Here is a 111659-nt window from a genome sequence, read left to right on the forward strand (position 1 = left end):
AAGTCCGTTTTAAAAAGTGCCATCAACTACTCAATTATTTAGAACCATAATAGTATTACAATTTCATAGCTCATTTCAAAATATACTAATGCTACTTATTCTCCGGACGCATTTGTTTCAGACCAAATTGCCTCCGTCTTCTTCTTTCATCTCTTTCTCTGTTCCCCCATCTCTCTCCTTTCATGGAAATACAGCGGCGGTGAACTCATTCTGGCATCGAACCACTGGTTCTCGTCTAGTAGGTGGTTGAGGGCGATGCAGACTAGATACCTCTATTTTTATCAAATCCTCATGAAATTATTCCCTAATTTTATCTACTCTTAATGCTATTATTCCTTCCTTACACAAAGGCCGAGTTTAGTTCCAAACTTTTTCTTCAAACTTTCAACTTTTCCATCACATCAAAACTTTTCTACACACACAAACTTTCAACTTTTCCGTCACATCATTCCAATTTCAACCAAACTTTCAATTTCGGCGTGAACAACACACCCAAAATCAGATGAATCAATTACTAAAAACGAACTTATTTTGAAATAAATGGGAAGAGCCAAAAGTGAAATTATGATGGAACGGCTGGAGTAGCTAGCAGACACAATAGATCATAAATATGGGTCCAAGTGCACACACTCTCTCTCCTTGAATTAGCTACTAGTACTCCCTCCAGCCAAAATATAACAATTTAATACTGGATTGATCGTAATCTAATACTACGTATCTAAATGGTTTAGTAATATGAAAGAATATGGATAAACCCCTATCTAAATTCGTAGGACTATATTATATCTAGTCAGACTAGTTTGTCATATTTGACAAGAAGTACTAATACCGATGGAGGCTTACCAAAAGTTTATAGAGTACGAGAAAAGCGGATAGTAAGGGGTTTTACTACCTATTTTATCATTGTGGAGACGGGTAGTAAAGGATGTAATAACTCCACTTGGCAAGAATCAATTATAAAACATTAAACTCTTTTCTCTTTTCAACTGAGAGTGTGTTTAGTTCTTTGGGTGTAAAATTTTTGAAGTATACGGACACACATTTGAAGTATTAAACATAGACTAATAACAAAATAAATTACAGATTCCGTCTATAAACCGCGAGACAAATTTATTAAGCCTAATTAATCTATCATTAGCAAATGTTTAATGTAGCATTATATTGTTAAATCATAGCGTAATTAGGCTCAAAAGATTCGTCTCGTAATTTACATGCAAACTGTGCAATTGTTTTTTTTCTCATATTTAATGCCCCGTACATGTGACCAAACATTTGATGTGATGTTTTTGGTTAAAATTTTTGCCTGATCACTGTTCTACATATGGATCGTAATTTTCTGTCAACACATTATGAGAGCTAGAAATAATTGTAACTTGATTTGTCTTATCTTAAAACTCGAATATTAGAAAAGTATCTAATATCAAGTAATTAGAAGGGGTGAGGCTTCGAACCCAGGTCGTTTAGCCCACCACCTTGTGGAGCTAGCCGAAAAATCCATGAACGTTTCTCTGATTTGTCTTATCTTACTACTCACTAAATGAATTATACAGTGAGGAAAGCCTTAAATCCGACAATGCCACTACATATCATGGCCATCTCTCTCCTCTGAACCTTAGAATCCAACAATACAACCGTGGTTGTGTTTAGTTCACACTGAAATTTAGAAGTTTGGTTAAAATTGGTATGATGTGATAGAAAAGTTATGTGTATATGAAAGGTTTGATGTGATGGAAAGTTGGAAGTTTAGAAAAATAAACTTTGGAATTAAACAGGGCCTGTGGCTGTGTTTAGATCCAAAGTTTGGATCCAAACTTCAATCCTTTTTCATCACATCAACCTGTCATACACATATAACTTTTTAGTCACATCATCTCTAATTTAAACTAAAATCCAAACTTTACGCTTAACTAAACACAACACAGCCTGTATATCAGCGGGAGCGGAGCCCTGCGGCATGCATTGGCCAAGTGGCGGTGGCGCAGGCCGCTGGCGTTGGCCTTTGTACACCGAGACGCAGGCACGCAGCCACACGCCCACACCCCCACGCTCGTGGTGGTTTTGACCGGTCAGGCGGTCAAATAATCCATTGCGATCACCCAGTCTCTCTCTCCGTCGTCGTTGCTCCCTCTCTATCGCCTACCGGTCTCTCCGTTTCACACAATCACATCGCTCTACCGACTTGCTAGTGTTACTCCAGCTCTGTTTCACAAACCAGCAGAGTGAGAGACGGAGACAAACCGACGGAATAGTTGGGATCTAATTAAGCAGGAGGTTTCCTGTTACGTAATCATACTGGTTCTACTCCCAGATTAATTGGTGATCAGTACTCAGTTGGTGAGCAAGCATGGCACCACCTAGGATGCTAGTGGTAGAATCACCCGTGCACGGCAATGCGCGGCGATCTGTGCGTGATCTGCTGCGGTTTGCCCGGATCAATCAGAAGCGCTACCGCTGCCAAGACCCAATTGATCATCTCACATCGTTTTCTTCCCCTCTGCATTATGGTGAATGAATCACACCAAACCTAATTTGCTACAGCAGAGGAAAAGAAAAGAGAAATAAAAAAAAGGAAGCACAATTAACACCGGTATCTACGTACAGCAGGGAGAAAACGATGGCGCTGTGAGAGTACAGCGATTACATATGTACCACCTCACCTAACAAGCTACTACTTACGTAGTAGTAAGATCTAATCATCTAAGTAGCATTACAGCAAACAAGACATCACAGTAGTGACAGTACTATGTGCTAGGAGCAAATGCTTTGCTTGATGCTTTCAAGCAATCGTGCCTGTACATTGCAATGCAGCCTCTCACCTGCTTGCTTGGAAGCAATCCCTGCATCTGATCACCGACTGTTCACGCAGCTAACTGATGCTGAGTGCTGCCGCTGCTGCTTGTGTCGTCCTCGGACAGGAAGCAATGCAGCCTTGCCGCCGGAGCAGGGGAAGGAGAAGGCGGCGGCTCCAGCTCCAGGCAGAGCATCTCGGACTGGAGCACGGCGCAGTAGTGGCCGAACGTTTCCAGCGACACGTTCAGGTCGAAGCCGACGCCGAAGAGGAAGTCGACCTCGAGGTAGTTCATCTCCGGGAGGCTGACGCCGCCGACCTTGGCGAAGTAGGCGTTGTTGTAGCATCTGCAGTGCACGCATCTTCTTCAGATCAGACATCTTGTTTGCAGAAACAAGCTAAAGCTTTTACTGTTAGTGGTAGTCGGCTACCGAACATATGTGCAGCTAACGTCAAACTCAAACCAGATGATATACCATGGGCCAAAAAGGCACACCAATCGAGTTATTTTCTAGATTATTATCAACTGGGCAATTAAGTGGTACGGTTAATATCAACTGGGTAATTATTTCAGAAACAAGAAGATTTGGGGTTAGATGAGATGCTCCTGGCAGGAGGGAGTTGGGGCTAATGAGCATCAGCAAGAGGGCAAGTTGACACTGCCCCATCCTAGGCTAGCTAGCTAGACATCACAACTTGGCAATGAATTAAATTCCAAAAAGAGAAAAAAGGTGGTGAGAGGGAAAAGGGTGGAGAAAAGAAATGAAAATCCTATCTTTATGTCTTTGGGTCCCCAGTGTATGTGTGGTTTGGATGGAAGGAACAGTGGAACCACCATGGTTTCTTTGTTGGACAAGCATAATTTCGCTGCCCACACACACATATCCCCACAGAACAGATAACACTTTGGTGCGTTCAGTGTGAGGCCGTGAGATAATATATCAAATTTCTGCACTGCAGCGTGTTCTTCTCATGAACAGTTCGATGAAGTTTTTTTTTTAAAACTTTTTTCAATTGGGCTGTGCTTGTTAGGACTTAGGGAAGGGTTTGTTGGTTTCTGATGTTTAAAGAATGCACTGTGCTGATGCTTCCTAGTTCCTACATGGTGGTGTTTGGTGTATTCCTGAAAAAAAAAAGGTTCCTACGTGGTACTGAATTCCAAATTTTGATGACGATATTATCTCATCAGAAGGTTCTTTATCCATAATTCACCAAGATTGCGTACTATTGCTCACACAACAGTCCAAATTTGGGGTTGGCATGATGGTATTAACTCTTAACTCCCAACAAATACTTGGTTGACAGTGATTTGAACAGGCACAAATGAAGCAGGATAAGAATTGCACAATAATGTTTGGTCCAAGAAGATCAGCAGCTAGACTGAATCGTCCTTATTAAGCCTAACAAACGTAATTAGGCCGAAAACCAAGCTATCTACACAAAAAAAAAAGTAATTGTTCAAAGAATAGGCCAATTGGCGTATTTCTGAATGAATTGGGAAATTCAGAGTGATCTACCTAGCATGTTGGATCAAAATTCATAAAGAAAAACAGAGCATTCTGTTTCTGCCATGTTCTGGTCCGGGCACCGACTGGACTACTGTAGCCAAGAACAGCAACACCGCAAAGAACCCAGAAACTCGATTCGATCATACGGCTATCGCATCAATTATTGCGTGACCACGAGTGGCCGAGTGCGAGGCGAACTCACATGTCGTCCATGAACTTGACGGCGGCGAGCACGGCGGTGATGAGGAGGCGGTGCACGCTGTACGAGTCCACGGAGAACGCGCACGCTCGCCGGCGGCGGCGGAGGAGGCGGTCGAGGTAGATGTAGGCGACCACGTAGCACGCCGGGCTGCACCCCGCGAACCGCGCGATGCGCGCCATGTACGCGCGCACCGTGATGTCGGGCTTCGTCGTCGCCCGGAACGCCGACGCCGCCGGAGCTCCCGCCACCGCCAGCTCCAGCTCCGCCGCCGCCGCGTCGTTCCGCTCGGTCACGCGCTCCAGGAGCGCCGCGAGGACGCCCACCACCCGCGGCATGTCCGCCAGGTCCTCCTCCTCCGCCATGATCGATCGGAGAGGATCACTGGACTCGCGTGGCGAGTTCTTGCAGTTGGTGGAGAGGGGAGTGGACCTGAACCTGGTGGATGGCTGAAGTGTTCGTCATATAAAATGGAGGGAATGCGACTGCAGCGCGCACAAATTTCTACTACTCGCAACGGCACTACCATCCAAGTAGTTTTGTGAATTGTGATTAAATCGAGCACTTTTTCCCAGCCTTGGGATCTCAATCCAATGGTTCAATTCATCTCACACCTCCGTACATTGCATTTGGAAATATTCGTTGTATTTTTTTGACTTGGTTGGTAGCAGTATATGGCTGGCTGTTGATCAGTAAAGAGACCAGAATCCATTCTTTACTGTCAGTAGTTGCATCCTAGGCTGTTCTACTTGGCACATTCTGTCACAAGTGTCAAAATGATAAGAGGTGTGACGTTGGAAGAGCTCGAAAAATGCACGGCAAGCGAGCTAAGATCTGGCTGCGAGAGGAAGGAGTAATGTTCTTCTTACTTCTGCATATTTGATTCCTGCCAGTGAAAGAGTACAGTTTTTCATCGTTTCGTGTTAATTACTCGAAGAAAGATAATCATACTCAGGATTGATCAGCCAAGGACGTGCTAGTCACATATTGACGACGTTCTTCAGACGGAAATGCTGATCACGTATGCTTGGTTAAAAGGTCAAACGACAAGTGTGCACCACAATACGCCCTTAAGCTATAAACTTCTTTTTTTCAGATTCGACACCTATAAACTCATCCTGATGTGCAAAAATCATTAATAGTTTGTTCTTAGCATTTTTCTCTACTCTATGGTCGTAGTAGAAGAGAATATTCTCATGTCGCTAGATGCTTGGTATCTTCTGCCTCGAAGTAAATTAATCAGTAATTATGCGCTGCTATGCACTCTGGAGTCTAGAGCCTGCTTCGTTTTAGTAATCGTTAGGATTAAACCAAACATTTTTCGTGTCCCTGTTAACTTTCTCGCCAACTAATGAGAGAACCAGTAGAAGGTCTCGATCACATTCTAACTTCTAACGTCCTAATCTGAATAATAGTGCATAAGACCAGGACATAATTTGATTACTCAGAACCACAATTTGCTGCCTGAACTGAGTTCCGTTCAGAAAAGAAATAAATGGGCCATTATTCCATTAATAAAGCCTGAATAAAGTGAGCACTAGATCGTTCATATTTACCTCGCTGTTAATTTTTCACCTATAGCTTTAGCAGTGAGCTCGTGAAGGAATCTGGCCATTAGTTTAGTGCTAATACTGCATCTTGATCTGAATCAAGCGAAGTGACTGCAACTGCAACCACCACCACCCCTCGTGCAGTTCCTCTAGTGAGTGACCCCCACATGCCCTAATTCGCACTGTCATGAGCAATCTGCAATCAGTCAGATGAACTGATCAGGCAGGTGGTTGGGAGGGAGATCATGGAGGGCGACTTCTTGGCGGCTTCGTGGCAGATGAGGGGAGTAAGTAATAGTTTGAGACGAGGTGAGGAGAGGACGACGAACCTCTCGTGGGAGGGTCGTCTCTTCAGGATCAGGATCGCCGTCTTCAGACGTAGACACGGCGGTGATCGGCGGCGCTCAGGCGGACGGATGGAGGAGACGACGAGACGTCCGGCGTCCGGGGAAGAATCGGCGAGGGGCGCTCGCTGCATCCCGGGGCCCTCGGCGCCAGCGGTGGGCCGGCCTTCAATGTTTCCATACGAGAATTGGGCCCTTTGCTGGGCCGGGTTGGGCCTTTTGGCCGAGATGCAACATGCGAATCAGACTGGCTATAATTGATGGATGTAAAATAGACTTTCGTTTTTTCTTTTTTCTTTATAAAGTGTTGCCTTGAATTACTTTCTGATATTCACAATGTGGTACTACAATTTTATGGTTTGTAAAAACAAACGCGTTTCTTCAGTAAGGAAATCTTCTATCAAAAGAACAAGAAATGTCTGTTAAACTAAAATCTTTTTTTAAGGGAAAACGGCACGAGACTGTGCCTTTTCATTAAATATAGCGGGGAACTTGTGCCTTTTCATTAAATATAGGGGGGAAAAATACAGCCCTAGAGCAAGAAAAAGTAAATTTCTGTTAAATACTCAATAACAACAACGCATTTACTCATTGTATATGTACTAGAAAATACAAATGAGCCTTGTACTTGGCGGCCATTAGGCGAATTTACAACTTTCTTAACTGAGCCAAGTTGAACTGAAAAGAAGGTATATCTATGTACGCCATGCGATTTTGTCTAAGGAATCAATTGCCAAATGCATCTACCCTGTCTGGAACAGACACAACTATAGCATCTAAAAAGCACTACAAGCAAGTAATGCATTCATTCAGGGTGTAATGCTCATGAGATTGTTGATGTTCTTTCACAATCATGTGTCTTGAAAGGCATAGGTATTGATCAATGACTTGTACTCTTCATTCTCCTCGCACCGTCTACTTCTAAGTACATTCATCAACCTGTCTGCGCTTTCTGCATCGTTTTTCTCCTTGAAATTCGCAAGGAGGCTCTCAACATTGGTGGGTCTTGGTCTCCATTTGCTTGGACTTGCAACTGCAGTGGCTTTCTCCAAACATGACAGTGCTTCAGATGATTGACCGTCCTTCAGGTATGCTGTGCCAAGGATTTCCCAGGTGTTTGGTTTTGGATTTCCACCTTTCTCAACAAATCTGTTCAGAGTTTGCTCAGCCTTGGTAACAAAGCCTTCTCTGGCATACCACGCTAATAAAATGTTCATAGTCTTAGGATCAAAACTGGAACTCTTGGATGCCCATTCCTCGTAAAGAAGTTCAGCTCCCTCAATATCTCCTAGCCTAACAAGGGCAGATAGTACCTCCTGGTAACCCAGGTTATGAATTGTGGGGAAAGTTGCTTTGTACCAATTCCAAACGCGGTAGACTTCTTCCTTCTTGCCGAGGTGGCTATAGAGTGTCATGAGATAATGAAAACATTTTTTCTCCCGTCCTGTCGTTCTCTTTTCAGCTTCTTTCAGGGATTTTTCCGCCTTCTCAGAGTTCCCCAACTTAATATGCATACTAGCAAGAGTTGTGTAAGTAGTCCAGTTTGCAACAACAGTCTCATCGCGAATCATCTGGTTAAAGACTTGTTCCATTGCATCAGCATCTTGCATAGCCGCACAACTCTTTATCCAAATGTTGTAAGTGCAGACATCAAAAGCAACGTTTCTTTCCATCATCTCATCAATAAGTATGGACACTTTCTCAGCCTCTTCAGCATCCACATAAAAATTCATCAACACATTAAAAGGTAATGTATCAGTTGCAAATCCCTTTTTTCTCATCTGCTCAAATGTGCTTTCTGTTTTCTCTTTCATCATAGCTTGGGCATAAACATTGAGAAGAGAACCATATGTCCGCTTGTCTTTCAATGGATCAGGAAGCTCCTCGAAGTATTCTTCAGCATGTGAAACACCACGTACTTTTGCAATCAGATCCAACTGGATTGCCATATCACTAGATGAGAGTGAAAATCTATCTCTGCGCTCTGTCATCCAATCATACACCTACCATGTTCAAGAAAAGACCTGATGAGACTAATACGACTATTAAATTTGTAAGGTTGGTCATAAAAAAATACCAAAAACAATAAGATAACAAGAAGAGAAGACTTCCATTCTAGAAAAATACCAATAAGTACCATGATTTTCTACCCTCAGAGGTACAAAGTATATGCACCCAACTACCTTTTCATGACTATCCAGGGATTATATTGAACTGATGCATTAGTAGAGTTATTACTGTCCAGGGATTGTATTGAACTTATGCATTAGTAGAGTTACTATCCAGGGATTGTATTGAACTGATGAATTATTAGAGTTACTATCCAGGGATTATATTGAATTGATGCATTATTAGAGTAAGCACAAAACACAACAATTCTATATTTACATATCTGCAAGATATGCTTTCATCACTGAATTCATAATTGGTGATGATCAGTGGTAAATCTACTCAAAATACTACCCTAGAAGATCTTAAAATACGGACGAATTCCAACTTTGACCCAACCTTAACCACTAGCCTTGTTTCCTAACTTGCATTTTTCACACGGCATTTACTAGCATTACTTCTACATTAAACTTCAGACTAAGCAGTGCTGCAACTACCAAATGGCAACTATCTATGTACTCCTATAGTCCTATGCAACGTTGTGCCCATCAGATAGAAAATTCCCCATTTTACATCTTTAGCTAAGCTATGTGTATGGAATGATATTACAAACATCATCCTGCTATAACTCGACCTAAAGTACAATGAAAATTCCCAACATTGTCGGATCTCTTATTAACTAACCCCCCCCCCCCCCCCCCCCCAAAAAAAAAAAAAAAAAAAAACTTAGTTAAGAAAAAAAAAGGGGGTAAATTAGTAGTAGATGTGCATACCTGGAGCGCGAGGTTGAAGCGGCGGAACTTGCGCAGCTCCCTCGCGATGCGGCAGAGCTCCCACTTGTCGAGGCGGCGCTCGCCCTCGTCCCAGGCCCCCAGCGTGCGCCCCACCGGCCGGCCGCCGTGCCCCACCGCGATGCGCCGGTACAGGCTGCTCCACCGCAGCGCGGCTCTCCGCTCGTAGTCCAGCGCACCGTAGCTGTGCACCTTCGCCACCTGCTTCCCCGCCGCCGCGGCCGCCGACGACGACGACGATGGCGACGGGTTCGAGGAGGAGGACGCGCACCTCACCGTCGCGGCCCCCGTCCCAGCGCCGCTCTGCCTGAGAGGGGAGGGCCTCGCCGGGGCCAGGGTGGAGGAGCCGAGGATGTGGAGCAGCATGGCTGGCGTCGCCGGTGGTGGTGGTGGCGGCGGCAGCGGGGAGCGCGCGGGTGGAGGTGCGGCGAGGAGGGGCTCTCTGCTCGGGAGGAGATAAGAGGAGGGGCTGGGAGTGGAGCGGGTGCGTTGAGATTCGTGCGCGCGAATCCGCGGGAGTCGGGGCCTACCCCTCGCTGCCTCCGCATCTTCCCGCGCGGATTTGTATTGGTGGGCCGCGATCCATTATTATATGGGCTGACTACGGCCCATTTGGTCTCCATAGACTACTAGTGTTAGACTATCGGTCAATTATAATTACAGTTTCCTATCTGAAAAAGAAAGCTCGTTCCACTCAAACAAAAAAAATGGTTACAGGAAGATTATAATTACACGTCAATTATAATTACACGTCCTGATTATTGGTTTGGATAGGATGAGAGTGATTTCTGATTAGGACGCAGGAGCCAAAACTGGGCTAGGGAGCAACTGTAACAAAATATTGCCAAATTTTGGGAGCCAAGCACAAAGGGAAAAAAAAAACAAGTTTTACATAAATGAGATGCTGGATCCGGAATGAACTATGGAGCAAACTTGAACGAACTCCTGCTAAAATTTTATCATCAAGACGAACATATGCCAAAAATGGAGAATTATGTCATACTCCCTCCTTTATGTATAGAGTGATTTTACAGTCATGAGGAGGTAACGGGGGTTATTATATTTTCTAGTATAAAATTTGGTACATCTCTATAGTACTATAAGATACTAAATTTGCACTAAAAGATATTGGTACCTCTTGATACCTCCCAATGACCCTAAAATTCCTCTTTTTTTAGATAATTGTCAATTTGTCATACTCCCTCTCTTACCAACAAACTAAGCAACATTTTGTTGGGATTTGCTAACCATCACCGAATTACCGAACATTTTGTACTTTCTAAATATATAGTTTCAGCTTTTCTTTTTAAAGAAATTATTCATGCACATCTAAAACAACCCTTGTCAAAGGTAGTTGTCATTTCGTGGTCCTTGCGTCCTACCACATCGTCTTGGCTCTATTTGAAAGTGCGTTGAAAGGCAGAGTAGCAGATGAAAAATTGGTGGAGTAGCGAACATCAGTGAGCTTAGATGTTAGACTTTTTGCCTAGCTACGATGAGCAAGGAAAAGATTGCTAGGAGAGACTCAAAAGCAAGGAAAGTCTTGTCCAATTTGCCTAAAGTCATACCGAGCAAGGAAACCAAACATGACCGAGGAACCACAACAAGCCAAGCAGTAACTTCAAAATTTGGGAGATTGTTGACGAGAGCGTCACCGAAATCACACGCGATGTTGCTATTTTGAACCAAGTTTATGTACAACTGTACATACCATTCATCAATGATATCACCAATCTCAAATTTCTTGTTCAAGATGACCTGCCATCAAGACACCATGGTGCTCAATTGTAAAAATAAGTGAGCAAACCCCAACACTGATTGCAACACAAACATGAACTCCTAATAACTTCCATCTTTCTTTCCTTTTTCATTTTACCCATAAGGAGATTACCTCTTTTCCATACAGCCATGTTGAGTTATATACCTTCTCCAAAAGCCATATGCTACAAACAAGCACAAGTCTACTCCAAAAGCACAGCTAGAAGTGTTAGCTGAACACACAATTTTTGCCAACTTGGCATACGCACATTGCCTAGTAAACCAGGGCGACGACGATAAGAGCATGAACAAACCGCAGAACGCCCCATCAGTGGCCGGTAAATAAAGGGAACCATGATCCAGGGAAACTAAAGTAAACTACAGCTACTTCCTGTTCCTAAGTTGCTTGTTAACTGGAACTGGAACTAGGGCTGCTTAAGGCGCCCCTCTCCTCCGGCATTCCCACCCTCTGAGGTGGAGCTGTGGGCTACTGAGCTCAGTTGAGATGGCTGGCAAAGAAGCTCGGCCTCTGGGTGCCGAGCATTAAGAGGAACATCCAGCAACAGGTCTTGATCAGAATCATTGTTGGCATACTGAGGAGGAACCAGCATGGATAGTTTATCCGGGGGTAACATGAATAAGTTAAGTGCTCTGTCACTGCAGGCTAAATCTTTGCCATTGCCTGGTTTCGGCATAAACGACGCTTGGCACTTTAGACCCATAGCATCACCATATTTAGAAACTCTTTTAGGACTCCTCATGGTTCCTCTTAGTTCTGTATGCACAAAAAGAAAGAATAGATAAAAATAATAAAGTTAGAAGGTTTCTCCATTTCACTTACATTAAGCTAAGGACGAAATAGGAAATGAATATATAGGATTTGTTTTTTTTTTCCAAATATAAGTAACAGTATATGCAGGTCAGAAACTGCTGACCTACGGAGCTTTGGAAGTGGGTGTCATGAGGCCTTTTCAGAGGATTCATGGACTTTGTAAGGCGATTTGAAGCACTGGTCTTTACTCTTGTTTCTTCACTGTCTTTTCCCTGTACAAAGGGAAACAACTATCAAAATGTGCAACCAAGGTTTTGAAGATCATATATTCAGGTTAGACGTGTTCTAAAAATACATATAACGATAATTGAACTGAGCAAGAAAAAGATACATAAGCTGGATACCTCCATATGTAGGGAAACTAAAGGTGAGTTTGCATTCTCCAGAGTATCCTGATTTTCAGTATGGAGATTAGCCCTCCAAAATAGACATCCCAAACAAAAACTTCCTTAGATTGGTCCACAACAATTCTCAATATAAACTAATACTCAATATAAACTTCCGTGCTAATAAGGATGTAAAATACCTTCTAGCATTATCTGATGTTTGCACCAGAAACTTCTTTGGCTGTTCAGTTATAACATTTTGGTTGCTTGTTGCCTTGCTTTCACTATATACAAATGAGACCGACCCTGAGTAAGATTCACTAGTAATATATGACTTATTATCAGCAGGAATAGAGCTTGCTTCTGATTCTTCCTCCAGTGATTTTGAATTTGGTCTGAGAAGCATACTTCCATATCCCATCTCAAAGGAATCCACAGGAGTTGCACTATGGTAAATTAGATCCTCCTCTGAGGATCCTGAAAGGTAAAGTAGCTGCTCTTCATGCATTATGGAATTAAGATCCTTTGCAAGTTTTTCCATTTGTGAAGGCTTAGGCCGAGTGACACAACTCCTTCTCTTTGATGGCACAAGTGATTCCCAAGCATGTGATTGTGCTGAAGCTGAATTGGCAAGATATCAGATAATAAAATTATTAATATATCAAACAAAGTTGTAAGAGAACAGCTAAAAAACAATTCTTTAGTTACATACGGAACCTCGAGAATGGAAACTAATGCTTATGGTTGGTGGAGTAATATCCCTTTTCTGAGGGCCTTTATTGTGCTTCATCATACTAACATGTAGTATAGAAACACATATATTATTAATGATGTTTCATATGTACTGGATTACTGGTCTTTACTAAAGCATGATTTTCACCATATTATAGGCTTGATGCTATCTGAACACAATGCATGGACAAATTTCTTAATGATATAACAATCAGCATAAGTTATTATGAATTGATAATGCTGGACTAAAGAATAAACCAACACTGAAGAGGGGTTGCCAAAAAAAAGGTTCCGATAGCTTTATTGTGTCCAACGAAAAGAAAAAATCACATATGCATTATAAGAGGGTAGCACTGCATGAGCATTACATTGGAGACAAATGTTAAGCAATGTACTTCTGACATCAATCTCAAAGCTCAAGTTCAATTCCTTAAACATTATTTGTTTGAACTGAACCAAATCATATACTATATGGTACACATCAAGAATGGAAAGAACAAAAAATGTTTTAACAAAAACACACCAGGGAATTGGAGATCACTCACCAGTCATTTCACTTGCATCAGCAGTGCCGTAGGGGGCACAACTCTCTGAGTATGATAGTGCTGATCCAGAACCAGATCGATTACTTAGGTCAGGATCTCCCATCTTACGGAAGTTTTGATCAGAAAATGGTCCATTCTCCATTGTGATGTGGCTTGGATTTTTCTTCAGTTGCTTCTGTTCCTTCAGCTTCAATGTTGGAGGTTTCAGCTTGCTAGCTCTAGGTTCCTCAGCATCAATATCATCCCGAGCATGCATTGGTGTGTAATTCGTCAGCGAACCCTTAGTTCTCCATCTTGAGCCACATGCATTGCAGAGCACTGGCTTATCTGGTGGCCCATTTCTCCAGAGAGGAGTACCTGTTCCATCATTTCCCATAAGTAACAGTACAAAATTGATTTGCAGTAATATGTGTGGTATACAAGTATAGAGTTTATTAGTAGAGTGTCCATAAGGAATTCTTATCACAAATTTAGAAGAATCATGCTTGTGAAGCTACAGGATAGGATGGCATCAGGGAAGGGAACTTAGAAGAATAATTTGTCAGTGACAGTGAGTGATTACTGATTAGTCACATACATACTCAAATTGCATCTTTCAGACGTTATTTTTAATATTTAGCACAACCATGTAGTTGTTCATTTGCTAATCTAAAAGGTGAGGCATACTAAATGCAGATGATCATTTCAATTAAGCAGCTGTTCTAGGAAGAGCTAAGAACTCCAGAACTTATAATGCTGCTGAGATTTAAGCAAAGAGAAGACCCAGCCTGTGCAAACTAGACAGCACAGCAAAGATCTTCACTTTAGTACTGTCCTAACAGCAAGCATTTCTGCAGTTGCAGCTTCTATGAAACTCTGAATGTCTGATTGGCAAAAGCAGGTGGTTCTTTTTATCTTGAACAATAGACTGTTAACTGCATCTTATTGCATTATCTGTCAAATTATCTAACAGCATACATCTGCCATGGTCAAACAAGTCTAGATGTGTCTATCTGAATCAAATAATCTGTTCCTGGTGTCCAGAATTTTACACCCAAAGGACACCGAGACCTCAACCATATCCACAAAGTTCTCCTGACAGCTTCTGATGGTTCAATGAATTTCAGCTAATAATCATCAGAGAACAAACAGAGGGAACCACAGGGAAAAAGGATTAGGAATCCCAGCCCGACGGATTCTGAAGATTTTTGCGATTTTATCTAAGACTCTTCCCAGATGCATAATTGGGAGAAAACATCACCTAAAAAATAAACTAGCTAGGGGGAATCAGAACTAAAACAAGGAAACAAAGAACTGCAGAAGGAAAAATCTAACTTTATGAAAGAAAGAAAAAAAGAGCTCACTGGTGACTCCGCAATGACGGCAAGGTCCTTGCTTTCCCATGCCTCTCTTCTCCCCTCGCCTCCACAAGCGAAGAAGAAAGGGCCCAAGAAAATTCCAACAAAATAAACACCGGAAAACCAAGCGGAAACAGGAAAGAAGCAGTTCTGTACAAGCAATTCTTCAGCAAAACAAAGGGGGAAAAAAATCAAAGAACTGTTGCTCGGTGTGAATCTTTTCAGAGCCAGAGGGGATTCCTGGGAACAATTCCACAGCCCATGAACTCAAAGACCAAGACTTGCTTGGTAGGTGTTCTTCTTTCTTTCCTTTCTTTCTGTTTTTTCCCTTTTTTTTGTTCTGTATCCAGTCTTTTAGAGAGAAGGTAGAGGAGAGGAGGAGAGGGGAAAGGGATGGAGAAATAATGGAGGAAGGAATGCAGACGGAAGGGAGGAGATTTTACAAAGGCCGGGTGAGTCTTTGGGTGAAAGCCATTGGGGAGGAATCCAAAAGAAAATATAGTTTAGAAGCTTGTAAATTTCTTTTTATTAATGAGGGAGAGAGAAGCAACTAGGAACTGGGCAAGGTAGGAAAAGGAGAGGGGGGCTATACAACAGCAAAGGCCAGCACTTCTTTTCTCCTCTAGTTTCTTTCAGCCTTTCATTATGGGTGGTTTCAATCCCATTTCATTATTGTTGCTTGGGTATGACTAAGGAGAAGTGCAGGACATATCTAGCACTAATTAGTCAATTTGATTAACTTTAAAGCCCTCCATTTCTGGTGCCATTGGAAGAATCTTTTTCCTTACGACCTTTGCATTTCGCCCCTTACGAAAAAAAAACAACAATGTTTGTGTAGAGCACCCAACACAAGCTCAATAGAGGGGTGGTTGAATGTTGAGGTTGATGCATAAAAGATTGTTTTGATGTGTTAAAACGACGTTCCTAACAAGCACAATACAATGTATAATAATTGTTTAGATTGATTTTCATTATCGAAGAAATGTATCGTATTTGTCATGCCTTCTAAATCATTCATCTATTGACAGAATAGGTGCGGTATGTACCGATTTATAAAACCATGTAATATAAAGCGCGGGAAAATATATTCATGTATATTTGAATGTGGTATTAATAGACGTAAAGTGATTCATAGCGCCACATAAAAACATAATGATGAACGGTTGGATGTGTGCCGGTAGGAAGTATGCAAAAGCGCCAAATAACCTATTTGTTTCGATTCCAGTAATACATGGAATGCAATTAATAAAAAAAAATTAATGTAACAATAACCCTATATACATATGTGAGCAGCTGCATTTACTTTTTACGAAGTCACTTTTATTGTGACAATTTTCAGTTATATGATAAATAGATGTATTTTTTTTTTCAAGAGACGGGAATAAGATAGAAATTGAGGGTGCTCTAGAATATAATATAGAATATGAGACCCAACATTATTCCAGGGACTAAATAGTAAACACAAAAGGAACAGCTCCCTCCTGGCCGCAGCATGCCAGCATCATTTTTCAGGCTTTTCCCCTTGAATATATAGGAATTCTTTTTTCAACGGCTTAGCGTACTACTACATTGGTTTGGTGGAAGCAGCTATGGTTGGATAAAGATAACAATAGCACTCCAAATCCCAACCTGCACATGTCTCACACCGCATGTTTGATTTGTTTGTAAAATTAATTGCACGGGATTCCAATCTATGCAAAAGAAATTCCATTCAGGTTTTTGGGCAATTCTCATTTAGCAATGAAACGGCACATAATAAAAACATGCATTTTATCTCCTCATTCTGGTATGTTTTAAATAACCTAAAACTATGCCAATATGCCACCCAACATGCTTATATTGCTCCCTAATTTAATTATGCCACATTTTAGGTCACAAGAGATTGAACTTTGCCACACAAATTCAGGGATTAAAAAAGAAATATCCATTCCAAATTAAACAATGCCTTAGAATTCATTCACTTACATATATTCTTTTAGAATCTTTCGCCCATTTATCTCATCTTATCCCATCCATTATCTCCAATTAAATGCAAAAGGAGCAAAGCTATGGCCATATCACACTAGGTCAATAATAACCACATCGTCATCGCTTAAGAGCATCGACAAGTGCTAGCTAAGCTCCAAGAATAGTAGCTCAGCTGACGCATTTTTTCACATCGGAACAGCCAGGCGATACTTAAATCCAGTGATGACACAATCGAGACAAAGGTTGCATCAGAAATTAGCCAAAAAAAATTCTTATAACAACTCAAGAAAAGTAGGAAACGGTAAAGCATGGAGGTCGCCTCATGCTGGCATTATCTTGCTGCGTCCCCACTAAAAAAAGGTCATCTCTCAGTTAACACACTTGTGCTACTAGTTAGTTGGCACAGGTCAGCCTGCTGCTAAACTTTGCATGTTATACCAAACAAAATTAGTTGCAAACAAAATGGCATCAGGATACACCATTTCAGCCACAAATCAATCCAGATGCACCTGAACAAAATCTCAGAAACAATACTAGAATTCAACATTTTCATTTTTTCTAAAAATGCTAGATTAAGCCTCAGGGCTGAGCCACATCTTTTTAAAGTCAAAAACACAAATAGACCTTTTTCGTACCATTTTTACTTTCCTAATGAATTCCCCACCTTATCTCGAAGGCGGGGTTAATTAAGCCCGTAGACAACCTCGCAAGACCCGGCAGATAAACCAGGGGATTCATCATTCATCACCCATGTGACTGTTCATTGTACCCATCTTTGTGGGTATGATTTAGGTTAGCTCAGCTAAGGCAAGATATTCATTCAGAATTTCAGATAGAAGAACCAAAGAAGAGACGGTGACAGACAGGAAAGAGAGATAGAGAGAGAGAATATTTGGTGCATATATGTAGTATACTCTTGTTGACCTAGCAAAGCATGCTCCTTTCCTTGGTGATAGATAGGATTGTATTATTTGTTTTTCTCTTTTGGAGGGGATAAGAAATGGAGGTATCAAAACAGGGGGAGGACGAGGCAGTGGTGCCAACTCACCTCGTCACCCCGTCCGAACGAACGCATGCCATGCGATGCGAGGAAAATACCACCAAACTCGCACTTTGCTTTCCTCGCCCTCTCTCTCTCCTACGGTCCTACCCAGCTCATAATTAAACTGTTACTGTCCATTTCTACTGATTTTTTTAAGCTCACTTCGTCCACAGTAATTACATCGGTTCTGAAAATAGATTGTGTCCTAAATACGTGCAGTCAACCTAAAAATTTGAATAGTTAATGAATACAGAGATATTTTTTTAACCACTCGCACGAGACGATGCGAAGTTTTATTGATAGAGAAGAAAAAAAATTATAAGATTACAACCCTGGAGGGTCGTAACCAGGAAAAAGGAAAAAAAACTATACCATCACCCACACTCCGACAACGCCAACACACAAGCCTAGGAGAAGGCTAGCACCGGACCGGCCCCCGCTAAGCGTGACCGACCGCCACTAGACCAACAAAGGGACACAGACGAGATCGCCCCCTAGGGGATGCCAAAACGACGTCTTCAAGAAGAGAAGCGAAGGAAAAACCGTCGCCGCCGTCCGTCGAGACTCAAAGGAGCCAAGATTGGGCTTTCGCCCGACAATCATCCTTGAGGGCTGAGACAGCACGACAACGCACTCAGGAGGGAGAATGAACCATCGTTGTCAGTCCGGCCAAGGACGAACTGAGTTTTCACCCGCCGCTCACCACCTGCAAATCCACGGCTGATGCACCGATGCTCCACCACCACACAAACTCTGCCAACATGTGGGACCCCTGCACCGGCGTCCCCGGCCGGCCAGCCTTCGTGCGCCTAAGACCGCGCTACACCCACCGGCAGCTCCTCCTCACACCTAGGTCGCCTCCTCCACCGGACGCGCCTCTCGCGCCAATCCAGCCTCCCTCCATCAGCTGCGCCTCTCGCGCCAAGCCAGCCTCCATCTCCGCCAATCGCGCCTCTCGCGCCGAGCCAGCCTTCGCTGCCATCGGTTGCGCCTCTCTGCGCCAAGCCGGTCTCCGACCCCTCCACCAAACGATGCCGCACCGGCCAAATGCGGCCGTCTCCCACGCCCTCAGCTAGCCATCCGAGGCCGCCATACCTCTGGTGACCGCAGTCGCAGCCACCACCACAACAGCCGCTGCTGTCGACGCCCAGCCACCTCGCCGTCGCCATCCTCACCTCGCAGTCGACTCCTTCCCCGCCTCCACTTGCTGCCGCCAGCAACCCGCATCTGCCAACGTCACCACCGCCTCCACAGTCACGGGCGCTGCAAGTCAGCCGCAGTCGCCGCTGCCACCGACGCCAGCCACCGCCTCCACGAATCGCCGCCGACACTGCCAGCGGCCGCTTCACTGTCGCCCTCCGCCACACTGCCGCCAAGTCCTCCGCCGGCGTCGTTAGCCGATGCCGCCGCCGCCAACTGCCGCGACCACCACCGCCGCCACCGTCGCCCACTGCCGTCGCCAGCTATCGCGATTCGGCCGCCGTCGCCGACCACCACCACTGGCCACCCTCCAGATCCGGCCGAGAGGCGCGGATCTGGGGGACACCGCCGCCGTCGTCGCACAAGGACCACCGCTGCCGCCTTCGCGCCCTCGGCCGACGCCATCCCTACCGCCATCGCTATCCCCGCCGCCTTCAACCACCACCGCCCGGCGCCGCACGCCCCTGCCTTTGCCGTCGCCCTCCTTGCCGCTAGCCGCCACCCTGCCAGATCTGGCCGGAGCGGCCCGGATCTAGCGGTCACCGCCGCCCCATCGTTGACGCTCCCTTGCTCGCCCGAAGCGAAGCGAGGTCGGTGAGAGAGGCCCCGCCGCCGCCGTCCTTGCGGCCGGCCGGCTTTGCCGGCGGCCGCTCGGGCGGCGGCGAGGCGGAGGGGGAGGAGTGGGAGGAAAGAGGCGGCCGGGTTCGTCGCCTCCCGTGCCATCCCAGGGGAGGGCGACGCGAGCGTCTGCGAATTCAATGGTAATTTTTATGCTCGTGAATACAGAGATATTAGGATTTAGCTTGAGAAAAATGAATAAATGATATAGGTAGATCTGTCATGAAAAATGTTTTTATATGGTTATATTTCTAATAGTAGCTTCATAAACATTTGTATTGGAGAATGTTGATAATCAAAGCAATAAGTAGGAAATAATAGGGATGGTACATTTTATTCAATTTTTACTTCTGCAAATTGTTCTTGATAAGTGTAAAAGTGGGGCAAAAATAGCAGGAGAAGGTGCCAACCACAGGTTGCTTCCTACTAAATATCCCCTGAGTTTGTTTGAGCCTGCAAAGCCTGATGAGAACTTTCAAGTTGTGGAAAGCAGGGTTCTCATTTCCTTGCGTATAAGTTGGGAACTCGGAGCTTTCGTTGACAGGGAGACCAATCCGTTTCCTGCGTGTGCCTTAAGCCCGGAAGAGCTGAGCTTCCCGTGCAGTGTCACTCTCTTCAGAATTAGCAAGGAAATTTGCTGTTGTTGTTGCAGAGGGAATTAATCCAGCTCGCATTTATCTCGGAATGGAAGAAGATCTAAGTGTACAATTTACATTTATTTTACCCGCGGTACTACATATACTTCCTCCGGACTCATAATAGTTATCGTTTTAAACAAGAGTGAGATTAAACTCGAATCTTTGATTATAAATCATTTCTAAAATATTTGTCTTTCAAATATGGTGATTACGTGTATAGATTAGTTTTAAAAAGTACTTTAATAAAATCATGTATTTGTTAACACTTTTATACATATTATAATAAAAAATAATGGTTAAAGTTGTTATTTAGAGACCGTGCCCTTATCAAAAGGATAAGCATTATTAACCTGCAGGGAGTACAGCGCAAGATAAATAGATTATTATTGTTATTGTTTCTGGTGTGCACAGAACGGCGACGTACAGAGTGGTATCTGGTCAAAACTCGCTGGTTGCTGGCTTGATTTGCCGTTGTCTGGAAATTAATAACTACTAGGAGTTGAGTTGTTCCAAGAGGTATAGGTGTTGGTTGGTTGGCCTTGTTAATGTATGCTCACATCATGACCACATTCTTCAATTTTCGTGGTTCGGCTATCTAGCTATCGATCTAGTCCAGATTTATGCTCCAGCAGGCATCTAACATTGTCACCATCAAATTGCTCAACTTTTTCGTATTAAAACGAGATATGTTGAATTTACGTCTAGAAAGGAAACACGGTGAATTATTGTACTATTGAGATTCTTGTATATTGTAACGGGGATTGAAATTTACAAAGTTAAATTTATTTTATGAGCCAATACTACTAGGAATAGGTCAGGAGTATTTTTCTAAATCATAAAATATAATAAATTAGGTTCAGTAAGTTATATTAGCAACATACCTATATTGGTGCTACACGCTGCAACGAAATCACACATCGCAGGCGGTCAGAATAAGTTTTTTAGATGGCCGAGCGCACCACCTATGATCAAAGGCATGTAAAAATCAACGATCTTCATAGGTGGGGTTCAACTATCTATGAAAATCAAATTTTCATAGGTGGATAGATTAAGGCTACGTTCGATAGAATGGGTTGGGAAACCATCCCTACGCACGGAAAACGGAGCAGTCCATTAGCGCGTGATTAATTAAGTATTAGCTATTTTTTTTCCAAAAATAGATTAATTTGATTTTTTTAATCAACTTTCGTATAGAAACTTTTTGTAAAAAACACACGGTTTAGTAGTTTGAAAAGCGTGCGTATGGAAAACGAGGTAGAGAAGTTGGGAACCTTCAGGTTCGAACGCAGCCTAAGCCAACTACCTACGAAAATCAATTTTCACAAGCAACAAGGTTAAGCCAATAGCATGCAGAGATGATTTTTCTTGAGAGAATCCATTCTATACCACCGAGTTTGTTTGAGTTTAATGATATGCCATCGATATTGTTTCTTTCTATAATATATTGACGACTTTATCAATTGTTTTATAATATGTCATTGGGCTAGGCCTTATTTTTAAAAATACCCAAAATACCTTTAGAGACAGAAAATTAACAATTGATTTATCTCAATAGAAGTTTCATAAAAATATGAAAATTTTTATGTGGCCTCCGTACACAACATGGAAGTTTGTATACAAGTTTCGAGTCTTTTCTGGTATATTTAATTTTCGTAAAAAAATATTTTTATGTCGTATATGAGAGAAAAATCTTCTTATAAAAGAGATAATAGCACAAAAATATCTTATGTAGTTTATGAAAGATGACTTGTATTAAAAATAATAATAATAAATATTTTATATGGCATATAACAAATAAATTATATTTTTTTTATAAAAAAGAAATGTAAAAAACTTGAAACTTCTATACGAATTTCCATGTTGTGTAAGGAGGCCACATAAAAGTTTTCATATTTTTATGAAATTTCTAATGAGATAAATTAATTGTTAACCTTGTATGTCTATTAGGGCATTTTGGTTATTTTTAAAAAGAAGGCTCAGCCTAATGGTATATCGTAGAACAATTGATAAAGTTGTCAGTATATTATAGAAAGAGATAATGTCAATAGCAAATCGTTGAACTCGAACAAACTCAGTGGTATAGAATAGATTTTCTCATTTTTTTTGGGGGAAAAAGAGAAACAAATCCCCTAAGAACATGTAGTTACGGTCATCATCGTCATCGCCGTCACCGAGTTGCATTTGTCACCGCACGCCTAGGACCAACGACCGTCATCAACCCACCGGGGCCGCGCCACTCGGGTCAGCAACCCGCACTCCTCAACAAGCTCACGCTAGATGCCCATGAAGCAGCCATCCACGTCCCCGATATGCCATTTTTGACCTCCCTGGGCCATAGTCGTCGTCGCCAAGTAACCGAGGACTACTGCCGCCACAACACTCGCTAGTAAGAACCTCTACCACTATATTTGACGGTCCTGAGTCCTACCACAGTCTTGCTCCTCCTCCTCGTCGATCCTCCCCGCCTGCGCCCGACTTTGGCTCATCGTCGTCCAACATCGCCCAACCGAACCCACTACCAGGAGAGCCAGTGTCATCAGATTTGGTGGCCCTGGCCTCTTTATTGGCTGATGCGGTGGCTGTGGTGGTGGTAGCGTAGCTGTGCATGAGGAAAGAGGTGACAATGGGGACACACACATCGAGGCGATGACAGGGGTGCACGTCGGCAGTGGTGCCTAGGAGGAGAAGGGAGCATATGACTTTGATTATTAGCTCAGGGGGAGAGGGGAGTGAGGAGGGCGGAGAGAGGGAGGCAAAGGGACAAGGGTGTTGTGGCTTGGAGCGGCCGGCCCGGTCTCCAATTTTAAGGATTTCAGACTGTTTGTAAAAATAAATAGAGGATATATGTAAAGATGGTTTTTTTTATAGTGACCAACGAGGATAGTAAACCCAATATTATTGGCAAAGGAGGATTAGAGCAAACTCATTTCCCATGCATACACAATAACCAATTACTATGGGGAAAACTTAGCGTCAAGTTAAAACAAGCCGTTCTTTAAAAATCAAGTCCCCTCCCTCTCAGGACGCTGGCGAGGAGCTGAGGACACTAGAGGAGAAGGGCTAGCAAGACCGACCGCGGGAATCTAGGTCATTTTTCGAGAGTTGCCCTTGTAGTAAAAATATATATTATACTTTTTGGATAACAAATCGTTTTCCATACTGAGAGAGATAGGAAGGGGGAGAAGCTTCATGGAAACTTAGATGAAACGTTGAAACCTAACATGTTGCTACGAATATATTATACGAAGATTAGTCACTGAAATAAACTGTTTTTTTTTCTTGCCAAAATTCTTGGCAACGCTAAATCTTGCCATTAGCAAAGTATTAGTAAGGTTTGAAATGACAAAGGAATTTATTTTAGTGATTACTCTTCCAAAGAGCTTGTTTTGATATGTATGCATCATATGGTATTATCCCCGGTCTTGCATTCAAGCTCCACTGTTCCTATGCTCCGAGTTATTCACAAACGACCCGGGAAAGCTCCAAGTTGCAATCGAAGTTTCAGATGTTAATTCAATTCACACTTTGCTAATTGCAATGACAGTCAGTAAGAGCAAGTTTAATAGTATAGCCAACTATTAGCTCCAAATTATTTATAATTAATATAATATCAATTCATATAATAGTTGCTTACTACACTATTAATAGCTGGTCCAACATGTCATACATACATTACGTATTAGAGTCCGTGCTACAGCTGGCTATATATCTACAGCCCGCAGCTTTTCTCTCTTTTCTTTTATCTCTTTAAAATATATTTATAGCTGGTTTATAGTTGCTATTGTACCTGCTTTATTTAGTTATTGCTATTGGCTCCCAGTTAGGTGGCCATCAGTCAAAGCGCGGTACCTTGACATGGAAGCACCTGTTCTTGTGATGTTCTTGATGGGGGTCAAAGGGGTGCGTGCGTGCGTGTTACCATCAACACGTTCAACGTCGCCGACTGGCTCTCTGATCTATCGCCTCACACAAATGAGGCCAACTGAAAACGAAAACGGGAACCGGTGACCATTTTCTTAATTAGTACGCAATGAGGCCACCGAATGCATATATACGCATGACGCACCCCAAAAATCTCTTTGTGTTGGCAAGTTTACAAAGATGCAAAAATAAGGAAACAGAAGAAGAGGAAGAAAAGTTTTGCTCCCTGGAAGCCGGTGGGCCCCACGATGAGACGGTGCTGATTCATAAGATGGTAATTAGATACTTGGATTGGATGGATATAGTACCATCTCAACCAGATTAGGTCTCCCTCACTCAGTTTTGCTGTGGGTTGGGTTGGCTTTGCTCGCTCCACGGGCGAGAGAGCCAGCCAAGCAAAGCAGCGCAGCCAAGCGTCGTCCCGTGTGCTCATCGCGTCCCCGCTCCATGTGGCCGACGCGGCGTCGCCTCTCCTGTTTTTCTTTTGTCTCCGTCGCCTCGCGGTCGCGGCTCGCCCTCGTCTCGTCTGGGTTTGGATCTGACGCGCACACTGGGCAGATGTGTACATCCCCCGCACCTCACCTGACTCCCTCCCAACGCGCACACGCACCACCACCACCGCATCAAATGCGCCCGCGCGCCCCGTACGCGACGTGCCTTCTCGCGGGCGCTGCTGCTGCCCCCGGCCGCCCGCTTGGGTTGGGTTAGTTGCGTTTTTTCTGTGTTGGTTCCACGTCATGTGAACCGAGCCGGAACTAAAACAAGTATAATCAATCGTACATAAATCACCACGTAAAGCGTAAAGCAACCGGGGGGGAGGGGGAGGAGTTCAGTTAACCCATGTTTCCTCGTGTGTGTGTGTGTGTGCGCGTTTTTTTTTTCTTTTTTGGGTGGTGGTTAGGGACTCGATCTCATCTCGCTCTCGCCAGTGAGTCGGATGCCACCATTTGTTATTATTAGTAGAGAATTGCAAGTACCAAATTCGGGAGTTGGGTTCACCCCGGCCAGTAGCGATTGGATGGAGGCTGAGGCTGCTCTCTCTCTCTCTCTCTCTCTCTCTCTCTCTCTCTCTCTCCCCCTGAATTAGCTCGAGAAATAAAAACGGGAGGAGAGGGTCGATGTGCTCGTCGTAACTAATGGCGAGGCGACCGACCATGAGATGATGAGAATGAATAATGATGAACAGGCCTGAGGATTGAGGAATCGAAGCCGGTGGGGTCCCGGTTCCTTGACCCTGGCAACTGGCGAGTAGAGTAGTGTACTGGTACTGGTGCTGATGCTTTACTTTCGGTTGTCCCATGAGCGGCCAGCCCATGACATCTCCCCCGTCCTAATCAATCTAGACGACGACTTCCATTCCGTCGTCCCAAGCGACGAACTGACGACGACGGCGACACCACCGCCGAGACGTCTCGCTCCGCCGGCCACCGCCTAGCTCGCCGGCCGTTTGCAAGGGCTTGCGGTTGAAAACTTGAAAATGCGAGCCACAATGAGACGGTAAATTCGATCGAAATTGTGAACTTTATTCCAAGCAAGCTTGTCGACGGCTACACATTGAATCACTGGTTCAGCGAATCATGGGCGGATCTAGGAAGGACTAGAAGGGACTTAATAAAGTAGATAAGCCTATACCCTTTCTTCTAATGAATACTCCATATGACAATATATTTTAATGAAAAGTTTAATGAGACTCCTATAGTTCTAATGCCGGTAATAAGAACTCGAGACCCATCATTCCCATGACAGATCCATCATTGCAACAAATCATTATTTTTCTTTCTTCAGCAGAGATCTCGCATGATTTTACAGCCAACGGGCTTTGCTCCGTGCCTGGGGCCAATGCGTGGAAAATGGTGCGACGGAGATGTCATCGGCCAAGAGTCACGCTATACAGCAAGTGGGTTGACGTAATGTAAGATAGGATACAAGGTACTTGTGTATGAAATGGAGCAACTTGCTAGAGCACAAGATTGTTATGGTCTCTCCTATTCCTCAGTTTTTTTTCCCCTCCTTTTGGCCACCAGATACGAGCAACTGGGTCAGAAACCGAAGCACATGGTTTCAACATAAAAACGCGAGTTTTTTGCGCTAAAGTGTGAGCCTTGAATAGCCCAAAGGTGGCAAGGTGTAGTATCTTCCGAGCTGGGGTTTGGGAAGGGGCTCGATTGATCCAGTGATTTACACAGGCTGGGCATCTTCACAATTGGCAGTTAGTGGTCCTGTGGTAGAGATCCGATCAGTATCCTCACCTCAAGGGCAACCGGGCCAATTCAGCGAAAGAATATCAGGGTCTCTCGTATTCCCATGTGCAAACACTTTTGGCTCTTTCACCTGCAGTAAATGCTGAGGTTAGTGACCTGAGCCAGTATTCAATCACCACCGTGAGTTTAATGTTTGACAGAACCAGAAATAGGATGGCAATGCTGGCATTTGGCTGGAGTATGTAATCTGCATGCCGATAAGGTAGATAGCTACTCTGTAAAGAATGATAGCGTACCAGTGAGAGTGGTGGGATTCGAGGTTGAATTTTCGCTCTGGAGAATCCATCCACGGCAAACAAGCACTTGTAGCCACTGATATGGCGGTGTTCACTGTTTGGTACAACAATAAGAAATAAGAAAAGCATTACAGCGTGAAATGAGTATCAGTTGTGCCTTTGATTATATTTATTCATGCATGGTAACAAGAGTTGTTCGGTAATTTGCTTCTACTCAAACAAACATGGAGGTAATACAAGGACTTTTCCAACACTAGGTGAACTCCCCATATATGTAGGCCCCACTTCTCAGTGGTGCTTGCAAAAGTCCGCTTCAATCTTTAAATATCCAGATAGTAACAAAAATAAGTGCATAAGGTATTTTAGCAAATACTCCCTCCGTTTCACAATGTAAGACTTTCTAGTATTGCCCACGTACATATGGATGTTAATGAATCTAAATACATACATATGTCTAGATTCATTAACATCTAAATGAATGTGGGCAATGCTAGAAAGTCTTACATTGTGAAACGGAGGAAGTAAGTAAACTTACTTCAGCAGATATGTGAAATTTCTTTCCTGATATTCCTCGATGGAAATTTTTTCCTCCTTAGAATATCTGCCAGTGAACAGATTTTGAGATGCTCATAAATGGCATGATAAAAGATACTAACAAAGATAAAACACTACAGAGGATACCTCCAAGGATATTCACTTTCACAGAAACGTGAAACTCCACTCATTGCAGTGAAGGCATCAATGTGAACAATTTTGTCCTTCATTACAGAATCTGGTAAAAGAGAAGCAACCAATAGTATGTGCCATCAATAAAGATATTATTGTCAACATACCCCATAATCGCTAAAACAGTAGACACCACTAGATGAGACACTACTAGCTGTTCAATTTGTAATGTGCTGCTTGCGGTTCAGCCAAGCCCTTGCAGTTATGTTAACAGAAGAAAACTATCATAATTTCACGTATTCCACATAACTTATGTAGGTCTCACCTGCTTCATGTAGAGCCTTTAGAGCATATCCACCAGGATAATTATTGTAGGATGCCATGAAAGTTACACCAGAGTATCCTAGACTATATAATTATATGTGAGTTTCCAACAGTAGCATATATTGTGCTACTTGAAAAAGGATACCATATTAATATTTTATAATATAACCATGGTTAAATTATTGTACCTGGAAAGAAAGCCACCAATCATGAGAACATAAAGTAACTTCCACCCAGTTTTCTTTCTGTTATTATATCTGAAGATAGACAAACATATATTCACGGGTCGAAATCGCAAAGCAAAGAAAGAGAGGAAACGCCATTCAATACGAAGGGTATGAAATAAAAGGAGTTCTGATAATGAAGCTAGCATTCCTAGCTTGGATCAGTAAATTGATAAAATAGTACTTCCTCCGTTTCACAATGTAAGTCATTCTAGCATTTCCCACATTCATATTGGTGTTAATGAATCTAAATAGATATATATGTCTAGATTCATTAACATTAATATGAATATGGGAAATGCTAGAATGACTTACATTGTGAAATGGAAGGAGTAGGAACTAGATATGACAGAAGATTGGTTATGCTCACATTCTGCTTGCTGCTAGTGAAGCAGACACATTAAGCATGGGAATCGAAGCCATAATGAAGCGAAGCTCCTGAAACACAACATCAGTCATCATGTACAAGAATGGCCAAATATAAGGATGGAACTAGTATCAAGAGATGTAGAGATACCTTATGTGGAAGCTTTGAATAAAGCACAACAAATGAGAAGACTGGAAGTATGTATGGCACTATCCTTCTGTCAAGAAGAGCACCGACCTGTCACTGAAAAGGCTTCATGAGATACATTTCTTACTTCCAATAAAAAATCAAATAAAAAAAACAATAACCAATAATGCATTGATAGTACCACCATCAGAAAAGATACATCATAAAAATGTAATTAGTTGACTCAATCAAATAGTATGAAGTAACAGTTTTGATACAAAGTACATGTAGAGATGGGAAGCCAATCAACTATTACTAGCTAAGCATCATGTTTCATGCATATTAAATACATGATAAGAAGGCATGGAATAAGTTATATACTTGTTCAAGCAAAAGGCACATGCACTTTTTAGCCACGTAAGTAGCACAATTTCTTGTATGGAAGTTTCTTATCTCACCATGCAAAGAGGATATGCTACCAGCATGGAGCGTGGAAGTGCTGAGGTGAAGTACCAATGGATGGAATGTGTCTAAAGTTTATGGTAGTCATGGATAACAGGGCTGGGAGCTTCGCATAAGTTTCAGGAGATAATACATAGATTTCACCACATGAATCTAAAAAGAAGAAGAGGATAAGTCTTGAACAAGAAGTGTATATATGTTGCATCCTTTTTTGTATTCATGTGACTAATAGAGATTAACATCATGTTCAGTGCATATGAAAATGAAACTTCAATCTTCCCAATCTTAATACAAAAGATATGTGCTTTGCATATTCTCATATGAAATGTCTCTGTGAAGTGACTTAGTGAAAGAGAGAACTGATGCATATATATTTGGTAGTAAAAAAGAATAAAATTCTGGCTAAAGAGAAAGGAGTGCATATGAAAATGTCTCCGTGAAGTGACTTAGTGAAAGAGAGAACACATGCATATATTTGCTAGGAAAAAAGAATAAAATTCTGGCTAAAGAGGAAAAAAACGGTGTTTCATTGTGCACTGAAAGTATTAACTAGAATTATTATTAAAAAAAAAAAGGAAACTGCAGTTTGGCACATGCACACAAATAGAAAAAGGATACACCCCACTCTGAACTCCGGTTCAGAACTGAATTAAACCACAAAACCTCAAATTCTGGCCACAGGATTCGCCGCCACAGTATAGAGTCAACCAGTACAGTGAAGCCTAAGAACATTATTCATAGTGAGAAATGTTTCTTGCAGATTTGCACAGACTTCTGTTAGACTATTGGAGAAAGTTCAAGAAAGTAGAAAGCAACATACCAATGCATATAATGGCAGTGCTTACACAACATTTGATTGCTTCCAATAGAGAAATAGACCTGCTCTGTCACAGCATGGTCAAATTGCACCTCAGCCCCAACTTTCCCAGATAAAGTAAGCAGAAGAATACATACAAAGTCCAAATAGATATAACAACTTGATATATGACAGTATAAGTGAGTGCTATCATTTTAATAGCCTGGTGACATACCAAGTTACTCACTTAGAGATTATTAGCCATGCCTCAATAAAAATAACTTATAGAGATAATTAACCACAGTCCCCTCATGGTCCTTCAAACAAGTTTACTAATTCACTACAGAGACACAAATGATGAAAGCACAAAACCGCAAAATCTGGTTGAACCGTGAAGCCCTTATGATTCTATGACAAAGTTACTTTGCATTGAATTTGAACAAACACAAAGTTGGGAAGTAATAGAGAGTATTGACAATTGGTATTTGTACCTAGTGTACGAGATAAGAGCTATTTGTGCATAGCCTACAAAAAATGAGTAATATAAACTTTGGACCCTTGCTTCCTCAAAGATTTCACTACATAAAAGAGTATGAAATGACTGTGCAACTGCCAAGAGAAATTCAGGTTTTGTAGGTGAAACTCACCAGCAAAAGTGCAAGTCCTATTGTACCAAGAAGCAAAATCATGTCACACCTAAAAATAACTGCTGCGACAATCTGCAAGCAATATGGAGAATTACTTCAGAAGGATAAAGCGGAACTGAGGATCTTTCAATGCTATAAAACCAATTTGTAATCTTTATTGGTCTGCAAATAAATAACTGAGAATCATTTCTCAATTTAGTAAATCAACAAGAAATTGAACTGAACGAAGAGTAAAGAAAGAATTTCTCAGTTTCATGTTGAAACTTGCAACTTTAGAATGTCATGTCCAGAACTCAGATTCTTTGGAGTTATTGTGTGCAATGCAGGATGTCAAATTTTGAATTCAACAATATATGCAACTCGAATTGAAATAAATTCTTGCTTTCTGCAGTGTATACAAAAATGTGAAAACAGCAGCATGCAAACAAAATGGTGTGAAAGTAAGGTAAAGGTGTTAAAAAATTAGCATACCAGGGCCTGTAATGTGCGTCGATGGTTTCCCTTGAACCAGAAATAGTATGTCAAGTTAACTGCGAGACAGAAAGAAACAATGAGTTGCACGATTATTACACAAACCCCACATATGATTAATGCTACTGCCAATAGTGTCACAAAAATCAGTAACACTCGAACAGACTTGTGTTTGATTTAAACAATGTCCTCACCAAAAGCTAAAGCTAAGACATTCGGAAGGGGCCTGGTTGAGTAGAACAATAAGTGAAACTGGGTAGCAGTTAGTATCAGATAGAATGCTTCAGCATGATGACCAAACTTCCTTTTTACCTGTATATCAGAAATGAACTGAGAAAAACGTTATGGTGTCCAAGGACAGAATAACAGACTCGTGCTCACGGGACGATTCAGTGCAAATTATAGAAAACAAATGTTACTCAAGATGGGCATAGAACAGTTTGACATAAACACATAACCCAAAGGGATATCTTGATGATATACAGCACTTAGAAGTTTGTGCATGAGATAGTAGAAACAAAAATTAAGTTCTCTTCTATCCAGATTTGTATGGAATATAAATGGCACAGAGTGAAAGGTATCGTAAGGTATATGGTCCAAACCAAGCCAAAAAAAGAAGATTCAAACAAGGCTAGCATACTGCAGCAGGTATGCCACAGGCAAGACGACCATGCATCTTAGGCCCTTGGCAAATTCAGACGCATCAAAACAAAAACCAAATTTGATAAGCAAGGTTCCTTTTTTTTAAAAAAAATGGTGGCCATTCTATGAGTTGCTGCACTTCAAGGCCAGGAGAAGGTTATACAGGTAAAAGGATTGAGGTTTACCCCTTTTCAGGGAAACAGCGTTTTCAGAATATTGGTAGTACCTAGGAGAACTGAGAAACAGTGCATACTTGCAATAAACCCTTTTAAACAGAACAAGAAGTGAAAAGGAATACCTGAACTCGGAGAAGTCTCAAAGTCATCAGGATAATACTACCCAACACTATCCGAACTAAAAGGGCAAAATAGAAGAACATCAATATGGCAACAAAAACAGATACAACATGCAAGAAGACATGTGCTAAGTTATTGACAGCACCTGCTAGAAGACCATAAACCTTTGGAACATGACGTAAATGCATTACGAAGACTGCAGGCGATGAGATAACAGATACAATCAATGCTCCTGAAGAATATATGTAGTAAACGGTGTTAATGATCTGTGTCATGTCCAGATTACAAAATCTGCAAGGCCAGTCATACCATATATAGACACTACAGGCATATCTAGTAGGAGTATATTGTGGTAAACTGGTAATGCCATCTGACCTTGACCATCTACTTGCCATTTCATTATGCTTGAGCCAAGCAATGGTCATTAGCGGAAAAATTGTAGCATAGTGCACAGATCAAGGCTTCAAGTGAACATAGTATTACCTATAAATGACCGAGGGACAACACCAGGAAATTCTAAATGATCATACTGCAGCAAATTGAAGAAAGAAATTAAATAAGCATCAAGCATGTTGTATTGATAGACTAGCAGAAATGATTACCTTCTCAATATGATAGTTGTGGTAGAGAATGTCATGCATGGCCTAGAACATACATGAGCAAAGTGTTAGCCTAAACATTGTAATGGCATTACAGTAAAAGTACAAACATACACTGTGGAATAGGTAAAAAAATTTTACCAAACTAAACGGAAAAAGGCAAGAATTAGCAAGTAAAAGATTCAATACCAGGCAAAGGAAAGATAAATGAGCAGTAGAGAATGAAACAATTTCCCAAAGCAAATTTCATTCAAATTGATTATCACGCAGAGCCTAAGGGAAGTTATCAAACATAAAGCATTAGTTTTTAGACATGAAGGGTTGAAAGTTGAAACTCATAATTATCCTGCAAATTTTCCTCTACTTCTTTAACATTGCATAGGTGACACTGGAACTTGAGCAACTTCAGCTTTTCAACGCTCATGATATAATATATATGATGTATGAACTACCAAATATAGAAAGGGTGCATCTTGGATGTCTACGGCAAAGATACCCGATTCATCAATATTCAGCATGGGTTCTGCGTGTCTGCAGAAAATGTAAATGAATTCACATAAGCTGATTGTTGTTAAGTCATACTATCCTACAATTCACATGTGCACACCAATATCATCTAGCAACCAGTTGCAACCAAAATGAACATTAGCAAATTATCAGCAATCATCCTGAATCCCGTGTCTAGTAACTGAACAGCAACAGAGAATAAGGACACACACTACTACTTGAGCAAACAACAGAAAATCCCTACTGTAATTGCACACAAAGCACGACTACAATGTAATCCAGCCACTCGGATGCTCAACGGAGAGGGAGCCGGAACCGGAACCTGCACGTTGAAGCTCTCTTCCACCTTGGTGTAGGGCACCATGACGGCGTAGAACGCGGCAATCGATCCGAGCAACAGGTCCCACCCTGCAAGCGAGAGTAGTGCCCCCGACGCATCAGATCCCAAAAACCCTCCCACCACCGCAGCAGAGCCCTGATTTGGAGAGGCTTCGCGAGGCCGAGAGCGAGAGGAGAGCACTCACCGTACTCCCTCAGCAGCCTCGCCGCCGGCGAGGGCCGCGGCGGCGCCATCCCGGTGGCCGGCAAAGTGGGCTCGCGCGTGCGACGAGACGACGAGAGCGAGTCGCTTCCGGAATTCCGCGGCTTGGTCGAGCCAGATCGGCGAGGCTGTGCTCGAGTCGGAGTCCGGTTTGGTTGACGCATCCGAATTAGTGGGCCCGGCCTAGCTTAGCCTCTTACTAGGTGGCTTAGATGGGCCAGGCCATGATGGACTAGGCCTCACGAGTGGCACTCAGCTAGTTGGGCCCTAAGGCCCAAATACCTGATGCTTGAATTTATTCATCAGTGTTACTATTACAAGACCATAACAGCAGACCACGATGACGAATAAGGGCCCGTTGACCAGTCGGTTGGGCCGAATGGCTCGCAAGCCCATCGTCTTGTGCAAACCCACTGAAAGCAGTAGTCAAATGACGTGGTGAGATCGTATTGGGCACTGGCGTCCTAAATCGCTGAGAAGCCGGCTAATCTCACCTTTAAGATATCTTATATTTGCCACCTGATGAAAAATGCTTAGTGGTTTAGCACGATATCTCGTGCTGCCCTGCAACGCTTTAAGTAAAGCCTTTGCAAATTGAGTAATTGACAAACAAAAGTGACGAGTATTTCTTACTGCATATATTTTCTGGAAGCAACAAAATGCTTGTCTGGGCATTTGCGATGCATGTCCTCTTTAAGATGGGCAGCACAAATGGCCAAATGGCCAAAAAAGAAAAAAAATCTGGAAATTAAATAAACTTGCTACAACATAATTAATCGTCTTGCATATTGCAAGTGTTCAACTGAAAACGCGCGGTAGGTGCGCCTATCATTAGCCTGTCTGAAAACGTGTGTTTCTTCCAGCAGAGACGGATGCAGTGTCAGTCAGACAGTCACCACACACTGTCATCAGACAGAGAGGAGACAACATGTGAAGAAGGCGAGTTTGTCCGAGAGCTCACGTTCGTTTTAAGCGCTGTGGAGGTGCAGTTCCACAATCATTAGCGGCTATGGCAGCAAGCATGATGGGCGAGTACGAGTACGAGTGGAAGGACGACCGCTAGCTTTGTGCCTTCCCTGATTCGTCAGGGTGTTGCTCGTACCATACAGTACCACTTTGCGACTGTGCATGTATGGCCGACAGACAGGCAAGGTGTGCATATGCATATGCCTCTCGCTTTCGGTGCCCTTGCATGCATCGCAGTTCGCAGCAGCCATGTCCAAGGGCTTTTAAGCAGGCAGGCATGATCCAAATTGCCAGACTAGACTAGCAGTAGTGTTCACTGTGCTTGGTACTTCGTCAGGTATATGTAGGAGCATGCATGTCTCCACATTCATATTAAGATCGACTGAATATTATGCAACTTGATCAGCTGATTGATACTAGGAAATAACATGCAGGTGAGTGAGACTTGAGAGTTCTAATTAAGCTTCCTACTACATTTTCATTCATAATTAGACTGAATATCATGCAACTTGTTGATCGATCGGCTAGCTGATTGACCAGGAAATTAAATAGCATCCATAAGAGTCCTAAAAGCTTTCCTAGTACATTTTCATTTTACATCGATCCCTGCTTCTTCGATTTCCCAATTGCCACCATCAGATCAGAGAACAATAATCCATCACCGATCCATGTACATAAGCATGCGTTCGTCAGAAGGAGGTGAAGGCGCAGCTGGCGGTGTGGTCGCCGGCGGCGCCGGTGGTGGCGTCGTCGCTGCAGGGGGTGTGGGTGTGGCGGCCCTCGTAGGTGGTGATCACCATGCGGCAATCCTCCGACAGCCGCTCCACCCGCTTCTTCACGCGGCAGTTGTTGTGGGTGCACCGGTAGTAGCTCCTGCATTTGCATGCACAATTTGCACACAAACAGTACACACGCGCACACCAACACAGATTAAGTACGGACTGGTCAGCAAGCTGAGAGAGAGAGAGAGAGAGAGCGATTCATTGTATGCATGCTACAGAGAAACTGCAATCACAAACAAATGAAGAAGAGCGTCAGCAGCGGATGCTGCTAGCTAATCTGAAATGGCACTACTGGCCTGGTGACATGCCTGCATGCTCAAACTGATGAGCACTACTAGTGCTGTCACGTACTCAGCAAGAGTTCATCATGAATATTGTACGATGAAATGGGCAAGGTTAATTATAAACAAAAAAAAAGAGGGGGGGAGACAATTTTAATTGACATGAACCCTTTTTCTGCTAATATATTATTAGAAAAAAATTGTGTTACACAAATAAGAAAAACATTTAATGTGTACGCAATTTCCGCATGTCATGATCACCGACTCGTAACTGATCATGCATACATCTGAATACTAATTAAGTTTCATACGGGGTATAATAGCTAATAATGAGCTCAAATTTGGGCTCAATACTCAAATATATGGAAGGACAAATACTGCATGCATCCTCTCTTTCAGAAAATGAGGCTAATAAGAGCTCCACCATTTCCTGAAAGAGAGGATGCATGCATCATTTGTACATTGAGAAAATAGGGCTAATAAGACCCTTAGGGCATGTACATCCAAAAGAAACTAGACTAGAAGTCAAGCACACCGGCACCAATTCTCACAACAGAACTCCCCATATATCTCTTAATAAGTACTGTGAACTGCTATAGATAAAATCAAAATCCTTGCAATTTATTTACTAGGAAATACTGTTTTCGCCTAGAGCAATTCATAGCTAGGAAACATGGAGAGTTATAACTTCTAAGGGCATGAACTATTGTCTATATAATTTTGTCATGTTATATCTTAGACGATATACAAATTAATAACTCATACAGTAGTATAAGAAATACTTTAGTTCTATAGATAGCATATATGAAATGTGTAAATAGTATAAAGTTTTCTATTAATCAGGCCGTCTGGTAATCAACAAACAATATTTTTTTTCCTCTCTACTTTCTCTTGCCTCAACATCATAAAAGTTCCTACTACCATGCAGGAGTAGCGCATTCTCTCCTAAACGATGACATTTTAGTTACACCATTACTAATGTGTGGGGGCCAAATCCTTCGGTCATCCTAGCAAAAAATAATGCTATAGTGGCTCTGTTTAACCCGAACACCCACATCCCGCGCCTTGCCCCACCTCAACCATCGAATTACAGACATGAATGGTGTAACTCACAGTTTTGACCAAGACATGCATACTTTGACCCCCCCCCCTTTTTTTTTGCTAGGATCACTACTATAAAAAGGATTTTTTTCGTGCGGAGGTCTTGCCCGTCTGCACCTAGGTGTCTGCGAAAATAAATATTTTCCCAAAAATAAATATCATCGATGACTTTGTTCAACTATTATGAAAATATGATACTATTTCCCCATCCCAGAAAAACTCTATGTTTAGTCCATAACCCCTGCTTTCGAAAGTGCTTGCTTTCCCTTCGAGGGTGTCCTCGAATCGGGCTAGATCTCGTTCCAGTGTTATCCCCCTAGGACAAATGTTTTTCAAAATGACCCGAAAAAATGCCAATTCCTTAGGCACATACCAATACAATAAAAAAGGCTAGAATATCCTTCACCTTAGAAAACTACAATGTATTTATCCCGTACTTTAGCAAACTCCGATGCATTGATTGCTCCAAAATGAAGTCTTTGTAAGACAAACGAGATGGGCTAAAATGTGGTCTTTTTTGAACGGTAGCGGTAATAAATCTAATAATATGACTTTTGATGTATAAACATAATAATATAGAAATTATTATTGTTCAAACTTTGAACATGATATGAATGTATCCGTTATTAATAAACGGAGTGGTATTTTAGACTGTTAGTTTTCATTTTTATGTTTGAACGTGACGCAGGAGCTCTGCTATTCAATTACTATGAGTTTTCACTGAATATACGCTGTTTTCGTTGGACTTATGTGCTTGCTTGCATATCAATTTTATCACTCAAACTATACCTAAAACCATAGGATTGCAGAGATATACTACAGGAAGAAATCATGCACAAGCTGCTAACAGGGGCTTCCCCTTCTTACGGGTACTAAGTATCTTTGAAGAAAAATATTGCAATCTGAAAATGTGTGCACCATTTGTCCCGGTGCATCCATATGCACACAGGTGGATGTGCATGCGCCTGTCCTAGTGCTGCAGATCAAAAATCATGATAGGTTTTACTAGTGCCATATAGATGACGCATGATCAGAACTTAGACCAAGCAGAAAATAGAATAGTAGCGGCTTTATTTTTTTTTTCTTTTCAAAATCGGCTTTTCTGAATCAGGTGGCAGTCTCTGGTTCGGTAGGTACCCGTGCCAAAACATAGGGTTAAACTCAGGTGTTCAGGGATACTAATAATTAGCATCTGCATGACTAGTCCATTGTAGATTCGATGCTCTAGATATCTCGTTTTTTTTTTCTTTAGTAGAAATATATGCATCATACTGTGGCATGCATGGTGCATTATTATTGCATGGTATACTCTTTCAGCAAAGTTCACCAGCTCATGCTGATGCTTATAGTGTATATATGAAACACACATGACATATGCAAATATGAACTTTGAGAATGGCCACATGGAGTTTCGATCACTGACAGGGGTGGATCCATTGTGGGTAGTGGGGGGACTTAAGTCCCTTCTACCCCACTGGATCATCGTTGATAAAAGGTCTACCCCATTGGAACATCGTTGATAAAAGGGAAGATGAAAGGAGAAGAATAGGGAGAAAATCAAAAATAGGGGGATTGAAGAAGTAAGAAGGAAATGAGTCCCCCCTTAAATCTTGTTTTGGATCCGTATCTGATTTCACTGATATCTATGATACATCGACGTGTTACACTTAGGAATTTTTTTTCCTGAAGAGACCGTATTTTGTAGTGTTCCCATATTTTCAATATCATAAACTACTCGTTACTTATCTTCGGTCAACAAATGCAACATGATGCATAAAGTTCAGGCTTCTTGTCAACAAGAATTAATGGATGCCATATATAGTCTACAAATGTTAGCTAGATTCACTTGGCACGACTAGTTACTGTAAAATAAGTCCCAATAAATTAAATGGGTAGTTAAATTTTGGAATATTTTCTGGTTCTTTGTCATTATAAGGATGCCTTCCATCTTCTAGTCCAAATCAAATGTGCCAGAAATGGGCGCGTGTTTGTTAATCAGATCAGCTTACATGCATGCAATTCAGTCCAAAACTGTTGTGTAAAACATATAATACTCCAAAGATATATGCATGGCAAATTAAATCGACCGTTTACTTCTGAACAATTAAACATATATCTATTTGATGTTTTATCGATACTATTCAAAGCATAAGATGATCGATGTGTCATAAATTAAGGTGGACAATTTCTATAACTACAGACCGGTTCTTTTTCCTCTAAAAAATTTCTGTGTAGATGCAATGCCAGCATATATATCCCTAAGCAATATTCCAGCACCGTACCATCATCTATCCACGAACCCTCTATTATCATGTTGTGTTTTGAATGAAGAAATTTTGCGGAAAATATGTGTGGAGGATATGGGTACCGGCCTACCGGGTACCCACACGGCCTCCATATTCTACTAGAGATAGGAGGTGGGCCACATCCATATATTATGTAATAGATTAGGAAACTGATGCCGTGTCTGGCTAGGTTTCTTCTTTGTAACCCTGGCCCCCCAACCTATATAAGGCGGGCAGAGAGCCCTGCCTTCTCCAAGGGGCATGAACACAGGGATTCACACCAGATCATCAGATCAATACTACACATAGCGGGTAAAATCCTAAAATAGGAGTAGGGTACCTTTTATCGAGAGGGCCTGAACCTGTCCAAATTCTTGTCTCCGCATCCATCCACTGTTAGATCTCGTGCGCTACCCCTTTATATTGCCGAATTCTAGTTTCGACAATATGTGGGAAAAGTACCGAATCCTCACCATCATTAGATTGTAGGAATGGTTGGAGAGATTCCTATGAAATCTTTCCTTTTCTTCATTTTTCTAGTGTTCTAAACATGAACTCAAACATCATGTTTGGAATTATTTGGAAAAAAAAAGAACCAAAGGAGTTGAGCTCAAGATCCTCGTTTTCAAAATTTATATGCATTCCCACTCTCTCTCTCTCTCTCCCTCCCCCCTCTTTTTTTGAGATGGATTCTAATCACTCGGGTGGATGTCCATCCGTTTATTGCATGTTAAATAAATAATTATGAAAAAAAATTGATAAAATAGATTAATATAAAATATATCACTCCACGAACATGAAAGTTTAAATTCAATTTCTACAAGTTATAAAAAAAATAACAAATCAAACCATGAATATACGTCTAATAATTAGAGTTAAATATGTCATTTTTATTATAACTTGTAGAAGTTGAATTTAAACTTGCATGTTGGTGGAGTGACATATTACATATATCGATCTATCATGTCAATTTTTTTTTGAAAATTTTTATATTCATTTAGTTAACATGCAACAGATGAGTGGATATCCACTTAAGTTATTAAAATTGTTTTCCCCCTTTGCATCTATTAAAAAAATATTCCTTTATGGTTCCTCTAGTGCATTTGGACATTTCTCTTGCATAATTCCTGTAGGAATCTGCAGTGTACACACACATACACACATGTAACATCATAGCAAGAGTAGGCTAGGTGCAAACTGATCCTTAATTAGTCGTCAACTAATCTACAAAAATCTGCATTCACTCTTTCTTCTTTTAAAGGGCGAATTCGCACTCATGTAATCAAGTTATTAGATTTGTGAAAGCTCTTTTATTTGATCTATAAAGATTAACAAAGAAGCAATTCTCCATTTAATATTATAGCTCTTGTGAAGCATGTAATTCAACTATAGTTGCACAACCATATTGCCACAAAACTAGTTAAACCTCACCCCAGATAAACTATATAATATATATGTGATTCAAGATAGGCAAATTAATACTTAAAATAGGAATTGTCGCTGTTCTCCCTCTCTTCGATCTTGTGTTAGGGGCCGCATTCGCGAGTGTGTGAGTGTGGTGGTGTACGTATTTAACGGTGTGCACTGGTATGCATCTTCCATGTAACCGGGAAAAAAAGATAGGCAATGGATCGATTCTGATCCCGCTGATCTTGTTTCGAGCATATTAGCTATGGAGGCAGCTATGGTAGACTTCTGTTAATTATATTAGCAGCTGTGGAAGAACCTCTAGGGCTTGCATATCTCTCAATTTATGTATTATGTTTCGTGTATATATATACCTTGGGTGGAGGCTGTTCTTGACAACCTTCTGGCCATACTTCCTCCACTTGTAGCCGTCGTCCAGCACATCCACATCGCTCCTGGTCTGGAAGCAGAACCTCGGCTCCCTCATCTTCCTCCTCACCTTCATCTTCCCCTTCTCCGTCCCCTTCCACCTGCCCATCAGTCAATCTGGCCTATTATTACCTCATCAAACCCTAATCAACAGAAGGCTACAACCTCAATTCAAGGTGTTAGCTAGGACGAGGTGATCGATCATCGTACTCACCATGAATTAGGCCCATGGCAAGTGGTTGCGGTGGCAGCTGCAGCAATCTCGCTATCCACTCTCGCCGCCGCCGCCGCCGATGTGTCCGCCTGATCGATCGATCGAGATCCAAGATTGTAAGCAACAAGTAACTAAAGAACGGCATACCATGACCAAATTGAGATCGAGTGAAGGCTAATTGATCACCTCGGCGGAGCCCAAGTGCGCGAAACCGGCGGGCTTGTCGTCGTCGCAGGCGGCGGCGCCGCAGCCGGAGTCGAGGCAGAACGGGATCCCCGGGAGCAGCGGGTACAGGCAGCCATGGTCCGACGAGAACATCACGCCATGGTTCGTCCCGGCGGCGGCGGCGTGGTCGTGGACCAGCTGCGGCAGCTGGGGAAGCTTGTGCTGCAGACTCGGCAATGGCGCAAGAAAGGAAGGAGGGGAAGGCGGCGTGTACGGGCAGAGCGGCGCGTAGAGCGCGGCAGTGAGGCAAGCCGTCTCCAACTGGCTCCCTTCCATGCACGCATACATGCAGCAACTAATTAACTAGCTACTAGTAGTATACTCTACAAGAGATCATGCAGCTTGGATTGCCGGTGAGGTATAGCTAGCTAGAGAGAGATCGAAGACGATCGAGATGCCAAGAAAGATCTCTTTCTTTAGGTTAAAAGGGAAGCGATGACCATGAGAGAGAGAGAGAGAGAGAGAGAGAGAGAGAGAGAGAGAGAGAGAGAGCTAGAAGAAAGAGAGACAGAGATGGGGGGGAGGAAGAGGAGTACTGGACAAATCCCTTTAAAGAGCCTTTTGCTCAAATGGTGGTGCGATGGCTGTACGTGTTGCTGTAGCTGCTGGGGAGAGAGCTGGATCGTACGAGTAGTGCTTGCAGATTCATCAGCACCCTGCTCCCTAGCTCTAGCTTGTGTGTCTCGTTGATGTTGCCTATAAACCAACGCTACTACTACCTGTTGTCCATATGTGCTTTGTCGAGGGTTGCACGCTGGCTTTGTTTTGGCCCGAGATGCTGCATGCAAAGTATAGAGCGTGTGTGTAGCGTACAACTCTGACTGACAACTAGTAGTCCGGTTATCTCCTTGATCTGTCTGTCAGGTGCAGTGTTTTTCTTTAAGAAACATCGTATTATCGTAGATTAAGAACAGAGTCCATTAAGGGAATATAATCCCAGATTCCCAATACATCGCCACTTGAAACCACTCTTTCGGAAAGTCAAGCTAACTGAACTAGTAATAAGGAAGCGAGTCTTTTAATTGAAAATTGCAGTAATAGATGAGATCGACGGGACAAGCAAACCAACAATCTCTTCGATTATCTCACGGAAACGGCATAATTCGAGATTTGTTGTTGCACTAAGCTAATATACTTTCAAAGAAGTTTTGGGTTGTACTGATGTGGTTAAATTCAGCTATAGCTCTGATCCCCAAGAAAATTACTTCATGATCTTATATTTTTGCCCGAATATTTGTGCAGCTAAAACATTATTTTATACTAAGCCCTAGTCAAACTGAGATTGCAAGGACCCTACACACCTTCAATGAAAAATCATTTCCACCACAGCTTTAGTGCTGTTTTCAGCAGAGCTTTTCCCCCACTTTGAGCAAAAAATTTCAGGAGGAACATATATTACTGCAGGAGCGCGTTTGTTCCGGGTACAGGATTGCAGTCATTGTACCTTTTGCTCCCTGAAATTGCTCAATAATTGTGGGGCATTCTCCACTAAAAGCCTTGCACACATGCACTGTAGCACATGCGCATCCGCACTGTTCTTTTTCTTGAATCATCACCATCCATCTGCCCGTATACATGCATCCAGGGCACAACATGATCATCAAATCCGAATTCCAAAGCTAGCTATCAGAGATGTACTCCCTCCATACTCTTAAAGAAAGTCGTTTAGGACAATGTTTAAGTCAAACTTTAGGTATATAAATCATAAATAACTCTTAAGTTGTTGAGTTTGAAAATATAAAATTTATATAAATAGATTTGTCTTGAAAAAATACTTTCATAAAATATACATATATCATTTTTCAATAAATATTTTTATAGAAAAAAGAAGTCAAAGTTGTGTTTTGGAGACCGTGTCGCTGTCCTAAATGATTTCCTTTACGAGTACGGAGGGAGTATATACTACCAGTACATAATAAGATCATAATTCATTTTTTCTCGAACGCGCAAAAGAATAAGATCATAATTCATAAAACATAAAATAGACGATACGTGCCCGTGTGCATGCGAATGCAAATGATCCATGCTTAATTATTGGAAGAACACAGTGCTTAATTATTGGAAGAACACAGCCATCATGCCTGGAGCTACCATACCTGATATGCATGCACAATTGCACAGCAACCCATTCTAATTGTACATGGAATCTTGCTAATAATTTGGCAAAGCTATTAGCAGCTCGCCTGAATCATCATATACATATATATGCAGTTATGCACACACACAGAACTCTTCCATGTAGTAGTAGGAGTACAAGAGAGGAAAACGGACGCAGTACTCTCACCAATCATATATCTGCAGTGGGGACAAACCGCTATATAGCTGTGTGGCAGCCATGCATTTCTGCTCATACATATGGTGCATGATACACAGATTGAAAAACTTGGGAGTTGGGTTCTAATGGCCGATCGATCGAGTGGTGGGGCTAACCGACCGCGGCTAGCTAGCGATCGATCTCAGCGACCATGGCCAACCAGATGCACTGCGGCGGCAGCATGCATGCAGCAGCACACACACACACAGCTCGCAGCAGCTGCAAGCACTCACGCTGAGGTTTCCGGATTAAGCCACAGCTCGCAGCTGGGGGCGAGGGAATTTTTATCATTGCATCTGCAGAGCGGAACAGCAAAGAAAAGCCTCTTCTTCAGGGCCATCCTCTCGCTTAAGCCTGTGCAACCGTGCGAGGCCATATGCATATACCCTACATGGCTTTGAGCTGTCGGTCTAAACAGCTAATATGTGTGTGGATTATTCGTGTCATGTTTCTAAAATTAAGTACCATGCATTGATATAAATAATGAGGGCTGCTATTGTGTACAGGATCATATTCAAAATAGGATACCTATAAGGTATCAGATCTAGCACCTTATAATTAGTATCCAGCTGATACGTGTCGTTACCTAACCGATACTAGACCTACACTGAGAGAGGGAGAGGAGAAAGAGTGTGTGGTTGTATGTTGTGATTTAAAAGTTAGTGGACATCAACTCTATTATAATGTAGGATTACTCGTATAAAGCTAATAAGCTACTCATAAGCATTTTATTAGAGTACTTATTAGCTTTATAATATTTAATTTATTCATATGAGCAATTTTTCTCAATTCATGATATACATAATCATCATTAATTTCAGTTAGTACACATTGACACATTGTGCTCCCAGATCGATACACACGCTGCTTTCTTTTCTTTTCTTTTTTTTAGGGGCTATTGAGTGTTCCGATCAGTGTTAGTAGACTGTTAGTAGTGAACTGGAGATAATCGATCAAAGTGCAGCGTGCCAATGCAATCGGCCAAGATATTGACGGACAGGAAGGCAGGAAGCATGTGAAGAGCACTGCTGTTGTACAGTTCAGTTGCCAACTCGTTGTGTCCCTAGAAAGGGAGAGAAGTAGACAGTACGTACTGCGAGTCTACTACTACAGCAACAGCAGTCAGCAGCAAGAAAAGAATAGAAACCTATAGGAGTAGTACCGCCATACAGGTACTGTACAAGGAAGACACGAGGGAAGGGAAGGGAAGGGAAGAGACAAGGGAGCGGTAGAAGACAGCCATGGATAAGGAGTACTCCATCTCTTTCAAGATAAAGTTGGTACGAAATATGATACATTATAATAAAATAAAAAATTTAGTATTGAATGTGACATGTTTTAATATTATAAATAGATGAATCTTCCGTTTAGATTTTAAGTATGAAAATATGTTATATTTCGTACTGAATTTGTTAATTTATTTTAGGAGAAAGAAGCAGAACACAGATCAAGCTGTGTTTAGTTCACACTAAAATTAGAAATTTGGTTGAAATTAGAACGATGTGACGGAAAAGTTAAAAATTTATATGTGTAGAAAAGTTTTGATGCGATGGAAAAGTTGGAAGTTTGAAAAAAAAAGTTTGGAACTAAACACGGTGTCAATCAGAATGGGTAGTAGGAGGGAAGCAGCTACTCTCTTTGTCCCATTTTAAGTATTGTTGTGAGTTTTTTATCCAGCGTTTGACCGTTCGTCTTATTTGAAAAAAATTTTATGATTAGTATTTTTATTGTTTTTAGATGATAAAACGTGAATAATATGTGACGCATGATTTTTTTTTATTTTTTTTATATTTCTTGTAAATAATACGGGTGATTAAACGTTAGACACGAAACCCACGACTACACTCAAAATAGGATGGAGGGAGTATACAGGTGAGCTAGTAGCTAGCTGGGTGGTGGTGGTGTTCTTGCGTGCAACTGTTATGTCTGATCCTTCGCTTCACCTTTTCATCCCTGGCCAGTTGATGCTTTCAGAGTCATAGTCATCTTGGCCTGCTTGATGGCAAAAAATGGCCATCATTGCTCAGATAGACGGCACCAGTGTCCGTTTGCGCCGGAGGGGGGCACCAGGAAGAGAAGAGAGAGAGGGGGGCATCGCAAAGAAGAAAGAGAGAAATGGTGTCGAGCTCGTGCATGCTCTCTTCCAGCCGGGTTGGCCTTTAGTTCATGAGTAATCGTACTAATGCTCATCAAGTATTCGTTCTTTCGCTGAGTAAGATCTAGTTGGCAAAATCTTACGGATTGGTTTGAACTTTATCGAATTGCTAATATATGATAGAGCGTTCATCCATAAAATTTATTGTAAGATTAAAAATATGTTTTGTTAGAATTATTCTGTTCTGGAACTTCGCTGAAAAGATTATAACAATTTTATGGTTTTCATAAAACTATGATAACTCTATGTTACCTATTAAGGGCTGTCGGGAAAAATTGAACCAAAATTCTGTAAGAGAACATCTTAAGTAGACCCCTAAACATAACCCTTAAAAAAATTTTAGGGACAAGAAAAAGAAGTCCAACAAAACCCCTCGAAACAAAAAGGCCCCGAAATCTCCCACCGCAACCCTATTTCTATATACTCTTGACCACAACTCTATCCATTTTACCTATATAAAAAAAAACTCCATCCATTTTAAATTTTGTCGGGAAAAATTTTTTAATGGCGCACATCGTCTCCTCCCTCCCGTGCCGCTGCCATCCTCCCCGATCTCTATCGTGAGCACACCGTCAGACGTTGTCCAAGCGGTTCTGCTCCGACTGCCCCTAATATTCCCCATATCACCTCGGACAATTCTACTCAATCGCCACCATCCACTTCCACTCTGACCATCGCCACCATCCACTTCCACTTTGGCCCCAGCCATCGCAAACCTCCCCCTCCACCAAAACCATCCGCTTCCGCTCTAACCGCTCTAACCGCCACCCTCACCAACCTTCCCTCCACCACACGCCTTGTTGTCTTCATGTGCTTATTTTAATTTATATGTACATATGGATATACCTGGTAGCCTACATAGTTATCGTTTCTTAATTAGGTTCTAAATTTCCGAAGTAGTGTTTTATGTTTTTATATTTTGGATTAGTAAACTGTTTGGTATTAAAACAGACATAAATTTTTAGTTTTTGTTAAAATTAAAGAGAAAAAGAAATGGCTAAGAAATAGAGTATTAGAGGATTTTAGGGTGCTCAAGAAATGGGGGAACCCTCATTTAACTTTTGGAGGCTTAAAATGAGGGTTATTGGTGAGGATGCTCACAAGCATTATATTAATTTGATGATGCCCTGTATTTTGCTACGGGATATATGTTGGATATTGTGAAATGATTAAATGATTTGGGGTGAAATATTGTGAAAATTATTTGAGAATGATGATTTAGCGTGTGTGTTTAGTTTTAGAATGAAATAAATTGTAGATATAGGTACTATATATTTGTATGTTGAGCTTTGTTTGCTTAGTGGGTTGATATGGCATGCTTGTATGTTAGGTTTTGGGAGTGCTTACAAATACTATGCTTACATGTTAAGCTTTAGATATTTAGTGGTCATTAGCTTTATAGAAAGAAGGGATGCATCAATGCAATGTGGAAGTTTCGATGGCAGGCTATAGAGGTGAGCTAAAACTACCTCAAATCATAAGAATGTGTACACATAAAGACACAAATATTAGGGAATGACATAATATCAAATAATTAGAAAGGGTGAGGCTTCGAACCCGGATCGCCCAGCCCACCACCTTGTGGAGCTAGCCAGAAGACCCCTGGGTGTTTTCTCTGTACACATAAAGAGGAGAAATTAATTAGGTTGATAGGAGCAACACGATTATTGACAGCATCAAGTTTTACAAGGAGTGGGGTTTCAAAAGGTTTGACAAGGAGAGGAGCAATGAATATAGAGAAATGTGTAGTTGGTGGGATGTGAGGAGCCACGACGCGGCACATGAGAAAGAGGCCACAACTTCTATTCTAGCGATCGTTGTACTGCTCAAGGGGCATGCATATGGAGTAGTACCTCTGGAGAAAAAAAGGGCTTTAATTATATTCTGGGAGTAAGTTGATCATAATCTCTTTTCGTGTGTGTATTGTGCACCAACAACTATATTACATTTCTAAAACATATATATATGAATAGAGGGGCAGAGATAGAGGCAGGGACGTAAGTGGGACATATAGCAAGGGCACAAATTTTACAAGACAAATTAATGAAAAATAATATAATTTTATCTATAAATAATTTGATTAGCCCTATACTAAAATTGTAATTAAGGCTCAGTTTATACAAGTAGCGGAGCTATCTTCCATGCTAGAGATGACCAATAAGAACTCCCTTGCTGCAAGGTATCCACGGTGCTCTTAGCTCCACCATTAGTTTGAACGAAGCGCTCACATGCATAGTGACAGGCCGGTATATCTTGAAACAAAATTATTACAAACTGACTCGATGTCGATTGGTATATCTCTTACCGCTAAAATAATAATTACTTGTAAATACGAGTACTCATGCTAAGTTGAAATCGAATAAAAACAGGTTATGCCACAAGAAACCAATTAAGCTACTCTCATTTTATTTTTTTAAAAAAAAAATCAGTTGAACTATTCTCACTTTGCGCGCTGCTACACCATTTATTTGAACACCTTACTATCCGGAATCAAATCTCTTGAATGAACAAACTGGTTGCAAACTTTACAATTTCGATAGACATGATTGGAATTTTGCATTTTCCATATGGTCGGTATATGGACGATGCACCTGATCGGTAAGTATATCTCCGATCAGAATCATGAGCCATCCGAATGGCTCCAAATGGCCTTTCCAGTTTCCCACCCCCACTGCCTCTTCACACTCGACCGGCCTAGCGATCAGACTATCATGACGTCCCCCGTCTTCCCTCTCCCTCATGATGGTGATTTTGGCCCTTTGGGTCCATACCTTTTTCGTACCACACCTCTAGTTTTTTTGCACCCCACGAAACGCTAGATGTGCCTAGCTATATCGATCACATTCCGAGCCAGCTTCCTATACGTACGCTAATCTAAACCCAATAATTAAGTTTCTCTCCCGTGTGTCCCCTTCCAACCACACCATCAGGTAGAGAGGAGAGAAATCTTGCAGCCCATTGTTTCATTTGTTGATATGCTTATTCAAATTATTTATTAGCAAAGAAAAAAATTATTAATAAAACTTTTATATACGTGTTCTTAACTACTCAAAAATAAATATTGTAAAATAAAATGCAATAAAAAACAAAAAAATCAAATTTAAAATTAAGTTTTAAAATTCAAATTTTAACTTACAAGCATAAGTACAAACCAAACAATGAGACCCAAGATAGTTTGGATGTTGAAGTGATGATACCGGAGAAAATATATGGTGAAAGTCTAGAAACTATATATTAAAATATGTAAATTAAAATAGGCGTTTGAGATAGAGTAAAAACTCATAGTGATGTGTTCATTTTTCATCAGCGTAGTTTCTAAGGGTTGGTTTGGTTTGTGGTTTAAATAGGCCAATGCTAAATTTTGACAAGTTTTGGCATGACTAATTTTGATAAGGTAAAGTTGTGTTTGGATAGAAGCCAAAATAGCCTAAGTTCACTATTGAAATGGCCTATTTTCTTAGGCATGACAAAATTTGGCTTCAAATAAATAGACACTAAATACTATTAAAATTGCTAAATATTGGTAACCTAATTTAGGCCTCAAATCAAACCAGCCCTAAGTTTACACTTAGATATTTTCATGCGAAGCTGATGATCAATTTCCATGTTCGCTGAATCGGACAATCGGTGCGAGAATGCATGGGACGCGCGCGATCGAACAACCCTGATCGACAATTCGCGACAGGGCCAGAATGGAAGTTTGGCGCTGCCGGCCGCTGCTGCGTAACGCGCGGCTTTGTACTAGGTGGCCGGCGCCGTGGGCGCGCACCGCGCGCCCGCGCGCGCATGCAGGGCTCCCACGAATTGGTAGATCGGCCTCTCGATCGGGACACGGACGCGACAGCGTCGCGGTCGCGATCGCGCGGGCAAATACGGCAGAGAGAGCACGGCGTTGGACAAAAAATTTCTGTCGGCCGGGCTACCGCGGCGCGTGCGGCCCCCGGTCACGGGGCTCACGGCAGTCGCGCGCGTCTAGCTGCTCGCGATTCCCAGCCGCCTCTCGCTAGGGACTCGTCCGTCACTCGTACGGTTAGCACTTGCATCGTCAAATCATCGCTATTGTGCTCGTGTCCATGTGCTATTGTGCTCCCTCCCTAGCTATCCCCACCCAGGCGGCCATGCGAGAGAGCGTCCTCAGGTGGTGGCGCGCGGCTTCTGCTCTGCTGCTCGGTTTGCTCTCGTCCCGTCTCTCGCGTCATCGCGTGCGGCTCCCGCTGTTCACCGCCGGGGGGACCCGGTCGGGCCTGCCGTTATCTTTTTCTGAAATGGAACGTTTTCTATAGCGGACAGCGGTGTACGTATGCGTTCAAGAATCACGTGCACCTCATGCACGTGATGCAGGGGGAGTACAGAAAGTAGGAGCCAGGCGCTAAGGGACACGCCGTGAGGACCTTACATTAGACTACTACTCCATTTAGATTGGTTATTCCATACGAGTACTCCTTTCGTTCCAAAATAAATCAACCTTATACGAAATATGACACATTCAAATGCTAAGCGTATGTCCAGTTTCGTAATACTGGATGTGTCACATCTCGTAGAGATTGGTTTATTTTGAGATGAAAGGAGTACTACACTAGCACAAGAATACAATGGTATCGTACAAGAATATAATAAGTTTATTTTTAGCAGTTTGTCTCAAAATAAGCTTAATTTTAAGTAATCATTGTATCGAAGTTTATAAAAGTTCAAGGTAAATGCGAAGTAGATATAATTATATTGAAATGCAATAAAGTAAAAGTATTATAGTATTTTTAGTTTTGTATTGTTATATATGAAAACAGTGAAAAATGAACTTAGGCCGTGTTTAGTTTCAAAGTTTTTCTTCAAACTTCTAATTTTTTCATCACATCAAAACTTTCCTACACACAAACTTCCAACTTTTCTATCACATCATTTCAATTTCAACCAAACTTTTAATTTTAGCGTGAACTAAACACATCCTTATTTCAAAATGGAGGAATGGAGTAGGTCGTACTAGCTCAAGAACCGCGAGGCAAAAGGAGTTGTGGACTGACTGTCAAGGAGAAGCTCCAGGAGTAGGTGACGGAAGAGATCCAGCGCCTAAGATTACTCATCATGATATGCCTCTCAAATCTTGATGTCATCCAATAGTAGCTGGTGGGGTGGCATTTTAGCTAGAGAAGGATAGGTACGGGGAGAGTGTTGATATCTAATCTGATCTTCGCCTGTCAATCGCGCTTGAGATGACCTGTTTTTGATGGTCTGATGTGATCCCAAGATCCCATCCGATCTGCAGCCCTGGATTTACTGAAGCCACCTGCTGATGTAGAGTAGGGATAGTGTTTTATCCGTTCTTGCTCGTTTTGTCGCCTCCTTTCTGGCGCAGAGGGAGGAAACAGGAAAGAGATGGAGTAGTGTGAGGTTGATGGATAAACAAGATCAGGTTAATATTAGAACAGACTGATTAGTGATCACTGATGTGATGGGTTGAATTGAGCAAGTTTCAACCAACAAGACTCCCAATTTTGCTTGCATTAATGAAAGAGATAGCAACCGGTTTTTTTGGTTAATTTGTAGTAGTACTGTAGTAATTCAGCAGCATGCTCTGCTGGAAGTATGGACAACATTCTAAGTGCTAGAAACTAAACATTTCATTGTGAAGCATCAGGTGCCCCCTTCATTTCCAAATCAGATTGACTGATGCCCACGCAGTCACCGGTAACAAACAGGGTTCACCAAACCATTTTAAGTGTGGTTACCATCACTCCACGGTTTAGAGAAAAAACCATATAGTTATCGCGAGATATACCGTGGTTTAAAAAATTGAGAAGGTTACCGTACGTGATAGCCATGATAACCACACGATAACCTTACGGTCCCTGGTAACAACATAGCAACACCGTACACTCAACAATATCAAGTGATGAAAAAAATGGACCTAGGAAGCATTTCAGACTCAGATTAGCTTACATGATCTTCCTTTTTACAGAGAAATCTAAGAACTTGTCGCTCTGCATTGTGAAACCCTCTCGTTGAAAATCTGGACACTCTACATACACTAGTTAAACCATCGGCTGATCAGATACCCTGTTAACCCTGAGTGGTGCCTTTTATAAACAAGCAGACCAAAACAAACAAGGCCTGTTACAGTTTCAACGTGAAAACACAAACCATTTGGCACACGTTACACGTCCATGGTCCTGGAGTCCCCACGAATCGAGTTCGCTGTACTTGGTTTGCAGGTGACTGTATATTGAGATTTACTACCTGTGGCGAGGTTAAGTGAGAAACTGAGAATTCAGTTGCTAGCGGTCGAGAAACCTGTACGATGGCATGTCCTCAATTCGTTGGATATCTTCAAGCAGTAACTCCCTCTCAAGTTGTCGTCGTGTAGATTTGATAACCGCCTGCAGAGCGAGTTTCATAATCTAGTCAGTATGGAAGGCACTTGATAGTAGTTACAGATAATGTGACCAGGAGATTTCGAATTGAAGGGAATACATTGAAATCCATATAATTGGCGTGCATTTCAAGCCATTTGTGATCCATGAGCTTAAAGGTTATGCAATAGAGAATGTCAAAAGCTCGATCATTTTCTGAAGAAAAATAAACCAAATGGTTAGAATATATGTCAGCATCTATATATACATGCCTCTTAACTTGTAAGAGTATGAACATTCGCTAAAGCCAATGTACTAATGATTACACCTATAGTTCCATCTGGTATATAGATTTCAATGTAACAAAGTAAACTGATTTTGTTTGCCAAGAAATAGGCTGGTCTTAGTAAATTGCCAATTCTCAGTGCATTGAACTCCGGAAAGTGGACAGAGTTAGCCCATTCAGGCACTCAACTAAGCATGTATGAGCTAAAAGGATAATGCTTTTTAAAAGAACAAACTCTTAGGGCCTGTTTGGCACAGTTCCACCTAAAATGGGAGCAGAGCTGGGTGGAGCGCTCTCACAAAATGAATTAGAGAGGTGGACCTGGTTTAGGCTGCTCCACAACTCTACGCCAGACGCAACTCCTAGAGCTAAACTTAGGAGTTGGAGTTCTACCAAGTAGGCCCTTATTAGTTATAGGTTCGTGGATGTAGAATAGATGCAGATCACTTTACTAAAATACTATACTGTACTAGGCCCATATATAGTTCTGTATGTATTAATCCTGTAGAAATGTAATACTAGTAATTACACTGTACCTAAAAGTAGATTTAAGAACACCGATCCAATCAACGACCTTGGTTTAGCTGCAGAGGTAATCAAGACCAGTCATTGTGACATGAATCACCATTGTTGCAATGACAAATCCTCATTCATAGTTCAGAAAACATTGCAAAGGAAACAGATCAGCAAACCTGCTTGAAGATCAAGCATCTGAATGAGCATGAATGTAATGTTTACACCAGCAACAGCAAATGGATATTCCCACAATGCTCTATCACCATTCTGCTTACAAAGGAGCTCCTGGAAGGATTTCTGCAAAAAGGAAAAAGAGGTCCTATTGAGCTGAATTAGGTCCTATCTGCAAATATCAGATTTCTATAGTATTAGGTCCATTGGATATTTATGGGTTCATTGTCAATAGATCATTAACTGTTCATTTGATGAAGAAATGACAAGGAAGTGGGTCTCAATGACTCATTGCCACTTCAACAGATATATATACATAAGAAACATATTCTTTCCATCTCAAGCACAAGAAAAGCATTGAAGATAGTATCAAATATATATGTGAACCAGCACTGTAGTCAGGGGGATCTGTACTTACAGTATAGTTCTTAGCAAAGTACAGTAAATTCTCCAAAGAGATAAAGCCACCGCCCCTGCAATTAAAATGCAGCATGAGATTACACTTATGATTATCTGAAATTTAACTAAGAATTGGTAACTAAGGCCATACAAGATAATCTAGGGGGAATACCTGAAATCTGTAGATGGATCTTTCCCTTGCCATCCCATCTCCTTCCACTGGTCTGATACTAGTCCTAAAAGTTCAGTTCCAGGAAAGGAAACATGCCAAAGGGTCTTTAATGCTTCCTAATGGACAAAAGGTTTGATGAAGGGTAATTAACCTCACTAACCAGTGATGTGATGAAAACTTTGATAAGTGTGAAAGTGGAGAATGAAAATATAATAGTACGTATTTTCTTAAGGGGACAAAAAGCAGTTTTAACAGAAGCAACTAAATATTAACCAGAAAAAAAAAAGAGAAGAAAACTCATAGACGAGCATCTGGTATTGTGCAGTATGATCAGTGGCTAATTTATCCATACAGAAAGACAGTAAATAAAACTCTCCATGCCATATTTAACAGGACTAAAATGTGTTCATTTTATAGTACGACAATATGGGTGTCTGAAATAGCACCTTAGAACCCACAATTCCACAAACAAACACCATGGGTGCTGATACTATCCGCATATCATACCTGATGCTCTCCATTTGAACCATCGTACGGTACCTCTATCCGGTTCTGTAATCTCTGCAGACAACACTCCTGCAGGGCAGAAAAAAATTCCGTCATTCGTGAAGAGAACTTCCATGCCTCACTTACTACCACATTGGCATCACATTATCACAACCACCTTCGCTAGCCATCTCTCCAAATGCCAATTAAGGTTCGAATTAACCTGATTCAATTTTATTTTTCTTATAAATCACAATCTACGCTTGCAGGGATCGATCATACCAATACTACCATAGGCCGATTTGCATACATACATATACCCACCATCCATCCAAAAAAACAACTTCAAGCTACGTAAAAAACGATCGCATGATCACATCACGACATGGCTTTACCAAGCATTGACGAGGAGCAGAGTATTTTGTTTGTTGCATTGTGGAGTTTCACCTGAGCGGGGCTCAAATCGAAGGAGATGCGCTGGTCGCTGTCCCTCCTCTGCGCGCAGACGCAGGAGAACCCCCTCCCGATCCACGCCGTCGACCCCGCCACGACCTCCGCTGCGGCGCGCAAGCCAAAAAAAAAAAAAGGAAAAAAAACAAAAAAAAAAAGAAAAGGAGAAGAGAACCTCGTCGCCGTCAGGCTCTGCCCCGAACCGAAACAGCAGCAAAGCAAAGCAGGCGATCGCGCGGCGAGCACGTACCGTACGTGTTCGGCGAGGGGTCGTGGCAGGAGGAGCCGCCGGAGAGGCGGCGCATGGCGACGAAGGAACCGGCATTCCGGTCCATGCCGCGCGGGCGGTGGCGCTGCTCTCCCGCCGTCTTCTCCCTCCCTCTCTCTCTCTCTCTCTCTCTCTCTCTCTCCGGCTGCCTACGCGCCGCGATCCGCGCGGGCACCCATGGCTGGCTGGGGGGGAGGCTGCGGCTTCCAATACAGAGGCGTGCGCGAGCGCGAGATCCCACGGACGGATCGCGAGGAGAGAGGGAGAGAGGCTTCGCGCCGCGACGCTTTTCTATCTTTCTTTGTTTGGTTGGGCAGCCTGGCTCTCCTGGTTGGCTGGCTGGCTGCAGATCGATGGTGGCTGTGGTGGATAATTCGTGTGCTATGTTTTGAGGAGCCGACCTAACTAGAAATTCTCTGCGAAAATGGGTGCCAAACTGCTAATACCATCGACATCCACCACTTCGTTTGTTTCACGTTTTCAAACTTCAAGCTCCCCAACATATGAAGACGTCTTTCGCTTTCCGTGGTTCAGCCGACTCTAAACTCTGAAGCAGGAAATTTTCACGTTGTACTCAAACCTGCATAATCCCTTCCGCTTTCCACTGGAGAGAAAAAGTTGGGATCTGGGCTCAGCTAATCATTGATTTTTCATCATGTGGTCATGGTTTGTCGTAATGCCATGCGATCCATCTTCTGTATAAAAAAAATTCCCGCTTCCTTCTCTGCCCTGTCCTCTGTATTCGTTCTGGGGCGCCTCGTCGAGATGCAGCCATGCTGGCAATCACAACATACTGATCCAGAGTTATGCATGCATCTACAATATACAGATCTACCAGGTAATAAACACATACATTGGCATTGGCAAGAGGCGAGAGCTGGTGGTGCTGGACATGTTGTGCTCGATCAGCTGCCTGCACTTTTTTTTTCTGTAGCCACCTTCAGTTCTCCTCACTCTTCCTCCCTTTCTTCCTTTCAATAGTCACCCTAGAGTCGAGTTCTTCTGCTTTGTTTGCTCTGTTCAATTTATAATCTGACTTTTCACCACTTTTAAGATGTGGCAATTAAGGATTTGTCACTCGCAGTGTATGACATGTGAGCCCTCATGCGTCTATGATATGTGAGTCCAGTGATAAATTCTTAATTGTCACCTGTAAGAGTGACAAATAGTAAAATATCTCCACCATGGCACAGTTGCTCCTGCTCCCATGGTCTGCTGATTGTTGACCTGCCAATAGTTGCCATGTCTTAATTCAGCTAGATTGATGTCAGGGGAGTACCTAGCAAAAAAGAAACAGGAGGGTGAGAACTGATAACATACTGCCTTTTGTGTTGTGGTTAATACTGCATAGCTTCCCGGTAAAAAAAAATTGCTTACCTTAGTGTGTGAAGCTTTGCTCTGGCTCATGACCATTTTGGAGGGGCAGAATACACATGAAACATAGTTGCATTCCAAGATAATACCATAAAATCTGAGAGCTGGAGGAATATTTAACTTTTATATTGCTATATTATATTAAACACCCTTTAATTGAGCATTTCACCTAATGGGGATATGGGATGGCCTATTGAGGGCCACTTGCCATAAACGAATGCAAATGATATTATCCTCTCCATGACTCCATCACTGCTAGCCAGTAACCAGCAATCACACTAATACACAATGTACTACAGCTAACAATATACATATGGCCCAGTCATCAATCTTGGCTCCCAGGTGGTGAAAATCTACGGCACGTGAAGTGTGGGCTCCCAAAGATTATGACCAAATTATATACCAAGTGGCATAAACAAGCCATTTTAAATGAGTCAGCCCATGGCATAAAATATAGCAATGCACATGGAAAGCTGATGCCATGAGTTTGATTTCTTACTGACAACATAAACATGCACATTCCACGAGGCGATGAAATTTACAGGTGATATATGATGCACATAGATATCAGTGATCCTATTTCTGACCAGGACAAAAGGTTAACAGAAACAGAGAACTTATGCGAGGGTTAGTTCCAGGATTTATGGTAGAACTGGTTGATTCCACCTGCGCTTGACTTCAGTTTTCCATCGAACATCTCTGAGCTTTCCATCAGTTCCATAGTCTCTCTCCATCACCATATTAATCCCTTCGTCCGAGTACCAACCAACTCCTATACAGAGTATACCGTCTTTGTCCACATCAACATAGGCAGTGACACCACCAGGTAACCAAAGCATGGTGACATCTTGCATGTCAAGCATCTCTTCCTCCCCAAAAAAAACCGAGCTCTCTGGCAGGCTTCTCTTCTTCACTGTCTCCATGCACAAGTATACAAAGAGGGCACCACCCTCAATTTCTTGCCTTTCCTCACTGAAAATTGGAGTTGCACTAACTTCATATACTTTCCAGGAGCCAGTAAGGTCTGATGGTTTGGTCCGCTTTCTTTGAGATAAAGGCTTAACATCAACAGGTGTATCACTGCATCAAACAAAAACATAGTCCATCAAATATTCTTCGAGTCCTCAAGGCGATATATTGTTCAAAGGTAGACAATTCTACAATAGCCTGTCCACCTGGAGTCCTGGTCTTCTGGACGACATGGAATTATTTTTGTTGGGGATTTAAGGAGACAAATGGAACTGTTTCCATTTACAAAAAAAAAAAAAAAAGAAAACCTGTCAGGCAATCTTCTCCCACTACCCGCCCCCTCCCCCAACCCACCCCTCCAGCAAAACATGGAATTATCAGGGAGGTGTTCTACCTGTGTTTGACCCTGATGTGCTAGTTTTTAATCACACTAAGCAAGTAAGCACTAACTCTAAAAGTTAAAGGAATGGCAAACCGATATGATGATGGTATTTTCAGAGTCATGAAGGTTATATTGCATTGTTTCCAAAATACAAGGAGGCCAATATGTTTTGGAGAACAGTAGAGAGAATCAGAACATGTGTTAACAGAACTATACAAAACAATGATTCCATATGATGAAAAGAAGAAGAGCAATTCAAGGTTTCCTTACTCCTTATTTGCCTAGAAAGACTATCTTCCATATATTTATTTCTCCTTATTTGCTTAGAAAGACCCAACTTTATATAAAGGTCCAGAATGGACAAATTTGTCAGATCTAACTAACAATGGTGAAGGACATTCATTATTTTGGACAGTATTAGAACATGTATGATCTTTTAATCCAAAGCAAATGTGTGGATTAGCTAGTAAAAAATTAGGGCCTCTGTAAAACAATTTTTATGCCAATCTAGAATTACAAGTAACTAAATTCTAGACTCGCTAGTAACCCATTATTATTGAACAGCAGTAAAATATATGTCATGCTTCATGAGCAGAAAAGAAGATGAATAAACTTGTTGCGATGAATAAAACCGAGTCTTACTCTTCAACATGAATATGTGCTGGGCTGACCCATTTTTCTTCATATACAGCAATCCTTACGATCTGTATGTTAGCCCCTCCTTCATTTAACTCAATAGTATGTACAATACGCAATCTCTTGTGACACCCTTTGACCAGACACTGAAACAGAGATGGATAATTTATCAATTGGTAACCCCAAAGCATTATAATGTAAAAGGGGAAAATGTTTTAATTTATGCATACATAAAAAAAATCACATCTCACTCGTAAGTCATAAGTCATAATGGCCGCGATATTATACTTTACAGGCCTAAAGTTAATTAGTAGTAAACTAAGTTGAGAAGAAATTTAAATATATAACAAAGAAGTTGAAGTACCTAGAACACCATTTTAAGATATGGAGGAGTACATTTCATTACAAGACTTGTCTACTTTTCTTTGTTATGGTTGTCCTATAAGACATCCATTCACTCAACTCAAAAGAACCTTAATTCTCAGTAGTTGCATAAATCAAAATGGTTTTTTTTCTTTGTAGCATGAAAAAAAGTTGCAACCACTCAGAAGACGACATTGAGCAAAAAACGGTTCTTATCAAGAATATGAAAACAGTGTAGCTTTCACTAGATCAAACCTACATCATCATCATCATCATCGTATCGTGCTTGATTAGACAAAAGGCCTATTAGCAAAGCCTAACTAGTAAACTCGTGGGATGCATCTCATCTACAATTCTCTTGTAGGAAATATTTTCTAGTCCGGATCTGCGCATGCTAGCATATACGGAGAAACATTATTATCATTGCACTAACTCAAAACCTGAGCATGTTTGCAGAAGATGATAAGATAACTTAAGACTAAGCAGAATAAACATACTTGCTCAAATTTATATGTTGGTGAAATGAAGTATTTCGATTCATCAAATTCACCAATCGCTAGATCAACCGGCCCTCTAGAGTATGATCCATCCTGAAAATCAAGCAGCAGCAGCCAAAATAATAAGTACTAGGATTTTCATAAACAAGAATAAATAGCACAAAAAATATTGAATTATAAGAGTTATAACGATAGTCCAGTCTCGCAGGGAAGAATAATGACCAGAAAATAATCTGCCTGAACAATAACGGATCCACCAAACGTCACGGCATTTTAGTGCAAAAGGAGTAAAGAGTTTTTCAGTGATTCTCAGTATCAATTTGACCTAGATCAAACCTTATGTGATGATCAAGGTTATTCGTATCATAGTCATTAACTCAGTACAGCTAGCATATGAGATACATTCCACACTATAGAGGTTGTTTGGATCATTTGGAAGACCCATGCATCAGTTTCAATTCATATTGCAGAGTAGTTTGAGTTTAATAATTAGGCTCTAAAGTAACCTAAATGTTTGGTTCAAGTCATTATGGTAAGAACTTAAGGTTAAGCATTCAAAGAAAATAAACCTAAGGTTAAGCTGAGCAAACAATTCCAAAACAATAATACTGGCCGTTCTGGCACATGAATTTTTTTGTCAATTCTGAATGGCAAGCAAGCTCTGTGAGTACCAATGTACCATTACACCATAAAGCATAAAATTTGTCTTTAACACAGCGCTGAATGGTCTATAGTTCTAATCATCCTACAGCATTAACTCTCACAACTTAACTTTTTGTTTACATAACATGCCATCAATTTTATTTTATTTTTTTGTCCAGGCTATACAGTTGCTATGCTAGAGACCCAGTTCTACAAAACAATATCCTATTTTCGCTGGAGCCAGTTATGTCCACATTAAATATCCAACCTAAGGAAGCATAGTACTTATGGTGGTAAAAACAGGATAGTAACAGTTTTTATAATGCTTTGCATAGAGTTAATTAACAAAGTTATTCCTAGTATTTCAGATGAATTGTAAATAAAATGGAAAGAATTCAACCTCAAAATATACAATCCCTGGCTCCTGAGCAATAGAATCTTCATCAAGTACATCGCTCTTCTTAAGATCAAAAGATTCATGGGCAGGCAAATCAAGTGTTCTCTTGTCACTGTAATTGTACTGATCCCCGCTATCATATCCAGCACTCTGTTTCTCAGCTTCCCCATGGGGATTGAGCTGCACCCAGTTTGTCTTCCTTCGGATCACAGATCCATAATTATTATCAGCATGCTTCTCAATATGAGAAAGAGTGTAGCAATCATAAAGGTACTCTTGTTTGCTTCCCACTCCAACAGGCTCCATTTCTGCTGTGATTGGTGAGAACACGGCTCCAACACCCTTCCAAACGCCACTTAAGCTGCTCGCAAATGTATCCCAAGACGGCTTTATAACAGGTTCCTATGATTGAAAATGACAACATCAGAATAATGCATAAACCTTTATTAATTTGTACTCGTACATCTTTTCAGATAATGGATTAAAACATGGCCTCTACATCCAATACAGATGTACACAACCAATTTGTACCCATATACGTGCTAAGTACTGTTTGATGCTGAGCAACTGAGGATGCTCTTCCCCAAAGTTAATATCAACTATTTCCCACCAGTTGAATCAAACTCAGCATTAACTGGCATGCTTACCCTTAAAATAGCATACCATCCTGTAGCAGTATTACTAATATACAACAATGCACGTATAGCTTCATCCCCATCATCGATGAGAGGATCTTCCGGGACGTATTGCAGAATCCACCACGAATCATCAAACAATAAAGACTACACGCACGAATCAATGGCACACATCTACGTTCGCGTTAAGTAGTCGTGCTCGTGTGATAGTACGTACTACTGTACTAGTGCCAAACCTGGGTTTGGAGCACTGTCTCGACCTCCACGAGCATGGCTCCGGAGACCAGAACCCTCGAGCCCGCCGCATCCTTCCCCTTCCTCCTCCCCGGGGGCGGCGGCGGCGGGAGGCGTCGCCCGCCGGGGCGCCTCCGGCGGCGGTGCTTCGGGCCCCGGCTCGCCTCCGCGGCGGCGGCGGCGGCCCGGTCGTTGTCGACGCTCCAGACGTTCTCCTTCCCCCTGGGCGACGCCTTCCCTCCCCCGGCGGCGGCGGCGCACGAGACGGTGGCCCTGGACGCCGAGGAGAGGCGGTGGTAGCGGTGGACCGGGAGGGCGAGTCCGCCGCTGCACGCGCCCAGGCACGGCGGCTGCATGCTCTCGCTCGATCTCGGTGGCGGTTGCTCGGCGACGGCGAGGGCGCAGAAGCGTCGAGGCGGAGAGCGGAGGGCGGAGCTTTGCTTGGGGATAGTGCCTCGGAGAGCGTTGTGAGGTTGACATGCGGGCCCCACCCCGTGCAGGAGACCGAGAGCGGACCAATTGAATAAAGCGCCTTTCCACACTGAAAACGTACTTTCGATCGATACGCTTCCTGCTCTGAGGAAAGGCTTTCCAAGCTTACGCGACGCGAACTTCTGTCATTCTGTGAGAGCCCCTTCGGCCCACATCATTAGCTCTACAAGACTACAACAATACCAAAATTTAAATCTTAAAACTAAATTTTAAAATCAACTTTAAGTTTTTTCATTATAGCTTCTTTTTCAACGTTGATGTTTAAACAATTAAGAGCACATATATAAAACTCTTAATTATAAATTACTTCCTTTACGTTAATACAGCATTTGACGTACGTCCTATCGGTAATTGACCAACCAATGCCAGCCTTGGTCAGCTGCCACCTTGTGAACATGCCTGCGTAGTGCGATAGTGCCTGCACTAACACAGGACGACAGACGACTACTGAACTTGAATTAACTAAGCATCAACGAGACAACGACGGCACCATGGCCAAACCCAGCTCACAGCTGTCGCCTTTATCGGTCCAGCTTCCTTGACACCAACGGTCGAGCAGCCACACCGGCTACAAATCCAAGCCCTCCAACGCCGTCGTCGCCTCGCCGCCGCCGCCGCCGTTGCCGCCGGGGGCGCATCAATGCATGCACGCTGCATAGGTCGATCGATCGTCGAGGATTAATGGCACGGCGGGTGATCAAGCCTTGTCGAGCAGCTCGGGTTGGCTTTTCGCGAGATCAATGTAGGAGTAGCGCGGTTTAATTCGGTCCTGGAAAAAGCGACGTCTAATTTCGATCGGCACCCAATTATTAGGAGAGCGAGGGAAGACGATCAGATCATGGTCTCTGCCTCCATCATGTCCATTCATTCAGGCTGATTTGATTACCTAGCTACAGGCTACGCACAAAAGCCACCGACAACGCTGCGGGATGGCTAAGGCTGTGTTTAGATCCAAAGTTTGGATCCAAACTTCAGTCCTTTTTCATCACATCAACCTATCATACACATACAACTTTTCAGTCACATCATCTTCAATTTCAACCAAAATCCAAACTTTGGATCCAACTAAACACAGCCTAATTGTGAGCTCCAGTACAGTATTTAACGGGTGCTAACTAATGGCTACTGTTTGTCAGCTTGGCTCCTGGCGTGGCACTGGCCAAAGCATCGCCTTGTGCATGCAACACCTCCACATCAGCACATGCAGGTTGTTGTTGTTAGTTTACCTTGGGACACCGGCATCTCTGTCGGTCCATGGCCATTTGGCAATACTAACAGCAGCAAAGAAATCAAGCAAGCTGCTTATTAACTGTAGCAAAGCATGAACTGTTAAATGAAGCAGCTTTTATTAATGGTTAGTACTTGGAAGGTCCGAAGAATTGCCTTCCAATGACCACCGGTAGGGAATTTTCCATGCACTGTGCTGGAGATGATCAAATGCGTTTACCAATTTACCATCAGTAGTGCGCCACTAATGTCTAATGTCTAATGAGTGAAGTGATCATCGCCTAAAAAATGAGTGGCGAACCGGTGATCATATATAGTACAAGCATGGTGGTTGGAGAGAAGGCAAAAGAACAAAAGTAAAGGATGGCGTTGCTTTCCTTGCAATGTAAGGACCCCCTAGCCTCCAAAAATTGGCATGGCTAGCTAGCTAGCTCTTGCCTCTCGCCATGCCACGTTAAGATAAGAAGAAAAAGGAAGGCGAAAAAAAAGGCAAATCATGCGCTCAATTACGGGGTACGTGGTGGTGGTGCACTAATGCATAAGCCTAATCATTGTACCAGAGGTTTGAATTCAAGTGAGCCCTATAGTGTGTCCAAGGAGGAAGAGAGGCCTTATTAAGAGGAACCAGGCTGTCCATGGAGACATTGCTGCCGTTCTGGGCCAGGGATCTAGTTTGCGAGTCCCTGTCAGGCGTAATGGCAAGAGGACAGTAGGAGGAGGAGGAGGGTTAAGTAGTTAGGAAAAAAAAAGTTAATTGAAAAAATCTCCTGTGAAAAAATTATGGCATTAGCAACAGCATAACCACTGCTTAATTAATCCGCGGTTCATGCTCCTGCTTTAATGTACCCTCTTTGCCTCTCCCTGCTCCAAAGGCAACGTACCATGCATCGATCATAGATGTGTACTAAGCCGTGCATGTTGCTTTCGGTTCTGAGTGACTGCATCCATTGAGTGCTCCTAAATGAACAATCTAGAACAGCCACGGTATGCTGAAAGAAGTAGGTGAGCTCTTTGAGTCTTTTAACCGAGGGGTTGAACTTGCGTCGAAGATTTTAGGCGCAGTTCGCTGTCAAACTTCGCCTCCAAGTGCACGCATTTCCCGAGCAATCCGGAATGGTTTTGTTTGGAACCATTTTTCCATTGAAAAACTGTACTACTGTAGTGCATCAAGGAGGATCGATAATGTATCGTACTATTTTGTTGGACATGAGATCTGAAATGTATTCGCGTGCAGGGCAGAGGAAAGAAATACGTATGAACATGTGCCGGTTGGCCATCGTACGCTACAAATTTTTAATACGCGCGGCGTATGCTGATGAATTACTGTCCTCCACCATAAAGACCAGTAGGTGAACACGCTGACTCACTGAGCTGTAAGCAGGGTTTTGTCAAGTAGAAAACCGCTCCTCACGGTTTATCGAAACCGACAAAAAAAACCAATGAACCCGACGATTTTTCGAGACGAAAACCGGTTAAACCCAATTGGCTTGTACAAACTGACATCTAGTGGTTTTACAAAAAAATTATAGGTTTTGTCAAAAATATACAAACAAATTGATCGTGACATATCTTAAAACTACGAGCCTGAGCAGACTAATATCATATCTAATACAAAGTTGTTATATTTTGAAACGAAGACGATAAGATTGTGTTGGTAGTACGGAGTACGTAAGTAGTATAGCTCGTTTCACGTTCCAAATTAAGCCGCTTAAGATCTTCCTTTCACCATCACCTCGACTTTACGCGCGCGCACGATCGCCTTCGCCGCAGCGCGCCAAGCTATATATATACGTCACTCGAGCTCTCGGTACCTGCATTGCTTAGGCCACTTGACACAGAACCACCTCGCTGCTTCGCGCTAGCTAAGTCGCTGGTTAGAAAGAGACGCGGCAATGGCGCTCCTACGGCCTCTCGCGCTCTGCTTGCTGCTCGTCTCCTGCGCCGCGCAGTCGCCGGCCTCGTCGCCGTCGGCGTCGAACGGTCCTCCGCTCAGCGCCGCCACGCCGCAGGCATCCGCCGCCTCGTCTCCACAGGTCTCGGCCGCTGCACCGACCACGGCAGCCTCGGCGCCACAGGTGTCGTCCGCGGCGGCCCCGACCAATGCCGCCTCGGCGCCGCAGGTCTCCGCCGCGGCCCCGACCAATGCCGCCCAGGCGCCGAAGGTCTCCGCCGCAGCACCGACCAATGCCGCCTCGGCGCCACGGGTTTCCGCGGCGGCTCCGACCAATGCCACCTCGGCGCCACAGGTTTCCGCCGCGGCCCCACCGACCACGGCCGCCGCGGCGCCACAGCTGGCCGCCGCGTCACCGCCGACCGCCACCTCCTCGCCACCGGTCTCCGCGCCTACTTTGGCAGTGGCAGCTCCCCCTCTGGCAACACCGCCCACCGTCGCCGCCCCAGTGGCCTCCCCGCCCCTCGCCACTCCACCGGCGGCGCTTCCTCCGGCCACCGCGCCACCGACGTCTGCACCCGCTCCGCTGCTCGCCGCCCCGGTCCTGGCGCCCGTCGCCACGCCGACCTTGGCCCCCGCGCCAGCTCCCGTATCGCCGGCGCCAGCGCCCGTATCGCCGGCGCCGGCTCCGATCGTGGCCCCGACCCCGGCGCCCATCTTGGCGCCCGAGCTGTCGCCCCTGATGGCACCGGAGCTGTCTCCCCTCGGCTCGCTGTCGCCGGGGCCCTCGCTCGCGCCGGCGATGGCGTCGGAGGATGAGTCAGCGGCGACGCGCGCGCCCGCCGGCATTGCCGCGTTGGTGGCATTGGCGGCGGCGGGGCTCGTGGCCTTGTTTTAAGTATAGCTGAGTCACATCACCGCCTACTTTCGCGTTTTCTGTTTAACTTTGTTATTACTCGATCGTTTTCCCGTCGTCTTTTTTGTGTTTTGCGTGTCTGCATGTATGATTCTTGGTGTACGATAAATTGGTTATTTATTTCTTTTTTTATCATTTATGGATGATAAATATGGATCGGGATATCCTACAGTTGCGCCGTAGATAGAAACTTGTGTGTATATCTGATAGACTCATGTTGCATTTTGCAATTGACACACGAGATGTCACTCAAATGGTTATGAGAAAAATTAAGAAGAACTAAAATGTTGTATTGAACATATGATGTATCATTTTATAAACATGCAAGATCAAATTTAATCTCTACATGTTACAACGAAAGAAACACATTTAATTGTAAATATACGTTAACTATATATAATATATATATTTTTCAACTTGTAAAAGTTAAATTTTAATTTATATATTTGTAAAGTGATATATCACATGTTAATATATCTTCTTAGTCTTTTTAAATATTTTCACAATTATTTAATGACATACGTACAAACAATTAGAGAGTTTGAAATCCACTGTCAGACTAGAAAGTTTTGTGCGCAACTCCGGGCAGAAGCGTATTCTCGGTAACAGAGCGAACAAACGAGCCGAAAGCCGTTTGCACAGTATAAATAACCAGGACTCACACAGGCACGGCCAGGTTAAAACAAGATCCGGTGCAAAGGAGTTGCACGGATTAATCCGTGACCGATGGTAGCGCGTTGGGGGACACAAGAACATGCGTGCAATTGTCACACACCACGGTTGGTGGAGTACGTGTGTGGCCTTGTGGGGGAGAGACGCCATATAATCGTACAAACCACGAACCGACGAACAGAGCAGCAGGCAGAGACGGGACACACGTATGCATTGGATCTGCGTGATCGTTTTGGTAGTACGCTTTCGGTGTACCAAAGGCAGGACTGCGACTGCGTTGTCGGTGAGCCGAACCGCGACTGCGTTGAAGGTCAAATTCATTTCTTCTATTCTTATCGGGCTTCAGCCCAAACCAGCCTGAAAACACCGGCCCGGCCCAACCCAGAAAAGTACTACGAATACGTGCCAAAAAAAACACCACAGCGCCCAAAAACTCACAGACTCCGATTTGCAAACGCATGAATGAATTTCGTGCAATTCGTAAACTGACTCCGCTTGCCCTTCAATCTTCGTCATCAATCGTCACCATACAAACAGGGCTGCAGCGATGATGCACAGCCACGTGGCCACCGCGGGCCCCACCGTCCCCCGGGGGGACCCGCCGAGGTCGAGCGTCGGGACGCCCGCGTCGCCGGCCGCGCCGGGGGAGAGGGCGCCGCCGCCGCCCGGGCTCGCCGGCGTCGCGCCGGCCCCGCCCGGTGAGGCCGGCTCGGAGACGGGCACGTGAAGCCTCATGCCGCCGAGGCAGTGCAGCTCGTTGCCGCAGACGAAGTAGCGGTCGCCGGGCGCCGTGAGGGCCACCGTCGTGTTGCCGTCGCTGCTGGAGAGCACCGCGCTGGCCGTGCTGCAGTTCCTGTACCCCGCCTCGTCGACCTCGCTCAACGTGTGGTACTTCGAGTACTGGAACACTGCACCGGCCGATCGATCACAAAAACACAGGTGAGTTGGAGTTGGATAGCATGCAAAATTGCAAACAATCCAAAACTGCTGGTAAATCAAGGGCGCTTACCGAGAGTGTCGCCGACGAAGAACGACTTGCCGTCGAGCCAGGACGGGAAGTCGGCGCTGATGTCCCAGCCGGCGCTGTTGCCGACGTTGTACGACGCCGCCTCGGCTACCCTCGCCGCGCCGCCGTGCACGAGCAGGACGCACACCGCGAGAGCCAGGCAGGATTGAGCCATTGGAGGGGGCCAAGCCACGGGTACGTACGTGATGTGCGAAACTGTGGCTCGCTCGATAGGAATCTAATGGGTGACCATGCCTGCCAAATCCCTCGATATGTAGGAGGTTCTTGTTGAGGATGGATCACCTAACTGTTAATATTGTATAGGGGATGTCGCTAGGTTGCATGCATTGCAGGCATGTTAAAGAATTGGGAGGCGTCACAAGCAAGCTGCAGGCGACACACGCAGGCAATGAGACAAGTCAGCTTGTGTTGACGCGGTTCAGACGGTGAAGGCGATTCGAACTGAAATTCTGAATTGGTGGTCTTCCGGGGTTCGTTTGGTGAGGTTTGGTGCAAAAAGTATTGGCGGTTAAGCGGTTTCCCCCTGTTTTAGATTCGTGTTTGTGTGCTGATATCATGGGAGTAGGCAATCTCCTCCATGGGAGTATGTTTTCCCTGGCTGGTTGTAATCGACAGCTCCTCCAATCAAAGGGGAAAGGAACAGGTTTGGTCCAGTGAGAAAGTCCAGGGACTTGGGGCTCAGACGCTCAGTGTGCAAGATAAGAGCATCTCCAACAGAGACCCTAAATACAATTCCTAAACAGTTTTTAGGTGCTAGGGACAAAAAAATAAACTCTAGCAAAGCCCCTACTATAGGCCCTAAAATAGGAAGGACCTCAAATACCCCTCCGCAGCCCCTAGGCCTGGGGGCTGTAGATCATCCCTCCCGCGGAATGGCGGCCATGGCGCCGATCTTCGCCAGCTCGCTGGTTCCGTCGCTCGTGGCCGACGGTGCAACTATCCAGTACCTCCACCGGCCACTGCTTGTCGTTCGCATGTCCGCTTGCTTGTTTTTTCGTGGTCCTTGATCAGTTCGCACACTGATGCACTATATGGTAGACAAGAATGTTCTGAAATTCATGACCATCATAAACATGTTTTAAACAATCCTGCTCTCGATTGGTTTATGGCTAACTGTGGTTCTAAACGATCATGGTATAAAAATTATTGTTCTGTTCCTTTAAGGTTTGTGGTGCTTGGTAGGTTGAGACAATTAGGCTGCTTGCAATTACGCAGTAGTTCCTTCAAAGATTATTCTGCAGTGTTGTTCTTTTGTGTCAGTTGTGAGTTGAAGTTTAACTTCAAGGTTTTTTTTTTTCTAGGAGGATTTAAGCTCTTTCTGAAGTTTCTCAGATAGATTAGATTGGAAAAGGTATAGAGTTAATCTTATCTATTGATTATAGTTCTTATTTAATTGAACTACGTAGTGTCTTTAATACTTGCCAGTAGGATTTCACTCCCATGTTTGAGAATTTTGAATTTGAATTATGGTATTTAAAATTATGGATTTGAATACAATTGAATTCTATGCATTAGAAATATTCGTATTTGAATTATTACTATGTTAAACTAGGTGTAAGCATAGAGTATAATCAGAAATACAAGAGAAAAAGAAATGGGGGCTAAGAAATAGGGCCTGCTGGTAGAGTTGGAGGTAATTTTTGAATTCTTAGGAAATGGGAGCAGCCCTCATTCAACCTTTGAGGACTCTAAAATAGGGACTACTGCTGGAGATGCTCTAACCAATCCTTCTATAGTTCTATACCAAATTGAGTTTGCTTTTAAGTTCAAACAAACATATTTTTTTTTTGTTAAATGGCATTCGACAAAAAACTCAGTGGGATTTCTTACCAATTTTGGATCCTGATTTAACATATTTGGAGGGGCGAATGTGGGTAGGCGGCGAGAACAAGCGGAGCTTGCAGTTATGAGGTGGTGCTTGGACGGGGCCACAGACATGGAAAAGATGGTAGGGCAGAGACACCTCGCCATTGACAACTTAAGGATAAGGGAGGGAGGAGCCTAGTCGGGGACAATCCAGATCCTCTGCAGTACTGCTCACTGACATGTGGGCCCGAGGGTCTGTGGGGCCCACATGTCAGTGAGTAGTACTGCACCATCAGTACTGCAGAGGACCCTCACTCAGTCGGGGAGGGCCTCGCTGTTGTTGTTAATTGGTGCCAGCCATCAAGACCGGCTAGCAGCGGAGGTGATGGCAGTCAAGTGATTCTTGGACTCGCAGCGGCACTAGGAGTGAGGAGAGAGTAATGGCTTTATGGGGTACTAAAAGAATCTCAAAATTTAACAGTTTAAAATTTGCTAGATTTTTTAAAGTGTTTTCTTGTCAAATGGCAAATAGGCAGTCTCCGTAAGAATGGAGTTTTCCGATTTATTGTTTTCTAGGTCGTTGGATCGGGGTGCTTCTAATGGGCAAGTGATCGCTGCGTCCCTACCCGTCCGTCCCTCCCCCGCATATACGCTCCTCCATCCTCTCCTTCTCTTCCTACAACAGTACACCACAATTTTTGTTTAAAAAAACAAAAGCTATAGAAATTTATGTATAGAAATACTATATATAAAAATTTGAATTCAAATTCAAAATTGAATCGGGTATGCAAACTTTTGACTTATAAACTTTGGATCTATAAACTTTAGGTGTATAAAGTTTAGATATATAGAAATACTATATATAGAAAATATTTGAATTCAAATTCAAATTTGAATCGGATATAATTCAAATTCAAATTTGAAAACGGGTATATAAACTTTTGACTTATAAACTTTGGGTCTATAAACTTTAGATGTATAGAAATACTATATATAAAAAATATTTGAATTCAAATTCAAATTTGAATCGGATATATAAACTTTTGACTTGTAAACTTTGGGTCTATAAACTTTAGATTTATAGAAATACTATATATAAAATATATTTGAATTCAAATTCAAATTTGAAGTCTCTAAACTTTAGATGTGTAAACTTTAGGTGTACAAACTTTAGTTGCATAAATTTACTAAAATAGGAAAGTAATGCGGTGCCAAAAAGAAAACCGGGTGGAGGAAGGATCTGATCGCTACCCAATTGGTAGGCGATCAATCGGCCATTAGAACTTCCGGTTGGATCGCCGAATAATTTTTTTGAGAAGCACCCAGTTTTCAGGAATGCTGATGGGCGATCGATCGCTATGGGGATGGGGTAGCGATCGATCCCCTCCCCCCTCCCTCCCTCCCCCCTCCACATGGTTTTCTTTTTTGGCACCGCATTACTTTCCTATTTTAGTAAATTTATACAACTAAAGTTTATACACCTTAAGTTTACACATCCAAAGTTTAGAGACCAAAAGTTTATAAGTCAAAAGTTTATATATCCGATTCAAAATTGAACTTGAATTCAAATATTTTTTTATATATAGTATTTCTATACATCTAAAGTTTATACACCTAAAGTTTATACACCTAAAGTTTATAGACCCAAAGTTTATAAGTCAAAAGTTTACATACCCGATTTAAATTTGAATTTGAATTCAAATATTTTCTATATATAGTATTTCTATACATCTAAAAGTTTATACACCTAAAGTATATAGACCCAAAGTTTATAATTCAAAAGTTTACATACCCGATTCAAATTTGAATTCAAATATTTTATATATATAGTATTTCTATACATCTAAAAGTTTATACACTTAAAGTTTATAGACCCAAAGTTTATAAGTCAAAAGTTTACATACCCGATTCAATTTTGAATTTGAATTCAAATTTTTTATATATAGTATTTCTATACATAAATTTTTCTAACTTTTTGTTTTTTTAAAAAAATTTGTGCGGTGTACTGTAATAGGAAGAGAAGAAGGGGAGGAGGAAGGAGGGAGAAGAGGGATGAGTATGGGGGGAGGGGGGGAGGGGGGTGAACTGATCGCCCAGCGTGATCGCTGGCGATCGATCGCCCATTAGAAGGGGGGGGGGGGGGCGAACTGATCGCCCAACGCGATCGCTGGCGATCGATTGCCCATTAGAAGGGCCCCCCAGTTTTAGCCACGAAAAGTACAACTGTTGCTTAAAACAGCGGATGGGCCATACGGCCCACACGGCCACACCGTGCTACACCATGGCTGATTGGCTGCCCGGCCCGTATGAAAAAATCAGCCTTTTCCGACTATTCTGGCATTCCCTCCAAATCATGCTCTCAAGATTGTATGGTGAACGAACTTGTTGCTAGACTAAACTGGTAGTATGGTTGGTCCTAAAATATGGTTCAACGTTTAGGTTTCTAGTGATTATTATACGTCACCTACTATGTACTTTTTTCTGTTTATTTCTTCAAGGGAACTATACCTTGCGCCTTGGACTGGGTTCAAGTTATGAATGTTGCAATAAATAAAATTCCATGTAGAACGGTGATGACACTGATTCTCTAGTAAAGAATGCACAAAACAATTTAGGATGAGCATACGGCCATCACCAAATATTGCATCCCTATACTTGTTAATGATATTTTTTTTCTTTAAAAGATTTTATTGCCTCCAAGAAACAACAAGATACAAGAATTCGGTACCATATAATTAAGCGGACACTCCACAAAGATTATTTGAGAAACACACTACACTACGTAGTTGTCTCATAATACAAAACTAAAAATGATATGCAGCTCAGACACACACAAGGAACAGCACTGCCTCTTTCCAAGCGGCCATACGATCAGCCTATCACAGCAAGGCCCCCACGGCGGCGAAGAACAGCAGCCACGTGGCAGTGCGCGGGGCCCAGCTGCCAGTGGCGCCGCCCGTGGCCGACGAGGTCCTGGTCGTCGTCGTCGTCGTCGGGTCCGCGTCGGACGACGACGGCTTCGCCAGCCTCGTGCCGCCGGTGGCGCTGCCGGAGAGGGAGGCGACCGTCACGGTGAGCTTCATGCCGGCGCCGCAGTGGCCCGTGCTGCCGCAGATGAAGTAGCGGGTGCCCGACCTGGTTAGCGTGACGATGGTCGTCCCGTCCTTGTACGACCGCAGCGGGTTCGCCGCCGAGCACGAGGTGTGGTCCGCCTCGCTCACCTCCACCACCGAGTGCCCCGCGCTGGTGTACTGGAACACTGCCACCACGCCACGTGTACGACCACACGAGAGTTAGCCACTGAACAATGGGACCCACTCGTGTACAATATATACTTCTTTCATCCGTAAGTTTAATATGTATTTCTTTGCTATCGAAATCAACAATAAATTAACTCATCCACCATACGAAGAAAACCAAAGAACTACTCCCTCTGTCCCAAATTATAAAGCTTTTAGTTTTTTTACACGGTTTTCAATAACATAGTTTGATCATTATTTTATTTTATTTTATGTTCTCAACAAATATGAAATTAACATTATATGAAAGTACTTCAAAATATTAATCTGGTGACATAACACGTATGATGATATAATTAGTATGGTTATTAGTCAAAAGCTACCGAGTTTAATTTTCCTTAAAAAGGGACGTCCTATAATTTTGGTACAGAGGGAGTATATTTATACAAACAACCAATGTATTAAAATAATTCTTTGGGTTTCAGTTAATAATTTAATTTAGCACGTAAACACTATCAATTTATCCATCTTATCTAAAAGAAATAATAAAAGTGTATATATTTTAGACTTTATAGCGTTGTACTAGAATAAGTCTAATCCCATCTAGACTTTATAGCGTTGTACTAGAAGGATTACGTGATAACTGAATATATTAGGCCTTTCACTTACATAGCGTATCGCCGATGTTGAACGTCTTGCCTCTGGCCCAGGCGGTGTAGTCCACACCGGTAGTCCACCCCGACGAGTCGCCGACGGTGTAGTCTTTCGCAGACGCCGGCGCCGCGGCGGCGGCGAGGAGAACGGCCACGAGCACGCCGGGGAGAAGGCCGGCCATCTGGCGAGACGTACCTGTATGTTTTTGCATGGAGAGAGACGATGACGATGACCGGCTAATGGCCGCGACTGCAGGATATATATCTGACGCTCGAGAGCTCGCCCATTTATATAGCGCGATTTTGCCAAATAATTAATCAGCGTGTCGATTGGCTCTCCTCGCCTTGCCTTTGGGGTATACTGATCTGTAGTACACTGTACAAGCTTAGTTACGAATGCTTTATCACTTACCTAACTCATCTAATTGGCCACTTTTGTAGATCGCCCTGCACGATGCCGTCGATGCGTGCGTACGGACGGGTTTAGTGCCTAAACGTTTGCTTTGTCCATGGACATAAACAGCAGAAAAAGGGCCAGAAATAGAAATGGTCGGTAGTGTAAAACAGAGGCGCAGTCCGTGAAGCAGATGAGAGTTGGTTGAACAAACGGACGGAAATGGTAGCGTCGCGAGTGCAGCTCGCCACCCACATGCCCGCACCGCACCGCGGCCACGACCGCGCACACGAGGATGACGTATCACCTAATTTAACGCGAAGCGAGCATCGTGTCAAATCTAGAAATTAAATTCGAATAGAATGATTTCACCACAGGGAATCTATTAGTTGAGTTACGTTCACATCATTGCTTGGTGTAGTATTTAGCATTACTTTTTAAAATAAAAATAATAAATAGATAGTTGATTGAAAGTTATTATATATGAGTTGAAGGTTTTAAATTTAGATTAAAATTTTGAGTTAGAAGTTTTTAATAAATGAGTTTAAAGATTTAATAGAATTAAGTTGAAATATTCAAAATTTTGACTTCAGATTATTTTTAAATAAAGTTCAAAATTTTAAATTTCGAGTTAAAAGTTTTAAAAATTTAGTTGAAAGGTTCAAATTAAATCTAGTGGATCAGAAGTGTTCGCCGTAAAAGAAGCTGCACTAGAAGCACGGCCCATGAACTGATCAGACTATTTTTGTGCTTCGATTTGCTAATCTTCTCGTACGACGGCATGAGTTGTCATCGAACGTCTTTGCTTCGCTTCTTAAACCGGTAAGGTGGCCGTACATACACCGACATGGCTTATAACCGAAGAAGACAGGATTTCCATACCTTCACGATTACCCCTAGATCGACGGCCCGGCTAAGATTTCCCCTCGATCAAACGGTGTCTAATCTGTCACTTTTGCACAATGAAACTTGCGACCAAAAAATCGTGTCCCTCTTAAATGCGAATATAAACCAAACCTTTACACATGGTATTACTACAACAAATGTTTCGCTGATCATCATCAAACCTTCGCGGTACATTAAAAAGGTAATGCCTTTTTTTTTTCAGAAAAATGACGACAACACGTACGACGATTCAACTACTGCATTGCATGCAACATTTCCAAACCAAATCTGCAAACTGCTACGACAGTCGACATGTTCTATCTCCCATGTCATTTACGAACGTTTGTTTGTTCTTTCCTAGTAGTTCGGAACAGTCACGCTGATCAAGAGCTCGGCGCCGCCGGCCGGCGCCATCAAGACGACGAGGCCCTCGTCGGCGCACGGCGAGACGACGGTGCACGACACGTGCACGGGCTCGCTCCCGTCCAGCGCGATCTCCCCGAGACCGAGGTCACCCCAGTACGCGGCCCGGAGCGCGTGATGGCCCCGCGACGGCGGCGGCGGCGTCGTCGTCTCCTCCCCGTCCCCGCATCCACACGCCTCGACGCGCAGCTCTCCCGAGCCACCGGCCGCGAGGACGGTGAGCCGCGGCGGCTTCCTGGCGTTGCCGCCCAGCGTCTCGACGGCCTGGTCGACGCAGGCCGCCGCGAGCGCGTGGCGGTCGACCTGCGCACCGGCGGCGGCCCTGAAGAGCATGGTCGTGGCGGCGGCGGCGGAGCAGGAGTCGAGGGGAACGGACTTGAGGCGCCTGACGACGGCGGCGGCGGCGGCGCCGGGGCTTTGGAGGTAGCGCGCGTACTGTATCACCGCCGGTGGCGCGACGGGCTTGCCCCGCGCTCGCATCTCCGCGTGCGTGCGAGCCCACGCCTTGAGGAAGTCGACGAGAGACAGCGGGTCGGCGAGCAGCAGGCTGCAGCTCGCGCCGATGGCGTAGCCTCCGTCCTGGAATCGAGTCAGCTGCAACATGCAAAGCAGTGTGAACCGTGTCAGCTTTGTCTTGTGTGGTAGCTAACTTGGCTTGACCCAAACCACCAGCGTGCCAGAAGGTTTCGAAACACACGAAGCACGTAAAAAAGACGTACAACTACGTACTTGCATGAAGAAGGGGGCACAAAACTCGGGCTCGTGCACGTCCACGTCGGTCCAGAGCGCGAGCGCGGCCTCCCTGCGCGCCAGGTCCTTGGCCTCCAGGAACGCGGACATGGGCATGTCCACGGACGCCTGCACGAGCCGCACGCCGTTGTCGTTCAGCCTCACCTCCCACGGGCCCCGCACTCCGCCGTCGTCGTCGTCGCGGCGCCGCAGCCGCCCGGCCATCTCCGGGTGGTCGGCGAGCGACGCGCTGAGCGACTCCTTCACCCACACCGCGCGCTCCTCCTCCTCCTCCTCCGCCTGCAGCTGCTCGATGCCGCGGTAGTAGAGCACCGCGCGGAAGCGGCGCTGCAGCGAGGCGGCGGTGAGCGGCGGCGGCGCCTCCCCTCCGGACACGGCGACGGGCAGCGTCCGCCCCGCCCCCGTGATCCGCGTCGGCACGGCGGTCTGCATGGACTCGACGTGGATCATTGTAGCTGTCATGGCTGCCATTTCGGTCACTCGCTAAACTGCTAAGCCCAGTGAGCTAGGCGACTAGGCGAGTGACTTTTTCCTTGGAGATGAGATGTGTAGTGCTGATCACTCTGGAAGTCGCTCAATTTATATCTGTCTGCATCCATGCTGTAGCGATGTACGTATCCAAATGAGAATCATACATGCTTGGAAGTAAAATCTTACAAACGACTAGAGAATGTATACATAATACATCGGATATACGGTAGCTAACAGATGATCGTATACGGGGTCAATTTTTATTTATGTCATATCGAACTTGTTTGACTTTGAGGGTGAGCCGTACATCCATCATATGATGTGAACATTATTCAGTCTTGTTTTGGACAGATGTAGTTTGGATTTGGCGAGCTACTCATGTCAATTTGATGGTTTAGTATTTCGCGGGAGTACTTAAGGTCATGCTTATACTATGTGGATGATGACCAACCGGTGCGTGTGCCTCTTCCTAGGGGAATCGGAGCTCTTCTTTAACACGCTACGTGACTTCTTCAGGGGATGCAGACAGTGACTGAAATACACTGTTAATTCCCTTCTTCCCGGATTGACCATGAAGTAAGAACTATTATTGCGTCGAAGTCTCTTCTCCTGGCCTTCGTAATTTAATCTGCAAATAAGTGAATAGCTATCATGTTCGCAATGCTATCGTCTTGTTGCTGTGCGATTGGGGAAATGGGGAGGTTAGCCTGTCCAATTCTTGAACCGTTGAACGCTGTCCAAATTTGCGATAAGATAACACATTCCTTTCCCTGCAAAAATAAAAAAAGGGACAAAAAAGATAACCTTGAAGAAAAGACGCAAGCAAGATTCATGTGCAGCAGTGCACAGCGGTCAGCGGGCACACGGTCACGGCTTGGTCGAGCCAGCACCTTTTCAGAAGGTTGTCCGCCGCCGGCTTTTGCCGTGCGCCCGTCCACATGAATCTTAGATGGGCCTCAACCACGGCCCATCCACTTTGATATGCCAGGATCTTGGGGCCTTGAAATAGTTTCCCAGATTTTGTCTGTTCAAACAAGTCAGTTCAGTTTTTCAGGAACGAATAAGTCCACTTTGACTTCCTTAAAAGTGATCCGAATCTAATCCATAACCCTCAACCATAAAACCGGATAGGATGACTCCCTGAACTATTCAAACCAGTGCAATTTGACTCCTCGGTGGTTTTGGATGGAGGTTTTGCTGACGTGGCGTTGACGTGGCGATGTTGACCTGATCTGTGTTATTGATGTGGCGCTTATATGGCATTAAAATAAAAAACTATATGGGCTCCATTCGTCATTCACATGGAAAAAAAATTGCGAGGCCCACATGTCATCCTCTATCTATCCTCCTTTCCCTCTCTCTCTCCCTTCTCTGTATGTTTCTCTTCCTCTAGATTCGGTGTGCAGAATCTGGAGCGGCGGCGGCGGCAGGGTGAGGGCCGGCGCTGAGGAAGGAACTTGAGCGGGTCGAGCGGCGGCTTCGGCGGCGACGGCAGAGAGCCGGAGGAGAGGCGGTGGAGCGGCGACGGCCTCAGCTCGCCGGAGAAGGCGGGGGCGTCCGGCCGATGGCCTCCTCCACGATGGTGCCGCGCCAAGCTGGGACAAAGGAGAAGGCTAATGCAGACGACGAAGCCTGAGACGCCGCCGACCCCAGCCGTGCCTCCCAGTCTGCGCCGGCAGGGGGTGCCACCTTTGTTTCTTTCTGCCCAGAGAACATGCATGTGCACAGCATTGCCTAGCAGATGAAAGTGCAGCGCCGGTGTGGGGTAGCAAGGCGCAGCCGCCATGGAATACAGTCGAATTTTGGCAGGACCAGCAGCTGCAGGACGAATCCGTCCTACCAGCGTGGTCCACCCGAGTTCTGCAGATCTTGAGGTCGTGGACTGGTCTGATTTTTTTCTTTGTGGTCAGTGTTTGCAAGGTCTTGAGGTCGTGGACAATAGCTACTTCATCACCGAGGACAACGTCGGCATGCTGAAGCTCGCCAAGGAGGCCAACAGCATCTTGGTTCGTCGATCAGCGCATCGACTCATGTTACCAATTCGCCTATGAAAATTGCTAACATCTAACCGTGACATCCTGTGATTAATTGGTACAAGCAGTTTGACTGCCGTATCCCGCGCCGGAGACGGTGGGTTGCGCAGTGGTGCACTCAAACGGCCACACCGCGGCGGCCATGTCCACGAGCGGGCTGATGAACAAGATGACCGGGCGCATCGGCGACTCGCCGTTGATCGGGTCGGGGGAAGGCGAGGCCATCATACGCTCCACGCTGGCGCGCGACGTCGCTGCCGTGATGGAGTTCAGGGGCGCCGGGCTGCAGGAGGCCATCGACTACTGCATCAAGGAACGGCTGGACGAAGGGCTCATCGGGCTCATCGCGGTGTCCGGCACCGGCGAGGTGGCGCACGGGTTCAACTACACCGGCATGTTCAGCGGGTGCGGTTGCAAGAGAAAAGATAGAGAAGGGAGAGAGAGGGGGAGGAAGAAGGTTGGAGAGAGAAAGGATGACATGTGGGTCCCATAATATATTTTTTGTGTAAATGACAGACGGGTCCCACAAAATATTTTTTATTGTAATGCCACATAAGCGCCACGTGGGATGAAGACCGGGTCAATACTGCCACGTCAGCAAAACCGCCCAGGGAGTCAAATTGCACTAGTTTGAATAGTTCGGGGAGTCATCCTATCCGGTTTTACGGTTGAGGGTCACGGATTAGATTCGGGTGACTTTTAAGGGAGTCAAAGTGGACTTTTTCCTTTCAGGAACAGAGAGAGTTCTAAATTAGGCTTAGGCCGAGTTTAATTCCAAAATTTTTCTTCAATCTTCCAACTTTTTCATCACATCAAAAACTTCCCTATACATACAAACTTCTAACTTTTCCGTCACATCTTGTCAATTTCAACCAAACTTTTAATTTTGTGTAAACTAAACACACCCTACTATTTGATTTAGGGAGCGGACTGACCGAATAATTATAACTGGTTTGCCAGATCAGACTGTTGTAGGCCATCCAGTCCAGCGTCATTCTGGACAAGGCGATCATGACAAGGTCCAGAGCTGGATGCCTTGTGGGATTGCGGAATGAACTGGTGCCTCTTGTATTAGTATACTTAAGACAAACAGAGGTTGAGCAAGCAACTCAGATTATCGATTTTTCCTATTCTTTTTTGTACATTTTTTTGATTTGGTTCAAGGGTGCACATGCTACATGCGGTGTTTGTGGTCTTTAGGATAACTGACTCACGATTTAGTTACTCACAGGGATATGGATTCTAATAGCTCGAGTGGACGTCCATCCGTTTATTACATGTCATCTAAATGGTTACGAAAAAATTTCAAGAAAATTGACAAGATAGAAAATTTTTCATAATCATTTAGATGACATGTAATAAATAGGTGGACGTCCACTCGAGCTGTTAAAACAGTTACCCTCCTCACAGTGCCATTTCGTGCATTCCTTGTGGTATCAGTTTGTCGAGATGACATGCTGATGCATTGGCCTAAATTATCAAGATATGGTCATGTGAATGAGACGACAAGTAGAGCAAAAAAGTTGTTTTCTGCAGATAATATTGGAGAAATATCCGACATTGTCACATTGCGAATACGTGATGAGAAAGGATTTGGGAACGGAGAGTGCAAAAACTATTATTACAGACCGACGCTCTCTCTCTCAGCAGGAAGTTTCTGGTACTCAAAACATACTACCACTACTGCTACTACTTGTCAGATATGTGCGTCCAACTTCTTGAGACAAAGGCCATCCTCCAACTGTACTACTTACTCCCTTGCTCGATCTGTTGGTTTGCTGCATAGCAACAAAAGAACTTGTAAGCCAATTAGCTAAACTACAAATTTGATGTATGCATGAAGGTAGCTGATGTTGTGCTAGAACCTCAAAAGTTCTTTAAGGGCAAACAACAAATAGATGCTTATAACCATAAATACAGGCTTGAACAGAGTTAACGTGTTGCCCCAAAAAAAAAAAACAGAATTAACATTCATCAATTTCATACCAAACATGTATTGGATTGATTTTGTACAGGTAAAAAAAATGGGGTCCTGGTAACAAAAAACACCCTCCTGATTCTTAAGGCTAAGGTGATCATAGGGGTAAAACTGATATTGATACTGTTTTTTTTAGACATGTAGATATTGATACTGTAAATGGGAGCAACAAACTGCACAGCCCAGATAAAAAAAAAACTAAGTAGTACAATGTTCAAAATGGCAATGGCACCGGTCCAAGCAAAGATAATTTTAATTCTAACCTTTAGCCTATTGTTGAATGCACCTTTGTTAAAAAAAATATTGAACGCACTTGCAGTGAGAATGATCACATCAGCAAATTTATGTTGTTGTGGCAGGATCAATGCACAGTATACATTTGGGTCTATAATAACATGCAGAATGATCTAAATTGGGAAGTAAGGACATATGGATATCCTAAGATTATCTTGTATATTCACATGTTACTAGACTAATCAGGAAGCAATGAATAAGTGGACCTTCAAACTATACCCAACTCTGAAACACAAATTAACTACGAAACCATCTGAAAGTTCTTGACTAACGTAGAGTATAACTGTATTAGGACAAAATAACCATTATATATTTACATGTTGCACAAATCCACAACCATTTCAATTTGAGAAGTATCTATTAAGTATCCTCTGCAAGTCAAATCTGTACTCCTACTACAGTCTACACATAACAGGAGCAAATCAATGCATTCTACTGTAGTGAGCGTCCACTGATCAAACAACACAAGTTGCACAATAAACACACAACTATTTCAGTATGATGATTATAGATTTAGTATCCTCTGCAATTCAATCTATATTCGTACTCCACAGAACAGGAGCAAAGCAAAGTTGGATTGCTGGAATGGATTCTGCTCTATGGAGTGTCCATCGATCAAACGACACAAGCTGCAATGGCATTCTGAGAATGGATTCCATCTATTGCAAAGGTGTGCTACTCGATCCACAGCAGGAACAAATCAAAACACAAAGCTTTGATCGACAATAGAATGAGCAGAATCACAACCTGATGGTACTACCACTCGAAGACCTCATCCTCGTCCTCACAGCTGTCCTCCCAATCACCAAATGCAGCGTCCTCACTGCAATAACACACCAGGAGAAACAAACAGATAACATCAGCAACAAGTAGCGTTAGAACTACCACCTCGATCACCTACAGAAAAGAACAGATCAAGTTGCGGTCGCCCACCACTGAAGCAGGTAGTCCGGGTCGGTGAGCCCGACCAAACGGAGGGTGCGCTTCGCGGCGTTTTTCCTGCACAGGGGGAAAAACCGCAAAACACCGACGATCGCACGGCGACCCGTCCGAAATAAGCCCCCAAAATCCCATCAACCGCGTCTCATCCAACGGGAGCAAGCGAGCAAAACGAGATATATACCTGCAGCGCTCACGGGGGCCGACGAGCGGGCGGCGATCGAAGGGCGACTTGAAGCGGTAGGAGCGGAGGTTCCAGTCGTAGAACTCGTAGTCCATCTGCTCGTCCATCTTCCTCAGCCAGCGCTTCACCTTCTTCACGGCGTGGCCGGCTCCGCCTCGCGCCTCGGACTTGGGGATCACCCACGGCTGGTAGCCTCGCTCGAGCTCCAGGAACCCGGCGCCCCCAAATCGATCTGCGCGCACACACCCAGCGAGACATTAGAAACCAAAAATCCAATCGAAACAAAGAAACCAACCAAACCGAAGGTAAAACCGCATTTGGAGACGAGGGGGCACAAACATCTCGGCGCGTTCTTCATCGCCGCGTGGGGGAAGGAGGAACCGGGCTTGCCGGCTTGGTGAGAGGAAACCCTAGCTTTTCGCCGCGGAGAGCTCGAGATTGAGTTGGTGAGGGAGCGGAGCGGCGGTGGCCGGAGAGGAAGGCGAGGCGAGGAATGGGTTGCGAGGCGGTGAGGTGCTTTTATAGTTGAAGCCACCGGTCACGTGGGCAGTACAGAGCATTGGAGCCCGCGCCTTGGTTGGGATTGGCTTCGAACTCTTTCTTTCCAGCCACGACAGGCAAACCTACCCCTACGCACTGGTGGGTTTCCTCCATGACATATGGGCCCAACATTGTGCGGTCCCACGAGTTTACTTCAGGTTGGGTAAGGAGATGGGTAACATTGGAGGAGGCAAAAGAACTTGCTCGAACTGCAGTTTGTGGTCCTAGAGCAGGGAGGTCACGTGATAGCGGAGCACTTTTGAGAGTGGTCTGGTTTGGGCTTTCGGCCTTTTTTGATAAGCCCATCAAGGCGAAGGCCCAGAAAGATCTAGAACTACATTGGCCCAACTTTGATGTGAGCCTACTACCCCACTTTACAAAATGTCCAACAATTTTAATGATATGATGATTGGTCGGCCAGGCACCGAGTGAGTTGCCAAGACAATGTCTGTTTTGTTTATGCAAAACAAAAACCGATTGTCTCAAACTAGTACTAATTAACACTATCAAGCTGTAATGATAGATGCTAGGCTTACTACCTAATCACATGAAAACCAAAACTGAGCAATCAAACCAGAATCTAGTGACCATGATTAATTACAGCAATGAAAACCAAAACCGAGCAATCAACTATGAAACTCTCAATGCACGGGAGGGTGCCGCCTGGCCCTTCCACCGTCGCTGCCCTGCTCTAGGCATGGGAGGGCGCCGCCACTGCCCTGCTCCAGGCACGGGAGGGCGCCGCCACTACCCTAGCTGTCCGAGGGAGCTGCCGCCGCATTCCGTCTCCACGCACCCAACTGCGGATGAGAAAGGGGCGACGGGATAAGAAACAGGCGGAGGGGAACGATAACTGCATCTCGCACTAGATCGAGCCGATCGGAGCGAGCGCGAGCCAAGTTGTGGTGTGTTGAGATCGCTCTTGAGCCAAGCTGAGATTGAGGGGCGATGCGAACTCGCTTGTATGGGCCGGCCGTCAGATGAGCGCCCATCCACGCGTCATGTATCCGCGTCGGGGCTGCACGGACTGCTGTTTGCACCCGATCTGCACCAGATTTTTTTCCGGTCACGTGGGCAGTACAGAGCATTGGAGCCCGCGCCTTGGCTGGGATTGGCTTCGAACTCTTTCTTTCCAGCCACGACAGGCAAACCTACCCCAACGCACTGGTGGGTTTCCTTCGTGACATATGGGCCCAACATTGTGCGGTCCCACGAGTTTACTTCAGGTTGGGTAGGGAGATGGGTAACATTGGAGGAGGCAAAAGAACTTGCTCGAACTGCAGTTTGTGGTCCTAGAGCAGGGAGGTCACGTGATAGCGGAGCACTTTTGAGAGTGGTCTGGTTTGGGCTTTCGGCCTTTTTTTGATAAGCCCATCAAGGCGAAGGCCCAGAAAGATCTAGAACTACATTGGCCCAACCTGCCCGCTTCGCCTCGTCCCCCCTCCGCAATTCGCCGAGCAGCACGCGCGCCCCGCCGCCGCTTACTCCTTCCACTACGCCACCGACCCGCGCCGCCGCCGCTTCCCGCACGAGGCCACCGACCCTCGCCGCCGCAGCTATGCAGAAGGTGCGGCTCAAGTGGGTGAAGAACCGGGGCCTGGACCACATCATCGCCCGCACGACCTCCATCAGGGCGTCCTGCCTGCTGCTCGACCACCTCGCGCGCCTCCCGTCGTCGTCGCCCGTGCCGGCGCGCTCCCTCGCGCGCCTCCAGAAGCCGCTTGGCCTCACCGTGCCCGTGCTCCGCTTCCTCCGCCGCCACCCCACCCTCTTCGCGGAGACCCTGCACCCGCGCTTCCCGACCCTCCCGTCCTTCTCCCTCACGCCGGCCTCGGACATCCTCCTCGGCCGCCTCGCCCGCGCCTCCGCGCTCGACTCGCACCTCCGCCTCGCCCGCCTCCTCCTCCTCACCCGCTCCAAGTCGCTCCCGCTCGCCTCCGTCCTCCCGCTGCGCTTCGACCTCGGCCTGCCTTACAACTTCGCCGCCGCCTTCCCGGTCGCCCACCCCGACCTCTTCGCCGTCTCCAACAACCACATCTCCCTGTCCGCTACCGCCTCCGGCCTCCCCGAGGGCATCGCCATCTCCTCCCTCCAGCGCCGCCACGCCGAGGCCATCGAGGGAGCGACCTACCGCGCGCTGTCTCGGCCGCCGTCCTCGTCAATCGCCCCCCTCGCCTTCCCGATGCGGTTCCCGCGTGGGTATGGCGGGATGAAGAAGGTCAAGGCCTGGATGGACAAGTTCCACAGGCTTCCGTACATCTCCCCGTACGACGACGCGTCAGGGATCGATCCCGACAGCGACATCTACGAGAAGAGGAACATTGGATTGCTGCACGAGCTGCTCGGTCTGATGGTGCACAAGATGGTTCGGAGGAACGCGATTCGGCTGCTCCGGGAGGAATTGGGCCTACCGCACAAGTTCACGAGATTGTTCACGCGGTACCCTGGGGTTTTCTACCTGTCGTTGAAGTGCAAGACGACGACGGTGGTGCTCCGGGAGGGGTACGAGAGGGGTAAGCTGGTGGAGCAGCATCCCCTTGCGGCAGTGAGAGACAAGGTGTTCTATGTGATGCGTACCGGCGTGCTGTTCCGGGGGAAAGGCTTGTCCAAGCTTGTTTTGGATGAGGATGGTGATGAGGAGGTTGTGATGGATGGAGATGAAGAGTTTCACGGAGAAGGGATGGATGAAGATGCTGACGTTGAGTGCTTTGGAATGGATATTGTGGATAATGAAGACAATACTGATGATGAGGACAACGAACGGGATATGTATGATTGACATTGCATGATGATTCTCACTTGCTGAATTTCGTTGTTCTGAAATTTTAACGACTCCTGGATGTCAGCAATATGGTTCAAGTTGTTGCCTCCAAAGGAGAGGTTTCAACTCATGAATATTCATAAGAGAGTCTTATCTGGCTCATGAAGGAGAGGTTTCAGAAGGCTATCACTGTGAGTAGCTAGCTCCATCGAAATTTTGATGTACTTGTATATTAGTTGCTTGAGATGTAGAAAGCTATTCAGGATGTTTAGTTTCTCTGGTCAGTCTGTGGTTGATGGTGCAAAACATATACTTATAGCCCTCTCTAAATAGCATGAGAATTATCATAAGTTTGACAAATTGGCAGATAATTGGGTGATTGCTTTTATGTATCCAGCTATTCAATTTTATGCCAAGTGCCTTACTGAGTTAAATTTAGCTTATCTTTACTGATTGTTATGTCTCTGCATTTAGTCTAGGAGCTTATAGTACAGAGGATGTTTTAATAGTTTTCATGGGGATATAGGCCCCCATGTTCTCTTTAAGTACCGTTTTGTGTTTTGAAGCCGTATGTAGCACTATCAATCAACCTTGGTTGATAACTTGTTTGAAGCAGTATCTAGCAGCACCATGGTTATATGGTGGTGAATTAGGAATAACTGGGATGGAAATTTGAGAATTAGGTGTAGGATATTATAGAACCCGTCATATGGAGAAGCTCAAGTTATACTACTATTTTCATAATTGAGTGAAGCATGCACTTCTGCAAGGATGCAAGGAGGTGGTTGCAAGTTAGTTGTTGTTCTACCTAGCTATCAATAAATGAGTGCCAGTATGTTACGTTGATCCTTAAGTCTGGTTTAATTTTAACATATTCGACTTCTCCATTTTACTGCCAGAAGATGTAAATTGATCTTTTAAGAAAATAAAAAGATCTGCACTGCAGAACTGTTTGATATTTTGTTTGGGCCAGGAAATGGAGTATAAATATCTCTAAAATCGATCCGGCTCCTTTCTGGTGGTGAAGAACCCCCCCTCCTCTTAACTATTGTACAAGCAATCACTACAAGCGTCTCAGTTCCTGGTGCCAATAACTTTTCCTTGTAGGTCCTTGAAATTATTCCATCTAATTATGATGGTGCTTATCTAGGTACCTTAAAAGTCTCTCGGCAACCTTCAGAAGATAATGAAATTGACTTTGCCCCAATGATTCTTATTCTTGTTCTTCCACTCTTGATTTTTGAAAATTCTTTCAGTTTTGGTACTTTCTAGCTTAGAATGGCCCTATCATGATATTTTTTAAGTCAGTTCTACCGTGATTATAAATTTAGACATAAATACTTGAATTGGGAAAAGGATCTGAAGATGGTCAGATCCTGTTCCCAATTCCTAGTAACGAGTTTTACAACTGGTTCCGCCAATAATAGCTGAACAGGGAATCTTGTGAATATGCTCTTGCCCAGTTCTGCTTCAAGTTTTTTTTTTTCTGATTTGAACATAAAGTTTTCTGCTGTAACAGGTTAACCCAATAATATCCTTAAAAGAATATCATTCTACATACCTGGACATATCCCTTTTTCTTTTTCCTGAACCCTGTTTTGGTTGCTCCCCTGAATTTTCCATTATGTGATGCAGTCAATTTGACAACTAAGCGGAGTGCAGTGTGTCACTTCAAACGGATCACACAACTCATTATGAATTTAAGTATTTACTCTCTCAGAGTTCCCATTACCACTCATAAGCACTGCTAATATGTGTTCTCCTGTGAGCATTACTTCAATGGTATTACACCACCTGAGGAGACCATGGGTTGATCTATTTAAAATTTTGATCTGTTTCCACTACAACCCATTCAGGTCGGTCTCAACATGTTGTTAAAAAAGCATCACCTAAGATGTATTAGAATTTTAAAGATGTACAGTACACCTGCACATTGTCTAAGTGATTATATAAGAGGTTTCAATGAATCTGATATTATTGCTTTTGTGATCATCTGTATGAATTTGTTGTTTTGTGATCATCTTAAGTTCTTATGCTGTTTTCATGCAGTCTTTTTTTATCTCACTCACTCATTCAGGTTTGTTCATCTTTACTCACGACATTAAAATTCTTGCATGAGGTTGATTTAAATTTTATATTATTTAGAACACTAACATAGAGTAAGTAGAGCACACCATCTTTGACATATTTGAGAATAGGTTTCACATCTATGAATGACAGTACATGAACTGATGATATATGACAACAGTTCTTGAAGAGCAAACATACGGCTGTTGCCTGTTGGTCTCAATCCATTTATTTTCTTCTTTATTTGGAGTTATTATCCCCTGAGCCTATCTATCTGTGTGCATTATATATTTTTTATTATTTCTTCTATTTGAACTGTTCACTTGATTTTTGGTACGGTATTCTCCAACATCCCACGTTTATGTATTATTATTGTTGGCTGTAGAATTGCAGTACTTTATTCCCTAATCTTTTAGGAACTTAACCAAACTAGAATATTTGATACTAACATAACAGCACCTAAGAAAACAATAAATATTATCTGTGAAGCAGCACATAATAGCAAAATTTTAGCCTTACTTCTACCTTAAATTTTAAGTCTCTGTGTCTTGCTGTGGGTGGGCTGCCAGGGGCTACTTTTGTGCATCTCAGAACAGGATGTGATTATGTGGAGCAGCAGGCGGATTCAGAGCCAGCAATTCCTTCCTGACGCGCATGGCAACCATGATGAGTTGTGAGGTAAAAATTAGCAAAGTTTCTTTTGACTCGTAATGGTTATGGTGGAGGAAAGCCCACAACCTCACATCTGAGTTTCTTTAGCCTGAAGCACCTAGGCATCATGGGTGCGATAAGATGCATGACCCTGGAACATCAGAATATGACTTTGCAACTTTCCTTGTTGCCAGTGCCCAGATGGATGGAGGGCCAGGGATGAGGGAACAAGAAAAGAAGCAAGCTAATTTGTTGCCTGATTAGACATACACTGCTTGCCAATTGCCAAGAACTTTGTCAAAAAGAAATGACCCAGTGGGCCACCGGTTATTTCTTGAGTAGGAGTAATCCCAATGCCACATGCTACTAGTTTCACTAATGGGCACAGCTTTTTTAAAATCTAAAGCTAATCATTATATCATGCACCTATTTCTATTTGATGATGATCCATGCTTAACTTTTGAGCTGTTCCTTTTCTGCTGTGCACCGTGCACCATTTCCTAGAGGAGAGAACATTATAGGAAAGAGAAAATTTAGTGCAAAGAAATCATGCTATATGATATTAAGAACAATGGAACCTGAGCTTTATCCAAAAAAATGTTCACTACAAAGTTGACAATTTCGAGTTTATTGGCGTGGACTATAGATATACTTGTCTTATTGATGATACTGGCATTTTGCATCTGCTGTGCTTCAGGATCACATGCAACAGATGAGGCATCATTGACACCATGAATCTGATCATGAAACTGGAGGTGCAGGCGGTGCATGGAAGCTGCTCCCGGAAATCTGGTTGCAGAATCGGGCAGTGTGGAAGCATGGGAATCCTATGACACCTGCTGATTTGTATGCGCATATGATAGATCGTTGTCCAGGTCCGTGATTTATTTTCATTTTGGATTTTTCTCCCTTATCTTTTCTGCCTGTTCTGTTTTTGATACGTCCCCTTTGGCTCTATGTCCGATCACTTTCAGGTCAGGTCAATTCAATTTATATACTCTTTTAGCCAATGTATGCTAGTGTTATTTTCTTCTCTAGGATTAATTGATCAAATAGGGAGAAGCACACTCTCGTGTCGTACTGTGCGTGGGTTTATTTCTTTGCTAATCCAGCTGGAACGAATGGAGTTTTTGGTCTCCTGCTATTTTCGTAGGTCTACGAATCTAGGATGAAAAGCTTTTGTGCGAATTTGAACCCTGCAAATGTTTTTTTCTCGTACGCAGGCAAACAGCTTACTTGACATGAACATCCGTGCTACTGGGAGCCCGGAGAAACGAAGTAATGGAGGAGCAACAAGTGTTTAAACCTAATTAACTATCAGGTCAGTTTCCCACTCTTCAGGATTTTTTTGTTAATGAAACTGTGGTCCTCAAATTACCCGATCACCTCACCCGTCCGGATTCAGATCAGGTGCAGTTATAGCTGTGACTGCAACTTAAGAACTGCAAGCAATTTCAGCCGTCCATTTCAGTGATCAATGGCTTAGATCTAGTGATACAGCGACCGTACAAACAGTATTCTGTGCTACAGTGTTTTGCTACAGTGCTATGAACAGTATGCCTCACTGATCTGGACCGTTCCATTTGCATCTGTTAATGAAAACTGGTACTGCCTAAGTTGCAGTCCCAGCAGCGACTGCACCTGATCCGGATTCCCAGCGAGCAGCGACACAAGATGATGGATAAGAAAAGCAGTGTCACTTGGAAAACATTTTTTCTCGGTCAATAGACAAAACTATATCGAGTCTAAAAGGAAAGACAGGACATGCCACAGGTGCGATGGCATTACAGGGAAGGGAAGAGAGCAAGAAAAAGCTAAAGAGGAGGACATCCTATGTAGGGTGAGTTGACGACTTGTCTTCTTGTCCTGACAACGACTGCCACATTGTGCATCACGGGCAATCAGGCACCTTATCATATCTAAATCCACCTATATTTGCAGTTGATCCTTTGATTAGTTTGCTAATGGTTTCTTCCGCCACCTGCCTGAAAGCCCACAAATATATGCCCACTTGGTACGGTATATCCAAAAGAGAAACAGCATTATCCATTAACTTCAGTTCTATGGATTGTGACTTCTCTCCTTATTTGGTTTCTGTTTACTTCTCTGCGTGAGATATTAAAGTGAAAATATTGGTTTTATAGATAATTTATAATATGTTTTTTTACAGAATCTGTAATAAAAAACTAAACTAACTAAACCTAGTCTTACAGCATTTTTTTTATGAACGATAGGGAGATCAGGAAACCAAACCCAGTTAATTCCTGATAGGATACTTCATTTTTAAGGCAAAACAACAAAGGAGAGATAGTGGTTAGGCGTAAGTAAAAAGAATTAAAGTTGATTAGGCGTCATTAATGCAACCATTCACTATGCTTTTGTTTGTCCGCACTACTCCCAAGGGATAGTGACAGGGTGGGCCTCTTGTAGTCGAAAAGAGTCGCAACATGGTCCCACGCATTGGGTCCAAGCGTGTCGGAAACGTTCGGCCCATTCCCCGTTCTTCCTCGTGAAAAAACAATCATTTTTCAAGGAAAAAAACTTCAACGGTAATTTCACTAGTTCACACCAGCAAACACCTTATTACTAGTACCTCTTTCGTTCCAAAACAAACAAAATTAGTGCTAACGTCAGTATTGTTTATTGATGATGGCATTATTTTTGAAAATTGTAGGTTTCATTATTGACAAGCGACCAATTCTATAACCTATCATTGATAACGTAAGCAGAACCAAATATGATTGTATAAGTATTTTTCCTCTTCTTACCATTGCCGTCAATTGACAATTAGTTGAGCTCCATTAATTGATCCTATAAAAAGGACTATTTTACCTTTAGACGTGCAATATCTGTCTTTTTGTATGGAGTTATTGGAGGGCAATCGATGGCCATGAACAAAAGGAAATAATAACGCTTATACGGTGCCATTTCGCAGTAGTATCGTTGAGGATCACTCGTTAATGGCAAAGCATAGGGTTTATCTTCTTTTTTTTTAACCTTAGTAAATAGCAATGATGTTTTCCTTTCATATATGTTCATATAATTATCTTAAATATATAGAAAACTATAATACACTAATTAGCAAAACACAGTCCTCTCTTTCGTCTTGCAGTATTTTGGTTTTTGAAAAGAACTTGCAGTATTTTGGTTGCTTGGTTGTAGGCAAGGGCGGCATGGTAACCATCCTGGATAACATCCAAAAGTTGGGATTCTTGCGGACCAGGCCGTTGTTGCTGATGAAATCGGAGCCGTCGCTCGACGCGTTCGCCGGTGGCTCGCTGTGAAGAGGTAGTAGGGTTGGGGCGTCCGCTGGCTCATGTCCAAGATCCAAGAAACCCAAGCTTCCGGCGATGGAGCAGGGGAGGACGAGCGGTGGCGCGACGGAGGGCGGCGTGATGTTCTCGGCCGGAGGAATGGCGTCGCCCGGATCTTCAGCTTCGATTTGGGGATGCAGAGAAAAGTTGAGGGCGATGGTTTCTCGCGCCAAAAATCAATGTACAACTGTGCCGGTACTTTCGTCTCCTCGCTTTTTTCTCATACCATTTAATTAGCTGATTTGGCACTTGAGAGAGACGGCTAATGAAAACCTTGGTACGTGCCCATAAGACATGTACAACAGTGCTTATTAACGGACTTTATCCGTTACCATGCAAGTATAAATTTGATGATATGGAAAAGAAAATGAGAGAAAAGAGAAACATGGTTGCTACGCATGATAACGGCTTAGAGTTAACTCTTAGCATTTATTAAAGAAAATTTTATTGCATAGAATAGAGAAGGAAAGAAAAGTAATAAAAAATATTTAGGTGAATTAATGGTTAAGAGGTTTTGTTGTCTTATTATTATTGTAAGAGAATAGTCTCTAAGTAAGGATATATTTGAAGGAGTTTTTAGCTGCTGCAGTTTCTTTCAGAATCTCTAGCTTCTCCAAACGATTTAGATTGTCACTCAGATTCTAATAATCTATAGTTGTAAAATCTAGAAAATGAACTAGAATCCAGAGACTGAAAAATCCAGTTTCTCCAGATTTTCAGAAGTTAGCTACTAACTAATAGATTTTTAGAATCTTAAATTTAAGAGCCTACTAGTATGTATGAAGAGCTCATAGCAGGCTCTACTGCTGCAGCTTGGGTGTTGGATCAGCAAACAGGAAGAAAAAGAAAGGACCGAAGGGAACAAAGCCGTTTGATTTTTTTTTTTTTTGCGGGAACAAAGCCGTTTGATTAGGGAAAGTAATTTCGAGATTAGCAGCGGGAATCATTTGTCAGGGTCGTAGGCTTGCAGGCCTGTAGCAGCTCACGCGGATGCCTTTTTCGGTTTTTTTTTCCCCTTCCCGTTTCTTAAATTTTTAATTTCTGAAAAACAAAAGGAAGCAAATTATCACATGGCCCACACCGCACAGTTAACTCCCCCCCCGCCTTTCGCTTTTGCTTTTCCCTTCTCCACTCGACCACACCACGCCACTCCTCCCCTCCTCATCGCGAGAGAGAAGAGAAGAGAGGCGAGACGCGAGGCACGAGAGTGCGTGTGGGTGCGGAGTTACTCGAGGAGTGGTAGTACCAGCAGGCAGCAGCAGTAACACTGGTTGGCGGTGGCCACTGGCGGCGAGCGAGGCAGTGGAGAAGAACCAAGAACCCCGAGTTCTCCCTAGGGATCTCCCCCTTCCCTGCATTCGAGGTGATTCTTTGGTTCCATTTTTTTTGCGAGTTTTTTTTTGGGTTGATTCTTTTCTTTCTCTCCTCTCTGCGCGAGGAGGATCTAAATGTGGGTGGGTATGTTTCTTTGGGGGGTTTTCTCCCTCGGTTTGGGAATCTTGAGATTTAAGGAAGTTTTGGCGTAATTTGGTGTGTTATTGTTTGGGATATTGTTTTTCTTGAGAAAGCAACGTCTAATTTTGGTGGATTGGACGGCGCTTCCGTGTTTATGCAGGGTGGAGTTTGTCCTACTTCAGAGGGAGTCTCAGTCGCTACGCTTGGTGCCCAATAATTAGCCTAGAAGCAGGTTGGATTCTTGGAACCCGTTGGATTGAAGAGAAATTTGGTCTTGTTTATTCCCTTAATCATTGTGCTCGTTGCAGGTGAAGTGCTCTCCGCCTCTCCGTGCTGAAATCTGATTCTCTGGTCTCCAGGAATCCTGTTGGTAGGGCAGTTCAGTAGGAGATAATTGCTTGCAGATTTGCCTTGTTTGGTTGAACTGGGAAGAGGGGGTCAATTAGTGGCTGTGCACTTGTTATGCTAAAATTGAATGGAGATAGTAGATAAGATTGCTGAGCCCAAAGAACCTTTGATGGTCACTGGTAGGAAGGTGCAGAGCTTGGAGGCACCAATACCGATAAAGGCGTCATGGAAAGGGAAGAGCTCCCAGCAGCAGCAGCAGCAGCAGGATGAGAAGGATTTTCCAGCTGATGGTGAGGAGAGTTTTCTGAGCCTGGATTCCTCAGACGAAGGTGGCCGGAGTTCTTTCTCAGGGGCCAGTCACCCCCTGGAACCAATTGATATGGATCTTATGAAAACGGTCTATGTCGCAATTGATGAGGAGAAATCCGAGCAACCGGTGTGTTTAGTGCGAGGAGTATCGGCGAAAGGGCCATTCATAGATGACCTTTCGATCTGTGTTACAGGCATGAAGGCCAATGCAGTGGTAGGTGCAGGCGGTGCTGATGGTTTGGCTGAAGAGATGAAGGTGCCGGGTGCTGCGGTGCCATCATTGGCAACGGCGCGGTCATCGCAAGCTACAGAAGCTGTGTCCTTGCCTCCAGATTCAGAGGAGAAGGACTGTGTCTGGGATGCCTCGCTTCCTCCCAGCGGCAATGTGAGCCCTCACAGTAGCATTGACAGCATGGGTGTAGTCACGGCGATGAACACTATGAGCAGCTGTACCAGCACATATAAAAGTGAAGCCGTATCCAGTGAACCAGTGCCTACGATGGAGAGGAACTGTGGGAGTGTGAAGGGCAGTGTTAGAGGTGACTCTCTAGAAAGTGCAAAAACCAGCATGAGTCGAGCAAGTGATAGCAGTGGTGTTAGTGATGACAGCAGCTGGAGCAATATCACTGGAGGTGCTAGTAAGCCTCACAAGGGTAATGATCCTAGATGGAAGGCAATACATGCTGTACGGACTCGAGATGGTGTGCTTGGAATGAGCCATTTCAGACTGCTCAAGCGTCTAGGCTGTGGTGACATTGGCAGTGTTTATCTCTCAGAGTTGAGTGGGACAAGGTGCTACTTTGCAATGAAAGTAATGGACAAGGCTTCCTTGGCAAGTAGGAAGAAATTGAACAGGGCACAGACTGAGAGGGAGATTCTGCAGCTTCTGGATCATCCATTCCTTCCAACTCTGTACACACATTTTGAGACCGACAGATTCTCGTGTTTGGTCATGGAATTCTGTCCAGGTGGTGATTTGCACACGCTGCGACAGAGACAGGCAGGAAAACATTTCTCCGAGTATGCTGCAAGGTGATCTATTTGAACTACGACTTTGTTCTTCAGCAAAATATAATTTGTTTGGAGTAGAATTCTGTTGTTTTTCTCCTTAACCGCTGTGCCACTATGCTTACCTTCTCACTAATATCTTTACTTTCTAGAATCTGTTTTAATCTAGATAAGCTCTTATAAACCTTTTGGAGGTTCTTGAGTCTAAAGCATTATCACTCCTCAAGTTAAAAATGTAAGTTTCCTCAATGAAAAACAAACATATGGACATAATAAATTTTACAGGAAGCTAGTCTGTGGAGCTTCATAGAGAAGCTATTAGCAACTTTCAAAATCAAAATGGATTATGCCAGTTGTGAGGTGATGTGGAGAAAAGGTAGAAAAACTGATGGATGGTGAAATGTTGATCCAAAAATTTACTCTGGTTGGTGTTCACTAATATTGCATGTATTCCATTTGTTGACTTTGATATAATGCAATCCATCTCATGTGTGGCCAACATAGCATGTGTAAAATAATATTCAGTCATGTTCTGATCCTATTTTTGCTCCAGTTTTTTAACTCTATAATGTTAGTTTGCCATACTGAACTTGAACAGCTTATACCTGGCCATTGCTAGCACTAACATTTATATGCTCTGATTCCGAGCAGGTTTTATGCTGCAGAAGTACTTCTAGCTCTGGAGTATCTACACATGTTGGGAGTTGTTTACAGGGATCTGAAGCCAGAGAACGTTCTTGTTCGTGATGATGGTCACATAATGCTTTCAGATTTCGACCTCTCCTTGAGATGTGCAGTCTCGCCTACACTGATCAGAGCATCAGCTTTTGATTCTGATCCAAGAAGAGCTGGTGGTTCATTCTGTGTACAACCTGTTTGCATGGAACCCACTTCAGTCTGCATTCAACCCGCATGCTTCATGCCCAAATTGTTTGGTCAGAAGAGCAAGAAGAAAACTAAAAAGACAAGGTCCGAGCTGGGACCGAGTGCCACGACCATGCCCGAACTAGTTGCTGAGCCAACATCAGCCCGATCAATGTCGTTCGTTGGCACCCACGAGTATTTGGCTCCAGAAATCATCAAAGGCGAAGGCCATGGAAGCGCCGTTGATTGGTGGACCTTCGGTATATTCTTGCACGAGCTTCTATACGGCAAGACGCCGTTCAAGGGGTCAGGCAACCGTGCTACCCTCTTCAACGTGGTCGGTCAGCAGCTAAGGTTCCCAGAGTCGCCGTCGACAAGCTACGCGAGCAGAGACCTCATTAAGGGGCTCCTGGTGAAGGAACCGCAGCACCGCCTGGGCGTGAAGAGGGGCGCCACGGAGATCAAGCAGCACCCGTTCTTCGAGGGCGTGAACTGGGCTCTCATCCGGTGCAGCACGCCTCCCGACGTTCCCAGGCCCGTCGAGGCCGAGCTGCCCGTGAAGTACGGCGTGGCGGAGGCGATTGGGAGCAACAGCAAGAGGATGGTAGGCGCGGACATGAAGTCCGGTGGGAAATACCTTGACTTTGAGTTCTTCTAGGGTTGTGCTGTACTTGCCTAGTGACAAGAGAAGCTGTTGGTTGCAAAACTGCTGGGGCTGGTCAGTTTGGTGTTGTGATTCGATGTGCTTGACCTGGTGGTGTTTGTCGCACCACGGCAGCAAAATTATCGGATCTGAAATTCTGAATTGGCCAGAATTAGGTTGATATATGTTTGCATGTTTGAATTCTTCTCCCCCTGTGCTGTTTCTGTAGTGTAGTGCTATCTAACAGTCTGGTTTGAAACATGGGCTAACAATTGCGTTCCAGGAAGGCCTCAACGATGGATATTTCTGGAACTAGTAGCGTATAAGCTCAGTCTGTTTAATAGTCGCAGATCAAAGTTCAATGTGCATTCTTTCTTGTGCCATTTACCGTGGAATTATGGATCGACCTTTTACTACACTGACAACGTTGAGTTTTCGTTGGAACGTATCGAACATAATTTCTGAATTAGCCCTCATTAGTCATTTGTTTCGCTATCATTGGTAGTGATTCTAAGTTTTATTACTCTCTTCATTTCAAAATATAGCAGGAGTCTCACTGGTTGCCCATATTCTCTAATATAAGCCATTGGTTATCCACATTCCCTAATAAAAATTAATTTATAGATAAAACTTTTATGTATTTATTTATTCGTGGCGACTTAAAACTCGATGCTAAAAAAATACGTTGAAAATATTTTAAAATTAACTTTAATTTGTTAAAAATTTAAATTTTGGTTTTATTTTGATTTATTAGATCAACCGATTATATATTTTATGACGAAGAGAGGAGAATAATTTAGGGGGGAGGGGGGGCAGCTAATTGGCATGCGCCTCCACCGTGCTTTTCTCTTTTTTTGCGCGATTTTTCCCCTCTTTTGGCCTCTCCCCTCAGCGCATTTTCTATATTTTTCTACATTCTTTTTTATTTTTTAATTTGAAAGTTTTCAAAATTTGTCTTATAAATTTAAATTGTGAGTTAAAAATTTTTAAAGTTTGAGGTGAAATTTTTTAAATTTTTACTTCAAAGTTTAAATCTTAAGTCAAAAGATTTCAAATCTAACTTGAAAGTTCAAATTTCGAGTTAACAATATTAAAAAATTGAGTTTAGAGTTTTAAATTTTGAGTTGAAAGTTTTAAATTTTATGTGAAAGTTTTTTTTTCATGTATAGATTTTTTTTTCCAATCTGTTAGTAAAAAATATCCCAAAAAAAAGAAAATTATTTCCTTAAAACTAATCGAGCTAGTTGCGTTCTCCTCCGGAATCGCGCGTGCGCGTTAGCTTTCGCGGTGAAATAGCCCTGCATTGCCTACTCCTGCAATCTCGCACAACAGAAAACGCCAGTACGCGGTACGCCGACTCGGGAAGCCGCCGCCCGCCGCCGCTCGTTCTCCGCGTCGTCGTCCCTTCCTCCGGCACGTCCGCCGCCATGGGCAAGCGCTGGCTCCCCCTCGAGGCCAACCCGGAGGTCATGAACCAGGTACTACCTGTCTACCTGTGTCTCACGCCTCCTCTCCCCTCCCCCATCTCGATCTCTCTCCGCCTTTCGCGCTCACGGCGCGTAAATGCTACGTTGTGGCGCAGTTTATGCGGGGATTAGGGGTTCCCGCGGAGGCGGGGTTCTGCGACGTCTACGGTCTCGACGACGAGATGCTCGCCATGGTGCCACAGCCCGTGCTCGCCGTCATCTTGCTTTATCCTCAGGTGATCCCCCGATGCCCGATTGGTGGTGGGATTTTGGATTGCCTAACAGCAACTGATTATTTTTTTCCCCTCACTTTTGTTTGTGAGCAGGATCGGAAGAAGGAATCCGTTGCTTCACCCTCCTCCACGGTCGAGAGCAAGGTGAGATGAGTTGCTATTAGTAGTTCATTCATTATAGTGGGTTGCAACCCCAGCAAGTATGCCCATCGCCTTTTCCTCATTCAGAAGCAGAAGCACTCTGCACTCGGTTGTAGTCTGGTTGATGTACTTGTTAAATGAAATTCAGCAAGCATTGTGTTTCTACGAATGCTAAAAGGCGAAATACTGCTCAACATCGAAGGACCTAGTCAACTGTGTTCCCCTAATGCCACTCATTAAGTGCTACAAATAAATTGAATTTTGTGTGCCACAGTGCCAGCCACTCTACTATGGAATTATCATTTGTTTGTTTGTTTTCGCACCCGCAACTTGACATGTTGAATTTGTTCCCCAAAATGCACGGAGCAAACCAAATTCTAAAAAACAAAATTATACATATTGGTAAGCACCTTATCTAATATATTATTCCCTCTCACCCTCTGTATATCTAATGTGATGGATTGTTTATAATTGTCATTTGGAAGATATATAGTTCAACCATTATTTTATATAGATCTTTGGTTTATTGGAGATGTTGAGAGCATGTGAAACTTTGTTAGATAGATGGTTACTCAGTTTATGCCTTGTATAAGTTTTCCTTACTAATCTTATAACTCCACGGTGCAGAAGCTCAGCAAGAATGTATACTTTACAAAACAGACTATTGGTAATGCCTGTGGAACAGTTGGAATTATCCATGCAATAGGGAATGCTTTATCCAGAATCAAGCTCGGTAATTTCAGGAGTTTATATCTTTATTTGCCTAGTGTTCTATATAACATGTCCTCATGCCTTAGAAGTCAGAACAGCTCTGTTATATATTACTTTAATTGGATGGCTACACATTTATAAGATTTAACTGATCAAGGCAATTCTGCGTAACCTTGTAAATCTGTCTGTCTTGCCAAACAACAAATATCAAATTGTCAGGATATTTACCAGTCCATTCGGTCACCAAAGTATCTTGAATGGAAATTGAAAAGAAATGTAGCCCCAGTTCCTTCGGAAATGGTAAGATCTTTGGCGCAAGAAGAAGGGGCGACCCATAGCACAGGGTAGCAAATTTTTCACCACCCGCCACCAGAACACTCTTATCTTAGGCATTATCCGGAGTCTCCACAGTGCTTTCCAGGTAGCCTCGTCACCCGTGGACGATCCCGTAGCAGGTTCAGACAGGCCACAGCGTAATTTGCATAATCACTCAAGAACCCCAAACGTCTGCTACTATGCCTATCTTAATGAAAATTTGAATATATCACCAAATATGCTATTGGGCACTATAGCTTCTTCCCATCACGCATAGAATTGTGCTAAGTATGCAAAAAAAAGTTACCGTAACTTTGTGAGTTATTTTGGCTTATAGATAATTTGTAGTTTCTTCTTTGCAGTTGAGGGGTCATATTTTGACAGATTTTACAAACAAACAGCTGATATGGATCCTGCCCAGGTTAATAGTCCATGCATTAAATTAAGTTATTTTTGGTTAGTGGTTAATCTTGACATATCTGTTGTCCTAATATGTTGATTACTTGACATTTTCAGCGTGCTTCGTTTCTTGAGGAGGATGAAGAAATGGAAAAGGCTCATTCTGTTGCTGTTTCTGCTGGCGATACAGAGGTCATTATAGCCACACCTTTCTTCATTTATGCCTTGTTGATTAATAAACTCATCAGAGAACACAGTAATATTATGTTTAATGTTAACAAGCAAATGCTTGTAGTTCTGTATTGCGAGCAGTTTTAGAGTCACCCTGCGCCAGTAACCAGCTTAAAGTGATAACAACCTGTTTTCAAGGAACCGGACAGATTAACTGCATAGCCAGTTTTCTTAACCTGTTTATAGGCCAGTTGACCAGCTCATATAATACAATAACAGTCGGAAAAGCTACCTTTAGCGGTGGATTATACTGATCATGTGTCTTTTGTAGGTGGTTTGTTGACATGTTATGCATTCTTTCAAAATTTTAGTTGGGATGTCTCATGGCTGTTAAGTGTTGTGGAAGATCTACTTCTATGTCCTTGGCCCAGATTTAGTTCTGTTTTTGGGTTCTTTTCTCACACCTCCCTATACTTTGTGCAGGCCAAGGATGGAGTAATCGAACATTATGTCTGTTTCTCCTGTGTTGATGGTAATTATTATATTGACCATCTACTATAATGCCACAGTTGAACACTTAAACTTGGGTAAAAGCCTGCAACAGATAGTGTATTGATCACTCTTCTTCTCTATTTCAGATGAAATTTTTGAACTTGATGGAGGGAATTCGCAGCCAATCTCCCATGGCCCTTCCTCTCCTGATAGCTTGTTGCAGGTAAAATCTTTGATTTCTGTTGTTTATTTTCATCAGTTATTTCCTTTTCTGTACATGTTTTTGCAAATTTATGTACTATACACATAAGGCTTGATTGTGATGTTCGTGGTTTTGCTAAGTGTTGAAGTCAAATTTACCTTCTCTTAACTAACTGTTCGGCAATATCTTGCTTCAAAACAGAAGCCATCCTGAAGGATCCTTTTGTGGTACAGAACTGCAATGATGTTTATGATTTCTGGTTTTTCTTCTTTGTACGCAGGACGCTGCAAAAGTCATCAAAGCTAGGATTGCGCAGTACCCCGGGTCACTCAATTTCAATGTCATGGCTCTTTCAAAGCAGTGATGAAATCATATCCTGGTAGAAAGGTTTTATTATTCACACCACTCTTTTCCAGTCTGCAATAGTCTTGTTCATGATGTCCAAATGTACTCAGCAATTGACGAGACAGAACAGTGTTTGCATCTACTATCTGACAATCTCACGAGTCTCTAGCTATCTCCAGTGATGTTACCAGAATTCTTCTGTGTGATATCACCATTCTCTTCCCCCTTCCGAGCTTAGCACCTTAGCCACAGCCCACACCGCCCCCGCAGGATGGTCGAACAGCGGAATCAAAATAGTCGGTAGACTTGGTTAGTACTGTACACGTGTCCGTCAATCGACTCGATCCTTCATCCTCGGAGTCTTTGTTTTTTAAGAATTTTATGCCGAGAGCTGCACTATTGTCTTCATAGCCTGCCCACCTGCTCAGATGGACATGAAAAAAATGAATGCTACCACCACTATCTTCTTCTAGTGATATGCGGTCCCAAAAGAACAAATTGCATGCCAATATCTTATGTCATTCCCATGCAGTCCAAAAAAAACTATTGCGTCTACGTTTGGTAGCTTTTCCTCGTCCACATTTGTCGTTTTGGGTTGGAGAGTTTATATACGGAATACTAGTAGTATAATAGTGCAAACTCTTCCTTGGCCCTTTGTCGCGCTCGTGGCACTTCCATCAAAGGGCCTCATATATCTGTAGTTGCGTTTTGGGAGGTTATTGTAATGCTTTGTTGCTCTGTTTCATCGTGGATTCGTATCTCTGCGAAAGCATTGGAGACTTGTTACTGCTATAAATTTCACAATCGTGCAAAGTTGAATCATAGAACATTGGAAGGCGTGGAGTAGACAAACTTCTCAAGACAGTTCAAGACGAGAGCCCTCGGCAACTACCCTACAAGACCAAATACTATAGTAAAATAAAAGGCTAGAGTTTTTTTTTCCACCAGTTTTTTCCTCTGCTTCTGTTTGCTCCTTTCTTCCTTTCTTCACCTATGCGGAACTCATGCCCTTATCGTTAAAAAGAAAAAAAAAACAGTACAACCACTAGATTTATCGAAGGAACACTGCATTTTATTCATCATGACCATAAACACGACATCCACCAGACCACACGTACCAGGCGCCCGACATGCACGATCGCCTCTTAGATAATCTAGGGGACATATTACATAGGAGAGTACTACGCGACCAAGCTTAATTAAACATGCACGCATGCATTTACAGAGCTCAGCAGATAAGAGGAGTAGCCAGCGTGGGCGTGGCCACGGCGAACGCACGCGCGCCGGCCGGCGCCGTCCCGTGCGCCGCCCGATCGAGCTAGCTAGCAGAAGCGGCGCCTCGCCGCGGCAGGCCGCCCTAAGACGCCTGCGCCTGGTCGATGCGGTGCTGCGCCGCCTCCTTGATGTCGCGGGCCTTGGACGCGAGCCTCGCCTTGGCGTGGTCCAGCTGGTCGGCGCCCGGCGGGTGCTTCCCGGTGAGGTACTTGTACATCCACGAGAACACGGAGAGCGCGGCCACGCCGAGCCCGCCCGAGGTGACGAACCCGGCCGCCATGAGCGCCAGCGCGATGGCCGCCGGCACCAGCACGGGGCTGAAGATGACCAGCACCGGGGTGGCCACCGTGAGCGCGATGACGGTGCCGGCCAGGATCAGCCCGGACAGCACCAGCATCGAGCCCCCGGCCGTCGCCGCGGTCACCGTCTTCAGAGCCGTCATCATGAAGGGCTGCTTCTCCTGCTGCTCCTGGCCACCACGGTCACCGTAGCCGCCGCCGCCGATCACTCCTCTGTGCTGATCAGCCATGGGGATCGAGCACACCTGCAGCTGCAAAATTAAGCCAGCAATGCAGAGAAAGAGCTAAGTAGCTAACCCACGTGCGGCACTGTCTACGAGCTAGTGAGAAGTGGACTGACGACGGTGAGGAGGGAGAAGAGGGTGGGGTTTATAGGGGGAGGCGCCGTGCATGGGGCGGCGTGGAGGCGGGTGCTGGAGCCGCCGCGTGGGGCGCATGCGGGACTCGTGTCGGACGCCGAGCGACACCTGTGGTTTGCTGTGGTTGCCGCCGCGCGCGGCCTCGGCCGCTTCCCACGAGGCGATACGTACGAGGTTACGGGCGCTGCTGCATTCGGCCGCCGCTGCCTGTATTGGGCCCGATCTCTCGTGGGCCGTATCACCATGCGTGCGCGTGTAACTGAATGAACAAGTTCATCAGTCATCCCTCAACTTTACGACAAGTTTGTATGACATCCTGAAACCCCAAAACCGGAAATCTTTATCCCTAAACTATACAAAACTGTGCAATTTCGGTTCCACGGCAGTATAGATCTCTGGTTTCGCTGATGTGTCATTCTAGTCAGCAAAATTAAAAAAAAAATTATGGAACCCACATATAAGTCTCTTCTTTCTTTTCTCCTCTCTTCTCTTTTCTTCTTCTCTTCTCTTCTCTTCAGCGATAGCAAAGAGGGGATAGGCCGGCAGCGGCAGAGAGGGGAGAGGCCGCCGTCGAGCCCGGCCGAACTCCGCCACCTCGAGTGCCTCGCGACGGGAGGAGGTATAAGCAACAGCGGTGGAGACGAACAGCTGGAAGCTCGCGAACGGATGCATTGCCCTGAGACGGTCGTACTCGTCGCGCATGTGGGCGAGCTCCTCATCGAAGGAGACCGACACCAACAGGTCCTCGTCGCGCGAGGCTGTACCTGACTGCAGTGATGGTGGCAGCAGAGGCACCGACATTCTCTGCTAGCCGTACCCTTACTTCACAGAAGGGGACCTCGCACGGCACGACAAGGAAGGCGAGGGCGTCGGACGGCACCTCGTTGTGGATGGTCCAAGTCGTCACCCGGAGACGGCGGCGGCGGCTGCGCCCTTCCGCGGTGAACCCACATGCGGCAAGGCTAGCTATGGTGCCGTCCCGCGCCTCTCCCCTCCCTCATCTCCCGCCGGCAGCCTCCCCCCCCCCCCCCCCCCCACCCCCACCCCTCTTCCCCTCCTCTCGTCGCGAGGCGGCAACGGTGGCGGAGCCTCTTGAGGCGGTGGAGAGCTCAGCCATGCTCGCCCACTGCCTCTCCCCTCTCTGCCGCCTCCGGCCTATCTCCTCTATGCCATCGCTGAAGAAAATAGTAGAGAAGAAGAAAAGAGAATAGCGGAGAGAAGAATAGAGAAGAAAGAAGAGACTTACATGTGGGTCCCATATTTTTTTATTTTTTATTTTACTTACTATGATGCCACGTCAGCGAAACCAGAGGTCCATACTGCCATGAGGTCGAAATTGCACGGTTTTGTATTATTTAAGGGTGAAGATTTCTGGTTTGAGGTTTAGGGATGTTATACAAAGTCGACATAAAGTTGAGGGACGGCTGGTGAACTTAATCCGTAACTGAATGGCCGAACTGGTCGCAGATGGGCTGGACGTGTATGAGCCTACTACGGCCCATATAAACGCGAAATTGCAAGTACGACCCTTCGAGGTCTCGCTCTCTCATATTCCCTCGTGGAAAAAAAAAAAAGAAAAAGGTCCTCACTATCTCGTCTCATATGCTTGTGCAGTCGTGCTGCTCATCTCATCGTTGAAAGGTTTGCACAAGCTGATGCCGATGCTGGCGTAGCTGGGATTCAAGGGCAAGGCATCTACTTGTAGTCGAAGACTAGGACGATTCGTTTGACGGTCAGAAGCCGTCATGTTTCGGAACAGGGAAGCTTTATTTTGCTAAAGGTGTGTTCAGTTCACGTTAAAATTAAAAGTTCGGTTGAAATTAGAACGATGTGACAGAAAAATTGGAAGTTTATATATAAAAAAATTTTAATGTGATAAAAAAGTTAAAAGTTTGAAGAAAAAAGTTTGTAACTAAACTCAGCCTAAGTTGCTCCCTTAGACGGAATCACGGAATCATCGTGGAAGCATCGGCTTAGCTAGGAGGCCCCCGCGGGGTATCGCCAATTAAGTCAAGGTTGCTGTCACCTGCACGCTTTAATCGCATTGACGATCTAGAAGACTTTGCTAGCTAACAATGCACAGCCCTCACGCATGTCATATTTTGCCAATCTAGAAGGTCACCCCCACCACCCCTCTCGCCGTCTCGCGCCGCTAACTCGTGTGCACGGTCCCGGTCGTCGTCTCGCCGATCCGTGCATCATCCATCGTCGTACAGCGACTTTCTTCCTCCGGGGATAGTATCCTCCGCCGTTCCAACTGCAAAGGTACAATAGCAGACTATTAGTCAGCTGTAAACATATCTTAATAAGATAAAAAATGAGAGAGAAAAGCAACGGGCTACAAATCTATAGTCAGCTGTAGTGTGGACTCCAAGACGCAATGTGTGTATGACAGGTAGGACCATGCATTAATAGTATAAATAGTATAGTAAACAATTATTATATGAATTATCTACTAGATTGGCTAGATGATTGGAGCTAGTAGTGGGCTATACTATTAAACTTGCTCTTAGGCTGTGTTCTTCCCCCCATTTTCCCAACTCACCTCTCTCGTTTTCCGTACGCACGCTTTTTAAATTGCTAAACGGTGTAATTTATAAAAAACTTTCAATATCAAAGTTGCTTAAAAAATCATATTAATCCATTTTTCAAAAAAAAAGTTAATAGTTAATTAATCATGCAATAAAACGAATTTCGTTTTGCGTGCCGGGTAAGAGGGGTTCCCAACCCTCTCCTCCAAACACAGCCTTAGGGCACCCGCAATGGTTATCTATAGGCTCTCTATAAGAGATCCATGTCAGCATATTTTTCTACTTAGAAGAGATTAAATGAAGAGAGAGAGCAAAACTATCTACTAACCTGGAGATAGTCTATAGAAAAAAACGAGGCAATGGATTAGAGAGCTATAGATACCCATGTAGACATACTATTGAGGTGGTTTACTATTAATCTAGTCTATTGCTGAGATGTACATGTTTTATAGAGAGCACCTTACCTTTCCTCCGTGTGTCGATAGCATTTCTACTATGGCCGTGTTTAGTTTCCGCCTATTCATAACTTTCCATCACATCATATCACATCAAAAATTTTCTACACACAAACTTTCAACTTTTTTTTTAAACTCCTAACTTTTTTCAAACTTTCAACTTTTTTCAGAAACTAAACACACCCTATATCTTAGATATAAAGTTGGAGCTTTTGTGCCACATTACAAAAGCTCATTATCGATGTCTGATTTAGTTGATAAAGTTGGAACTTGGGTTCCGTCGTTGTTTAGTTGATAATCCATCTATAAATTGACTTATGATGGTCACACTCGGCACGGTTTATAGAACTTATTTGACATATAATTTCTCATATACTATAAAGTTTGTAGCAACAAAATTATAACCATATATTGAAATATCAATCAAATGCTATTATGTTGCAAATAAATTTCAATTATATTATAGTAACCATTAATTAAATATTTTTAAAGTTGAATTTAGAAATGTGTGTGCACCTTGCATTAAAGTTGAGTGCTGTTATGCGTGCTATGCGGTAGTTTCTACCACGATTGAGGTGTGTGACGAGTCTCTTCTCGCTGAAGGGTTATGCTTTTCCTTTTTTTTAACCCGTCTAGTTTTTTTTTTCATTCTTAATTAAAATATACTACTCCCTCCGTTTCTTAATATAGGGTGTAACTTCTTTTCAACTGGATTCCATAATACAGGGCGGCAACTCCTTGGTGCATGCAGGAATTGATGAGTACTCCTCGGCTCCTGTACTGGTGCATGCAGATGCATGCAGAGAATTAACTGATGACTCGGTTTGGCTTTTAAAAAGCTCAGCTCCTGGCCCCTCTCTCTCTCTCGCTCTCACTGCTTCCTCTCTCTGTCTCACTGCACACACCGCCCCTCTGTGACACTGCTCACACTTCATATGCTGATGATGGCGACGACAGAGGAGAAGATTGCATCTGCACGACTCATGCGGCAGCAGGCGCAGGTGGAGTTCGGCCGCGCGCGATCACTTCGTCTCCACGCCGTGCTCATGCGACGCCGTGCTCAAGTGGAGCTCGGCCGTGTCCGAGCGCTCCGCGACGCCGCCGTCCGCATGCGGCAAGAGGCGCAGATGGATATCGCTCATGCTCGTATGCTCCGTGTGCATGCCCTTCGCATGCGGCTGCGAGCGCAAGCAGAGCTCGTTCGCTGTCAACACCGACGACGGCAAGGGTGACAACGGAAAGAAGGCAGGGGACGCCGGAATCCGAGAGGGCAACGTGGTCGACTCACTGGCCGGCGCCGATCGTTTCACTGACTCCGACAACATTGGGTACATTGTTGACTCACTGGCCAACAACACATTTGTTGCAGATTCACTAGAGGAGACTGACGCCGAGGAAAAAAACAACTGATTCACTAGAGGTATAATCGGTGCCAATGTTGCTGCTTGTTGTCATTGCTAGATGGTTTAGCTAATGTGTATGCACTTGATTGTTCTATTCAATTTAATGCAATGTCTTTTTCGTGAAGATCAGAGAAAAACAAACATGAATACTCCTCTTTTTCTTGCTAATTGTTGAACGATGCAAAGTTACAAGAGAAATATCCTAACTATGTATTGATGAAATCTACCGCATCTAGATAAATTTGCTTATCACATTGCAACCTTATTGGAAGTTGACCATTTCTCTCTAATGATCTCTTCTTCATATGCGGGATTGCATAGTGCTGCCCTCCTTTTACAAGCATAATCTCTCTCATGCACCCTTGTAGAGTAAGAAACATATGATTCGATCTATCCGCCGGATATTCTTCATATGCTTTGATCACATTTGTCTCAATTTCTTCGATGTTTGATGGAGATGACTTCTGAAACAATGACCGCAATGCTGCAAAAAAACCTAAATCCAAAACATTAAGATCTGGAGAGTTTGGTGGTTGACATGTAAGTCGTATATCCCACTCATCTTCTTGTGCAACACTTAAAAATGCGGGATCATCAACTGCAATATGGGTTTTCGCATTGTCTTGTTGGATGAATATTGGAAGTCCTCGTTCCTCATTAGGCCATTTATGTTTGATGGCCGGCAGAACCTTTTCAATGAGATAGTTCCGGATAATGTCCCTCGTGACAGATGTCATGGCCTTGAGCTCCATGGTTCCTGTATTAAATCATGCAATTAAATAAAATTAGTAGAGTTGTCATATGTGGAGTAACTAAGCATAATTAAACAACTTACCCCTCTCCCTACTGCGACTACTCCTCTTGGCTACCTCCCAATAAGTGAAGGGAAAAATCCCAATTTTTCCATCAAATGTACATTCACCATACTCATCAAACCTTGGACGGGCTTTCGCTGCTAGAAACATAACCTTATCAATGAAATTTTTGCTCTTCACATTTCTTCGAGGGTTCGGTTCATCAAGTGACAAGTAATAATTTTCGTCCGGCTTTGTCCTATAAAACCATTTCTCATCTATATACACAATGTTGTACAAAGATTTGAAAGTTGGCTCGTCCGGTATGCTTTGGCTATCAAGCATTTGTATGCAAAATTGCACACAGGCCTTCATGTTATCTTCGGTCAAGGTGAACTTTATGGCATTTGTATGGCGCCTAAACCTTCCTTCCTTCAAACGCCTAAACAATGTGGTTTTGACATATGCAAAGCGTTAGCTAGGTCACGGAGTGTTTGGCGTTGCCTAAGCGGTACATCTTTGATGGCATCAGGGTTAAAAGAAAGTTTCTTGCGGCCACAGTTCTTCTTCTTCTTCGATTCGAAAGCTTCAATTCCACCTCCAATTTGTCCATGTCGCCATACACGCTGAACAACTCTCCATGGAACCCCCATATCAGTAGCAACTGACTTTGTCACTCCCTCCTTCATCATACCAGGATCCGATCTCTCCAAACACAATGCATATATGGCTCGTTTCATATCAGGAGGGTAGTGTCTCCTCCTCTTGATATTGATACCTACACATGCATGGTGGATGATGGCTGAGAACGTGCAGGCTATACTATGGTTGGCATGCATCGGCTAGTTTGCTTAAGCATAGCATTGTGCATGTGTACATGCAAAGGCCTTCAACTCGTGCAGCAAAAAGACACAGCAACAAAAAGAAAATGAACGAGTATTACCTGCATCGACTGCTCCATCGGTGGTTTGATCGCCGCCGCCGCCGCCGTCGTCACCGCCGCCATCATCATCGCCGCTGCCATCGTTGTCGCTGCCGTCGCTGCCACCGTTGTTGCCACTGCCGCGGCCATTGCCATCTTCACCATCTGTGCGTTGAAACAAAATTATAAAGTCACACATGCACAAGAAAAAAAAGAAGACAAAGCAAGAGAAGAAGCTCCTATGAACACCTTCATTGTCATAATTCCAAACGAAGTCATAGTTCAAATCAGATATATCTCCATCGAAATCCTCAACTTCGTCCCAATTGATGATGGGTAGATTTAGATCAAAACCGGCCATTACGTACGTTGAACCATAGGAGGGAAGAAGAGAGATGGAAGAAATGTGTGGTGCATTGCCCATATTTATAGGAGAAAATTTTGCTGGCAAATAGTGGCGCCAAGTGAAAATTTTCGATTCATTTTTTATCGCTGATGGCGCCATCCAAATTTTCGATCAAGCATGCATGCATGGGGCTTTCCAAATTTTTGAATCAAAACAATCCATACATGGCGTTATGCCAGGCGAGCAAAGCGCGCTAGCAAAAATGCATCTGCATGCATGCTGGCTATTCACACGGAAAGTGCAGGTCGAGCGCACACTGCATGGTGGTTAATGCTAGCGTATCTACCGCGCAACTACCTAAACATCGCTCTTCGAACGGAGAGAATTAATCAGGGTAACTAATATTTAAATGGTTTTATTGGTCTTTGCAACTACAACAGCCACGCCCTATATTAAAGAACGGAGGGAGTAATTGACAGTTTAGGCTTTTTAGGGGAAAAAAAAGAGCTAGAGCTTCTGCTATATATTCGGTTGCCAGTCTTCTCCCTTTTCGCATCGAGCCATTGACTGGGGCTAATTGATCCAATCAGGTTACGCTTAGATTCAGCTTTACTTTCACACGATAAGCCCCCAAATTGAGCACGCTTCTGTCCATTGATCGTCTTTTCTACCGGACGTATTGGCCAGCTGCGTCGCTGTACAGCACGCACAAACTCTATCATTTATCTAGTAATGAAATATTCATCGCTGGTGGTGTACTTTGCCGCATGACCTGGACTCAATCAAAGTAGCGTGCTGATCGGTCGGCAATTTAATCTGGAAAGAAAAGTGTGCCTTTTTCTCATGGCTCATGGGCTCTCTTTCCACCCAGAAACCACATAAAACAAGTGTACTCATGGAGAGTGATCTCATACTGAGCATACATGGATGCACACTCCGATGGCCCATGCCCAGCTGTCAAGCAGACCAGTCTCTGCAAGCAGGGTGGCCCTCCAGTACCCAGTGTATACATGTTACTGTTACTGATAGAATGGCTCTTTACGTCTTGGATAAGCACGAGTTAAGATTTTTATTGTTGTTACCGGCTAAAGATTGGTGCCGACTGCAAGTTGCAACATTGATCGCTTGTTGTGTGTGTGTATGCTTCTTTTTTAGTATTTTTCTTGCAATTTCGTCTCCAGCATAATGGCAAAGCAGATGGCGACCTCTTCCCGCCTCGCCCTGCCCACTTGCCGCACCGAGCTATCAGCGCTTAACCCCAAAGCGACTTTCTTTCCCCCACGATTAACGGGAGAATGATTGGTTAGTTATGTATTTAATCTTGCTGTTTCACGAGGCAGCCCCCCTTGTTTGCTTGATGCCTCGGATTGGAAGTTTTGGTTTCGAGCACCATCTCGATTTGGTCTCCTATTATAACGACTGTTTGTTTGACTTCTTTCGTTCGTTTAGCGGCCAAAGTTTCTCCTCCAAACCTAATGTGCCGTTTGTTTCTGGGTTTAAATGTTTGCGACCTTGTGATTACTGATTAGACCTATCATTTGGACTCCTAAGATCAAAAGAACAAAGGGGATGATCGATTGTTCTTCATCTCTGCTGCTTCTCCACACCACAAGACATCGTTTGTACAGTTTTTTTTTTTCACTGAAACCCTCACAAACTCACTCGGGTGATCCACTAGTGACAATGACGCGAATTATGACCCTTAGGATTTGCACACTTGACGACACCGTGCATTCCCTGACAAGAACACGCTAGTAGACACAGAGTATCCTCCTCACCCCCCCACTTGGGCGAGTTGCACCGGGACAACAATACCACCACCACCACCACGCTACTATCTGCTAGAGCTCGCCCACACACGATTGCACCACCCAATTTCACCAGTTGCACCCGCGAGCTTATCGCGTTTGCAATTTTGCATCCGGTGGAGCTTTCGCGGGGATGCTGCTCGCTTGCGCCGTCGCGCTCACGGGGCTCCATCGCCTGATCCCTTTGCCGTCTCGCGCCGTGCAAAGCAATGGCTGGCTCGTGCTCGCTGGTCAATCCGTTGGGGCGTCAAGGTGATATGACGTCGACCATTGCTGGCTTGGTTTGCTTGCTTCACTGTGCGTCGCGCGCTTTAGATGACGAGCTGCTCCACGCGCGGGGTGATCGCCACCTGCTCGACCGGTGCGGCGGCGGGGTACCATGCCTGCACCGGCCAGTTCAGCTGGGAAGGCGGGGGCACCAGGGGCATGGACATGGACGCGGCCGCGGCCTCGCCTCTCTTTCTCCGTTTCGGGGAGCCGGAGGAGGAGGTTGAGGAGGAGGTGGTGGTGGTGGTGCAGGAGGATGAGGAGGAGAAGGACGACTCCGAGGTCGCCGGCTCCGGCGACGGCCGCTTGTCGCCGGCTGCCGCTGCCGCTGCGGCGGCGGCGGCTGCTGCGATCTCCGAGCCGATGCGGAGCGGGAAGTTGAGGAGCGCGCGGGAGCCACGCATGCGGTAGGCGGCGCGGTCGTACGCCAGGGCGGCGTCCTCGGCGGTGTCGAACGTGCCGAGCCACACGCGCGCGCCGTTCTTGGCGGGGTCCCGGATCTCCGCCGCGAACTTGCCCCACGGCCGCTGCCTCACCCCCCTGTAGTGCTTCCCCCTCGCCACCGCAGCCGCGGCCTCCTCCTCCTTCCCGTGCTCCGCCGTCGCCGCCGCCGCCGCGGCCGCCGCTTCTGCCGCCCCCGACGCCGCGTCGCTCGGCGTCACCGGCTCCGACACGTCCGCGAAGCCGAAGCAGCAAGAGGACCCGTCGTACGACGACGAGTCCGGCGAGAGCAGGGGCTCCGGCTTCACCTCCGCGAACACGCCGTCGGGCAGCCACCCGCACGAGAACGCGTCCCGCATCGCGCCGAACACCACCATGTCGTCGGCGTCGTCGTCGCGGAACGGCAGCGAGTCGCTCCACATGTCGGCCACCAGGCTCCCGAAGCTCGCCTCCGCCGCCTCGCCACCGCCGCCGCCGCGCGGCTCCTCCAGCAGGTGCTGCCGGATGGTGTCGAGCACCGACGCCTCCGGGTGGTTCCGCAACATGCTTCGCGCCATCATCGCCGTCTTCCTTGCTGACCCGACCTCGCCTCTGTCTCAAACTTGGTTACACACTTCAGTGTGTGGTGTGTTCGAGTTGAATGGTAAGCCGAGGCGGAGACGGGGCGAGCTTTATATAGGTGGACGGGCTCGCTTCGACGCTTCGTTGAACTTTCCTCCCGCGCGCGCACTCACCCACGTGGTGGAAATGGCATTTTTAGTTACGAAGAGTAAATAAAAAATAAACGGAGAAAGAGTGAGCCAAGCCAGATAGGTGGGTCGAGTAGCTGATGCTTGTTTAGTTGGGCGTTTTGGGGAGGAGGTTGAGATAACCATTTCTTTTGTTGGGGTTGCCCCGTGCGGTGGCGTCAGCGATGAGGTCGTCAGCTCGGCTCTCTCGGCCTCTCGAGGGGAGCAGTGTGTGGCCCGGCACGGCTCGTGGTCGCTCGCTCGAGCCGGTTTGTGGGCGCTGCAGGCTGCAGCCTGCAAGGCAGGATCGTGTAGGCGGCAGCAGAGCAGCTAGATAGCGCTGTTGGTGCGATTGATTATTATCTGCTCTCCAGATGGTCCAGTCCAACTTGTGCTTACTTTGGGGATATCCTCGGAACATTCAGGTCATCAGATGAATGACTGCGTTTTTCCGTCTACCATAAGGCTGCATACTTATCTCTGTCTTGTTGATGGCTAAAGGCCTAAAGCGCTATCACTATTGCAGAATGCAAGTTGCTTAAACTATCACACCAGCCATTGAATAATCCCC

At 44.2% G+C, this 111659-nt stretch overlaps 16 protein-coding genes and 1 pseudogene across 23 annotated transcripts; 5 read left to right on the plus strand and 12 right to left on the minus strand.

Moving 5' to 3' along the window:
• Window positions 1–2629: 2629 nt before the first annotated feature.
• On the minus strand, window positions 2630–4948 carry LOC127771443 (cyclin-P4-1-like). The gene is made up of 2 exons (XM_052297358.1): window positions 4499–4948; window positions 2630–3135 (listed from the first exon to the last, which is right to left on the minus strand). The coding sequence occupies exons 1-2, from the start codon at window positions 4858–4860 to the stop codon at window positions 2859–2861; spliced, it is 639 nt and encodes a 212-aa protein (XP_052153318.1). The 5' UTR covers window positions 4861–4948; the 3' UTR covers window positions 2630–2858.
• A 1993-nt stretch (window positions 4949–6941) lies between these two features.
• LOC127770910 (uncharacterized) lies at window positions 6942–15389 on the minus strand. The gene is made up of 10 exons (XM_052296683.1): window positions 14826–15389; window positions 13483–13839; window positions 12406–12826; window positions 12224–12296; window positions 11983–12091; window positions 11474–11822; window positions 11181–11232; window positions 11001–11047; window positions 9272–9758; window positions 6942–8392 (listed from the first exon to the last, which is right to left on the minus strand). Exons 1-10 carry the CDS (start codon window positions 14863–14865, stop codon window positions 7241–7243), a joined length of 3087 nt encoding a protein of 1028 aa, XP_052152643.1. The 5' UTR covers window positions 14866–15389; the 3' UTR covers window positions 6942–7240.
• Window positions 15390–25960: 10571 nt separating this feature from the next.
• Window positions 25961–33508, minus strand: LOC127771267 (dol-P-Man:Man(7)GlcNAc(2)-PP-Dol alpha-1,6-mannosyltransferase). Of its 7 annotated transcripts, XM_052297139.1 has the most exons (21): window positions 33355–33372; window positions 33153–33238; window positions 32820–32854; window positions 32327–32368; window positions 32208–32253; window positions 31870–31956; window positions 31727–31782; window positions 30981–31098; window positions 30787–30845; window positions 30316–30387; window positions 29693–29756; window positions 29491–29594; window positions 28869–28940; window positions 28435–28521; window positions 28288–28355; window positions 27882–27950; window positions 27695–27777; window positions 27385–27475; window positions 27239–27304; window positions 26704–26797; window positions 25961–26537 (listed from the first exon to the last, which is right to left on the minus strand). In XM_052297139.1, the coding sequence occupies exons 3-21, from the start codon at window positions 32826–32828 to the stop codon at window positions 26457–26459; spliced, it is 1368 nt and encodes a 455-aa protein (XP_052153099.1). In that variant the 5' UTR covers window positions 32829–32854; window positions 33153–33238; window positions 33355–33372; the 3' UTR covers window positions 25961–26456. The 7 variants fall into 7 exon arrangements, 6 of the variants coding, with proteins under 6 accessions (XP_052153099.1, XP_052153097.1, XP_052153101.1 ...); XM_052297137.1 differs by lacking the exon at window positions 32820–32854 and having other exon boundaries at window positions 33355–33508; XR_008017119.1 differs by lacking the exon at window positions 32820–32854 and having other exon boundaries at window positions 26513–26537; window positions 27208–27304; window positions 33355–33508.
• A 1073-nt stretch (window positions 33509–34581) lies between these two features.
• Window positions 34582–41683, minus strand: LOC127769277 (probable WRKY transcription factor 56). 2 transcript variants are annotated; one of them, XM_052294810.1, is made up of 4 exons: window positions 41023–41680; window positions 40837–40925; window positions 40568–40723; window positions 34582–35210 (listed from the first exon to the last, which is right to left on the minus strand). In XM_052294810.1, the coding sequence occupies exons 1-4, from the start codon at window positions 41347–41349 to the stop codon at window positions 35027–35029; spliced, it is 756 nt and encodes a 251-aa protein (XP_052150770.1). In that variant the 5' UTR covers window positions 41350–41680; the 3' UTR covers window positions 34582–35026. The 2 variants fall into 2 exon arrangements, with proteins under 2 accessions (XP_052150770.1, XP_052150771.1); XM_052294811.1 differs by having other exon boundaries at window positions 35152–35290; window positions 41023–41683.
• A 9405-nt stretch (window positions 41684–51088) lies between these two features.
• LOC127770911 (uncharacterized) lies at window positions 51089–61261 on the minus strand. The gene is made up of 15 exons (XM_052296684.1): window positions 60754–61261; window positions 59886–60284; window positions 58844–58936; window positions 57990–58129; window positions 56642–57076; window positions 55814–55901; window positions 54605–55058; window positions 54352–54461; window positions 53926–53994; window positions 53419–53534; window positions 53266–53320; window positions 52853–52973; window positions 52697–52744; window positions 51996–52090; window positions 51089–51901 (listed from the first exon to the last, which is right to left on the minus strand). The coding sequence occupies exons 1-15, from the start codon at window positions 61105–61107 to the stop codon at window positions 51800–51802; spliced, it is 2679 nt and encodes an 892-aa protein (XP_052152644.1). The 5' UTR covers window positions 61108–61261; the 3' UTR covers window positions 51089–51799.
• A 3000-nt stretch (window positions 61262–64261) lies between these two features.
• On the plus strand, window positions 64262–65412 carry LOC127770337 (classical arabinogalactan protein 9-like). The gene has a single exon (XM_052296004.1). The coding sequence runs from the start codon at window positions 64363–64365 to the stop codon at window positions 65257–65259; it is 897 nt and encodes a 298-aa protein (XP_052151964.1). The 5' UTR covers window positions 64262–64362; the 3' UTR covers window positions 65260–65412.
• An 819-nt stretch (window positions 65413–66231) lies between these two features.
• Window positions 66232–67389, minus strand: LOC127770338 (stellacyanin-like). The gene is made up of 2 exons (XM_052296005.1): window positions 66959–67389; window positions 66232–66857 (listed from the first exon to the last, which is right to left on the minus strand). Exons 1-2 carry the CDS (start codon window positions 67128–67130, stop codon window positions 66472–66474), a joined length of 558 nt encoding a protein of 185 aa, XP_052151965.1. The 5' UTR covers window positions 67131–67389; the 3' UTR covers window positions 66232–66471.
• Window positions 67390–71464: 4075 nt separating this feature from the next.
• Window positions 71465–72956, minus strand: LOC127771573 (mavicyanin-like). Its single transcript, XM_052297499.1, has 2 exons — window positions 72691–72956; window positions 71465–72041 (listed from the first exon to the last, which is right to left on the minus strand). Exons 1-2 carry the CDS (start codon window positions 72884–72886, stop codon window positions 71662–71664), a joined length of 576 nt encoding a protein of 191 aa, XP_052153459.1. The 5' UTR covers window positions 72887–72956; the 3' UTR covers window positions 71465–71661.
• Window positions 72957–74051: 1095 nt separating this feature from the next.
• On the minus strand, window positions 74052–75648 carry LOC127771895 (uncharacterized). Its single transcript, XM_052297842.1, has 2 exons — window positions 75106–75648; window positions 74052–74970 (listed from the first exon to the last, which is right to left on the minus strand). The coding sequence occupies exons 1-2, from the start codon at window positions 75595–75597 to the stop codon at window positions 74311–74313; spliced, it is 1152 nt and encodes a 383-aa protein (XP_052153802.1). The 5' UTR covers window positions 75598–75648; the 3' UTR covers window positions 74052–74310.
• A 1733-nt stretch (window positions 75649–77381) lies between these two features.
• On the plus strand, window positions 77382–78685 carry LOC127770912 (probable isoaspartyl peptidase/L-asparaginase 2; annotated as a pseudogene).
• Window positions 78686–79140: 455 nt separating this feature from the next.
• On the minus strand, window positions 79141–81501 carry LOC127771692 (uncharacterized). The gene is made up of 5 exons (XM_052297617.1): window positions 81365–81501; window positions 81026–81257; window positions 80836–80901; window positions 80650–80725; window positions 79141–79408 (listed from the first exon to the last, which is right to left on the minus strand). Exons 1-4 carry the CDS (start codon window positions 81381–81383, stop codon window positions 80659–80661), a joined length of 384 nt encoding a protein of 127 aa, XP_052153577.1. The 5' UTR covers window positions 81384–81501; the 3' UTR covers window positions 79141–79408; window positions 80650–80658.
• A 705-nt stretch (window positions 81502–82206) lies between these two features.
• On the plus strand, window positions 82207–90819 carry LOC127769907 (protein WHAT'S THIS FACTOR 9, mitochondrial). Its single transcript, XM_052295570.1, has 5 exons — window positions 82207–84517; window positions 86963–87071; window positions 87239–87919; window positions 88268–88365; window positions 90207–90819. The coding sequence occupies exon 1, from the start codon at window positions 83124–83126 to the stop codon at window positions 84342–84344; it is 1221 nt and encodes a 406-aa protein (XP_052151530.1). The 5' UTR covers window positions 82207–83123; the 3' UTR covers window positions 84345–84517; window positions 86963–87071; window positions 87239–87919; window positions 88268–88365; window positions 90207–90819.
• A 433-nt stretch (window positions 90820–91252) lies between these two features.
• On the plus strand, window positions 91253–95353 carry LOC127769906 (serine/threonine-protein kinase D6PKL1-like). Its single transcript, XM_052295569.1, has 4 exons — window positions 91253–91721; window positions 91974–92045; window positions 92122–93502; window positions 94130–95353. Exons 3-4 carry the CDS (start codon window positions 92289–92291, stop codon window positions 94998–95000), a joined length of 2085 nt encoding a protein of 694 aa, XP_052151529.1. The 5' UTR covers window positions 91253–91721; window positions 91974–92045; window positions 92122–92288; the 3' UTR covers window positions 95001–95353.
• A 939-nt stretch (window positions 95354–96292) lies between these two features.
• Window positions 96293–99925, plus strand: LOC127769757 (ubiquitin carboxyl-terminal hydrolase 3-like). The gene is made up of 9 exons (XM_052295387.1): window positions 96293–96463; window positions 96568–96687; window positions 96778–96828; window positions 97453–97558; window positions 98214–98272; window positions 98368–98442; window positions 98905–98953; window positions 99060–99136; window positions 99396–99925. Exons 1-9 carry the CDS (start codon window positions 96413–96415, stop codon window positions 99477–99479), a joined length of 672 nt encoding a protein of 223 aa, XP_052151347.1. The 5' UTR covers window positions 96293–96412; the 3' UTR covers window positions 99480–99925.
• A 594-nt stretch (window positions 99926–100519) lies between these two features.
• On the minus strand, window positions 100520–101403 carry LOC127771436 (oleosin 16 kDa). The gene has a single exon (XM_052297350.1). It carries the CDS (start codon window positions 101262–101264, stop codon window positions 100818–100820), a length of 447 nt encoding a protein of 148 aa, XP_052153310.1. The 5' UTR covers window positions 101265–101403; the 3' UTR covers window positions 100520–100817.
• A 5230-nt stretch (window positions 101404–106633) lies between these two features.
• On the minus strand, window positions 106634–109181 carry LOC127772097 (uncharacterized). Its single transcript, XM_052298083.1, has 3 exons — window positions 107748–109181; window positions 107520–107663; window positions 106634–107354 (listed from the first exon to the last, which is right to left on the minus strand). Exons 1-3 carry the CDS (start codon window positions 108001–108003, stop codon window positions 107011–107013), a joined length of 744 nt encoding a protein of 247 aa, XP_052154043.1. The 5' UTR covers window positions 108004–109181; the 3' UTR covers window positions 106634–107010.
• A 233-nt stretch (window positions 109182–109414) lies between these two features.
• On the minus strand, window positions 109415–111064 carry LOC127772096 (ethylene-responsive transcription factor 2-like). The gene has a single exon (XM_052298082.1). It carries the CDS (start codon window positions 110918–110920, stop codon window positions 109964–109966), a length of 957 nt encoding a protein of 318 aa, XP_052154042.1. The 5' UTR covers window positions 110921–111064; the 3' UTR covers window positions 109415–109963.
• Between the last annotated feature and the right edge of the window lie 595 nt (window positions 111065–111659).

This window comes from Oryza glaberrima, chromosome 4 (assembly GCF_000147395.1).
Source record: "Oryza glaberrima chromosome 4, OglaRS2, whole genome shotgun sequence".
In the NCBI taxonomy this organism is placed as follows: Eukaryota; Viridiplantae; Streptophyta; class Magnoliopsida; order Poales; family Poaceae; genus Oryza; species Oryza glaberrima.

What these genes read in the sequence shown, in the direction of transcription:
- LOC127771267 (XM_052297137.1), bottom strand. Translation starts at nt 33,403, where the DNA reads ATGGCGCCGCCGCGGCCCTCGCCGGCGGCGAGGCTGCTGAGGGAGTAC. An exon ending in ACCGGAGTTCAGAGTGGGGT is followed by an intron (nt 28,941 to 29,490) that starts GTATCCTTTTTC and finishes CATAAACTTTAG; the next exon opens with ACACATTCCATCCATTGGTA. An exon ending in ATTGGTGGCTTTCTTTCCAG is followed by an intron (nt 27,778 to 27,881) that starts GTACAATAATTT and finishes ATAATTATATAG; the next exon opens with TCTAGGATACTCTGGTGTAA.
- LOC127769277 (XM_052294810.1), bottom strand. Translation starts at nt 41,349, where the DNA reads ATGTATGCGTGCATGGAAGGGAGCCAGTTGGAGACGGCTTGCCTCACT. An exon ending in TGCCATGGGCCTAATTCATG is followed by an intron (nt 40,724 to 40,836) that starts GTGAGTACGATG and finishes ACTGATGGGCAG; the next exon opens with GTGGAAGGGGACGGAGAAGG. An exon ending in AAGAACAGCCTCCACCCAAG is followed by an intron (nt 35,211 to 40,567) that starts GTATATATATAC and finishes ATGCAAATGCAG; the next exon opens with GAGCTACTACCGGTGCACCC.
- LOC127770338 (XM_052296005.1), bottom strand. Translation starts at nt 67,130, where the DNA reads ATGGCTCAATCCTGCCTGGCTCTCGCGGTGTGCGTCCTGCTCGTGCAC. An exon ending in CTTCGTCGGCGACACTCTCG is followed by an intron (nt 66,858 to 66,958) that starts GTAAGCGCCCTT and finishes CGGCCGGTGCAG; the next exon opens with TGTTCCAGTACTCGAAGTAC.
- LOC127770337 (XM_052296004.1), top strand. Translation starts at nt 64,363, where the DNA reads ATGGCGCTCCTACGGCCTCTCGCGCTCTGCTTGCTGCTCGTCTCCTGC.
- LOC127771573 (XM_052297499.1), bottom strand. Translation starts at nt 72,886, where the DNA reads ATGCAAAAACATACAGGTACGTCTCGCCAGATGGCCGGCCTTCTCCCC. An exon ending in CAACATCGGCGATACGCTAT is followed by an intron (nt 72,042 to 72,690) that starts GTAAGTGAAAGG and finishes GCGTGGTGGCAG; the next exon opens with TGTTCCAGTACACCAGCGCG.
- LOC127769906 (XM_052295569.1), top strand. Translation starts at nt 92,289, where the DNA reads ATGGAGATAGTAGATAAGATTGCTGAGCCCAAAGAACCTTTGATGGTC. An exon ending in TTCTCCGAGTATGCTGCAAG is followed by an intron (nt 93,503 to 94,129) that starts GTGATCTATTTG and finishes GATTCCGAGCAG; the next exon opens with GTTTTATGCTGCAGAAGTAC.
- LOC127770910 (XM_052296683.1), bottom strand. Translation starts at nt 14,865, where the DNA reads ATGGGAAAGCAAGGACCTTGCCGTCATTGCGGAGTCACCA. An exon ending in CCACTTCCAAAGCTCCGTAG is followed by an intron (nt 11,823 to 11,982) that starts GTCAGCAGTTTC and finishes TTGTGCATACAG; the next exon opens with AACTAAGAGGAACCATGAGG. An exon ending in GCTTCAACCTCGCGCTCCAG is followed by an intron (nt 8,393 to 9,271) that starts GTATGCACATCT and finishes TGAACATGGTAG; the next exon opens with GTGTATGATTGGATGACAGA.
- LOC127769907 (XM_052295570.1), top strand. Translation starts at nt 83,124, where the DNA reads ATGCAGAAGGTGCGGCTCAAGTGGGTGAAGAACCGGGGCCTGGACCAC.
- LOC127772096 (XM_052298082.1), bottom strand. Translation starts at nt 110,920, where the DNA reads ATGATGGCGCGAAGCATGTTGCGGAACCACCCGGAGGCGTCGGTGCTC.
- LOC127771436 (XM_052297350.1), bottom strand. Translation starts at nt 101,264, where the DNA reads ATGGCTGATCAGCACAGAGGAGTGATCGGCGGCGGCGGCTACGGTGAC.
- LOC127771895 (XM_052297842.1), bottom strand. Translation starts at nt 75,597, where the DNA reads ATGGCAGCCATGACAGCTACAATGATCCACGTCGAGTCCATGCAGACC. An exon ending in GTGCCCCCTTCTTCATGCAA is followed by an intron (nt 74,971 to 75,105) that starts GTACGTAGTTGT and finishes TGCATGTTGCAG; the next exon opens with CTGACTCGATTCCAGGACGG.
- LOC127771692 (XM_052297617.1), bottom strand. An exon ending in GGCCCCCGTGAGCGCTGCAG is followed by an intron (nt 80,902 to 81,025) that starts GTATATATCTCG and finishes CCCCCTGTGCAG; the next exon opens with GAAAAACGCCGCGAAGCGCA. An exon ending in CCGGACTACCTGCTTCAGTG is followed by an intron (nt 80,726 to 80,835) that starts GTGGGCGACCGC and finishes GTGTTATTGCAG; the next exon opens with TGAGGACGCTGCATTTGGTG.
- LOC127772097 (XM_052298083.1), bottom strand. Translation starts at nt 108,003, where the DNA reads ATGGCGCCATCAGCGATAAAAAATGAATCGAAAATTTTCACTTGGCGC. An exon ending in TTGGAATTATGACAATGAAG is followed by an intron (nt 107,664 to 107,747) that starts GTGTTCATAGGA and finishes TTCAACGCACAG; the next exon opens with ATGGTGAAGATGGCAATGGC. An exon ending in CGATGGAGCAGTCGATGCAG is followed by an intron (nt 107,355 to 107,519) that starts GTAATACTCGTT and finishes ATGCATGTGTAG; the next exon opens with GTATCAATATCAAGAGGAGG.
- LOC127769757 (XM_052295387.1), top strand. Translation starts at nt 96,413, where the DNA reads ATGGGCAAGCGCTGGCTCCCCCTCGAGGCCAACCCGGAGGTCATGAAC. An exon ending in CTGATATGGATCCTGCCCAG is followed by an intron (nt 98,273 to 98,367) that starts GTTAATAGTCCA and finishes TGACATTTTCAG; the next exon opens with CGTGCTTCGTTTCTTGAGGA. An exon ending in CTCCTGATAGCTTGTTGCAG is followed by an intron (nt 99,137 to 99,395) that starts GTAAAATCTTTG and finishes CTTTGTACGCAG; the next exon opens with GACGCTGCAAAAGTCATCAA.
- LOC127771443 (XM_052297358.1), bottom strand. Translation starts at nt 4,860, where the DNA reads ATGGCGGAGGAGGAGGACCTGGCGGACATGCCGCGGGTGGTGGGCGTC. An exon ending in GTCAAGTTCATGGACGACAT is followed by an intron (nt 3,136 to 4,498) that starts GTGAGTTCGCCT and finishes CGTGCACTGCAG; the next exon opens with ATGCTACAACAACGCCTACT.
- LOC127770911 (XM_052296684.1), bottom strand. Translation starts at nt 61,107, where the DNA reads ATGCAGCCGCCGTGCCTGGGCGCGTGCAGCGGCGGACTCGCCCTCCCG. An exon ending in GTTCAAATGGAGAGCATCAG is followed by an intron (nt 53,535 to 53,925) that starts GTATGATATGCG and finishes TTTGTCCATTAG; the next exon opens with GAAGCATTAAAGACCCTTTG. An exon ending in ACTTTGCTAAGAACTATACT is followed by an intron (nt 52,974 to 53,265) that starts GTAAGTACAGAT and finishes TCCTTTTTGCAG; the next exon opens with AAATCCTTCCAGGAGCTCCT.